Raw genomic sequence first — 105,547 nt, 5'->3', positions numbered from 1 at the left:
AGGGGAGGCACCGCGAACGGCACCCCCTCACCCTCCTCCTGCCGTCATGGGGAGGAAAATCCCGCCTGGGATTTGCCTATAGGGCTTTTGGGGCATGGGAGACTTCGCTTCCTCGCGTGTACTCCCGCAAAGCGCAGGGAGGGAGGAGATGCTGAGAGCCACCACCCGCCTCCCTTCCCACGGCTGGGCTCCCACAGCCCCCCGGAGCAAGGTGATGCTGAGGGGCTGTGCTCCCCTTTTTCCCAGAGCTGCTGCTAAGGAAAGGCTGCACACCAGCTCCTAAAGCTTGCCTTATGCCTCTCCCATCCATTTTTCCCTGTTATTCCTCTCCGACTAACAGGGACAAGTTAGCACTGCAATCCTGTCACCTGGATACTCGCAGACAAGGGCTGCGTGGTCAAAATCGGTGTCTTACAGCCATTCTTAACCTTTGCTGCATAAAAAGTATGGGCCACTCACAAGTTGGACTCGATAATTCATGCAGGTCCCTTCCAACTCAGAAGATTCTGTGAAATAGCTGTGGAAAAATAAACTGGGGGAAGTTATCCCATGGCTTGTAACTGTGGTATAGAAATACACTCCAATGAAAGCCCAGGCATGGAATTAATGCATTTGGCACCCTACTACACAAAGTAAAAATCAGCCACTAGCTCTTTAGTGTGGGTTACTAGTTATTTCACAGGTTATTTGTTTAAACTGAAAATCTCAACACTGCTTAATTGCACTGTATGTGAAAGTCCAGATCTGCTACAGTTCCAGATTTATAAAACAGCATTATAGAGAATATAGGCCTATTAATTTTACAGTCTAATTTCTGATTAGATTTTACAGCACCTCTGATGAACTGCATTTTCACCCATTAAAAATGATGACAATTCAGTTCTGTCATTTTAAGTAGAATTAAAGCCACTATTGCCAAGTATGATAATATCTTATGAAAAAAGTGAACCAACATTTATATATATATATATATATATATATATATATATATATATATATATATATATATAAAATAAAATAACCCGGCACCATATTATTTCTCTATAGGAAGATTGCACTTGCCAAGACAGTGGGACTGTTACCTGTTTGTGCAGTCAAGAGCCTTTGGGTCTGACAGCTGACATCAAAAGAAATTCTCCATTCAGGCTGAGCAGGTTAAGTAATGTTTCCTAGCACAGCTGTGTAATGTGTCTGCTGGTAATTAAAAGAGTCCGCTAGAGCTTATTAAGGAAAAGTGTGAAGTGAACTGTTTTCTATCAGAAAATAGTTTTGTTAAAAAATAAAATCTCTGCAATGTCTATGCTTTGCTTTAGAAGAAACTAAGAGAAGGGTGTTTGGTTTTTTTTTTTTAAAGAGGAAAAAGAAATCCAACACTGAAACAGTCTGTTCTTGACTTTTTTTAGACGCAAACTTAAATAAACACCCCCAAACCCAAAAATGGAAATGTTGTAATATGAAAATAAAATTTCCATTTTCATTATTGTCAATTTTAAATTTGGGGAAGGGGCCTATTCCGATTTGAAACAAAGCCAGATTCTGAAACCAGACGTAAAATGACATTCGCACTTGTGAGATGACTTTCTGTTTGCATTTGAAGATGCAAGGTACGTTTTTTAGCTCTGATTTGCTACACTAATCCTGTTGACTTCGCTTGAAAAGAATGGCACGTTTCCCACTAACTTTATTAGTGGCAGGATTGGGCCTTGATGCAATACCTCATGTCACAGCAGCAAAACTTGTTGCCAATAGTCTGTCTCAAGGGAGGAGATTTCCAGTAACTGCTCCCTGAGAACTATTCTAAAAATGCAGCTTTTTTTCTGTCCAGCCATCGGGATAATGATATACTCCATCCCTGAAGAGAGGGGCATTGACTGAGCTGCATTGATGGCACCAGAGGTCCCTGCTGGCTTGTTCACTAAACAGAACTGGCAACTGACTCTGAAGATAAAAGTTCTTGACGTTTTTCCAAGCTGGTGGAATGGAGCTGAGTGACACTTAGAAATAAATAGAGGAGGGAATAGTATGATCTTGAATGACAGAGGAGCTTTCATGAAGTACTTTCATGGGGAAGATTTGGGATGTACTGTTCCAGGCTTGAGTCTAGGGGATTTGTTGACAGTTGGATAATGTGAATGTTTGGTACCACTGGTATGAAATGTAGAGGAAAACAGAGGGAAAAGTTCCAAATTAATCCTTTATTCCCACTTAAATGGTTAAAACTGAAATACAATGATATATCTTTTCCTTCCCAATAATTGACTCTACAAATTGTCAATCTCTTTGGAAATCTATTAGAAGAACATTCTCGCTCCTGACAAGAAAATGTACTTCATGAAAAACATTTGTCATTTGTCTGTTATCATAATTCATGATCTTATCCTTCATTCTCTTGCTTGTTTAAGCAAACAGAAATAGTACTTTTAACCTGACACTTCAAAGGTAAAAATATTGTGAAGAGGTCCCCATTCTTTTTCTTCTCATCTCTGATCTCAGCCAAAGCCTTTGAACATCAAAGTGGCTCAAAGTTTGGGGCAAGTTCTTAAGGATTGGGTTACTAGAAAGAAATCAATTGAATTTCCATGTTCGTATTCAACATAGACCAGAAGAAATATTAATATTCAAGAATATTTTAATTTAATCACAATAATTAAGACAAGTTGCTGCTTAATCTTTTGCTCAGTACAATGAAGCTCACTCATTCCATTGTATTGCCGTGAAAAATCCTTGACTTCTGTCAGTCAGAAACTTCTGGACAAAATTCCTAACCTAGGAATTATAAAACAATTAGAAATGCAAAATAAATTCCCCAAACAAAGAATCCTGTCATCTTAATTACAGCATCACACTGTCATGTAAAAGGTTAACACTTAAAAAATGAATCTTGTACCCTCCATCTATTACCTCTAAGCAAGTCTCATTTTCACTGTAATTTTTGTAGGCTGCCATCTAATTTCAGCTCTCTCAGTTTATCTCTGGATGTATTCTCATTACAGCCATCACTACGGCCAAAATATTTTAATCTTCGGTATAATCCCTGTAGGCCCATATTCTTAGCTACAACTTTAGGGGTTCCACAACTGCTCTTTTCCTTTTAAACAGTGGTACTCCTTTGTGCAGCAACTCTTGGTCCTGTAAGGACTTTCTAGAAACAAGTAAATTCTGCAGTTTATTGTGAAATTACCTTCGTTGTCAGTGCTAGAGAGTCACAAATCCTCCCTCTCCCCACTACTCGCCTTCGAAGTTCTGTGTTCTTAGGAAGGGTTCTAATAACATTATTCTAGTAGTTTTAATTTCTGGTCATTTAAAAGTCAAGTCCTGGGGACATAACTCTTAATATTTTCTTTTTTTTCCCTTTTCCTGTTACTGATGAGAACACATTTGACATAAATAATAAAACATGTTAGTCCTAAAACTAGATCCCTCCTCAGATATATGTGACCACACCTGGGTGCGCAAAGCTGAGGGACCATGGGAATCAGTAATCAGCTCTCCAGAAGAAAGGGATGCCATCAGGAAAGCCAGTCAAGTTGGCCAGTGGCTCTGTCACATGACTGCTTCTGGTTTAGGCTATAGTATGTTTTGTTATGGAGAACTTTCACTGATTTCAGTAGCATCACCCAAGAAGGTACTTGTCTGAACAAGGCTGCCTGAAAAAAACAGGCTGTTCTCTTGTTTGTTTGCCAGGGCAGGCTTTTGAATTATTTATTTAGTTATTAGTTAATAGTAAAGAGTGCTTAGTTCAAATTCTTACAAATGACTACAAGGTCCAAAATAAAGTTAAACAGCTCTTTATTCTAACATCTTCACAAGCCAGAATCCCTCAGAGAACAACACAAATGTTGTGCAGCTTGTGGCATACTCAGACTGTCGCCAGGCACAGCAGCCCAGACTGCCTCTGTCAGTCCTAATCCTCTGATCAACCTCACGGGAGGGCGGTGGCACACGAGCGCTTCCTTCAGAAGAAAATCAGAGTTTGCAAAGAAAGTTTTATTTCAATATGAAGGACATAGTCACAGTGCACAAACATCTGGATTCAGGAGCTGAAAAGTGCTTCTGAATCTGCCAGTTGGGATACATCAACTCTTTCTGAAATATAGGACACAAGCAGAAAGCCATCACCCAGTGCCCATGCAATCGCTTTAAGAACATGAGTAGCGAATTATGGTTTTACTTCTCTTTTTTTTTTCCTGAACTTGGTGACAAAGCTTCCATTACCTTAACTTGGCGGAATCAGCCCCCTGACAAATACCTCTTAGTAATAAGTCAAAGTTCATGAAAAACTTGGTAGAGCAAGAGCAGTAATAGCTTAAATAGATTTTGTGGTGTATTAGTAGCCACTGGGAGAGACCAGCAGGTATGAAACAATGCATTAGGGTGTACAATATTTGCTCTGGAAACAGAACTTGCTACAAGATGAAATTTGATAATCGGCCTCATCAGCGGATCAACAAGCTGGGCATTAAAATAATCTAGCCTAGGGAACATAAAAGCATGAGTGAGCAATAAGCAAAGCACATTTAGTTCAACTAATAATAGGAAGCCTTAATCTTTTGACTGCAACCCTGAAAGAAGAGCTTGCAATCAAAACAGGGTTTTTAACCAATTAACCTGGGTTGAATTTTAAAGATGGGTTAGAAGTTCAAGTGGGCTTGGGTTGATGGCAAGAGCCAGCCATGAACAGCTCAGGGCTTTTTTTCTGTTTTTAACTGAAGAAAATTGATGCTCGTGCAGGCTTTTATGCTTACCAGCTTGTCAATATGGTAATAGCATAGTCTGAAATTGCTGGTTTGGTTGACAAGATCTGTGTCTTGTCCGCATAGAAATGAAATCCAGCATCATGAACAACCCTGCACACAGGCAGCTTTGGATTGCTGAGTAAGAACAGGGCCAGAATGGAACCCTACAGAGCAGGAGAAATAAATGCTCTAGGAGAAGGACACAAATTACCCTTGAAAATATAATGCAGGTAACTGTTGGATAAATATGATTTAAGCCAATTTAGAACTGTGCCAAACAGGAAGATAAAGTTCCTCAGGCATTCAAGAAGAACATTAAGATCTAGCAAAATGAAAGTAGCTGGAGAATGAGAGTCTGTCTTTAGGAGAAGGTTACATCTCATTCCTGTCTTGCTGAAAATTTTAAATAGTAAAAATCCCACCCAAAATCAAAGCCAAAAGCAAATTCTTTATGTATTTTGGTGATGCTGGTTTCTGGGGATGTAAAATAACTTAGAAATTCATGGAGGTATTTTATGCTTTATGTTGTGCAACAACTTAAACAGAATTTGTGCATAGTGTTGCACCTCTTGATTTCTTCTGGATTCTAGCAACTAGATAATGCTTAGTGCTACTATTTTTTGATTAAGAAGAGACAATAAAAAGACAATTAATCCTAATAAGTGGGCAAAGCATTCCGCAAATCATGATTTTTATAAATTTTCAAGAACTTGAGGAAAATTCCACAGATTTCTTTTTATCTTGTGGTTTACAGATTTTCTTTCTACCAGAGGCATTCTAGCAGGGATGTTGATGAAAATGTTCACTGATATTTGAACTCTCAGAGATGAGATAGGGGAAAGAAAGAATAAAAACTCATAAGAGAACAGCTGTGCAATAGGAGGAAAAGTTGAGTATTCTCTTTTGCAGTGTCTGGATCATAGAATTTATCCCACAAATTAATTTTTTTCTTTTATGTGAAGGTGGGAACTGGAAGAAAGCTGATGAGTCATAGAAAACAGAATTACATGTCTTCATGTCATGATTTACACTGTGTTTTACTCATAAATCCAAGTACAGCTTATTACTGGAATCACAGTACATCTCTGATACTGGGAAAGAGAATTTCAGTAGAGAATAGGGAGAGTCATAACACAGTAAATTGCTTATGACTTTTTTTATAGAAAAGAAATGAACAAAATCTATTTACAATTGTAGGAATAACTCTGAAAAACACATGAAACTATTTGTTTCAAAAATCCAAGAATTTTTCTGACTTGTTGTATCATTTATTAGCTTTCTTTAAGCATCCATATGAGTGGTATAAATCAGAGAGCATGAGTAGAAAATTACAAATAACTAGTGCATAAAGTGGCTTGGGAGAGGTGAAAAAATGTCTATGGATTTAATTAATTTTTCTGTCTCAACCTGGCCAATATAACTGCTTATTAATTATTTGTTAAATAATTGTGAATAGTGATCACCTTTTCAAGAGTTTAATCTGCTCTAGGCAAACCACACAGACACTTGTTTTTTGCAAACACATTTTTTCAAGAAACTGGTTTTGTACATTTCTGCTGGTAGACAATGGGCCCAGCCAGTAAAATATTTAAGTGTTATTAGGGATATAGAACGTAACATATTTTAGAAGATGCCTGTAAGGAGTTGTGTGAGTCCTTCCTTACCCTTATAATTAAGAAAGTTAGCAACAGTATTGTAGAACTGAATGTATCAAGAGTTTCAGTATCATTTACATTAAAGAAGGGATTTTAGGTGGTGCTATAAGTTTAAATAGAGTTTGTCAGAAGAACATGGGTTTTGTATGTGATGACAGTATTCTGCTTAAACAAAATAACAAAACAAGGCAAAAAGTAGGCACAGCAGGTTAGACAAAATTCAGCATGAAAACATTTTAAATATTTCTTTTTCCTGCTGCTTGATCATCTGGTTCCTCAGATGTGGAAAGAAGCAAGAAGCAGGGATCCCTGGGAATATAAACTTCTCCTCCCTTTGTGAGAGGAGCTTCCAAGATTAGGCTTCTCAGACTATTTTATCAAGGCAACGACATTAAGGTCCTGGCTTCCCAAATAATTTGTATGGTGGGCAATAATTATAATAATACTGGAGGACTTAAAATGTTGTTTCCAATCAAAATAAACATGAGACTAAACTTTCAAATTATTAACAAAATGTAATTATTTTCTCTACTTTAAAATAGTTGTTTCGGCCATTGTAATGCAAAAAAATGGATGTTGTTCAAATGAAGAATGCAACCCAGATATTCTCTGTGCTAAGTCATCAAAACTCAGAATGAATTCTCTTCTCCACAGAAGATACTTTCACCTTTTTTTTTAAAATCATATATCAGACAAGAAAAAAAGAGCAGCAATTATTTCAAAGTTAGAATTACATACATAAAAACAAGGTATAGTGTCCGCTGTTTATAAATGGAAGTATCCTCATGCTCTCACTCCTTTCAAAGGAAGAGTAATATTGGCTAGGCAGTTCTCTAAAATATATGCAAAAAGTGGCAAGTGAAATTTCCCAGCTCCATGAGGGGATGTAATTTATGTGAACAGAACTGTTGCTTTCTGGTTTATAGTGAGTTGAGTCACTCCTATGCCTTGACAGTTTTATGTCAGATGTAAACTACTGGTATGATGATCAACAGCATCGAAGCTGGATTTGTTATATATCTAACATTTAGTGAGGCTAATGCCTTCTAATAAAACCTAGATATTTGTGTGCTAATAAAAATATGCAAAGATATATAGTTGGATCAGTTATAAAAGCACAGCTAATATGATTCTGATAAACTCATCATATAAAATACAATCAAGCAGAAACTTATCTGAACTTACATGGCCCAGTGATTTGAGTTCCTTGGGTTTTTCGATACACAATTTAAATGGATTTTCTCAGTAGGCATCTGTAGGTAAACAGAAACACTAATCACTTGTAACTAAATCTGTGATGTTAGGTAGGTAAGCACCAATTTTTTTGAGAATATTTAATCCTCAGACCTGGGACCGAGTTTTCAAAATAGCCCCTGTTTGAGTACCTGCACAAAGAAGCCAGGTTTTCTTCAGAATTTCTTAGTTCTACATAAGCTCATATGTGAAAAAGGAAATAATATTTAATAAAAATACATGAGATGCACAGTTTAGCTTAACACAGCAGTTTCATGTACTTGAGTCAGAGCTCTTAGTACCATTTGTACTAAAGAATATTATTGCAATTTTAATATCTAATTAAAGTGTTCATATATTTAGAAGCATTTGTCTAGTACCTGTATTATTTTGAAGGGCAGACACAGGACAGTTTAGCTTCGGTTTTTTAGGTGCTTCCTAATGGTCCTTTCCAGAACTTTATTCACTTGCAGCATGGTCCTGGCTGCCAGATCACATATGTATAATCTGTACGTACTGTTCACTTTATTTGAGAACATACTGTTTCAACAACATGGCTTGTGTCATCATGAGAACCACGACAAGGGGTTACCCAGATCCCACGTTAGCCAGACAGAAAAATGGGGCTGTGAAACAAAATTGTTACTGAGAGTAACTTCTGAGTGCAGAGCGTGAGAGAGGACAGGATTCTTCAGTCCTCATTCAATCTGTTACTGCTGACATGGGGAACGTCTTTGTCAAAGGAAAGAGGGAAACAAGAATTCTGAAATGAAAATGAATCTTCTGAACAGTTTCAGCGACCTGCATACAACCTTCTCAAACATTATCTTTGCATTGCCACCAACCCACAAGCCACAACAGTGCTTGTGTAGTGTAATACCTGTGCTACTGGTACTTTCTCATGCCAGTTTATAAGTAGTGACTCCAGCACGGTTATTTTCTGGACATGCTTTCACACCAGCAATGTGACACATCGGAACAATGTTCTCAGAAATATACTTTGAATGTTTGATTGTGCAAGTAGGATGAAATAGCAGAAAATTCACAAGTATGGGATGTGTTCTTCTGAATAAAAACACCAGTATTTCATTCTGCTAAAATAATTAATGTGGTCATATCGACTTAGCATACACCCATTTGACTCTTCCATGAAAGGTGTTACAGGGGCTGAAAGTAGTGTTTATTTCCTGCCACCAAATATAAGACCTGAAGTGTTAGTTCCTGTCTGTGGTCAAAAAATACACACCTCTATCCCCAAACCACATATGGCCAAATAAGCCTCACCCTATCTCATGCCTCAGAACAGATACGGTGTGCTAGAGGCATGGCCAAAACTCACCAGATGCTGCAAGCATATGATTCCTCCATGAGAGTTTATATGGTACAGCTGTCTTTAAATGTTTTTGTAATTGAAAAGACTCCAGCATCTGGTCCTTTGCTTATTACTCTTAGAACAAATAGTCATGATCCGAAGTCTACTTTTAAATAATGCAGAAAAAAAAAAAAAAGAACTTGAGTCACTAAGGGTACATTTCTCTCAGATGACCTGCTTCGAAATACTTGTAAAAATGTAAGTAAAATGTGTAATTAAAAAAAAGAAAAAGGAAGTGGAAACCAGCTCCAGTAGGGAATGATATGAGTTATGTATGCATACAAATACCTCCGTAATTTTAAATGTAGGTAGATGAAGTAACAAGCAGTGTGTACTCTTGATACCTTTCAGCTATATAAAGAGTACATAACTCTTCCCTTTACATGTTGTTGTGTAATTCAGCTCCCCCACCAACAGCTGCAGACTTGCTGCTGTCATGAACAAAAGAGGATACGTCCTACGGTACCCCCTGCAGAAACCCTCCCCTGGACCAGCTCTTCCTCTGGTAACACTTGTAGGGTTATTACTGATTTCATTTAGTCCTAGATGGAACTCCTGAAGAATGGCAAACTTTTCCACCTTACTACTTCAGATTTATGGATGAACACTATCACATGATTATAATATATTTAGGCAAGCCTCTTTTGAAGTCATTTGTTGAATAAATAAGAATTATAATGATTCCTTCTTTAACTTTCTTTTCTGTTTTGTTTGTTTGTTTGGTTGGTCGCTTTTGGGTTTTTTGTGTGTGTGTGCCTACCTAAGTTTTGGAATAGTAGGTGATTTAATCCTCTGTGAAGGCACCTTTGAAATAGAGGGTAATCTGACATATTACATGTATTGAACTAGGCTGACTCAAGGATGGAATTTCATTATTTGTCTATGTAAGGCTGACAAACTATTTTAGAGGAAGATTTAGTCTGGAAATGCATTTCTGTAAAGCTACCTAGCTTCTCAACCACATCCTAAGCCTTTCATATCATGATTGGATGCCATGAAGCAAGGCCATAATTATTTTGATAGAAAAAAGGTAGTTTAAGAGAAGTTAGTTTTTTGAGAGGCTGAGATAACCTCAAAGGAAAATCAAAATAAGAGCAATTGTAATTCTCTCCCAAGCTCTTCAAAGCACTTTATGTAATTTAAAAATAGGTTAGCATTAGCTTAAAAATGTTTGGGAATAATATAATAGCATTGTCCTTTTAAGACTACTACTTGTTTTTTTACTGTATGGCACAGACCAATGTGTTCTACTTCTGCAAGTTAAAGAAAAAGTTTGTTACTGAAACTGTAGCCTTGTTCATAAATTTTAAATGCATTATTGTAATCGTCAAAGTGAACAAAAGAAAGTTGTGGGTGCATCCACTGTTTATTTAACCATTTTTTAAGCAGTCACACAGATTAATTATGTATCTCAAGAATGTCAGAATCACAATTATATTCTGATTTTGATAGAATTTGTATAGGTCAAAAACATACCTTTCTGCCTGGAAATTTTCTGTTAACAATTGTAAAGTAGGGGGTGTATCATTATACATTTTTATAGATATAAAAAGAAGTGGTTCGCTGATATACCGAAGTGCACCACCAACAGCTCCTCACTAAATGCTTGCAATTCTGGGAATGAGTTCTAATGTAAACTCTATAAACCTGGTTTTCTCTTCCAAGAGCAATACAAAGGTAGTTTTTGCTTTCCTGTCGTAACTGGCCTTCCATTCAAAGGCATTTTATAGTGATGAGTTCTCCTTGAAGAAAAAAATTGAAAGAAAGTCCCATTTTGTAATGTCTGTAACAAAGAGAAGGTATAGACACCACCCTAGATAGGTACATCCATAGATGCTCATCTTTTATGCATGGGGGGTGACTGTGTGTGTTTAATTTTGGTTGAAGAATGCACAGGAAGGACCAAAAAATACACATCAGTACTCTCATACTTCTTGAGAGGCAGATTCCACTGTATGCTGAAATTTCTCCTTTACTTGTATGGAATGTTTATTTTGTATATTGTTTGAATTCTCATAGTTAACTAAATATGGACAAGTGGCACAACTCAGTGTGATACAAATATTAATTGTTGGAAATAACCTACTAATTCTATACATTGCATTATTTAATGCAATTTCAGTTGATTATATCTTACTGAAACTTGCATCCTCAGGCAACTTAAGTAACTCTAAGTTACCTAACAACAATCATTTTAACAAATGCTCTACACACACTTTTTTCTGTTGCTTGTCCAAGATTCCTCATTTTGTAGGTTTCTCATCTACGTAACATGTTCCCTAAGGTTAAGAATGAAAGAGGTCTCTACTACAGACATTCTTGATTGAAATAGCAGATAAATTGCTGCAGTAATGAGAAAATTTCTTTTTCCCTAGATAATTCAGCTGCTTAGCATTGAAAAAAAACTTGAGGTGAAGATTCTTTGTGAAATAAAAAAATTAAAGATAATTTCTTTACGATCAGAATTTGCTAATGAGCCTACTATGGAAACGAAGAGCAAAACTTATTGTTTTAATGGAAGTATGATCAGACTATATTTACGAGACTTATGCTCTCAAAAAAAGAGACTGTTGTATAAGCACTGTGACATGCAATGGCTTTAGAAAATTGTGCTGCATGTCTGGAAGAAAGTGGTTAAAAACACACGATGATGAAGTTAACCTAAATCTTTCATTGGCTTAAAAAAATAGGTCAAGTAATACATTACTAGCTCCGCTCTAAGCCTGTACACAATCCGTACATTCCAAAGTGAAAGAGGTTTTGCTTAACATTCCTACATCCACTTTCATTCACGGTATCTCCAGGTTAAAATATTTAGCTTTTCACAAAAGTGAAAAGCCTTTGCTTTATTTAAAGGGGAAACTCCTATGTTCTTTAACAATAGTACTCTCTTACTAAAAAGATGATTGAATAGATCATTTATTTTACCTGAGTTTTAAAACTAAAATGTTGGTATGTTTTAATGCAGAAATTATCACGCAGTTCGTATGTGACTTGCAAACAGATTTGTTTCTCTTTTCTCAGTCTTTGACTGCTAGAAGTAAAGTATCATGAAGTGTTCTGTAGAGCGTTTGGCAGACAGCGTGCGACGCGTCGAGACGTTTGTTAAACACAGGCACACAGGAGGTGCGATGAAGGTCGCATGCACTTTGTAGCTTCCCTTATACAGCCAAGTTCAGCCTGTGAGTCTGGGTGCACTCCCTTCTTTGGTGGGAGCAAAGTCTGAAGAACGATTGACATTCAGCGCAATTTCTGACAGCAGAGATTTTGGGGATGCCACCTACCAAAATGGAGGGCTGGGTTAGGGTTGGAAGCTCTGCCCGGCTCTGGTTTTTTTTCCTCCCAAATTGTATTTATTTGCCACATGGGCAGACAGCTTTGATGGTTTTGCCCCCGATCCTGGAGCTGCTCCCGCGGGCTGCCAGGGGTCTCCCCCCGCCTTCCCTCCTTCCCAGCGGCACAGGGACCGCGGGCCGCCCTGGCGCCAGCCGGCAGGGATGCTCTCTGCTCCCGGGAAGCTGGGGCCGAGCGATAAGAAGACGTGCCGGGAGCTGGCAGGGCCGGGGCAGAGCCCGCCCGGGAGCAGTCGCAGGTGCCGGGGCCGCTGCCCTCCCTCCCCGTGCGCTGCCGGGAGCATCCCGGCTTTTCCTTCAAAATAATAATAGTAATAATAATAATAATAATAATAATAATAATAATAATAATAATAATAATAATAATAATAATAATAATAGTAAAAAGTTTCTAGCGCGTGTTTTTCGGAGGAAAGGCTGAAAACGTAAGCTCTAAACCGACCAGAAGTGGTAACGCTGGAAGCGCCCCCCACACTATTTCAGGGGAGCCGAAGGAAAAGAAAAAAAAAAAAAAAGAAAGGTGTTATTTTTAAGCCACCGTTGTTTTCATTAAATACGGGTCCTCCGGTCCTGTCGCTCACAAGTTTGTTTCCCGGGGGCTCTGCGCCTTCGGTCAGGTTAATTAGCGAGGGCAGGAGGGGATGCGATTCGCGTACGTGCGGCGCGGCCGCCCTGCCCTACCCTGCCCGCCCCGGGCGGGGCGGGGGGCGCATCCCTGCATCCCGCCCTGCCTTCCCTCCCTCCCTCCCTCCCCGCGCCGGGGGTTAGAAAAGGGTTAAGAAACTTGGCTGGAGAGATGAATGGCGCGGCGCGGGGAGGGGCCGGGCTGCGCCGCGGCGGGCGAGGTGGAAGGCGGAGAGGGAGGATCGCGGCTGCGGGTTAGGCTTTGAAAGTCAGCCTCGCAGGCATTGCAGCAGAGCCCCGAGCCGCGGGGAGCAGCGCAGCGGAGCTCGGCTCGCCCTGTATGTGCGCGGGGATGCGCGGGGGGGACGGCGGGGAGGACGCGCGGACTCGGGGGTGGCGGGAGGCGGCGCGTCCTGCCCTGCGCTGCCCTGTCCTGCCCTCCAGCCGTGGGCACCCATCCGCCCGCCTGGGCTGTGCCGGCCGCCGCTCTCCGGAGCTCCGTGCCGGGACCGGCCGCGGCGGGCGCGGGGGGCTGCGGGCGGAGCGGCCCCGGGAGGCTCCGGGCGGGCGGCCCGGGAGGAGCCGCGGCGGCTGCGGGGTGAGTGCGGCGCTGTTCCGCCGGGGAAATGGCCGAGCGGGGCGGGCCGGGGCCGCGCTGCCGGGCGGCGGCACCGCCGAACAATGCCGGGGGGAGCCCCGCCAGCGCCCCCCGGGGCGGGCGGAAAGTTTGCCCGGCCGGGGGTGGGTTTGGGGGGAGCCGCGGGGACGGGAAAAGTTACGAGCCGCCCCCCCCTTCCCACCCCCCCCACCGCGGGACCCGCGAGTGTTTTGCCGAGCGCTGGCTGCGCGCCCGGGCCCCCCCGCTCGCAGGGACACCCTCGCGGTGCGAATCGCCCGCGGAGCCGCTCGCTCGGTGCGGAGCCGCTCGCTCGGTGCGGAGCGGCCGCGGCCGTGCGGGCACCCGGGGCCGTGCGGGCACTCGGGGCCGGCCTCGCTCGCCGCCCGGGCGCGCTCCCGGCAGCTGCGGGCAAGGCCACGCTGCCCCCGCCGCCGCCCCCGGGCGCGGAGCCGCCCGCCCGCCCCGCCGCCACCTGCGGGCCCGCCGCCAGCGCCGGGGCTGCCGCGGCCGCCGCCGCCGCTCGGAGGTGGCTCCCTGCGCCCCCCAAAGATGCCTTCTCATCGCTTCGGGCTCCCTTAGGGACGTCGCTGTTTTCCCTTTCTAGACTAAAGGTTACTTTTCCAGGCGTGGAGGGTTTTTCTGTGTGTCCCCGAAGCCCGTTAAAGGTGATTTTTTTTAATTGCCAGCCCACCCTCCCTTTTTCCACGTTGTTTGAGGCTGTTCTTTGTAAGTGTCAGTGGGTGATTAAGTTGGAAGGCAGTGAGACCTAAGGAAACATGGTGTGGGCAAAACAAGGGCAAGCGTTGTAGCAAGCAGATAGCCTTGTGTGTCTGTGCTGCACCTCTCTTCTCCTCCTGTGTTGTGTATTCTGGTGGTTTGCTGGGCTTTTAATTTAAAAAAGGATTCAGCTGAAATGCTTGACACGTGTTGAAGGTGCTGGAAAAAAACAGCAGGATTTCTGGCTTTGGGATTACGTTGTTGTTAAGAAGGCTGAAGTGGAAGTTGTCCTCTTTTGCCTCATCTTTCTGGAATCTGGAGACTATATTATTCCTTGTTTTATTTTGAGGGGACCTGCCTGCAGTGTCTGACAGCTCACAGGCTGATTAGAATTTAACTGAGTCATGGCACTATAAATGTTCAGAGATACCGTAAAGCTTTATTTAAAAAAGAGTGTGAATCCAGTCTGGAAGACCCGTGGGGAGGAAGCAGTCACTTGTGGAAAGGGGGTGTTGTATCTCTGAGTGAGTGGTAGAAAATGTTTTCTTTAATACTCGTATGAGATTTACTGTTTCTAGGGCTGACTGAACACATGAGAGAGTGACACATTAAGATGCCATATGAGAAAAGCTCTCTGACCTGAGGATATCTTGTCGTTAAAATCAGATTTAGTGGCATCTGAGTAATTGTTACTATATGGGCAGCAGTAGTTAACATCTTGGAGAGCAAAAGTTCTCATCCAGAATGATGTTCAGGCAGGTTTGGGGTTTGTGCTGTCTGGGGTGAGCCTCTTCCCAAACTTGTGGTTGAGAAGTCTGACTTGTTGTTCTACAGTGGTCTGTCAAGATAGAGTTGACGTGGACTCTGAAGCAAGACAGCAAGTTAGCCATGAGTGAAATGCCTACGTAAGGGTGAAAGTGTTCTGTTGAGTGGGATGGAAGAGGTACCGAGTAGTGACTGCATGGTTTGGGCAGGGGTGAAATCTGACCTGCTGTGAGACTGGCCTGTGATTCTGGGTTATCTAATGAGCGAGAGCTATCAATGGCTTTCAGATTTTTGTAGGCCATGCATGCACAGAATACAAGATGCTGTCAGATGCCAAACCATACTGGATGAACTTCCTTTTTTTTTTTTTTCCCTGTTAGTCTTGGGGTAGAAAATTACCAGATGAAAACATGCTCTTCCTCTCTGCTCCCTATACTTCTTTTTCCAAAATTTATTGTAGTCATAAAAACTATGTTGATAAAGAAGTAAAAGTGAACTAATGTTTTTATATTGTAAACTTAAATGGGTGATCTAATTGCTGGCTGTATCACCTACAGTGTTTGATAGCTGTGTTTGGGGTAAATCTGTTCCATAAAAGGCATCAAGGAAATGTTTAATGTTTTTTTAGTGATTCAGTGAAAGTTACAGAACTTAAACATGAATTAACTTTATAGTGATTGTATTTGTCTGTAGTTTTGCTTAATGTGTGATTGTTTAAAAGAATTGGCAAAAGCTTGCTTGCTTGAAGCTTGTTTGGTCATTTCAGAGCTAACTTTGTTTTTCTGGCTTTGAACATTGGCAAAAGGTTTCTATAATACCAGCTTTATTGTTAGCAGTGGGAGCACTGTCAGCTTTACCAGTGACACTGCAGGATGTTACTGTATTAAAAGATAAACTGTTTTGTGTTGTGCCAAGCACATGCATAAACTTGCCCAAGGCAAAGCCAGGGAGTTGCATTTCTCCCAGTCAGCTGTCCTGCTCAGGGGCTGCATTTGACACCTCTTTGTAGGGCTATCAGAGAAAACATGGGGTCTATAATATTTTTTGTTAATTTTAGAATAGCCCTTCAGAGGTTGCCTGAACCTAAAACCCAAATGGCTTGTGGTTGGGTTCTTTTTTTCCCTGCATGTGAATGTTTTGGGAGTGGAGGGGATCCAGAAGAGAGCCTGGGGAGAGCGTGGGGTTCCCAAATGGGTGCCTGGTGTGGGAGCACAAGCCTCTTTTCCAGTGGGGTTTGGTGGCTCCCCTCCCATGCATGGGGCTTGCAGGCAGGGCAGGTCTTGGCTCATCTCCCATGTGCTGAACGATAGACTGGGTGATGAGCAGTAGGCGGGATTAATAGGATGTCTGTCCTGTGGATTAAAAAAGGATGAATACCATTTTGGGACAAGAAGTGCAAATTTTGAAGTATAAACCATTACCCCTGAGGAGGGGTTTAATGACAGGCAAGCGGAAAGCTACATAGGTAGGGAGTGAAGCCTGAACAGGAGGAAAAGGTGTGAAAGCATATGTACAAATGTACAAAAAAGATAAAAAGCGTAAACTTGACATTTTGTCTAAACAGCCTTAACCTAAAAACAAGAAGGTTAATGGTAACAGCATTTGTGGTTTGCTCTGTCTTCCTGCCAACAGGCCAAAACGATAAGGACAGTAACTGAGCTGTGCTGGCCTGCCTGGGGCAAAGAGTTGTGAGGAAAGTATTTAAAAGGCTTGTGGCGTCGCTTTTGGATATTACAGGGTTAGGGTTTCGCTGGTTGTATTTTGAAAATGCTGAGTTAGAAAACAGCATACAGTGGTTGGCAGGCGGCACTTCGGGTGGACATCTGTGACCACGTGAAAACTTTCCTTCATTTCCCAGTGGGAAGCTCTGCCTTGGGAAAAGTGGGCAGAGGGATCCTTTTAGTAAAGATGAATGCCTGCTCTTTAGTGTTTCTGGATTATTTATTTCAAATACTTGGAAGTGCTAACGGATCTATTTAGCACTTGAAAGAATTAATTTGGTAATTTATTTGGCTGTCTGTTGCAGGTCACTTGGCTTGATGGTCGAAGAAGGAGAATGGGAACTAAAACTCACGTAAATAAATATTCACGTGTAGAAAGGGGAAGAAGCAGTTGCTAGACATCTTGGGTCAAACCCTTTTGGCATAGTCTTCTCATACTTAAATTGTTATTGGAGCTCATTGCGCCTGTTTAATTGCCTATCTTGAGTGAAACTGTTTTCATAATACCACTGAAATACCATTGTCTTCAGCAGAGGAAAACCAATTTTGCTTATAGACAAAATCAGATAAAAAGAAGAAGCTACAGATCTTCTGTTAGTTTCTGGTTTCTAAGATGCTGAGTTTAGCATAGAAAAGAAACTTGGTGTTGGGAAAGACTTCTGAGGGGTTGATCTTCCTCCTCTAAGAAAGGAAGTTGTGAGGGAGTCCTCGTGAGAGATCAGGCGCTAGATGCAAAATGCGTTTCAGTCTTGGATGAAACTGTAATTTGAAAACAAATAAGGGAGAATTTAATGTGTCCCAAAAAGCACTTAATGAAGTTCTGTGCTGAAATGTGTCCAAGCAGTATGTCTTGCTCACATATGAACAGTATTTTTGTTCTCGTTGGTCCTGAGTTGATAATGTTGCTCTGATACTGATTTTTTTCACAGTGAACTTTAAAATTCATGGCTGCATGCTTTCTGCTTCTTCCCTGTGCCCCATCCCACTGTGAAAACGAAGAGGGAAGGGGAACTGAAAAGGTCTTTTCAGTGATGTAGAAAGCAGAGCTTGCCTCAGAGGTAGAAAGAAATGATCATTCTTGCCGCAGGAGATTGTCTTGTAGGCATCGTTCATGTCATCACCCATCCTGCTTTTGGCAGTTCATAAGGCAAAACAGATCAACATTCAAAAAACTATAAGGTGTGCAAAGCAACTAATCCATATGTGAAGTTTTTGGGAATAAAGTATTATTCTAGAAAAGCCTTTTTTTTTTCTTAATTTTTAAAATGTTATTGAAGAATATGAAATTTCTCCAGAAATAACAAATTCTTTTGTTCTCTTTTCTCTGAATTTCCATAAACCTTTTTCGTTACTTGGAACAATACAGAAAAGGCTGTTTAGTGCTGACCTAAAGCAAAGCCTGTCTGTACATTGAACCTTGATGGCAATACTGTGTGGGGTGGGTTTTTTGTGTTTTATTTTATGTTTTTACCTACTAGGTAGAAATCTTGGAAGGAGGAATGCTTACATTCACTCCCTTGTCAGTGGTGAAAAACATTTTGTCTACATCTATAGATAGTATAGATCATTCTTAGTATTCTATAGTATAGAACAGTAATACTGGAATTAACTATTTTTTCTCAAATTAGGGTGACTTGAGAAGATGAGGATGTTTTTATTAGAAGTGCTACTTTTTTCTGTTCTGCAGGACCTCTTGTCCTGTTTTTCCTTTGGCCAAAAAAGATTCCACATCCAGCTTATTTCCCCATTCAGCAAAATGGAGTTGAGAAGGCTTTGAACTGTGTTTATTACCTATGTTTATTATCACTGTACCCGACATTTCTCTGTTTATTTTGACTGCAATGGTAGATGTTTCTTTTTTGCCCTAATTGAATACAAATATTGAGGCTTGCCTACTGTTCTGTAGCGCAAATTGTCTTTTGATTTTGTGATGTGTATAGGAGAAGGATTTGCAACAGTATCTGCATGTAGTATTTCAGGGTATTTACTTATTTTTCAGCTTAATTGGCTCTGTTGTTAGGTATCTTTTGTTGGATCTTGATGCTGGCAGTAGTCCAGCATGCTGCTGTTATTTCATGTACCTGAAGGCTTTGAATAGTTTTTTTTTTTTTTCTAATGATGACCCATCTATCAACACCTGTATCTCTTCTCCCAGGTAGCAGGCACATTGCAGTGATCAGAGTTAGATGTTTGCTCTAAGCTGACTTGAGCCCAAGTGGTTTTGTGGAGGGGGAAGTGCTGAGATGTGCCCCCAGCACACACCATTCCCACTCTGCCCCCTCCATCCTATGCACCTGTACCCACCTGTGGGATCCTTGGTGCTAGAGAAATTCTGTGTTTAAAAAGCTTTTGCATGCATTTTTTATGGGAGTAGAAGCTAAAGGTCTTGAAATAAGGAGAGGAAGTCTACCTCTGTTAAGCGAGAGGAGAGGGGGAAAGTTCAGCTAAACAGTGGAGAAGGTCTAATGTATTTTATTGTTTTTTAAATACATTTTATTGCAGTTAAATTTGACTCTTTATGCTTGCTGCTTGGGTGGTAACTTCATGACAGAAGATGTAACCTAACCTTTGATAGTGATGCTCGTTACAACAACAGTGGTGAAATAGTTGAAATAAGAATGATCTGGACTATCTGAATTTTGCAACATTTAGTGAAATTTCACTTAGGAATAATAGAAAAGTGATGAGAATTTTTAAGGTGGTGCTTGTGATGGATAAGATATTCTAATTATAGCTTCATATACTATTTAATTCTTATGTCTCAAAAACAAATATAATTTATACTGGTTTTGTTTTTTCTAGCTAATTCTGTGGCATTTAGCATTACACTCACCTGTTTTACTGTGCTTTTGTCTTTTCCTTATGTATGTGTAAATTAATAGTCCTTTTAAAAATTATTTTGATGTTCATAGGTGGAAGTTTGAAGTGTTAAACACTAATCACTACATAGGAAGGAGGGCTTTCATGTCACAGCTGTTTTTTTGAATGAAAGGAAGAGAAAGAGGACTGGGGCTTTCAGAGATGAATGTGGTTTTGTTCTTGCAGAAATACTGTTCCCTTAGTAAGAGTCTAGACAGTGTGAGTTGTTTCTACTGGTTTCACTGATGGTTCTGTTTGGAAGATTTTAATTTCCTCAGACGTACATGTTTTTCTGAAATAAAATTGTTATTTGCAGTTCTTACGAACCGAAATAAAGCATGGCTTTCTGTTACACCAACAGTAAGAAAGTAGATGGAGGCAATATGAGGTAGGAAAACTTGCTATGCAGACTTTCATAGGGCCATTTCTGCTGTTCTTTCCAGATCGAGCATGAAATTGTTGAGGAAGAAAATTAATGCATCCTTGGACTCCTGAAGGAAGAGCTTTCCGGATGGGACCACATTCAAGGTAAATAATTTGTTTGGGTTATTTACCTTGTCTCTTTGTTTTTGGATTTCTTCTTTGTCTTGCCAAAGCTGTCAGACATGTGCCATGTATAAGCTGTTTAGGATTATGTTTTGAGGTGATAAATTTTCAAGTTAATCCCTGTCTTTTCCTCTAAAGTGTCTTCTTTTTTCTTTTTTTTTTGGTGTGTGTGTGTGCTGATTAAAGAGAAATAAATATTTTTGTAATGTTTGAACTTTTTGTATGCAATTCACTGTTAAGTCCTGAAGATTTAGCCTACTTATTTGGAGGTAGCAGCTAAATAGCGAAGAACTTGATTTACGTGTAATTTCAGAGTGAAAGAGAAGATTAAGAAAAATTTACTGTGTTACCCTCTCTTTTTTTAAATAAAACAGATCCAAATTGAGCTTCTGTGGCAAGGGACCATCCCAGTAAAATCATTATTAGATATTACATTACAGTGGCTTGTAGACATGTAGCATCACTGTCATTTTGTTCGGATCTGCTCCCTTGGTTCCCATTTCCTAAATCCTATTTTTCTTTGATACCAGGGAAGAATTCCCTGAGTGTTGTCCAGTGATTGCTTATGTATATGCACTTTGGTTTGTGAGTAATTTTATTCACTTGAGTAGCCCCACTGTCCTCAGTGGGCCTACATGTGTGCCTAAGAACTTGAGAATGCTGATGAGCATAAAGAATACAATTTGGGCATGTAATGGTTGACAAGCAGTTGTTGTTTTGTTTCTGGTCTCTCCTAGGACTCATTTGCATTGCCTCCAGTGGCAACTTTTTGAGTGTTTGTAGGGAAGGTCTAGAAGCTGGAGGCAGTCATACCAAATCCCAGCCTGCAGAACTTCTTGCATATCTGTTGTAATGACACAGATTGCAGATGCAAGGATGTATTATTCTCTTTTTTTTAATAAATCCATGTGTTGCTTGACTTTATTTGAATACAGCGTTGGTCTGTGTAGCGCAGTTTGAGCATCTCCAACAAAATAGAATAGAGCTAAGTGAAATCCTTGTAAAATATATGTGCTTTTTAAATCTAGGTGATTTGGATTTATCCAGAATCGGTGTTTTGGAAATAAAGGGAAATTAAGATGATATCCATTTTTTTCCCCCATTTGACTTTTCAGAAAAAGAAGTCTAGCATTTCTGTAGTGCATCTTAGTTGTCTGAGCAATTGTATTTACAGAAAAGTTAATTGTGTTACTTGCTGGTCTCAGAATCACTGAGATAGGCACTTTGGAATTAAAACATAATTAATTAATTAGCTGCTTAAAACTTGAGATTGTTTTGATCAGCAGCAGATGGTCTCTTATACAGCTTATACAGAATTTAGTAGACAGTGGCTTTTGTGGCAACAGGCTTTTAGAAATCTTTCAGTTCTTCAAAAACAGTTAAAGTAATTAAAAGCTTTGTTTCAAGATAGTTACCTCTGTTTAAAAGCAGTTCTGTTTAGTCAGAGTTGCAGAAACTTAAGCTGTAAACAAGGATGTTGCACCAAGTATTCAACTTAGTAACTAAGGTGGTTAAGTTAAAGATTTGAGAAAACATGTTTATCAGTGTGGCTGATTACCAGGTGGCTGGTAATCCTGACACAGTTTGCATTCCATCTTCTAACCAACATTAGAAAACAGTTATGTGCTACGTCTTGGTTATTTTTTTGGAGTGGGGAGTAGGTTTGTTTATTGGTTATGAGCACTAATTGTAGAATACCTGTGTTGGTATACCAAGTTTGCATTGCACACATAAATAGTTTTAATGTGGAATGCAGTAGTGTCTTGATGAGAGGTTTATCTTTGTCGCTGGAGTTAGACTGCTTGTTTTAAGTCAAGAGTTCTGGTCTTTATTAGGCTGGTCTTTCTGCAAAAGAGTACTGCTTTAGAAACATAACTGCTGGACTTGATGCTGTGTAAACCTTCATGAAGTGGGAGAGAGGGATGGAATGCAGTCATGCTTAAGGTGAGCTTGTATCAAAGGAAAAGTGTGTGTCAGTGAGCTAAAGTTTATAAATTATGTCCTTATTTAAGTCTATGCAAGTCTCAGGAACTTCAAAAGATGCAAATCATGAGAAGTTACAGATGACAATTAAAAACTAATATTAAGTGTAACTATGTTGTGAAAAGAATAAGATGGTGACTCATTGTGAGCAAGGTTAGTAGAGGCAGCCTTTAATTGAGGAGAAATTGGTCACTGTAAACCAATTATGTCTTATTTTTAATGATGGGTTTCGGAGAACAGCAAATGAGTGTAATATGATCTTGGCTGATAGCATGTGCTTTTCTTAGTGGATAAAAACCTGAAAGCCTGAGGATATGAAGCTGCAAACAGAAGTTTCACTTTTTTTTTTTTTCCTCACCCTCCTCTCTCCTCTGAAGAGGAAAAAGTAGGCTGTGCAAGTGGAAGCAACTCCACTTTTTTTTTGTGAAACTGATTAGTGTTTGAACATATTTTATCACTGGGGACTAACATAGTTCTTCCATTTTGTCTGCCTAGGAAATTTGGTAGAGGAGTTGGTAACTTGCAGGGTAGAGGAGCGTCCCTCATTCTTTCTGTAGCTTGGCATTTAATATTTTACAGCAAACTTTTAAGTTTAACATATTTGAACTTGTACTAGATAGGGTTAATAGGCTAGAACAAAAGGTCAAAGCATAAGGCATTAGGCTTAATTAAGGGAGAGCAAGAGTGGCGGGAGTATGTGACAGTTAAATGGGTTTCCCACAGACTAATGTCTGTTACAGTGCAACCATGCCTCAACTTAAGTGGGTTATTTTGTGCAAAGGGCAGCAGTGATTAGCAGTTTGACATGCCAGACGTTTCTGGCCAATCCCATCTGTTTTAGAGGTTAAAAAGCATACCTTTATGAGCTGATAGATTGATTTGTGTGCCCGTCTGCTAAAGATTAGAAGTCCAAGGCCGATGCTGTAAATGCCAGTTATAGAATATTGTACTTTCTTAGTTGCTCTTTGTTTAAACTGTCAACTGTGGTGTAATGGGGCTAACAGCTATAAAAGTGGCTGTTCAGCGCAGGGAACGCGGCGGGGCTGCTGCGGCAAGTGTTTTGAACCAGAAAGGTCTGGGAGGAACGTTTCCTCCTTCGTCGGGTTTGTTTTGAACGTGAGCCTGTTGGCTTTGGGCGTTTTGCAGTGCTTTGCTTGGAAGGGGAATGTGGCTTCAGTGCACTCCTGCGCAAGGCTCACGCCTCTTCTTTATGGCTGTCGCTGTTCTGCGCTTGTCCAGACGTTACCTGTCTCAGCACGAGCAGTTTTCCACTTCCAAGCACAGCTGGCTAGAGGAGAATTTTGGTACTTGAAAGGTTTCAGTGTTTGTCTGAACTCATTATGCTGTCTGTATCCTTCCTGCTCTGTTGTTGAACTGGGACAATACATGCGTATTCTTATTGTTTTTTCTTTGGAGCTCTTACTTTCAGGATAGTCTTTCTGATTGTGTCATGAGGTTGCCTTAGAAGCCTAAAATAATATAGGTAGCACAGTAAGCCTTGACTGTGTTTCTCGTCATCTTTATGACTTTGTAAAGTCAAAGTTACATTACTATTAATATAAGACTATTAATAAATCGTTGATGCAATAAAACTGTTTTTGATAATGTTCAAGGTTCATACATAGTTGAAGGTGATTATCCTATTTTAAAATCAAGTAGAGGTCAGACTGTATTGTAAGATAACTGACTGTGGCCCAAATGATATGTGATAGCTTCAAGCCCAATGACAGTCTTCCTCACTTTAAATAAATACATGATTTAAAAATAAATTGTTAACTAAACATGTATTTTGTGGTAACATGCTGATTAACTTCCGTTGTGTTTTGTGAAAAGCAGTGAGATATATGCACTCACTTAAAAGTAGTGCTTAAAGCTCTCATTTTTAAGACATTGTTTAAGTTTTCCCTATTCTCTCTTTCTCTTTCATTGAAGCAGTGACACTTGTAGCTAAATATAACTGAGACATATTAGAGACAAATTAGCATTTAGCACCTTGCATTTAACATTCCAATGTTAACTTTTAGAATTAGTCACCTGTTTAAAGTTTCTTGGTTTTTCTCTTTGCAAACATGGTTATCTTTCCCTTGCTCCATTTAAAAGTGGAAGATGGTAATGACTTGCTATTCATACTGCAAAGACTGCTCCATGTACCTGAGCTATACTTTTGCTGTAGCAGTTGTGACCTATTCCTGAAGAGATTTCCTAATTTGTCAGTAACTTGTCTTCACCTTATGTAGCTTTGTTAGAGCCACCCTAGTTTTTCTTTTTCCTTGTGAAAGTCTTTTACTTATGTTTGAAATGCCTAGAAATATTTCCAGTGTCCTTTAAGATGAGCAAGGCAACATCGTTATCTTGCAGTTTATTTAGTAACTTGGAGCTGAAATGGGCATATGCAGCATCATGTTCTCTATGGAATAATATCTATTTAAATGATTTGGATCTAATACATATTTACATGAAAAAACGTCTTGCCCTTCTCTGTGGGGAGAGAAGGTGAACAAGCATAAATTTTATAATACTCTTTGCTTCTCTTGCACTAAATCATACTTAAATTGCAGAAGGTTGTTGGCTTGAGAGTTGTGTAAAAAGTGCTTGGCTAGTAAAGTAAGGTGCAGGGAGATTTATCTAATTTAATACAAAGAAAATATTGTCAGCTGCAGTGCATTGATACGGGACTGCCTAAACCCAAAAGCTGTACTTCAGATTTTTCTATATATTTGTAATAATTTCATTGTTACCATACGCAAAATGTAATCCTGAAATGATCCATTAGTGCAGCATGCATGTATGCTCTATTTTGGCTAATTTAATTGCTATTGATTATACCTGAACCATTATCTAATGTCTTGGGAATGGGATGGACTCTGTGTCTGCTTTTCTACTGTTCCAGGGTAGAACATGCTTCATCAAGTTTCTTGCAACAGTCACTGTTAAAAGTTTATAATAGCTGTTTGAGCGTTATTAGCATTTCCCACTCTTAAGTGTGGCACGGATGAAATAATAAAGGTTTTCATGTAGCACACTAAAAGTTGTACTTAGGACTCAACACAGGGCGTTTTCTCCCCATATCTTAAGGATTTAGTTCTAGTCTTGTTGATGAGAATGTAAGTCTAGGCAGCAGTTTTTTTGGGCTGGGACTTACCTGTGAGTCTGCACAGTTGATGAAGTACAGTGATGTGGAATCAGTATGGTGGCTTCTCCTCTGTTGTTCCACTTGCCTCATAGGATAAATCTCAACAAAACTAGTCAGTTTAGTGTTGCAGAGTATAATGGCACTATACCAAATATTCAGTAGTTGTCAGTGATGTGGATGCATTTTTCAAAATTATATTTGTTGTGCTTTTCAGTTAGAATATTATAAAAACTTTGCGTAAGATTCATGCAGCTTAATTGGCCATTAGGCATTAAAAACAATTCCAAAGTGTCCATTGTTTTCAACTTTGAATAGTCTTCAAAGAAAAAAAAAAAGAGCACTCTCAGCCTTTGGTGTTTCAGAGGATTTGCTTTTTTAATGTAATTGATGAAAAGGCAAGTACTTGGTATCCCTGACCCTTTGCAAACTGGGTTAGAAAGGATGCTGCACCATGCTTGTGTGAACTGGCCGACTATGGATTTCTCCTTACTTTAGATTTCCATACTCTTTGACCTTGTAGTTGTCGACTTTGGTCTGGAACAATTTCAAAGTCATGTAAATGAATGTAATTAAGGTATTGCTTATCATCTTGGAGAGTTCACAATGATGCTTATTGGCTAGAAAGGTTTGTTTACTTAATATGGAAGGTTAATATAAGGTTAAATTTCACTGTGTAAAATGGCTTCATAATGTTTTTATTTAGCAGCTGAAGAAAATAGTGTTTGAAAAGGCAAATAATAGTTTTATTTGACCTCCATGTGTTTCCTGTAGCTTGCATTATTGGGAAAATTTATCTTCATTGCATAGTCTTATTACAGTTTTCCTTTCTCCTCCTTTTACAAAGGGAACCTCTCAGAACTATTTGTAGGTCTTTGTATATTAAAGGAGCTACATTAAGGAAGGAAGTGCAAAAATATTTGACAATAATTGCTATAAGTAGTCCATCCACTTCTACTCTGTCTTTTGTTCCCGCTCCCTATTTTTGCATGAATTAGATTCACACTTTGTTCCTTGGTGCTGCTTTTGTCTTTATTCCCACTGCTGCCAAAATACAGTGAAAAAGCAGCAGAAAACAGCAGGGAAGAACATCAAGATACTGGTTTCTGCCTTCGTTTCTCAGGCAGCAGAAAGAACAGGGCCTAGGCCTCTATTTTCTTGTCAGTAGCCTTCAACTTTGTTTGACTGTAGTTGTTTTGCTTATCGTCTATGGAAAAAAATTGCTTTCTTGAGTGGGGGTGGTTTTTTTTTCTCCACTCAGGAGTTTTCGTAGTTGGCAAAAAGGTGAGTATATGAGAAGCGTCCTGTTAAACAGAACAAAAAGACCACAAAAGAACTTTTCCCCACACCTTTTTAATCTTCTGTTTGTGACAATTTTTGTAGGAATGTAGCTCCCAGATGGGGAAGCAGACACCTCTGATGGAGTGGGGTGTCCAAGCAAGGGTGTTCTGCCAATCCTGTACTGGACTGACTTTGGTGGGAAGGACTAACCTATGTGAAACTTGGACACAACTCTTTCTTCAGAGCTCTTCTGGAACCATTTGGGCAACAAGGGCTGCTGGCTGTGTTGGCCTTATTTTGCAGAGTAGTTGCTTTAGTAATTTCTTTCTCATCTAACCAAGAGTAGTGCGTGGGCTCCTTGCTGTTGAGGTAGCTAACTTTCTTCTGCTTACTCAACTTTTCTGTGCTAAAGTAACTGTGCAGTGATGAAAATATGCTTTAAACACTCATTAATTCAGTGAATGGTCTCATTTGACTGTTTCTAGCTTTTGGAGATACCCTGTAACTCAAACTCAAGAGCACACTTCCCCTCCCATGTTTGCAAGAGCTTAAGGTTTTAGCTTCTATCCTGTGCTTCCTAATTGTGCAGATAGGACAATAGCTTGATTTTTCTTGAATTTATAATAACAACCATAACTTAAAGTGATTTCAAGGTGCTTTCAGAAGATAGATAACTTAGAACTGATTAGGTGATATTTCACTTAAGTTGTGGGTCGATCAAATGTAATGCTTTTGTGGAGTCCTCTCCTTGGTTGCATGTTACTCCTGTAAACCCTTTTGCCAAAAGACCTCTTTTCTTAATAGAAATCTCTTGGGGAAAAAAGCGTGTAGCTTTTTCTCTATGCAGAAATTCAAGATGTTAAAGAACTACGACTCTGCAAAAGTTTCACATGGGCAAACTATTGGGAGCTTAAATAAAAGTAAAACTCCCAGTAAAGCTTGAGGCTTCGGGACCAGGGGAGGTGGAGCACTACAGATCAGTGTGAAATCCTTCACCTTTGAAATTGGAAGGAATGGTACTGTTGACTTCATTAAGGCCAAAATTCCACCCGAATTCCAAGATCATGTGTTAGAAGTCCTAGAACTCCCTGAATAATGTATCTCTAGAGGTGTGTGGTTATGAGGTGGAAAGGCAAAGCCAGCTGAAAAATCCCATTAATCTGCTACTTTGGGTCCTATTTATGGAAAATAAGGGAAGAATCTATGCACTTTTGCCATTCACTCTTGCTTTGCTAACAAAGAGCAAACTTGCTCCGAACTGCTCAAAAGTGGCCACGTTAAGAGTGCAAAATTTCTTGAAGAAAAATTTCCCCTTGCCTCTGGAGGTCAAGATGATTTCTGAAGAATCGGTCCTGATCCTCTCAACTTATTGGTAATTTAAGTCTCTGCTACCTTAAGTTTTATCCTGCTACAGAATAGATGCAAAAGGAACATTTAATAAACTGTGCTGATAGCATTTTGTAACCTCTTTGCACTCCCTCACATAGGGTTTAACTGTCGAGATGGAAAGATAACAAGGTTGTGTAGAATCACATTTACTGTTTACTGAACTCTGGCTCTTGGATTACAATAGCAAACATGAGAGTTTGATCATGTTTTTTGAATATAGCTCTTGAACACAGCTGTCTTAAGTGCTTGCTCACAAACTTTTTTTTTTTTAAGCTAGTTTGTCATATGCCCAAGGCTGTCTCAGCACGCATATGACCGAACTGGTTTTTGATCTAAAATGCATAAAAGGTCACTTTGCCAAACTTTATCTTCTGGACCTCAAGTATTACCATTAGTCATTTTTTTGCTGTGAATTTCCTTAATGGAAGAAGGGTCTGTTCAGTGTGCCCTTCAGGCTTTCCAGGCAATTTCACTTCTGCCTTGCCCTTCTCTGGTTTTGTTTTCTGAGTATTCTAATGTGTGACGGGGAGATGAACAGTATTTGGACACTATTTTTGGGGTAATACTGAGTGTTTCTGGTTACAGTGCTGTATGGTTCCCCTAGCTCTGATGTCTTGCCTAGGTAAATATCAGCTTTATTCTGTCTCTGCAAAACTTGAACTTGAGCATTAAAGCAGGTCTTAAAATATCCTCTTTGTGCTGATGATCACGCTATTTCTGTGTCTCCTACCTTATGACTTTGTTGTTATTTTTTGAGAAAAATGGTGCATGCTTCACAAGGTACCAGGAGCACAAAAACAATCAAATTTCCTCTGTTGTGGCCTTTTGGGGATATCGTAGGCCATTGCTGTTCTGCTTCCTAAGTAGATTTAGAGCCTCAGATATCAGTTACTCTTTTGGATAATGGATTGTATGAATTTAACATATAAGCATGCTCATCTCCTTTCCCTGTCCTCTGTAAAGGTCACTGTACAGGAGGGAAAGTTGAGTCATGGGCTATAAACACTTGTAAGTCTGCTATCTGATCTAATTTTTGTTAGCTTATTGCTTGGTGCTGTGGCAGGTGGACTTCGTCAGGTTTATCCATGGCAGTGCTGCTGACCGTGGCGACCTGTTCCATCCCTCTGCAGGAGGTCCCTTCCCTGTAGGGGAATGGCATAAGTCAGAGTGTGTTGTCACCTCACCTGCTGCCCGCCCTTCCTTCCTGAGCAGAGAGTTACTTGGAGATGCAGCTGTTTTATGTGTATTTTTTTTAATTTTTTATTTTTTTTTTTTAAATTAAAAGGCTTGCCTGTGTCATGTGGAGATCATCTGCAGGATTCAGGGAACTCTGACAAGATGTCCTGGATTACAGAAATAGCAGTGGTTGTTTAAATAATTCAGGAAAATAACTTAAGATATTGAAATATTTCTGAATGTTGCAGTATCAAACCTGTAGATTGGAGAAAGACCATGGGAAGGGCACGTGACAACAGGTATAGTAGGGCTGGTGATACTAGGAACATCAAATACTCTTAAGAATAGGAGGGAAACAATGGATGGGAACCATTTTTACAGTTTTGAACACTTGTCTTCTTCCCTGGGGTGAAGCACATACCATGGTTGGCTTTTGGGATGTTGTCGGTTTTGGGGCTCTGGTTTTTTTTTTTTTTTTGGTTGGTTGGTTTTTAATCCTGATTTATATTCTCTAATTAAGCCCTCTGTCAAATGACCTCATACATTCTTATTTGGAAGAATTAAGAAAGAGGACCATCTTATGATGTAATTGAACTTGTGGTGATGAGATTTACTTGTAGAAATTTGGGGGGGGGGAAATATTGATAGAAGTTTGGGGGGAGGGAGGGAGAATTGTATTTATTTTGTATGCTTTCAAATCTTTTGATGGGTGAGAGCCTTTACTTTTTCTGGAGAGAACTGGTCTCACTTGGGATGGATTAAACGTGGAATTTCTTGATGTGTCCCTTCCAAGTACCATTTCTACAAAAACTGTGTTTGGAGGCTTCTTGTCACTTGAAAAGTACAAATAATGCAATACTCTTCAGTTGTAATAAATAAAAATGAGATGGAGAAACAAAGACGTGGTTACCTTTCATTCCGCATAAACAGCTTTACTAATTAAGATAAGGGCAAATATCCTTACTATTCTCGTTTTCGATTTAATCACTAGACTGTATTAAAACTGTGCAAATACAAACATAATTCATAAACTCACTTTCCTGAATTCTGACTACCCCTGTGTGCACTGGTGCTGGTGTGTTCCAGCAGTGTGTTCCTGTATTTGTTATTTACAAGTAAGTTGCTTAAGATATGTAGAGATAACTGATAATTACTAAAATGAGCTCACAGAAGAGAAGAAAAAAGTGTAATATCTTCAATATGCCTTTATTAGCTCTCCTTGGTTACCTAACGTATGCTGTTTAGTCTTTGCAGATTGCTCCTGTGTAATCTGTAGAAAACATTTTATTCTGGAAATGTGTAAGTGGTTTGTTGGAGGAGTTCAGTGACCATTACACAGCCGAGAGATTTGTCTCCTGTTGGATTTGACCCGCGCTGAATATTTTGATACCGTGTGGTCTGTGGGCACAGCTTCCTCTCAGCTTAGAAGTGCTGTTTACCACACCTTGGGACTACACATGTAAAGAACAGAACTCTGAACTTAGGTCAGCTTGAATTTTGGTCCACAGAAATTGCTCATTGATTATCTTATGTAAAGTAAGTTCCTCTCCCCACACCACCTTTTAATCACCATTACATCATTTTTCCCAGCTGTTTGTAAGTGGAATAGGAAGAACTGGCTTAGTCTGAAGCAACTTAATTCTTAATAGTTCACACTGACATCAGTGGTTGTCTGAAGTCTCTGAGCTGAAGTTTCTGTTTCCTTTCAAAATGATGTGTGAGGTATACAAGCTTTCAGGTACAAGACCCTTCTAAATAAAAGTATATAAGCAGACTTTGGTTAATATTGTCACATTTGTGAAGTGGCATAGGTAAAGGTGTAGAAGTTGTATTATATCTAGTAAAGAGAAAACTGCCACAAGGTTTAGTTATGTACTTATACTGTAAAGTCTGCTGTGGGTTTATTCTGTTAGAGATACTGTCAAGCCTAAGAGGATGAAGGCAGGTATGCTGTTATACTCTTTTTTTTTTTTTTTGTGAAAATTTGGGAACAGTGCTGTTTTTTCCTTCTTTTTAAGCCTTGCAGCATTTAATGAGGTGGCTTACTGTCATCTACTGTGACAGAAAGTACATATAATAGCATGCATGCTGTAGGAAGGTACGGCTCTTGCCCTGTAAGTGCTGTGCCCTGTTCCTGTATATAAGGGTGACTCTCTCCCTGCGTTGTTTTTATTGCTTTTAGTGGAAAAGGGTGGGATGCAAACCTGTGGCAGATTGACTTCCACGTCCTTGCTGCCTCCAGTAATGGAACAGACAGGCTCAACAGGGATATCTGGGCAGAGAGGGTAAAAAGTATCCAAACTTGAGTTTAAAAATTAATCTAGGAAGGACATACTAAAAATAGATCAGAGCGTGTGAACATATACGTATGAAAAAGAGAACATTAAATATTTTGGTCCTAAAAGAGGCTTTTTAAAGGGATAGCACTGTGCATCTCTCTCAACATGCCAAATTGCATGTTTCTGATGCTTAAAAATATTCATTCTGGTTCTGAGGGAAACCTGTCCTGGTTTGCTTCCAGTGTTTTCTGCACTTCTTGTAAGCTTTGACACTGTGAGAGAACATCAGATTAAAGTGGAACATGCCTAAATTTAGGGGAAATAACCCTACTGACTGTATAGAGTGAGCTCTTTTTTAGAGGTAAAGGTTGATTTTGTGACCAATTAACTCTGATTTTAATATGCTAACTAACACTTATTTTAGTTGTTCCTTTTAACAGCTAAATTGCACAAATATGCCTTTTCCAAGGAGGACAGTCTGTCCCTTCGCTGTACCATGCACTGATTCCAAGGGGGCTCAGTGTGAAAACTGGTGAAACTGTACAGTCTCTTGTGGGTTGATTGTTTGGTTATTGTTGTTTCCTTTTCCTGGAAGGAGTAGATTATATCCAGGGAACAAGTGATTCTACCCCCCAAGTCTGGCTGTGGTTTTCATATGCTAATGATTGTTCTGTGATAAAGGAGCGCAGAAGTGGTAGCTGAAAATAGCACTCCACTGTGTTTTGGAGCATAAAAACACATGCACACACTAAAACAGGGTAAGAATGGGACTGTTAACATTTTACAGGTGTGGGACTAAAGTGTGTGGAGTCTTAAGTAAGACAGAGCATCCAAAAAGGATGTCTGTGGCAAGAGAGCCATCTCAGGGTCCCACAGGCTTGTGCTAGCATTCCTTGAGCCTAGCACTGATAAAACACTTGGCTGTAGCTGCATGGAGGCTTTATTTAACAAAAGGATACTAGAAAAGATGCTTACATAGAACTAGCAAGAGTGGTACTGTCATCTTGGCAGTGCATTGCATGAGTTTAATCTGTGGAGCAGGCAGGGAGAAAACTAAGACTAGGTAAGACAACAGGTAACCCTCTTACCTTAGTCTTTATTCAGAAACAAATGGAGTAAATAATCTTATTTTTGTTTTTTTTTTTTATGTTTTTCTCTCTTCTTGCTAGACTTGGAGATTAGAGGGCAACAAGAACCTGACCTGTGCTTTAGTCTGAGGAATTAGAGTGCCTCTCTTACTTGACTTTGTCATATAGAGGTAGAAGCTCTGTTACCTCTGTGTGATGGATGCAGTCAGGATTCAGTGTTATCAGTGGTTGTTGTCTAACCTTTGCTAATCAATTTTCATTTTAAACCAGTGTCAAATAATGTGAGATTTTGCTTGCACAAAGGATGACATAGCATATGTGAGGGAAAACTTGGGCATATTCACTTAATTAGGTATGGAAATACAAGAGAATAAGGTACAAGAGTGGATCCTTATGTATGCAGACCAAATACACAGATTGATATTACAGCTTAATTTCACTGAGCAGGGAGGTCTTATCCTTGGCCCATCCGTGATGCCACTTCACTGGTACAAGCATAGGCTGTGATATTACCCTGTTGGGAGCAGTTTAAAGAGGTGCAATTATTTGTCTTATTAAAAACATAAATATTTGTGCCGTCTTCATTTCCTGAGCCAGCTTACTGCAGGATGAGGAAAGAGAGTACTAGTGGAAGTAAAGGAAAGCAGAGGACTGGAAGAAATGATCTTTTTAAAATTTATTTTATTGCTGCCTCCTCCCTCAGTAGGCTCACCAGAGCCTGCTTGCAGATGATCAAGAAGAGGAGCAAGAGATAGATTAATCAAAACACAAATATATATGTTAGATGATTCTCTGGACAAATAGACTGTTTCCTTCTAAGCAATTGCATCAGTGTTGGAAGCTTTCTGGTTTCCCCCTCTCTTTATTTTGTCTTCCTTTTCCTATTTTATTTATTTTTAACAATTTTCCAAAGTAAAGAAAACACATAAGCAGGTATTTAAGTAGAGGATCTTTTTGATTCAGGTTTCTGAGATACTATACTCTAGTTTTGCTAAAGGAAGTTTTATTAAATTAGAAGCCTGACTCGTACCACATTCCTTCATTGTAAAATACAACTCTACTATGGTTAATAAGTGACTGTTCTAGCCTAGTGTTTTATGAAAAGGCATATATTGCTACATTAACTTCTCAACGCATTTGTAATCAAAACTAATTTAAACAAACAAAAAAACCAACTCTCACAAACAAACATACAAAAAAGAAATTTATTGAAGACCACTCGTTTCAATCTTTAATCTGTGCAGCTGTTGTTTGCATTAGAAATTTCTGTAGGTAATCCTTGTTCAATATGTAGTGTTCCAGAGCTTTGCTTTGCAGGTTCCAGGAGATCTTTCACAAAGTACTGGTGTTCTTCTGTGAAAGCAGGAGCAGAAAAAGCATGATGGGAATTTCCAAATCAAAAAAGCCTTTTGAAAAGTCTCAATAGGTTATCAGCATTTCGTTGAGCGAAAATACTGGAATAGATTCATCGAATATGTTGGGTTGGAAGGCCCCCATAAGGCTCATGGAGTCCAACTCCCTCCTCCTCACAGGACAACCTAATGCTAAACCACGTGACCAAGAGCATCGTCCAGATGCTCCTTGAACTCTGGCAGGCTTGATGCTGTCACCACTTCCCTGGGGAGCCTTCCAGTGACCGACCGTCCTCTCAGTGAAGAACCTTTTCCTAATGACCCAGTGGGCATGGGAAAGATCTGTTCTAGTTTGTAATTGCTGGGAGAGTCACCAGGCTTTCTCCCAGTCATACCAGCAGACTGTGGTGCTTCCTGTTGGCTTACACGGAGAAATGCTATGTGCTTCTTGTTACAAGTACTTTTTAGGGTTAATTTTGACTGTTACAGTATTTGAATATTTTATGTCCTACCTGGATCTGCAGCAGTATCTACTGTATAGAACGGGAAAAAAACCCAACAACTTCTTAAGTGAATTGGTTTTTTTGTTGTCATTGTTATGTTAGGGTTGGTTTTGTTGTTGTTTGTTATTTATTTGTTTATTTTAAATGACACTGGCTAGGGTTTTAGAAGATTAACCTTGTCACGGTTTAGCATTTGGCCCAAAACTGTTATTCAGAAAATTTGGACAAAGTGTTAGGTATCTTTATTGGCTGAAGAGCTTGTATTTGGGGGGTAAAAAGTCTTTTTGTTGTCAGTGGACTAACTGAGCTGTCAGTGGCCCATAGTACTGCACGTGCTGCAGTTGTTGAATAGTTGAATTGACTGATAAGTTACTTCTTCCAAATATTTTTCCTGCTTTGAAAAGTTATTTTGATACCAGTATTCTTAAAATCTTTAATAAAATAATACAAATATTGTTAGACTTGATGTAGACTTTTGGTTTTCCAGCTGTGTTTGGGTCTACACAAGGTTATCAGGTTATATGCTAAATATTAGCTCAGAGTCTGCTGCTTGAGCTATTGTATTACAGCACTGTAAAGAAGTTTTCTAACAATACAAATGGGCACTTAACCTGTATTGAGTTTGCAAAGAACTTCTGAAACTACAGTCAGACTCTAATCACATATGGTTATCTATAATAAAATTATTATTTCTGGCGCTTGGACATTTAAAAAGCATTAAGATTCAGGAGTGCTTAAATGCAAAGGAAAATATTGATTACAATTTGGAAACCTGCTATGAGTTACGGAGTACAACTATATATTTTCATCTTTTGCTCTTTAAAAATTAATCTGTTCCTTTTATGTCCGTTGTATAAAAGGCTGTGTTGTTCAAGCTATGTGGATGAGTAAGATGAGCCCCTGGTTGTTTTATGTTTCAGCTGTAGCTTGGGAAAAATATATTAATTGAAAGGTCTCATGGAGTTGCCTTTTCTTTTCAAGAACTCATTATGTACCTGAAAATTGTACTGTAAGACATCATCTACTGTAAGACATTTCTGGAAATAATTGGAAGAGTATGTGGAAGGAGATACCCTTCACATGGTGTGGTTGTTCTAAAATCTGACCTCCTTGGCATTGACCATGATGATAACTCTGGGACTGAAAATGTGAATTTGAATTCTCTGTCTTGTTTGGTTGAGTAAGGTGCATTCTCAAAATTACTGCTGTTCCTAATCAGTCATCATCCCTTAAAAATATAGATTAAAAGTTACCTGAGGTGTTTGGTATCAGATGAATGTTTCAGGTTTTTAATTCCTTTTTTCTGGTTTTTGCCTTTTCAACAGTGATAGCATTTGACTACTTTCCAGCCAACACTCTCAGGCATTGTGTTCTAAAACACTCATTGAATTCTCTGGGTAACTGAGAGTCACTTGGTCTTGTGCTCTGGTCAATAAAAAGATGACTTGCTTTTCCAGGTCATCTTTCCTTTCTGGTTGGACATTGCACGTGCTTTGCCTTCAGAGGTCCTAGAGATAAAAGAAGCAGCAAACAGAGATAAAGCACTGGAGGCAGGTAGAACTATAGTTTACCAGTCACTGGAGCATTTCATCTGTCCTTTTATCGAAGTGTTTTGTAATCTGCTGTTTTTCTGAGGTATGTACAGCCAGCAGGCTCCCAGCCTTCTGCATCAGGACACAAAAGAGTGTCCCCAGGAGGTTGCATGTCACGGAGGCTGTCTCTGACTGCGACCTCCCCGTGAGGCTCTGGGCTCGCCTGTTCTCTAGGCTGTGCTTGGTCAGTGCTCCCAAGCTCCAGTCGGCAGCTGCCTGCGTGGAGAGGGCATGAGTGGTAAGAACATGCTCGGGCAGTTCTTCAACAGCCGCGTTGGCTTCCTTTTGGCTGCTGGGTACAGTTCAAGGTTTTGGCCTCGGTTGCTTTTAAGCCTAACGCGACTTGAGCTCCGGCTGAGAGGCTGCCTGCCTTTTTGATCCAACATAGCAATTAATGTCAACTGGGATACTTGACCTAGATCATCCTAGTTTTTAATGTCAAGTAGCCATTGGCAGGAAGTTCTTTGAGAAGTACTTTTGACTGTGAAATGCGCTCCCAACCTGGTGTGGTGGAGTCGGCTTGCCTGGCGGGCTCAGTGCCAGGCCTATCTTATTTCTTTGCCCATGGAGATGAGGAATTGCTCAGTGCTTCTCCTGTTCTCCTTTGCCCCTGAAGAAAGGTAGGTTAATGTGAGTTTGTAATCGCTACACTAAGATTTTCCACTTGAGTCATGTGGGAAGATAAATGAGATATATTTGAAAGAAAAAATAGCATATATGCCTTTATCCGTTAGGGCTTTTTTCCTGAGAGAATTTAATTGAATGTTTTACATGAAATGAAAGCAGAAGATGTTTCCTCACACAGACCAGTTTGAAACTATGGCAAGTTAAATTTAGATAAGTGCTGTTTTCTTTTGGCTTTGTGGAAGACTCTACAGTTCATTGCCAGGCATGGAAAGCTTCCTTCCTGCTGGGAAAGGAACCCATTTAATGGTCAAACCATTAAAACCAAGTGCTTTAAGCTTAAAGCACCATCCCCAGGCCCCAGCTAAACAGGCTGTAGTAGGGCCTGCTTTGCCCCATGCAAAGGTGTTGGGTGCTTTTTCCCAGCCATGCCACTTTCCATGAGGTTGGTCAGTTTGGTGAAGGGAAAGGTTCAGGAGCGAAAGTAGTTTTGAGGAGGAGGGATTTTGTCTGGAGTGCTACATGGCAACTGTACACCAAAGCTGGAGCCAACTGTTGGAATATAAATACAGTCATAACTTGGGCCTGGAAAAGCTCTGTTCTGCAACTACCGTGAGATGTCTGAAGGTTTACTGGGAAATGCCCAAGAGCCAGCCAAGATGACTGTGGTTATAGAAAGATATGAGGAAGGAAGAGGGGAGAGAAATTTCATTTTAAGCGTTAGGTAACTAATACTTGTTAGTTCACAGAGCTGGGACCAATTTCTAACTACCTCTATATCATGTCTCTTTTTGCTCGGATCCTACAGGATGAGGGAGTTCAGCTTGCATGTCTGCTTTGGTCAGGATAATAAAAAATCTAACCACTTCCCTTTCCTGAACACATTTTAACCCTTTTCCTGTCAGTCTGGATTCTGGAGAGCTTTGGGAATACAGTTTAGGAGAAGAAAGAAGAGGAATCAGAGATTAGAAATAAGGAAAAAAAAAGTTACTTGTTTCTGGAAAAGGTTAGGAAATAAATCAGAAGTAGAATTAGAGAACTCGAGAATATTCGTAGCTTTAGTTCTTGACTATCCAATAAAAATGAGAACTCTTAAGGAAAAAGATATAAGGTGATAAACTTAATCAGGTAGCTTGATTCAAAGTCAACTAAAGATTCAGTGGTTTCGGCAGATTTTGGATAATACTTTTTTTTTAAGTGTAAAACAAAATGAAAAAAAAGGCTTAAGGAAGTAAAGTAGAAGAAAATATATAGGTCACACCTAAAGGGTAAGATCTTTTGGTAAGTCTTTTTTGAAGACTGGTAACAAAGAAAGGAAGTTTCTGTGCTAATGAGAAGAGTTACTACCCAGAATCAGGCAATGCCTGTGACATTTGAAGAGAAAAGTGCTGAAGGAATAAGTTCAAACTGATGAATAGTGTTGAAATAAACGCATTAGTTGGTGTCATGTAACTAAAAGCAGTTACGTGAAGAACTGGTGTTACCCAGGAGCAGGAGATTGAGGGGGAAATGCTGAGAACTTACACAATCAGTGTTTTGCTGCTGTTTTTTAAATGGAGAGGATTAAGATGGTGGTAGGGCAGTGCAGGATTTGTCTCACCTGTGTTATAAATGTCTAACTCTTGAGTGAAAGGGGGGGGGAAGACCTGATATTATTCAGCTAAGAGAAACGGGAATCCTGTAGAACTCTTACCAGGCAGGGAACAGGAGCAGGCACTTTTAGAGTGTGATTCATTTGACCTCCTTTAGACATGAGTTCAGTAGAAGAGCCTAGTTCTTCCCACGGGCTGTAAAGGAAGACTAACATGACCTGTTCAGATACCGACACCTACACTGTAAACATCTTCATTTGGTCAAGTGAATTCTGGCTTGGCATCCACATCTAAGAATGGGAAGACAAAGGTGCTCTGTTATTATGGCTTGTGGTTAAGTGTCAGATGCCTTCCATCCTACTTGAGTAAAGACTCAACACCTTTTCAGAATGGAAGTTGGCATTCCAGGGCATCCAGAGGTCTGCCCAAGTCGGGCTAACGATTCATGCTGAAGCATTGCAAGGGCATTGCCCTCGTGCCATCTCCTCCTGGGCAGCAGAAGCCAACCTGTCGAGACTCCTCCCTCCTCCTGTGTCAGTGCACATGGGTACCAGCCGTGGGTTAAGTCCTGCAGCATCGCTGGCAAGACGTGAGCACGTGTGTGGCTCGCCCAGCTCCGTAGCAGGAAGAACTTCAAAGAGCTGGGAGTAGTGGCCTGTTGAGTTTCCCCCCTCCAGCAGTGACTGATTTACAGGTGAGCATGGGTAGATGTGACAAGTGGTCAGACGGGGAGTTCCGTGGGGACACTATTACTGGAGAGCACAGGGTGACAGGCTTGGTGCTTACCTGTAAATCACCCAGCGCGTGTGTGGTGGGCCATGAAAAGCAAATGATTTATTGAAGCTGGTTCCTGGGTGAAATTGGAGCGTTGCTCTGTATTGTTAGATTGGGCCACATATAGCACAAGAACTCATGTTTTGTTCTTGCTAAGCAATTTTGGACTGTAAGTAACATGCAGATGTTACCATTACATTGTGTGTATTGTATCCATAAAAATGTATTTTTATTACTTCATGGCTTTGAGATTTTTATTTATGCTGCAAAACTCCTGACTAAATAAATACGTGTATCTTTATTTCATTTGAAATCTCCCTTTATTTTTTTTCCTCTCAAATTTTCTGGTGGTTTATTTGGAATACCAGCATATTATATGATGGCTTTTTAAGAACCAAAAAAACAAGCTTTAATATTCTGTCATTGTGAAATGTGTTCAAGTTAAATTTTTCAGGACATTTTCGATAGGGAACTTAAAATCAAATCAGAACAGGTTTTTTATTAAGTATTAAAATTTTAAGGCACTGGACTAATTCTTTTTTAAGAAAAGGAGGAGTGTCACATTTAGTGTTATGACTGTTATGAATTATTTTATTCAAGTATATTTTAAAAAATAGCCTTGTTGAAAGTATCTTCATTTTTATTGCAGAAAAATGTAAACAGATCATTCTCATTATTACACTTATTTTCTTAAAGTGCTCATTGTTTCTGTGCAGGCTCATTTTATAATGTATGCATCTGGTAATGAAAATAATAATTAAATTCTTTCACAATGAAACTGTGATTGGGGGGAGGGTGGAGCTGGAGGAAGCTCGAGTAAAGCTAGCTCAAGAAAGCTCATACCCAGTAAAGCTAGCTAATTGACTGGTAAGGCTGATTCTCCTCCTTTAATGTATTTTAAAGCCTAAAGTTACATTTTTAAAGAGGTGGTTCTCACTTTTTTTTTTCCTAATTGGCACTCCATATGTGGAAACATCACTTTTTTTTTTTTCCCTTCCTTTTGTTCGTCCAGTATTTTTATCATGTTTCCTGCTCCCCTGCCCTTGCCATGTCTTGTCCTCATCCTCATGTGTGTTCTGACCTTCATCCATTGAGGAATTGCTCTTGTACTGGGGCTGTGAGTGGTCCAGGCACTGACTTTGAAGGGTTTGAAGATGATCCTGCTGGGAAGGTTGGAGAGGTTTGAGAGAAGGTGGCTCTGTTGATCCAGAAAGTGCACAGGGTGATGAGCTGTGCTGTGTAACCAAACCCTATCAAAGTCTCTCAGTTCTGGGAAGGACAAGAATGTAATCTGGAGCTGAGTAGCAAAACCAAACTGGTGTGGATTAAGATACAGCTATTTGGGTGAGTGCGTGCGTGCAGATTGAAATGTAGGAAATAATGTAACATGGCTGACCAAAAGTATCTGGATTAAATCTGATTTACTTTTTTAGTTCTTAATCTCCTTGCCTTTCATTTTGTTATTGCTTATTTTATTTGTTTGTTTGGGATGATGTGCTCTCTTAATGTTTTTGTCTGTGTAGTGGGGTTTTTTTTGTTGTTTTTCTTTGTTTTGTTTTCTGAATCCTTGCCTTTTAAAATTTTTTTTAATTATTTTTTTTCCCTTTTATTTATACCCTATGCCTGAGCACTGTTTACTTTCCTGTATACCCTCTGCGTCTCTTTCAAGGCATATTCATAGAGGTTTATTCTTGAGTTAGGTCTTGAAAATGATAAAAGAAACATCAAATGTTTTGAGAGTTTAGGACAAACTTCTGACAGTGCCCAAGCTCAGTGTAGCCCTGTGTGTCTGTATTCATGTTGTCTTGCAGGCACAGATTAAAGCTGAAATAGTCTCACAGCGTGGACTGCGTAATGATTCCTCCTGTGTAACAGAGGGAAGGAAAATTATGTGGGAAAGACATCAGAGTTGGCTGGATATGTGGGATTCAGCTTGGGGGAGCTGTAATACCAGGGACCATCCTTTTCAGAATGCCTTTCAGTCATATTTGAGGTCTGGGATGGCCTGAATCCATATAAAATGTGATTTTTGGGGAGGCGGGTCTGATCCATGCATGAGTGGTATGGTGTCAGTGTTTCCTTTTTGAGATTAATCACTGTAATATTTTAATAAAATGGATGTACAACCTGCTTTATTAAAAAAGGCAAATGGTGTGCAATATTAAAGACCTAGAAGGTGCACTAAAATGATGGCGTGCAATATTAAGATTTACCTTGCATGACCAAAAAGCAATATGACTGTATTTGAAGCTGCTATTCCATCATTAACTTGGAAACTAATTTTGGTCTTTCTTGAACTTGTTTAAACTTTGTTTCAGTCACCACCTGTAGTAGTTTATTCCACCACCCTTGGCATTAAATACTTCTGCAGGACTGATCTATTTAATGTATTTTCAATCAGCACTTTGAAAATCTCTAACTTATCTCAGAATATGTTCTTTCCTGACGAGAAATAACATGGATTCTTTAACCCGGTCATTACAAGTGTCTGAGGTCATGTATCACCTTTTTTTCTGGTGTTTTGTTGGCATTTTTATCATTCCTTTAGCTCATAAATGAGAACCAGTAATTTTTCTTGTTTGCCTGCCACAGCTGTATCCATTTGACTTTTTTGGTGCATGGATTATTTAAGATATACTGCTTCTCTTACCTTTTTCCAGAAAGTTAGGGGGAAAAAAGAATAATTTGGTGATGAAAAGCCAAGTTTGGCATTGCAAAAATTTGAGTTTCGTTGAAAGTTTTGCAACTATATATGCCTGTTGCAAAAGTTCTGTAATGTGAGACAGAACTTGGAGAACTGTAACTGCACTTTGGTTTCTGCTGTTCTCTTTGGCTGTGAGGAGAGAAAGGAGTAACCCAGGTGCTCAACTGTACTGGGGCTGCTCTGGAGAGGGGGGACAACCAGCAGACCCCAGGGCTGGCCCCTTACCTGCCAGCCTCCATAAAAAGCACCTTCATCATCTGGCATAGCTTCCTTCTCAAAGGAGCAGTTTCCAAGAACTTTTTTTTTTTAAATGAATTTTTCTCTTAAATTTTGAGAGTAGAAAACTGTCTACAGTTTTTTTACATTTTTTTTTTTTTACATTTTTTACATTTTTGTTTACATTCGCAGAACTAGAGTTAGACACCTGACTAGAGGGGGAAAATCTCTTATAGGGACATTATCAAGTTCAGCTGGCTGTAAGGATTGCTTGTTAAACTTCTTTTAAAAAAGAGTGTGGAGATGTTTTGTGCTATGCGTTCTCTGGCAACAAATTGGAGTGTGGGGAGAGCAGGAACAGAGAAGAAGGTAGGAGAGTATAAATGCCATATGCAGCTGATAAAGGAAAAGAGCTCACCCACTTCTACCATATAAGTGATAGACCCAGAAATCAGAGTTCAAAACATGTCCAGGTTTTGTACTGTGCTTTCAGTGAACCCATACAGACTACTGAAAACTGAAACCCTAACTGCCCTGATGGAGGAGCATAATTGAAGCTGTACAGAGGTTTTGGCCCTTTCCTGCAGTTTATCTTTCTGGAATTGGTAGTGTGGTGTATAGAACACGTGTAACGCATAACCAGTGTTTCTGCATTGGTGCATGACATTGAGGGACATTTGTATGTCATGTTAGTGGTTGTAAGAAAGTATTACTTTTAGAAGCTGTGGACATTTAAAGTGCTTTATTAGATTTATTTCCTGTTTCGAACAACTGAGAAGTGCAAAGATGTTTTCTTGATGGGTGGATTAAAGGATTTGCTACATGTTCTTTATCATTATGAAAGACTAGCAAATCCCATTTTCATGTGGGTTGGTAAGTTTTTGTGAATAATTGGTCAAGTTAATTTAAGTATGCATTTCAGTTGTGTTAAGGTTTTTTTTCATTTTTGTTTTCACACCACCAATTCTCAGGTTTTTAGGACGAGACATGTTTTTGCAGGACATCTCATGCAATTCATCCTCCAAGAAATCATTGAGAAAGAGTTTCATTTTTTAAAATATAATACAGTCCAGTACCTTTGTTCGAAAAGCACATATCAACGAGCCTTCATTGTTGTTGAAATGATGCTGTTTCTCAGTTGCATTCCTTGATTCCACTGTCTACCTAATGAGGAATATCTTCACATTTCTGATGACAGTTGGTTGGTGTCTGTGAGACCTGCTTATTTTTCTGTGTCAGTCATGGGCATTGATCTGCCCTTGAATTTGTGGACTCAATTTTGCAAGTTTTGTGTTTGTCCCATCATCCATCTGTCGTCCCCCCCTCATGACTAACTAGCGTTGAAGCCGGTAGGTTGATTCATGTGATTAGATTTCTCCTGTTCAGGTTCAGTCACTGTTGTCTTTGTACTCAACGATCCGTTTGCTTGTTGTAAGGTTAAAGAAGATGATTCGGTGGGCAAAATTCTGTATTTTTAATTTTGAAACTTCCTGCTGATAAACGGAAAAGCTGTATCTAGAAGCTCACCTGATTGATATTAGAAATTCTAGCCCTTACGGTTCAGAAAAGTTTGTTAATAAGGCAAAAAATGACTTGGTGCTGTTACTTATATGTGATGACAAAGAAACAGCTGCTTGAAGAGCTTACAGTGACCCAGTTTAAATGGTCTGCACAGTGCTAAAACCAGTTCTACAGTATCAGGTTTTTTTTTTCTTTCTCATTTTGAAAGAATCAAAGATAAATGTCTTGCACATTAAGGAGATGAGCTATAATAAAACATATATGGATAATATGGCAGCAGTCCAAGAGCATTAGTATGCATGCCCTGATCGAGTTGTGGTGGCAGCTAGCAGTCATTCTCAACTTACAGCTAAATGTTACTTGGTGAGCATGGAGAGCCTTCCTCTGTGAACTGTTCTGTTTTGGGAGGAGGAAACTCACCCCAGTTTAAGATGTTTCTTGCCTGGTTTGGTGTGAAACCTGTCGGTTTGGAGAACTAATGTTCAACTTCTCCAAGGGGCCACTGTTGTCATGGAGGGGCTGGACTGCAGGTGACATGTGTGCAGACATGGAGGTGACAGTGTTTGGATGGAGCGTGTCCGTGTTGTTACACACACCTGCGGGCGATAGGCAGTCGTGCTGACACAGGACTGGCTGTTCTGCATGGGGCAAAATTCAAATGTATTAGCAGGCATGTGACAGTTTACATGAGCACCATCACTACTGCATGGTAATTCCTGCCCAGTTTTTTGATAGAGCCGAGGCTGCAGGTTCTTATGAAGCATAGCAGTGGGAAATCAGATGTGAGAGTAATTCCCCTAGCCCTTGCCTGCTTCCTTCCTATATCTAATTAGCCTTTGGGGAGGACAGCAAGGAGTGGGCGGCTGGCCAGATAAATTGTTACAGTGGATTGGATCTGGCCAGCAAGCTGCAGCTTGGGCGTTTAGTTTGGATCACAAAAAAGGGTTTATATGCATTTCTGACTGGGCTTGCCTTGAAAGACACATGTTAAATGTTGATGGTTGTTTAAAGACCGGGTTCTCCCTGTGTTCTTAAGTGGCAAGCTTTTGGAAGGTCTTAGTATTTTCTTTTCCACAATTATCTGTTTATTCCCTTTGCTTAGGGCGGGAGTAATCTTTACTGCTTCTCTGCATTATTACATGCTTCTTGCAAGTGTTCAGGCTTTTACTTTATTATCCTTTGGAGACTCTTTCACAGATAAATGAACCTTGATGTCAGGTGGTAGTGAGCATGAATATTCCAGAACCAAACTGCTCCTGCTATGGAAAACTCTATACATAAGAAGAGAATTAAGAGAAGGAAATTTTCCATGAGGTTGTTCCCACAGACATTTCTTGTCCATTCTTTACACTCAGATGGCGAATGTGATAGATCAGAGGAGAAGGCACGGGAGATCCTTTTGGTGATATTGGGATACATGACATAGCGCCATCTGTGTAGGTGAACTCTTTGTACAGTTGCTTTTGTTGGTTGTCTTATGCTTTTGGAGGGTACTATAATGTTAATTTTGTTCTTGTGGGAAAATAAATTAGGTCCTTTTTTCAGTGGTCAATACTTTGTTGTTGATGCTTTGTTTCATGCTTGTTAGTACTAACTCACAAAAATAGCAAGGAAGACAGGTTTGGAGTTGTGTGTCAATTCTCTTCCTATTATGGCTGATCCATTAACCATGGAAAGTTGAGACAACCTATATTTACCTATACAACTGTTTTATAAAGTTAGAGTAGTAACCACAACATTCCATCTCTTATCTTTTTGGAAATTAGTACTCAATTTGCCTTTTCCCAGTGCTGCATTTCTGCTTATCTGTGGCTTCTCAATAGTGGTGCAGTTGTACAGCAGGAAGGATGGAATAATGGAAGGATGTTATTTTTTATGATTGTATACATATGTACCTTTCTAATAGCTCAAACTATTTTTTGTGATGTTAATGAAAGTTTGGAAAGCTGAAAATTTAATTTTCAGTTGCTTTTTGTTTTTGCTTGAGGAAAATAATTGTTCTTACAGGATTTTAATTTGGCAAATCTGTGTTTTTGTGTAGATTCATGCCTCTTGAAGAATACGTTTTATGTCTGTGTTTGGCACAGACATACTGTTAGTCATCCATAAAAGAAAATAATTGAAAAATGACAAAGGTTTTGTAAATGTTTTGAAATCTTTGGGTGCGTTTAAAGGATTTGTGAAAGCTTCGTGTTTTTGATTCTTTAAATCAGTCAGCCTGGGGGTGGCGGTGGGAACAATTGTACTAGTGGCAAACTGTTAAGAATTAGACAAACTTGGATGGACCATTTCACACCTTGACAAACTGGGATTATGTTTTGTGGTGTGCACTAAATAGAAATTTAATGTGTCTTCCGAAAAAGCAGAGCAATTTTAGTGTGCTCTGTATTTTCCTAAGCCAGTACTTTGGCAAGACGTGCTGTAGTTTGAAAAATTGTTATGAGTATGAAGTGTTATGAGTGTGTTCATTTATAAAGGAAATGTGTTTTGAGTAGAGGGGTTATGTTTGCTACAAGACAAATGAGAGGCTTTGTTTCTAAGAGGGTCTATCTAATGTTTCTCAGAAAGGGAGAACAGTTCAGGATAATCGCCTAAGAACTTTCCTTTCCATTACTTTTTATTATTTTTATTGTTATTATTTATTTTAAAACACTACTAGTTCTTAAGTAAGGAAGTGATCCTTAAGCTTATGGCTTTGACTAGAAACAGGATAAATCTCACTTTCTTGCACTGAGGTTTCTATTCACTTTAATGTGAGATTTGATACCACTTTTGAGTTATATGCCAAGAAATAGTCAAGAGGTCTAAAACTTAGGAAGGTATTAGAGACTCATAAGCGTTTGAGTTTCTAAGGCTAAAAAAAAAGAGAGCCTAATATGTTGTAAATTTAGATGCATGCAGTAAAGTGGGAATCCCTGGCTTGAGTGTAAGGCAAAGAACCTGCAATTCTAAATTGAAAATATTGTAAAGTGATATAACCAAATGACAAGAGAAGGCTTGTGGTAGATGAGTTTCTGACACTCTTGCTGGCTGGAGAGCAGGAGAGGTCTGAGTCACTGTATGACCTGGGAATTAGTATTGTTGAAGATAAAATGAAGCCTGTTTTGGAGAAGGAAATGCTGTTGGCAACTGAGTACCCAAATACACTTGATAACCAGGAATTGCTGCTGAACACTGTTGGCTTCAGCTGTTTTGTTGGACACATGGCAACAGTATTATAGTGTGATCATTGCTGGCACTGCACAAATATAATTCACTCTTCTTTTGGGCTTATCTGATTGTCAGCTTTTTACTCTCTTCTCACAGTAGTTGGGGGGTAGCAGGATAAAAGCAGACATGTCTAATGTAGGGGCACACGTGGAAATACAGTGCAGGTATACAAAACATGCCTGCCTGCCAGACACTTCAGCTTTTCACCTCTCATGGCTAGCTGTACTGTCTGTAATCAGTATGCTGCTTCTTGCTTTGTAATATCTGAGATTTCCACAGACAAGAGCATTTAAACAGAAGTATTTGAAGGTGAACATTGGCGGTGTAGCATTTCAGTGATGATGACTGCTAAAAAAACCCCCAAAACACTGTTGTTTTCTTTCCCCAGGCTTGTGATATTTCTTTAGCAGTCAGGTGCTGACAAAATATTAATAATATTTAGTACAGCACAATCAGATGTGTGAATAAAATAAGTGCTTACTTATATCAACCCCCTCAATCCCACGTCATTAATTATAAGAAGAAAGAAGTGATAGAGAAGCTTGAGGAGGTTAGTTGGGGTGATGAAAGATGATGTCTGAGGAATAGGAAATCTTGTTTAACTTTATAAAGCATAATATAAACAAACTTTTGGACTTTTTTTTATATTGCAAATTATTGTTGAATGTAGGTAGCTCCCAACCCTACCCCTCCTTTTAAGTGCAAATTTAGAAAATGTTGTGTCTGATGGAACAGGAGAAGGAGCTCAAGGACCTCAAACTATACTGGATGCCTTCAAAGGATAAGAGTGGGAGGTGTAGCTTAGGCTTTGAGATTGCAGGAGTTGGAACTGATTTTTATATCATGTTTATACCTTCCAGATATGGGTGGGTGCAGAGATTGAAGACAAAATTAGAGCCTATGGTATTAAAGGTAGCCAAGCAGAATTATTAAAAGGCAACTGATTAAGGTAACTTTAAAGGGTGTTTTTCACCATTTAAAAGATGTTTCCAGACATCACTTTGCTCTGAAATGCACTTTTAAAAAATTCTGTGCTCTGCAGCCAGCCAAAAAGCTGTGCTTGTGAATGTTAAAAATGACCTTGAGCAGAAGAACTCAAAGGTTGTTGGTGGCTTTGTACTGAATAAAATAAACTGGTACAGCAATGAGAAAAACCTGCATTAAGGTTCAGGGTCCTGATTCAGCAAAACACATTCAATCTTAAACACAGATACAGTCATTATTCTTCTGCAAATGCTCATGCAATTCCTGATCAGGACACAAGTTAAATATTAGAATAAAACCTATTCATGAGTGTATGTAATATGCAGTGTCCTTAATGTCCTTAAATTGGTGTCTGAGATGTCTGAAGCAGGAAATGAACCCCCCCAAAATGAGTAGTGCTATCTGTGCAGGTTGTCAGCCTCACTTTTTTTGAGATGAACCTTTTGGAAAGGTGTCCCCAGATTTGGAAGTTACTGCTATTGACAAAACATCTGCAGAAGATTGCTGCTGTATTTGAGAGTTGTTGGGAAACCTGAATTAAACATCAGGTTTTACTAGCAAGCAGTGGAAGATGCCTGGGTATTAATTGAGATCGCAGTAGAATAAGATCATTTTGTTTGTAACTATATCATAGAATCACAGAATGGTTTGGGTTGGAAGGGACCTTAAGGATTATCGAGTTCCAACTCCCTGCCATCGACAAGGACACCTTCCACTAGACCAGGTTTCTCAAAGCCCTGTCCCTTCCAGGAATGGGGCATCCACAGCTTCTCTGGGCAACCTGTTTCAGTGCCTCACCACCCTCATAGTGAAGAATCTTTTTCTAGTGTCTCATCTAAACCTGCCCTCTTTCAGTTTGAAGCCATTCCCCCTTGTCCTGTCACTATAGGCTCTTCTAAAAAGTCCCTCTCCATCTTTCTTGCAGTCTCCCTGGAGGTACTGGAAGGCCACAGTTAGGTCATCCTGAAGCCTTCTCTTTTCCGGGCTGAACAATCTCAGTTCTCTCAGCCTTTCCTCATAGGAAAGGCTGCATCCCTCTGATCATCTTGGTGGACTCTTCTGGAGTCACTTCAGCAAATCCATGCCGTTCTTGTGCTGGGAACCCTGGAGCTGGATGCAGTTCTATGTAAACACTAATAATCTAATAAGACTTTTTTTTCCTTTGTGGATGTGGAAGGGATTGCTGTGTTTGATCACTTTAGTCTACGTTATTTAATAATTCTTGCCCTTAAATGTTACTCTCAAGTAGTAGTTAATTAATATATTAGGTACTAGTATAAGTAGTATATTGCATACTAGTATAAGAATGCCAGCTGTATCAAGCATACTTGAATATGCTAATGATAAGGCTTCTTATGAAGTAGATGTACCTAGTATTTCATAGAAGTATTAATTTTTATTTTTCAGGTATGTTTTTCTTTTTCTTCGTAACCATTCTAAGATTTATCTGTGCTAATGTTTTAGCTGTTATTTCAGTACTTAGTTTATATCTGGTGCTGCTTCCTTTTTCATGAAAACTTTTTTATTATATTACTACTGCTAATATATTAGTATATTAGTACTGATAATGTATTAGTATATTAGCACTGTAAAGAGCAGCCTATAAAATTATCTATTTAGTCATGTTGCTTAAAATAAGTAGCCCCCCCCTTACATAACTTGCACTTAAAAATAGCTGTGCTTTATACTGTAGGTAGCTCACAAAAAGCATAACAATGTATAGTAATGAGAATCATAATTTACAACTCTTATCTCTAGAAAAGTCTCTTGTGTGGTGCTAGACCAGGGGCTGCTTTGGATGCTGCTGGGAAGTCAGGTCAGCAACGTTGGGAGATGTGGTCAGTCACAAGATGATTTTTCAACTGTTTGTCGTTAATACTGGTACCAGTGGGAGTATCTGTGGTTGCTCCCAAGAGAATGTTTTTGTCCATAGCATCTTCAGCAAGTATGGTTTTATTTAAAAATGAGGTTCAGGTGGGAAGAGATTACATTATATTAGGTTCTGCCACCTTTATTCCTTCTTTTTTTCTGCTGCACAGAGGTACACTGTGTAGGAAATAAGGCTTATGCTTGAAGAATATGAACTTTGTGTCATCAGAATCAGCAGTTAGTAAATGGCAGAATTAAGGTTGAGTGGGCAACTTGTACTTGGATAGTCTATAAAATGCTTGACTGGTCCTTTCTATGTCTTGCATGCACTGGTGTGAACACGCCTGTGTAGGGAACCAGGTGGGCAGAGAGCAACCCAACCCTCTACAACTTACCATCTGTGAGAAATTGTAGCCACAAAGACCACTTTCATCAGATGGGTAGAAATGAGTGACTGTCCAACTTGACAGATGTTACATTGTCGTGATGGTTGTGGTTTGGGTGTGTGGGCATGCTGGTAGCTGCTGTAGTCTTGGAGTCGTGGCTGAGTGGTGTGCGATTGCACTCACTCCTTCTGTCTGACTCTCCTAGGGACAGCCTGATTTGGAAAGTTGTCACTGGACTGTTGTGGCGCTGGAAGCAAGCTGCTAATTTGTATTTTTGGCTTTTGGCTTCTGCTTTTGGCAGAGCCACACAATGTGTCCCATACTTGGCAGCAACAACTATGTGGCTTGAAAGCTTTCGTTGCGTCTTTGAATCACCCTGCTCAGCTGAAATATTGCATTAGGAGTTCTTTGTATTTGTTTTGGAGGTTTTCACAACACTTGGTGTTTGGAAAACCTGTAATACGTTTTTGTCTTGTTACAGGTTGGAGAAACTTAGGAAACTGTGGATGTTGCACGGTCAGCTGTGTATACTGTGAAAATACCTCTTAGTGTTTTCTGCTAGGCTAACATGTAACATGTGAACTACTTAAGCTGGTCTCTTCTAATCCCTCTTCCTGATAACTCTGGGGTAGAATGGAAGGTTTTCCTAGGAAACACAGTGTAGGATCCAGTACTGCAATAATTGTGTAATAGGCTAAGTGACTAAACTTTATTTGCCTTTTTTTTAAAAAAAAAAAAACCCCACAGCTGGCTGCCTGTATGGCATCCTGTCATTCAAAGGTCGCAGAAAGGACACCTTTCTGCAGAAAGATCAGTAAACACACGTGTGTGGGTCTGCTCAGTCTCCCTTTGCCAGAGTCCCTGATGTGGTGGAGAAGGCACCTGAGGTGGTGTGCCCCCTCTAGCCTCCTGGTCCCCCAGGGCTGCAGAGCAGAGGTGGCTGAGCACGCCTTGAGACCGCTCTGAGTAATCACAGGGGTTCTTCTGACATTCAGGTGCTGTGGGAACACCTTGGCCCTCTGTCCAGGCATAACAAATGCTTTGGAAACCTTGGTACATCCCTGGAAAAGCATCTGTATGGGGCAAGTTCCTCCTCTGCTGACACAGAAGGCACCATCGCTGATGTTAGTGAAAACTAACGCTTAAAATTGTTAGAGCCTTCTAACAAGGAGGTTGTTTCGTGAGAAGAGCTGTGGTTCTTGGGAGTCAGGGAGTGAATCTATTTTAGTAGAAGGTGGAGGGTAGTGTTATAGCAGTTGTGACATAACTGCCAAAGCTGCGTCCTTCTTTAGTAAACTTAAATATGTTTTGTTACTGTAAAACAGATTATAGTACTTAAAAAATGACTGTACAAAACCAGACTAAAGGAAGCCCTTAGTGCTCAACCAGAGAAGAATCACAACACCCTCTGCTGGTACGAGTGACTCCTTCCTCATCTCCTCAAGGACTTGCCTGGCGGATATCCTAGAAATAGTAAAAGACAGTTCTGAAGTGTCATGCTGGCTCTTTTCGATTAAGCTGAGGTTGTTTTAATCCACTTGTACTTAATTTTTTTCCCCCCTGTAGAAATTTGACAGTTTAATATGACCAATAACATACCATCACTAAAACAGATGGAAAGAAGGTGGTGATGTTTTTTTCTGCACTTTCAGACATAGGAATCCATGTTGCTTTCTAATTAAACATACAGAAGGCTACTCCTAGTTGGCACACACTTACTGGAGGTGGAGTTGGAGATTCTGTGTGCAAATAAGTTTCTGAAGAAAGTGCCCATCCCTTCGATGTGATGATAGTTGTATTTTAATATTGCTGCCAAATCCATTGGATAAACTTGTGGTTTCATAGAGTAACCATGTGTTCCTGGGGCCTTTCCTAGAGATTATCTCTGCATACTTGCTCAAGTTTTTAGAAAGCCTCTGTGTCACTTGTGAAATGATGACCAGTTACAAGTAGGCAGGGCCGGATGGTTAGTTTATTTATTTCTGTTTCCCAGCGCATACAGTCATGCTCTCAAACTCTTGGTGGACCCATTGCATGTTAATATGCTCAGCTCTGCTTCCTTCTTGGCTCGGGATGACTGAGAAGGAAATCACAGGTTAAGGTGAGAAGTGGTCACTTTTTAATTTCTTCTCATAACACGTCTGGTGCCTGCCACAGCAGCCCTCTGCCTGTTCCTGACCCTCCTCCTCATTACCTGCCTGGCCTTAACATGCAGCAACTTGCTGTGGTAGGTGCTGCTGCTTTCACTCGGAAAAAGCGTCTTCACCCAGGATATTAGTGGAGGGGCTGGGGGTTGAGGCACAGAGCACCTTCTCTGTGGCCGGTGAGCTGGGCCCGTCCCTGCAGCATGCTGGAAAAATGACATTTTCAGCTGCGGGGGAGGCGAGGGATGGGGATGGCTGTGCGGGGGGAGCCGTCTGGGTGCTCGGTATGAGTAACAGCACCGTTCCTAGTAAATGGTGGCTTACATAATTTCGTTATGAAAGAATGCTGCTGGGTGAGCTGTGCTCCTCGGTGGGTTATAAAGCGACTCTCCAGCACGCCTGCGATGCGCTGCCTCCTGCACGGCAAGGGTTAAGAGGAGACAACATCCTGTCAAAGACCTTGTTTTTAATTTTGCCTCTCACACTGGCACAGATCCGGCTAAGAGCAGCCCAGATTAGTTCGGAAAACCTTTGAAGAGATTTAAGATGTCCTTCAGCCAGTTTGAAGGTTTTTGTCTTGCAAATCCAGTACAAGGGCGCCTGCAGGCATCTCGACCCTTGCTGTGCTGCTGATGCAGCTCAAGGTCACACTAACCCGCCCTGTGACATTCAACAACACACACATACACACACACACACAAAAATTATGCAGTGAAACTGCTTCAGCATTCAGCCAACCAACTACTTCCTCAGTTCCTCACTAGAGGAAGAAGTGTATATTTTTTTTTTTTCTTTTTGGCTTTATTTTTTTGGCTTCGTAGATTTTTTTTTTGCTGCAGGAAATAATCCAGGATTTCTGGTGTGTGTGATGACAAGGTCATTTCTTAATTAGAACACATGTAAAGAACAAAGCTAAATGGCTTCAAAACAGCTTTGTAGTTGATGGAGAGGATTTAAATTATTTAAAGAGATAGTCACCCAAGTATGATGGAAACTGAATTCTAAACACATTAACTCTTTCAGTACTCTACAGTTTCCATATGCTACTCAAAGGAAAATGTCAGACTTGATGAGCATTATTACAGCTACTGTTAAATGAGCATTTTTACATCTATTTATAGTTAGTGTTCTATTATGCTCTCTCTTATCAGAATTACAAAAGCAAGATTTGTATTTTTTTTTTTTCATTAAACAGTGAAATAGTCACTGGCTAGAGATCAAGCGATAGCCATAGGAAATTGCTTGTTGGAGATCAGTGCCTTAATTTCTACTCCATCTCATATTTTGATGAATGTATTAGCATAAATATGTATATATGCATGTGTGAGTACACGTATGAATGACAGTGCAAGTGAACAGGTATTCTTCAGAACTGCCTCTGGGAGAAAGCTGGACTCCTGTCCTCAGTGCTCAGTGTGGCTTCAAGGCATAAGAACATTATGGTAGAATAGGGAGTGGGAAATGAAAGCAGAAAATTGACAAGAAATGGTAACCTCACTTAGTTTGAAATGACTGGGAGCTGGCTGGAAAGAGGGACATCTTGGAATTTGAATTTTGTTCCTCAGAATTGTTTGTCTCGTTGCCTCAAAGCAGCTAATATGAAGGGAGTTGGTATCATTGTTTTCAACCATGGTTTGATGCGGCTGTATGTTAATTATCCATACATTTAATCTTGCCCTCCTATTTTTTTCCTTTTTCTGTTTTCTAGTCTACTTTGTAAATGCCAGGTGGTCACCCTTCCATGGTTGCTTGGGTGTGCAGAGCTTCAGGTATCTGTGGGCAATGCTCACCTGGGCACCCCTGACCTTACACACAGGAGGAGAAGCTGGATTTACTGTGGTCTGTAGGACCTGCCTTTTGGTACCAGCACACAATAACTTTCCAGATTGTCTGCTTGACAGAGGAGGGAGGGTAAAAAAAATACTTGGGAATTGTTCACCAAAGAGAAAGAGGCAAAAAGAAAAAAAAATCATTGAATAGAAACTTTGCTGGCAAACTTTGGGCTCTGTGTGTGTGCTCACATATACCACTGCACGATCCATCAGAGAACTGAAATGTGAAGAAATTCCCTGTGTACTTCCCCCTGTAATCAAAAGTGTAGCACTTAACACAGATTTAAGTTTTTCAGGTATAAATGACATAAAACTTACTGGGAGTTTATTAGGAGTTTATTACTTCTGATTGTTTTGGTTCTTGCTTCATTTGTTTTTTCTGGGGTAAATACTGTTCAGCTGGAATATGAGGTGCAGCAAATGTCAGATGGAGTGTGCTTACTCGAGAGATTGTGCTGGCTCTGAGGACCTCCTTCTGAGAAAGGAGGAAACTGCATTTGCCAGGGTAAAGAGGGAAGATCTGGTATTACAACTTTTTTCCTCTTTGGGTTGCTTTTTTTTCCCTTTCCCTGTGCTGTCTGGCTCAGGCAAGGCTTGTGAGAAGACGACGACAGAATAGAACAGGCTCCACACAAGAAAGACACGGATAAGACAAAACTGATGTGCTCTGTGAAATCTGTATGCTCCTGCCCTTGCCTGGGGTGTGCTGTGCCCTTAATATTATGGGAGACCTAAGCTCACCTGCTAGTAATTTCTAATTTACTGTCCTAATTCATCGATTTGTTATCACTAATTGTACTTCATTTACTTCTGTGTAGTTTCCAGTACCTAAAGGGTTGAAAGGTTGCTGTAATTGGCACCCGCAGCTGCTCTTTCTTTTGACAGGGGATAATTTTGCAGCCTATGCTTTGTGTGACAGCTGCCTAATTGGGCATTCTCCCCTTGTAGCAAGCCTGCCTCCTCCAGCCTCCCTGCTGACAAATGGTGGTGGATTATAGATGAGGACACGCTGACCCGTTCGACCTTGCTGAGGCAGCGGGGAGGGGCCTCCTGCTACTTGAGGGAAGCTTTGGGTCATTTAAAGGACAAGGTCATGAGCCAGGTGGGGAAATGACATGATATCACATGACAATAGCCCGATGACACGGTCAGTATGTCAAGGACAAACTCATCAGTATTGATTAACGCTGCTTTTTCCTGGTGTCTCTGTGAAGCCACTGGTATTTCAAAAATATTTCGCTAATTTTTTCTAGGTAAAGTGCCAGATGTTATTTTGGGGGAGCATTGGTGCAGTGTTTTCTTCTCAATACAGATCATGTGCAAAAGCAGTGTGGTTTAAAACCCCGTCGATGATAATTTATAGTGTTCATCTCAATGTTTTTGGGAAAATGTACATCTGCCTGTACTGCAGGGAAAGTGCCATGAAGGATGCATGACAGGGCAGAACTTTAGGAGGGGGGGAAATCCCTGCTTTGAAATTTCAGTATTTCACTTTTCACTCCTACTTGAAAAGCAGGTGTATGAACCCTTATGAAAACACATGTATCCACATATGTAGAGCTGACTGGAATGTGGGAGAAGTCTTTATTTAAAGAGAGCCAAAGAGAAAAGTTAAATGTAAATTGGATGTTTAAAGAAAAAGTCTTGTATTAGCTCAAGGGTGATACAGTTAAGATAAAGCCTTGCCTGTTTTAAGAACTAATGCAGTATCCAGCTATGCCAGGCAATAAAAACCTGCTAAGTGGGTTTTCAAAAATGTTATGAATACAAGTGACAATGTTTTGAGAGCATCTTTGTTTTGCATTTCTATGCTAATAAACTTCAAGGTAAATGAACAGCTTGTTTGACATTTGCTATGTTAGACAATAATAAAATGCTTTCTTCTGGAGTAATTAGACTTGATAGATTGATTATGTTAAGAGGTAAAGATAATCAGAAAGAGAACTCTCTGAAAAGGAGTTATTGCCTGTTTTTGAACTTCACTGCTGTCGTTCTGGCTTAGCCAGTGCCTAGTGATGTGTCACACACGTGTGTGCGCACACACATGCGCACACACATGCACACACATGTGCACAAACACTTGTGTGCATATACAGATACGCACAGTGTGCACAGAGTTTCTCTGAAGCTGGGAGAGGAACATTCACCTAAGAGCCCAGTTCCCTTTTCCGAGAGATCTGATTTGTTGTGGGAAGCTGTTGTGTCTGAACCTCGTCAGTTCACCAGGGTGTAATTTTACTCCCCCGAGGTAAAAAGCCGTCAGTGGTAAAGTGTGATAAATTAGTTCACTCAAGTAGATGTGCGTGCGTGTGTGCGTGTGTATGTGTTTAATTCTGACCTTGCTGTGCATGTGTTTAGCTGCTCTCAGTGCCCGAGTCAAGCCCGGTGGAGGTTTAATCCTGTGCCCTTGTACACGTATACTTGATTAGTAGTTGTGGTTATCTCAGCAGAAGACATTCTGCCCTCCTCCTTGTATTGGTCGGGACCCAGGCATTGGGGAGTCAAGTCGAAGGAGAAAGAAAAGAGATTTTGCATTAGTATTCTATGAAAGCCTTACTGTCTGCAGAACAAATTGATTGCTACAGTGTACCTGTGCTTGGCACCACTGCTGTGAAAGAAAGGTATGGTTGTAATCTGTTTTATTGTATTACATATTGTGACACTCCAGGAATGTTTAACATTCGGCTCTTCTATGGCACATGCTAGAAGTCTTAAGTAAAGAAAAATATGTGAATGAATGAAAAGTGTGCGAGGCTGTCGTATCGGCAGCTTTGTTTACTACGGCGAACTAAGTAGCCCCTGCTAATGAGACAAATTTATGTGCCAATGGCAACGTAAGGAGATGATTAACTGAATTCTCTGTGTTATATTCAGTTACTCACTTCAGTGTCAGTAGTTACTTCGTACCTGCACAGATAAAATTCTAATTAATGTTTTAAGGGGGTTTTGGTTTAGCTTGTAGCAAGATGGTAAATGTGAAATATACTTGAACATGGATGTGTGTGCCTCTTTAAATGAAAATGTGTTGGTTTTTCCTAGTTTTTAGTCTGCTGCACTGGTCCTACGTGTGTGTGGGGGTGGGTATGTGAGAGGAGGTATAAAAACCTGAAAATCTTAGATGTGCTGCTATGATAAACAGAACAAGAACAAAGGTGAGGAAAAGTCTTACAGGATTTGAGTCTTCACATCTGTCAAACACACCACCACCACCCCTCCTCGTAATGTGTAAATATGCACCTATCTTTTAATGAGAAACCTGGTGCTCTTCATTTTCTTAACCCAGTTGTAGACTTGACATAGTTGATTCTCTGGTTTTATAGATGCTCAGCTGATGTCAGTCCTGTGTTTCATGGGAAGTATGAAGCACTCCATTAATAAAATTCAGGCTGTTTCACAGAGAGCCGTGCTTAGTGCTTCGTTCTTGGCATCACTGAAAGTGTGTTGGTGATTATTTGGATGTTTGCTTGTGGTCACTGGGAAACATCTGAAGTATCTGCTCTTGTCATGCAGACATTCCTGACTAATTAAGTTTAGGACAGGTGGCAGACTCCTCCTGGGCATTCAGATCTGCGTGTAAACCTAATCTAATAACTTGATGAGAAAATGAAAATCCATCTTTCCCGGTGCGTTATCACCACGCACAAGCCACAGAGGTATTTGTGAAATCCTCTCTCTACTCTTTGTCCTGGCAGGTGACAAGTAAATGAGTTGCTTTAAGGAAGTGAGGGACTTGGAAAATGCTGTATGCTGAGCAGCAGTCCTGCACACTGTAATAGTTACTTCTGTCATGTGGCCCTGCTGACTTAAGATTAACACTTTATAGATGTGCAGTGTATTTATGTGAGTGTACCCCTGAGCTTACATTTTGCACCTTGCAAAGAGTGTGTGGATACAGCCTTATGCATGCAAGTCGTTGATCTTTGAGATCCTTTGACAGCTAAGAAAATTTTGAAGAACCCCAGTTAGGGAGGCTCTGTGATGTGACTGTTTGGACTCAGATAGTGGCTACTTACTCTAATTGCAACTCATTAGTCAAAACTTATTTATTCAAAGCAAATATTTTGTGAGCGAGTTATTCTTCCCCCTGAATTACTTTAAAAACAAAACAAAACATAAACACATGTTGTAATGATAAGTTGGTAAAAATGGTTGCATGATTTACACAGCAGATCTCAAGATCCAGGGACTTTGCCATTTAACAGGGTTCTGAAAGTTAATTGCAGCAGTATTGCAGAAATTGTTAAATCTTATCTCAAATTCTGAATTGACTTTTTGTAGATTTTAACCAGTTAGTGGCAGGAAGTTGAGTTCTGAAGAAGGTGTTAGATAAATACGGGGCAATACTGCATTTCAATGCAATTAACTTTTGTTCATAAATAATTCAAGTTATGACTCTAGATAAATGATTAGAGGAAAAGAATGACGTGATTAAATTCAAGTCCTTGAAAACATTTTACCAGTCAAGATTGCCATGACTGCTTTGGGACTTCTTATAATTCCTCTATTGGAAGAGCCAGTTCTGAGAGTTTGTGGGGGTTTTGTTCTGGTGGGTGGTTTTTGTTTTGTTTTTGGTTTTTTGTTGTTGTTGTTGTTGGGGTTTTTTTGTCAATTCTCAGTCTATTGATAGAGATATGAGGTAGACTGTTCAAGTCATAGTTAAAAGAGGACTGATAAGTTTGTGGTTTTGATATCATGATTTTCTTAGTGCCATGAAATATATCAGCTTCAATAGCATGAGATTTTCCTGGTTTTCCGTCTCCTTCCTGCAGTGGAAAATAAAAGGATGTTTGCAGTTTGTTAAAACTTTTTACTGCCGACTTTAATGAATGAAAATGGCTGATAACGTTAAAATCTTGATAAGATTTTTGGAATACAACTTGGCCTTGGGCAGACTGCTATATTGTGGGTGGGGTGGTGGAAAAGACACCAAATGAGGAAAAAAACCCCACAACAAAACACAACCCCTCAACCAAATAAATCAGATTTTAAAAACCATTCTTACTTACATTGGCGGCATGCAGTTGATTCCAGCATTGGTTAACTGTGCAACCACTTTTTGTCTGGAAATACTTAATCAAGTCTTAAGTAAAAGTTGGTGCTTGAGTGTTATCATCAATTTGGGCAGATTTTAGAGGTGAATTACAGTTTAGGTCTGTTTTTGAAAGGTAGCTGTGCCGTGCTTGAGATTGTGAAATGCTTGTTCCCCATCTTCACCCCCTTTCCCTCCATTATCAAGCTCTACCATAGTAAAGAAAAGAGGAAGTGGAGGTGTTGCATAACTTCTCTGAGTAAATAGATTTTCTGTGCAGATACTGAAGGCAGCCTGAACTCAAGCAGTGCTGTCGCTACCAGATTCCTGCTAATGCTAAAGGCAGTTGTGTAATTAATGGCCTTGTGTACTGAACTGAGACTGCTGGGAAACCTCTGGAGGGAATTATTTTGTCTATTGTGTTGGTTAACTTTCCCTGAAAATTAAGTTTGTTGGTGATACTCTGTTGGGGTGATGGGGGAGGATTTTGCAAGACCTGATGAAATAAAGTCTGGCATCATTTTCCTGACCACTGGACGAAGCATCTGCAGCAACAGAGCCAGATTGAATAGTTGAAATGGAGCTGTTAATAAAAACATGATCAGTCTTACTTGAGGAGGCATGTGTGGTACGATAAGAAAGTAGAAAGCTGTGCTTAAAAATTTTTAGTGTGTTTTTAAGATGTTTTCATTATAAATTCATATTGAGGATTGAGACCTGGTCTTGGTACTAGCACGATTATACCTAGTGCAATTGTAGTAAATGATCTAGAATAGGCAGAGATTATATCTATGTTGTCTAATCCGTTCTCTTGAAGTCACTTGAAAAACCTTGTTAAAAGGTCCAAACACCTTTTTTTCATTGTTTGAATCTTTGTTTCTGTAACATCAACCATAGGTGGCACTGACTATTAGCAGTTAAAAGGTTTGGGATGCTTCCCCTCCTCCCAAACTTACATGTTTTAAGCCACTGGCTGCCACTTGATCCATTTTCTTTCACTCTGGCAAAGAGTACATGTGGTAGGTATCTGCAAGTTCTACACACTAATAAGTAGAGGAATTAAGCTCTTTATTTATTGAGTTTGGTCAATTTGGAAACTTCCAGCTTCTGAAGTTAGAATTTGAATTTGTACAAACTCATCAGGCTTTGTTTGAATGGGAAGAAAACTCCTTCCTGCAGTCTTAGTTCTAGTTGCTGGTGTGACTTGCAGAGGGTGCTCAGTCAGGCTTGGTGTAATTCAGGATTCCAGAGCATGGGCACTACCAAGCAGTTCAGCAGATGCAAAGAAAAGCCATCTGTCTGGATTCACTTGCTACTGCAGCATCAGTTGCCTTTCCTTCATTACCCTGCTTCTTGCATGGACTGCCGCAGTTCTGTGGTTACACTGGTGTAGCTCTGAGGAAAAAAGCACACCCTGTTTTCTGGTGCATCTGAGCAGCTGTGAATGTATTGCAGCTGAATCAAACTGCTAAAAAGCAGGTTTTAACAGCTTTCTAAAGCAGGAAATAAAAATGTACCTGTTTGAGAAGGAAGTGCATAGATATGTACAGACCCTTGCTTCAGTATAAGAAGGACTTTGTTGTTCTTGGTCAGGAAAGAGACTGAAGGTGGGCAGAGGATCAGAAGAGCCACTGCTGTGCAGTGGTCTTTCCAGCTCCAATCAATATAATAGTGCTTGCCCAGCTCAGTAAGGCTCCTTCAGCATGTTAGATCTCTGAGAAATAGGGAAAGTTGATGGAATTATGTTTTTGATCCTAATGCCATCATTTGTCTGTTCAGTTCAGTACTGACACAGTTGTTTTCTTGAAGAGAACTTCTTTTCAGCATGTATAGTGGAAAACCTGTATTGCCTATACTTGACTGACACGCCTAAAGGTGATGGCAGTGCCAGTATTTTTTCTTATTTTGGAAGATAAAGCATTTATTGTAGTGTGCAATTCCTACTCCTTTAGTAAGCACCATTGTTTCCTCAAGTTTAAGGTACCTAACTGTTGGATTTTTTTCATCAATGAGGGAAAAAGAAATATCCAAAACCATCCACAAACTGTAGAGAGAGTATCTTGTAATTGAAGAGTCAGACTAGAATTTAGAAAAATCTCTCTTCATTTGCTATGGGTATGGACTTCATGTGTTACTGGGCAGGTTGCTTAATCTTCTCTTGTCCTCACTGTTCCTCATGTGTAAGAGTGGTTATATTCCAGTCATTGATGTTTGTAAAGTGTTCTATTTTGTTCAAAGATGGAATCACTTTTTTTCTTGCGATTTTGTTAGTGCCCAGTAGCCTCACAGTGCATGTAATGAGAGGTCCTGGTGAACAATGAAGGAATGTAATGACTATGATCAGTCTGTAAACAGCAGCAACCATCTAACATCAGGTATTTGGATGTCAGATTGAAACTGAAATGCCTCTTACTTGTCATTAGTTTGCATGTGAATGGAGTTTGTTATGACCTCAGCTTATGTATAAGCAATATGGAATTTAATTCTGTAGTTCATTCAAGGCCGAAATAGTTAATGATTTTCTTTTCCAGATTCTTGTAGTGGATGGATAAGTCTATGAATGTCCTTTCTGCAGTTAGGATATTCCCTACACTCTGCAGCTTGGTGGTGGAGTACATCAAGATGATTATTTTTATTAAATTTTTAAATTATGATTGTATGTTGCAACAAAGAAAAGCAGGATGCTTGGTCAACTTCAGACACTTTTTTCTTCTCAGCTTTTCTACCTGTGGCTATCATTTTACCAAAGAAAATAATTTCATGGAAGGGTAGTTCAGATGCATGTTTTGTGTAATTTGCAATTGTGGATACTTGCACATAGTTACAGCTGACAGAGTACAGTCAATGGAGGAAGAAGTGTCTTATCAACAGTTCCCTTCCCCAAAGAGCATTTCTTCTGTTCTCTGAGATTTATGAGGTTATGATGTCAAAGATTTTTGTAGCATTCAGCTAGTAATGATGGAGTGCAAACTAATTTGAAATTAAAAATGCCTGGATGAGCTTTAACTATGCAAAAATCAGGCTCATAGTGAAATTTGCCAATTGAATGAGTAGAAATGTTAAACAAGAGAGGTTTTAGGGGTAGTACTTAGAGTGGCAAAGATTGTGCTTACGTATCCCTATCAAGTAGTCTTGAGTTTTTTGGATGTGCTTTAGAAAAACTGTCATAAATACTATTACTTTTCTTGTGATTGATACCTGTGTGTAACACAGATCGCGCTTGCTCTTGGAAAAGCATTTGCTTTAAAGTAAGGCAGCTGTAGTGGAATACAAGAATTTGTGGAAAACTCAAGAAAGGTGTTTTCAGAAATATGTTATGTTCAGATGTATTAGCAAAAAGGAGCCTGTTGTTCCTCCATGTTTTGTAGTCATTCACATCTTATGAAGCAACTAACAAAAAGAAGTTGCATTCAGTGCACACTTTGTTTCTTATATGTAGAAGTGAATTACAAGAATGGTTTGGTCTATTAATTTTCATTTTGGAATCTTATCCCTCACCCCCCTATGCAGGTGGAGCTTTTGGTCTGAGTGGTGATGGATAGGCAGTAGCTTAATGTTTTTTCTCCTTCCCTCCCTCCCACCTGTTTTTCAACTACAGATTATAGAATCAAGGTGTTTTATATCTTCCAATTCTTCCTCTTATTCCGTTGGTCAAAATCATGGTAAGAATAGTGTAAACCCCTGAAGATTTTCCATTGTAACAGTGTTTATTGTAGTTCAGTGGAAATGCTTCCTACAATGGTGAAATACAGCAGATATTTTAGGAATTATGCTATGTAGAATTTCACCTCTTGGCTTTATATTTTAATGAATCAAGTTGCTTATACCCTTTTACCACATGCAGTATCCTGCATCATCTTGTTTCTGCTCTTCTTTTTCTTACTCTTTGGAACTTCAGGTTGATGAGGCAGTGTCCCAGACAGGTTGAATAGCCTTACTGTCTTTACTTGCCATTGAGGCTTTTCTTCCTCCTTATACACACTTTTACCCTACAACCCCTCCTTTCTCCTTCGTTATCTCTGCGTCTTGTCTTAGTTTGTAAGCGCTTTGGGGTTGTAGTCTGAATTTACGGGAATATAAAATATTTTACAATAGTAATTATGCCAAATGTCAAGCGTAGACACACTTGCTCTCATAAACCTGACAGCATATAAAGAAGGCAAGTGGAATTTGCATCCCAGTAGGTTATTCTTGGTAAGCCAAACTGTTCACCTTCACAAGTGCTACAGGCAAGCGCTGGTTTGTGATATAGTAGAGAGATACCAAAGGGTCTTTGAAAGCAGGGGTTAAGTTTTATTTGCAATAAAACAGAATTCAGAGATGGACCCAATAAATCAAACCTCTCTGATTTGAGAAGGAGGAGGAGAAATTATGTTCAAAGAAGTGGAGAACTTGTAGAATTAAGTCTACTGTTGGGGCTCAGAAGGTTATTTCATTAAGGCACCTGAGACACAGAAAGCTTCTTTTGTTTCACTGAAGGAGCTCTGGGTTTATGTTTAACCAGTGCCTGGGGCAGGTGCTCTCTCAGCCTTCACCTTCCTCCTCGAAAGTTTCCTTATTTGTGTCTTCTTTGGCATCATTTGCTGTCATGATTAAAAACAAATAACTATGGTCACTCTGAAAAGGGAGTTTTCCTAAGAGCATTATTTCCTTTCCTTCTCTGGTCTTTCTTGCATCTGTGCCCTCTGAAGTGAAAACAGATTGCATCACGGTGAGGATATTGTCATTGTGTCAGCCAGGGAAGTGAAGAGCTTCCACTAGATTTTTAAAAGCAGCAGCTCAAGAGAAGGGGAGCCCTTTGATGCTATGTTTTAGCCTTTCTGCATTATATTTTAGGCCTTTTGTACCCTTTTCTCCATATATCATTAATCTTTGTGTTCTCTTGATCTTTTAGTGTGTATCACTCTTCCCTTCCAATCATATGTAGCAAAAAGAAAGGTATCGGGTGAAAACTGTATTACTTCAGCAGCATGTACTTTTGTATTTCAAAACCAATAAGGGCATTTTTTTCTTTTGTAAGAGAAAGGGAAAACTTATTCTGGAGGCCAGTGTAGCTCTAGGGCTTCATTTAATTGCTGTCCAGCTGAACTTGTCAACATCTCAAAGGTGCAGATGTATTTATTTTAAACTTCATATAGACTGTGATGAGGGAAAGGGAACAAACATGTCTGTGAGGAAAGGCAAGTAACATACATCATTTGTGCTTTGGCTTGTGGTCTTGCAGGAGGTGTTTTAGTGGATTTGGATTAATTTTTGGTCTGGTAATTTACTGTTGGAGGAGAGGAAGAAATAGCCTCCAGAGTGTAGATGATCTTCGCCTGGGGAGCAGTGCAGAAGCATAATGGAATTTCCTGTGTGAGAGGTGCCTGAGTATTACAGCAAGAACGAGTGTTTGTGGAAACAAAAGGGTAAGGAAGGAGGACACAATAAGTGGTTAGGTAATGTGGGTAAAAATGAAAGTTATTAATGTCTGTAGAACTCAGATGAGAAATTTTAAACTTAATCTAGTACAAGAGAAAAACAATTGGAAAGTCGAAGTAAAGGGTTGTATGGTCAAAGCGTCTTGAGGATAAAGATTACAATAACAGCTGTGTTTTTTGTAGTGTGGAACAGTCATTGGATGTCCTTAATGTTACAGAAGTGTGGGTTGTAGAAATAGGTGAATGAGAGTAACAAGGATAATTGCAGGAGAAGATGAGTAAGATTTTAGAAAAGCAGAATGCAGTGTCAAGGGTGTGTAGTGTGTTGTTGGTTTGGTTTTGGTTTGTTGGGTTTTGCCTTTTCTTTTTCTTTCTTTTTTTTTTTTTTTAATCATGGTGGGTAAATCGATAGCAGATGTGTTAGAATAAAGATAATCTCCTGATGACAGCTTTTTTTGACAAAGTGGATAGTATTAACTGGTCAAGGAGACGTATCCCCTCTCTCCTGGCACATCACCTTTACCAGCTTGTTCAGCTCAGTTTCACTTGTCGAGGTCTGATATTGTCACAAACCAGCCACGAGTAAAACCAGCTTCAGGGGAATACTAATTAAGTCTGTTGATACCTTGTTAGGAAGTAAGACTGACTCTCTTTCATGAGCTGATTGTGAATTACCAAAATTACTTTCCTGTTACAGTAGAAATAACTGTTTTCCACCATAAGTTTCTGCATCCTGATTATAATGTATTTATTTTTGGCAGGGAGGAGTGAAAAGCAGATTCACAAAGATCCATCACTGACACTTGAAAGGTATGAGTTTTTGCCCTGAACTTGTGAAGAAGTTTATTAACCTGTTTTACTCACCCTGGGCAGGGAGTGGTAACTTTGTCTCATTCACAGTAGCTTTGGTCCTTATCCCTCACAAGAATTCCGAGTCAGATGGTGATTTATTTCATGTTACTGTATAGTCTTGATCTCTTTCTCCTCAGTTTGCTAACTAGGGTGCCAAGCTAACAATCTGCTAAGTTTCCTGGGAAGCTGAAGATATGATCACCTGCCCACCAGAACTTCTGGCCTTTTCTCAACAAATGGATTTTAAATTGTATACTTTTAGAGCATAAAATCTCTTTGAGAAGAATAGGTTATGGGATCTTCTGTGGGCTTTTTTTCCCCTCTGGTCTTCCTTTGTTGCCCTCTTCAGCTTTTATCTCCCTTTCCAGTATGATTTGCTTCACCATTTATTTGGTTCTGTAGGATCCTGCAGGTACCATGAACTACTTAAGAATGAAATCACATTAATGTTGTATTCAGTGGAGTTCTTTTGGTATTGATCACTGATGAAACTTAGCAACGGAATTTGAACAAAACCATTCTTCTTTAGCTTTATGACAAGATTCTTATAAAGACTGAAAAATAGAAGAAACAAAAAAAATTACAGTTTAGCAAGAATAGAGGCAGTCAATAAAATTTACCTGCAGGTTGTTGACAAGGCCTTACTAGATATTGATTCAGAAAACGCTGGAGTTACTTATTGATGGTATATTGAACTGGGAAATGACTCTTCCAGTTACATCAAGGAAAGATGGCTTTATATAACACAAAGGACACAGGTTGTGACCTGTCAGCCATGCTCAGGTCTCTACCGTGGCAGATTAAGCTGGAAATAATTCCTAGCCTGATCAGCTGAATCGATAGAGTTGTGGTTATGGATAATAACTATCAGATAATGACCCTGTACTATGTGATACATGGTTTAAGTTACTTTGGTGCAGTTTCACTTGTTTATTTGCCAGATTCTTGATTTGTTATATGACAGTTTCTCCCACTATCTCCATACTCCATCAGTAGACATTAAGTGAATAGATTAAAACTGTAATCACAACTTTTGAGATATTTGTGTGTTCCCCCACATCCTCAAAGCTGAGACAAGATTTGCAGGGGGAAATTCAGCACCTACCTCCCACTGCCTTCCACTGTTACCACTGGCCCATTATATTATGATGATAAGTCAATATCAGACTTCCAACCTGTGGGAAACCTGCTATGGTTACTATGTGTTGAACAACTGGAATAACTGATCATGCATATCTTGGAAATGCTTTGCTGAGTCCTGAATAATAGAAGAATATTGAAATTTTGAATGTGAACTACTTTGCTTTTAGTAGTTGTGATGCTTAAACTGGTGATGTATTACTGTTTTTAGTATGGTAGATATCCATCTATCCCATGTCAAAGTCTGCAGCTTTAATATATGTTGTGTCATTTAGATGCCTCTCTCATGCACAGATATGCATGTGTGTGTAATCTTGCCATTAATCTGCTGTCCTATTAAAATCCATAGATCTACTTCTGTAAGGAAAAACAAATAAGTAAAAAGAAAGTACAAAGTTCAAGAACTTACTACTGCACTGTTCATGAATATGGTATTTTTAAAAGATTTAAAAATTAATTTGACATTTCACACATAAATATAACTATAGACAATATTTTTTCCTTGTTATAAAAAAATAAGTAACATTGTACCTTTACAGAATTGGGCATTGACAGCCATCTATTTCTTGATGATAATTCATTGTTTTAGACTGCTTGACTACTGAGTTGACCAGAAGTACTCTCTTCTTTGTGCTAACTGTCATATTCATTTTTGTTGCTAAATTGGCTTGTTGTTCATTGCAGTTTCCCGTTACCCCCTTTTAAAAGACAGCACATTTGTTTTATTGAAGGTTTGGTTATGAAGATTAAAGAAAGATTTTATTTACTTATTTATTTATTGCCCCCCTAGTGTAAGCTTTAGAGGAGACCTACCATGATACCGAATGAATGGTTATGTACACTGTGATATTGCTAAACACTGTAACATAGCTAAATTAAAGACTTTTTCACACATTTAGGCTTTTGTGCATTAGTGAACTTAAATAAGCTATATGACTCCAAACATGCTTCCTTTAAAGTGTTGAGTAGTTGTACTGCTAATAAACTAATAGGGTTCCAAAATGTCTTTGGTTGTGATGTCTTATATACACCTTTTCACATGTGTTTGGTTTTCAGAGTAGGTTGCTGATTTGTTTTTGAATGTTGAATGAACCTCTTATTTTTTGGCAATCATTGCCCAATTTATTTTATTTTTCTTTTCTAGCAGTTCAATGCAGTGAGAAGCTTTATCAGCCTTTCACAAAGGAAGGATAGAAATTCTCCTTGAAAAAAAAATGAACCAATTTCCCCTTTTCTTCCATTTTGCTGAAAGGGTTTAGAAAAGGAGGGACTAAGGAAGAGCAGAATTGTATTGCCCTGAGGTCTGCGACTTAACTCAATTTGATCTTAAACCAGTGACTGTTTTAAGATCTGATGAATCACTATCAGAGTTAAAAGCACCTATACCATTGTGCTGAGAAGCTCACATCTCAGGCTTCAGGAGTGATTTGTATCTGGCCCTAGTAGCTCAGGCAATACTATAGCTTAAAAGGGTGACAATCTAATTCTTGTGAAGGATTTTTTCAAAAAGGAGACAACTTTTTAAAACTTTACTTTTTTTTTTTTTTGTCTTTTTCATTTGAGGCCTTTTCATTAGTAGCTGAGCCAAGCCAATCACACAGGTAGAGTGCTGCAAATATAACACCTGTACAAAAATTAAATGGAGAAAAATTAATAAAGAAATGTTGAATAATAACTGCAACAAGATTCAGAAAGATGTGTGATGGCACGAAGGTTTTACTGGCAATGTCCAAGATGCCCACATACAAGTGAGTTATACAGGTCACCCCAAATGGGTTCCAATAAAAGCTTTAATACCAACACAAACAGTCCTATTTATAGACATATCTCTCTGTCTAAATATAAACTGCTCCCAGTCATGTCTAGACTAACATCAGAGCAGTGCTGTATTGAAAGTGAGGGTTCAGAATTAAGAGTACAAGCCAGACTATTCTTTAAATGACTACTTAGTACAATGAGCATCTAAACTTTGTGGAAGCAGTGCACCTTTGAATGTCATACGATGTTGTGTCACCCGAGACACCCCTTCTTGCTCTTGTTTAAGCGTCATCTACGTCTGGTAGACGTGACCTGTGAGCTGAATGTTCTTCTGCATATGTTTAAAGCTTTGAGAATGTATCGGTGGGTGTATGGATGGATAGATCAGTAAATGACTTTCATTGCTAACTATTTTCAGCAGCTGCGTTTTAATGAGTCTTTCAACTGTTGCTACTGTGTTTAATCTGCTCACTTACTCAGCGTTCAGCATTAAAGAAGCTTTCTAGGAGGTGAATGTTGTCCTGATTACCGAAGAGGTTAGTTTGATTGTGTTCTGAACAGACCTTGAATTCTTTTTTTTTTTTTTAATTGAGAAATATGTGCAGTGCACACAGATAATTAGGATAAATAAACAAGCGTTGTACTTGGAAGTGCACATCCAAATATACAATTGCTATATTAAGTTAAATGTCTTGAACTGAAAGAAGTTAAAAACGGAGGTCTTGACTCTCTAGCAGTGGTCTTGCTGTCACGTCCTGTATTTGTCAGTGGGTTTTCCTTTTAGATTTGTCATCTAATATATATCAGCACATGGCTGAATAGGGTGAAAAGGATGGTAAATAGTCTCCCACTTGCTTTGCATTTGACGTAAGAGTTCTTCCTTAGCTTACTTGCTTGTTGAAATAAATAAGGACAGAGCAGCTGCTCTTAAAGGTAGGGAATACTTAAAATATGTAATGTACCAATGTGAAGAAAATGTAGTGTAGTGGTATTTCTGGTAAGTGTACTAAAAAAAATACATCCAGGAGCTTTGATCAAATGCCAGCTCTTAACATCAGTCCTCTTTGTAATCTTTCTTGCTGATCTGTGACCTTGACCTTGTGTTTGTGTTTGTATGTCAAATCTATTTTAGGGATGGACAAACTAAGTTCATTTTAATAGGATTTATACTCATGCTTCACGGGATACCTCAGTAAAATCCAAAATTTAAAATATTTGGATTGATTAAATTTTGAATCATCTTTTAAGATTTCAGAGGGCTTGAATACTTTGACTTCTTAAATTTTATTTTTTTTTTAATTCTGTTTAGGAGGTACTTCTTAAAAAGGCATTTTTATCTCACTGATGAGCTCTTCTAAATTCAGCACTGATGTCCTGCCTGGAGGTGGAGTTTTCTCTTTGAGAATCTCAGCAGTGGCAGTGCTTTCATTTGGCCTTAAGTGCAATTCACCAGTGAAAGGGAGTAGTCCCTGCTCTTCGTTCTTTCTCATGCCCCTCATAGTCACACATTCCCACATGGAGAACTGTGAAGCAGACGCTCGGCGGTGTCTTTGGGGTTTCTTTTGATGGTGAAGAGGTCCTTAGTCTGACTTGCCTTTGTAGGAGCTTTGTGTAGGAATGCTTGTGTCAGTCCTGGGAAGGTGGAAGGCACAAGTGGCTGCAGATCCATAGACCAAGACAAGGCTACGTGCTCTGGCAGCAGCCTCACACTTAGATCAGACAAAAATTCCTGTGGAACCATGTTTTCATGTACATTTAAATGTGCAGATTCTGAACTAGTTGGTTCTGTTCGTTGCTGACATTGTTCTCCATGGTGATTGAGATGACCTCGTTTCCTAGAGGTCAAGGTGGAGCTCCCAATCAGCCAGTTAGCTCTGATGCACTGGTGCCACATGTGTTCAGCAGGGTTCTTGAGCTCAGGCCTTATTTTAGGTGTGCGCTAACAGGGCAGTGAAGTTGGTTGGTGTAAGGGACACTTTGGGCATATGGCTTCATAAAGGCTCAGTGAGGCTGTTGGTTTCACAGGCACTATGAAAGATGGTCCCAAATTAGCTAATATTTATGTGCAAGTATGGGGTAATAGACTTACTTTTAATGGTTCTTTCAGGGTAATGTGGTTTTATGTAGGAAATCAAACTTCAGAAATCAATCACGCATCTGTGTTGCTTTGTTTTATGCAGGTTTTAATTTGGTATAACCACCTGTTTCAACTCTCTTGACAGTAATGGAACAAGTGGTAACAACAAATAGCCTTTTTTTGCTTTTTTGCTATTTTCAGTTATTTCTTTCATGCAGCATTCATGAAAAACATACAGTGTGCTTCTTTTCCACAACTTTGTGATGGTATATTAACTTCTTAAAATGCATATTGCCTTTATCAGCATAAAATTTTATAAATTACTTTAAAGTGTATGTCCTCATATTGAGGGGTAGTTAAACTCTTCCCCTTGCCCCCTCTTCTGCCTCTCCACTGTTCCTGCCATGGCTTTGTGACAGTGAATAGTTTTCACTGCTTTTGAGTTAGGTTGGTATTTTAATTGTTGTGATTTGATTCATGTCTAAGGCTGAGTTGCAGCCCAGTTCCTTACATTTCAGGGTCATCTCATCATCTCTGTATACATCTGTGTGACTTTAATCTGAAAACATTCATAACATAAATCCCTAAGTAAAATATTAAGAAGGTTTAACACTGTGGCATAGTGATAAGATAAGGGCCTTGTGTCCTTTTGTCTCTGCAGGAAGTTGTGAGCCTCTTGTCACAAGGTTTCACTAAGGTTGGTTTTTATGTTTTATCTTTAATTTCACTTGAGTTTATTGCTGCTTTGGAGAGGAAAAAAAAAACCTGTAATTTTTTATTTGAATTGAACTAGTAGAGACCATCTTACTAATGCAGATTTTTCTTTTCGCACCTAACTGTAGTTATATGAGCCTCTTCTGTGTCTATAACCTTTACGAACATCATCCACAATAAGCTGAAATTTCCCATTACAATAGAAGCTGTATTGTCCTTCCACTCACTTAAAAAAAAAAAAAAAAACAAACCCTAAACCACAAATCATCTGGATCTCTAACGTGGATTTATGGGGGTTTTACATATAATGGAATGCTATGCGACTGTGATCCTGTATTTCACCTTGCTTTGGAATTACTGTGTATTTGTGTTCAGTTAGCTGAAACCTATTCTGCTGTAAAGTCTAGAAAGTGGCTCTCATTCATAACTTAACCATGAGACGCTTGGTCCCAAGTGGAACACAACTACTACTGTCAGTAAAATACTGCGCATTACTCTTTAGTGCTTTGTTGCACTTTGGCATCTGAAACCAGTTCTTGGTTAAAATAACACAAAGTGACTTATCCTATGATAAACCACATAACATACAGTTTTTCCAAGAAATACACACTTTTATTGCAGTGCTATCAATAACTGCCTGTGTCTTTAGATCCCCCAAGAAGCAGAAGGTCAGAGTTGTGTGGAAGTGCATTATCTGCGTGCATCGATCATAACTCAGAAGCATGATTGCCCAGAAGAAGACATTGATTTCTTCTCTGTATATTAATCAAGTTTCATTCTTGAGGAGTTGACGTAGTGTTAAATGCATAATCAGTGATTTGTTTTGGTAGGTGTTGGGAGGAATGGGAATCTGGTTGTGACTTTCCTTTTTAATTGCTTATTTATAGGCAAGTGGTTTACCAGAAATTTGAAAGGTGCATCCTCCCTCTGTCCATCCTGTTGTATATTATCCACCCTTCTTGAAAGCAAGTCTTTGTATAGATTTTTGTGTGTTTTTTGCTCTTGGTCTTTTGAACAAGAAGACTCAATTAACCAAAAGCCTTTCTGCTTACTGTGCTTCTGAGCCTTGATCAACACCCTTACCCAGGTTAGTTGAAATTTAGTGATACATGTTATTTCTGGACTCCTGTCCTTAGTGGGTGTGGGGTGAGGTGTAACTTTTCTGCATCATCTCTTAGTTTCTGCCCTTTTTATCTTCAGTAGCAGAAAATGATTGAGCAGTGGTTCATGGGGCGGTTTTAGATGTCAAATACTTGATTCCTTCACAAAGTGGCATTTGTAGGTTGAATGTCTATTCCTTCTCATACTACAATTAGCAAAGAGTTGGCAGAGAGTGTATTTGAGTTCGTGTCTGTGTTAGCAGATCATGATCAAGAAATGAACTCGGAGATGGCCTTTACAGTACCATTAGAGAACAAAATAAAAGTGTTCCTCCAGTAGTATTTGTAAGAAGAAATATATGTGTATGAGTCTGGCTAAGGAATTGACTGAAATTTCTATGAAACACTGTGGTGAATTGTAAGTTATATGAACAGTGTGGGGTTTTCTGCATCTGGGAGTGATTATTTCTGTGATGCTCAATTCTTCTACTTGTTAGAATAAGAAATACTTAAGATAGGCTGACATTAGCTATTGTTTGAAGAGTGCCACAGCATGACCACACATGCGTTTTGTCTCTGAACTTTACAGAACTTTGTAGTAGGAGGTTTTAACATGCAGGCCAGATTTGGATTAAGCTGTGTATGATGCTTAAGTGTACTTGTAAACCTTGGAGAGCTGCTACTAAGGCTTTCAAAAACTCAGCTTTCGTGGCAATTGTCTGCCCACCATTTCCCCCTTCCCATATACTTTCTTCAGCTGTTTGGGGGCTTTGCTTGGGCTTAAGGTCATGTTGGATGAGGGATTTTTTTATGACGTAGGTGGAGGTTTTTGTTTTTTTTATTTTGGCTGATTGGCTTGGGTTTTTTTGTTTAGAGTCTTTTCCTTTTTTAATTTTTCTTTTCTTTCTCCCCTCCTTACTGGCAGGTTTGTGAAGTAAGCTTCAAAAACACAAGTAACACGTAACTTAGGCAGAAACTTAGAACTGTGCACTGCGTTCTAGAAGAGGCAGCTGAGATGAGTTGAGTGCCAGCATCGGATGAGTCGCAGCAGAGCAGCTCAGTGTTGAAATATCCCACTTCTTGGGGGAGCAACCTCCAGAGTCCCTTGCTGCTGGGCTAGGCTTACTTTGGCACTGGAGCTGCCTGTCTGTCTCCTGTACCCATCACCCTGCAGTGCAGACAGACCTTTTTCTCTCAGCACTGTCGCTCTCAGGTTGCTGTTGTTCGTGCTCATGCTCTCCTCTCCTGGGAGAGAGGCATCTCTCAGGGCTGGATGGGTGTTTCTTCTCAACCTGTTCCCCAGTGCTGCTCAGAATTTTGGTTTCATGTGAGAATGCTTTGCCACAGAGTTTGAGGCATTCCAACATCCGCGTCTCTCCTGGCGGGATGTGCAGCCTGTCTTGCCACCTCCCCGAGCAGCTCTCTGCGTGGATATGAAAATCTCTCTGACATTTCCACACCTCATTTCAACAGACGCTGGAAATATTGTATTCCCCCTGATATATATTACATACCATCCCAAAGCTACTCGTAGTCATGAGGTGGTATTGCATGGTCCGGGTGAGTCACAGATTCCCGACTGGAGAATCCCATGTGAAATCTGAGGAGTGGGGGGACACTGAGATGAGGTGTCTGAAATCCCCTTTTCCACACCCCAGATGAAATGTGTAGGAACAGCCTCCCCTTCCTTATGTGCCTCTGGGGCCACTGTTAACAGCAGTAATCAGCATTTACGTTTTAGCAGTGCCTTAAAAGCTAAAGTAAATCTAAATACTCTCTGCCAGGAGAACAGTTGGGTTTTTGTTTCCCCACTCAGTTGTTGGTTCACTAACATTTCAGTCCAGTGGTCTGTCAGATCTTATTCTCACAGGAAAAACTGTGTCTTGTGCCTGCTGTGCTGTTGGTTCTGCGTTCCCGTCAATTTTATGTTACCTGGGACTTTTCAGTTAGTCAGGGTTTGTGTGCTTTTGCAAAATGGTAGATTTTGCATCTCTTTGAGCTGTTGCATCAACTGTTATGGATTTGGATTTCTACAGTATTTTTCAAAATCCTACTATTTAAGCTGCTAAAATAATGAGAAGGTTTTGACTGTACTGGTTTGGGTCTGTTCCCTTCCACGTACCCCCTCCCACCCTATCCCCATACTGAAGAAAACAACACCCCTTTCTTTGGTTTGAAAATTCTCTTAAGAAAGTCAGGTCAGGACTGGGTTTGCATTACACAGATTACCAAAACTGCAGGGAAAAGGCTTTTCCATCTCGTATGCTTGTGTAGAATTTGGCCATGAAGCCATGGCTGTTGCCAATCCTGCCATTATTCCAGGGGGGGTTTCATAGAGGGAGCCGTGCTGCCGTGTTCTGTGGGATCGTGCCAGCCAGGAGGGAACTGCCCTAACTCGGGATGGGGGATGCCAACTCTGTGGTGGGGTCGGGGCCTTGGGAGCCCCTCCAGAATTCCTGGCAGGAGCAGGAGCTCCTGCTGCTCCTGCAACATGATTCCCTGTGTGCCCTCTCCTGACCGAGCTGTTTAAAAGGGATAGGGTATCCTTCCCATGTTTAAAATGTCTTTTGGAGTCAGTCAGTAGGCCTTAATGAAGGAGTGAATAACATGCCAAGCTTGGGAAGAAGCTTATTTTTGCTTGCTCAAAGTGATATCCTGCCATTACAGAAGAGGAACCTGATTTATTTAAATAAATTAACTGTAAAAAAATGGTTTCTGGATTCCCAAGTTCTTTTGAGTGCAACCGTGGAATAATTCACCCACCTATTGCTGAGTTTTGCTCCCCCACCTGATCACTTTTGCTTTTTATTTTTCGGTCTTCTTCTAAATTACATTTGCAAAGGGAACCTTCAAAATGTCTTGACAGCCTGAATCAAAACTGTGAAGAGGTCTCAGCTGCTCCATTCATCTCCACAGATTTCTGACATAAAGTGTGGATTTTTGAAAGCAAAGCACTTAAAAACTTGATTCCCTTAAAGCATGTGCTTAAGTACCATTGAAGTACCTGCACGTTTGTGCAGCTTTGTGGATTTGGTGGTGGGGATTGGTGAATCAGACCTGTTTCGCTGCTCATAACCTTAACAAAAAGTGTCAACTGTGAAGTGCTTTTACCACTGCTCTGAAAGCATCCTTCCTGCTTGCTGAAATCAAAGATTTACAAATTGAGATTAATAACAAAATAATTTAGGGACAAAATGTCTCATTTTCCCCACTTGTGCTGGGTTCACTGCAAGATTCTGCTGCAATTTCCAGTGCATCTGGGAATTTTTTGGGAGATCTTCATTTCTTTGTGTTCTGCAACATTTCACTACAGGCAGCCATAAAGAAGGGGAATCACTTAAAATCCTGTGCTTTAGGTACTTACCCAGGGCTATTACTGGAACTGCTGAGCAACACACAACCTTTAATATATTTATCCTCAATTATCTTTCTGAAGTTTGCATTTATTATTACTCCATCTGGGAAAACAGGGTACGGAGAAGTAAAACCAGAAGTCAGACAGCCTGTCTGCAGCACAGTGAGTAATTGGACCCCTGGATCCCAAGCTGCCACTGTAATCACTGTACTGCATTCCTCAAATCTGTAATAATTAAAATGACTGTCTGAGCCATTGGTTGATGTGGTGGGCTGGAGCCTTTATGTTTGGGGATCTGAGAACGGGAAATCAATGAGCTAGTGAGAGACTTTCTGGCTCTTCTGATGGTAGCTGAGCATTAGAACACCAGATTTATTAAATAACTGAAAATTTTTATTTCACAGACCAGTTTGATTTTAGCTCTGCAAATTCATGTTTTGATGCATCTCAACTTAAAATGGAACATAAAATTGCTACAGAAATTTAATAGTCATGAAAGAACTCTGAAATGCAGTTAATAAAAATGTTTTCTCTGAATCTATACAAATCTCAACCTCTATTAATCATTCTAACAATGTTCATGAGTTTGGTAATCTCTTTTCAAATATATGTTCATTTGGGCAATCTGCTAGCCATTGCCAGTTTCCAAAATGAATACCTTAATGGTTGATACAAGATTTTTTTCTTCTGTAGTCTTAATTCAAGATCATAGGAAAGACATTAATATCCAGTTTTATGGGTTATGTCTAGTAAATTTTGTAACCCTCCTCAGATAATCGTAGTCTAGTATACTGTAATACTAGTCTAGTTGTTAATTTACTTTGGCACTCTGTTCCATTTAGCAAACGGATCTAAGTAGAAATACTAGTCTGGGATATTTGAAAAATGTCTTGTGGATGTAATTTTGCTAGTTGTCAGTTCTCCTTACATGATGGGAACTGAATATCTGTAGGGAAACTAGAAGTCTGCTGTTTGTTTAGAGTCTCCAGTTAGGTTTCACAGTTGAGGTTTTCATTAATTCAGAGAATTCTTTAAAAATCAAAATTTTATATTCAGGAGCAAAAAGCCATTGGCTCAGATGTTGTTCTTTAACATATTAGAAGATGTATTCTCAAATTTCATTATATTTTGCAGCAGTAATACCTTTTTTAAACAAAGGATCTTAAAGTTTGTTGTTGTTGTTTTAAAATCTTTGTGGTGGACAAGTATATTTGTAGTTTGAAAGTAAAGAAAAACTCCAAGAACTGCAAAAGTTGAATTAATATTCTGGACGTACACGGTTCAGCGTACATTTTAGTATTCTCTTATCTTCCCTATTCTGCCCACAGTTTCTCCCTAGGCACACTTTAAAAAGCTGAGGGACTGATTTCTCATTGTGTGCTCCACTTGGGGAGTGTCTCACCAGGTTACTGCATTTGTGCTGTGGATTGTGCTGGTGGTTTAGTTTTGTCTGGGTAAACATGGCTTAATGAGCTGTAGGCAGTGGGTGCTCTTGGAGGTTCTGAAAGTAGTCTCTCTTAAACAAGTGGGTGATATATTTCTTAGGTACAGAAGTCTGGAAAAAGATAGTAGAAGTTGCAACAAAGAGTGCATTTACAGTAGTTATGTGGTCAAGAAAGCACATCAGCCTATAAATTTATTTTGTCACAGTAGCTAAATATGATTTTTAGGTGTAGAGATTCATAGATCTTAGCGGTTGATTCAACCCTTACTGAGAAATAAGAGATCTGTTGTTGTATGACTTCTCCTTTCTCTTCCTTTTGCCTTTTTTCTTTGCTCTGTTCTGGTAATTTCTTGAATAAAATTTATTGTTGAATAAAATTAATAAAAATTATTAATGTTTCAGTGAGTCCAGAGAAGTTCTTTAGTACAGTCTCTATGTTTTTAAAAGGTTGCTGAATGGTTGCCTTAGTGTCCAGCTGAACATTCATTTGCAGAGCTGGTTTGATTTCCACATCACCACACCTCAGATAGTAGAAGAAAACCATATTTGGTTCAAAACTTTCTGGAAGTGACTGGTTATGAGGCTGCCTTCAAACTCTGGAATTTACTGCCTGGTTTTCTGTCACAAATAAGGTGTAGGATTAGAGACAGTTTTTTAAAAATGTAATTTTAGTTCTTGACAGATGACTTCTTCACATTTGTGTATTGAACATTAAATCATGTAAGATTTTATAATCCTGTTGCAGCACGAGATCAGAAGAGGCTTTTAAGAAGGATTGCTGATGTTAAGTTTCATTCTCTTTAAAGAAAGCTTCTTTCCATCAACCCAATTTCTGTAAAGTTATTAGTATTTCCATAGCACTGAGTAATTCAAAATAAAATTTAAAAAACGAAGTGGCAAAACACTTCTTAGAGCAGGTATTTTATGTAAACAGTACTGGCTACAAGTGTCATCTCCTGGAACAGGCTTCTGGAGGAATTTGCATAAATGCATTGTCTTTTTTGAATTACCCAAGGCTGTAATAAGTGAAGCTGTACTGAACATTGGCTTAATGGTGTATTTGTTTGGAACTTTATCTTAAAGGTGACCTGCAAGGTTTGCTTTTATCAGATAGTAAGAAATCTTTACAAAATTTCAGTTTTATTGTCTTAAATGCAAAGCAGAGCATATCAAGTGCTACTCATTCCTTTTTAATAACAGCATGCAGTCAGCTTAATTACCTTTAGAAACATGAAAATGTGACTGCAGATAAACAGTTTATTTTCTAGGAAGCTAGAAAAACATATTTTCCAGATACAGTGCATTCCCAAATATTGGAGGAAATAATTCTGACTGTGTTGATGTTACTGTTACTGGATAGTTGATGTATTCATTAGAAACCTTCGTATTTAAGGATTTGTTATTTGTGATTTTAGTCTCTTTTGCGTTGAAACTCTGCAAAAGCCCACAGAGGTGCAGTTTTTTGAAGGAACAGTAAGATGATCAGTAACTTTCAATTAGTTGAATCCACATTTAAGTTGATATATTTTTGAAGGAATTCTATGGCTTTTCCAGGTAATTATGTGAACGATGGGTAATGTATTTCTGAGAGAAGTACTGAGACCTCAGTAACAGCTTTCAGCTTTTCATTTGATATTTAAATACGTGGGTATATGCATTTACACTACAATGCATTGTTGGGTTATTTTGTTTTGTTTTGGGGATTTTTTTGAGATAGCTCAGTACTTAGTATTTCTCTAAATGACTTAAAGACTAATAACACAGAGTATTTGCACAGGGGGATATATGGGCTGTTAACTTCATGACTATTTAATTTTTCTTCTCATTCTTTACTTTTTTCACTGATATTTTTCTGACTTCTAGTTGCCTGTAGGTTTTGAATTAAAAAATAGCCTCTGGGAAATCAGTCATAAAATATTCATTTCGTTTAAGGAGGCGAGGATTTCATCTGTGTACATCCTTTTTAAACTTGCAAATACAAGTTTTCAATGAGCTTTTAGTCTGCGAAAGCAAATTGCAGAGTAAAATATGCAGAAAGACAGTTACCTTTGCTCGTGTTGAATATTTATGCCAGTTCAGAACTGAATGAGGGAAGGAGGAGGCCTGTGTGGTGTAATGATCTCAGTATTGACCTGTGGTGACTGAACTGTTCCTGCTTTCGTTGACCAGCCTTATAACTAAAACTGAAGAGATGCATCTTGCACAAGCACCATTGTTGTGCTTTTTAAAACAGCTTTTTATAGCACAATGCATCATCCAAGAAAGTGTCAAGTTAGAGGTGTTCTACACTCTTTGAAAATAGCAACACTTCAAGGAAGACCTGTTTTGTTTTAGTTTTACCATTGTATGTTTCATGTATAGAAAGAATGTAAAGATAAATCCTCAGGCAAAGGGAGGATTTTGATATCAGGATTTATGTTACATCAGGAACATAAGCAACCTTTTCACCACTCCTGTCACATGATTGTTCCAATGACTTCTGGGAGTAGTTGGGTGTTGTAAGAACAACAGATTTCATCCCTGTTGTGCTCAACTGGATTTTGCAATACTGCATAGTCCTGGGGAGCAGTGTCAACTTGGTTTCTACTTTCAGCAATGTCATCTACCTGCCAAACAAAAATGTACTCATGATGCTGCCTATTCTGTTATTTGAAAGCAGATTTGACAGGAACCTAAATGTTGACTTTAGGCATGCCTTTTCCTATTAGTTCTCTTTTAGGGTGATGGGCTACTCGCCCTGTGTATTTGCATTTGCATAAGAAGAAAGGTTGATGCGACTGTGAAATAAAGTCCAATGGAATATTTTTTAAAACTGTATTTAGAGCAGTTCAGTGTTTTTCTTTCATGTTTGCTATTCCTTATTTTAAGCTGTAGAATAGGGAAATTCGATGAACTCTTGTAGTAGCTATGCTTATGAATGATAAGTTTAATTTTTGTATAAAACTTTGTCTGAGAATTGTTTTCACAAAGGTCTTTAAATTAGTTACCACACATTTTGCTTGAGTTTTAGTTTCTTCTGGAACATGGTCATTGGTTTATGTATCCTGAATGTCTACCTAAAACAATGTGTGGAGGGTTAGTTTTTTTTCCTTGAAAGGAAAAGAAGTCTCAAGCACTTAAAATTTATACTAAATGTTTTCTTTGTTTTGTGTTTCTTACTTAGGAATTTCATGTGCTTGGTGGAGATGGAAAAAGAAGAAAAGCAAGTTGGTTTCCCGGAGAAAGAAGGCAGCACATACTTAATGGAACTTTATTTCTGTGGAACCATGTTTTGAGTGCTCCTCCTAGACATCGTCTGTGAATATTCTAGATATCAGCAGATTGATATGATTGGAAACCTGGCTCATCAAACAGTATACACTGGGAGAAGTCTGCTTAGAATAAGACATTTTCTATTGTTTCTGAAAGTCTGTGAGAAAACACTATAGACATCTACCTGTTTTTTTTTTCTTAATTTTGCATCTCGATTCAGCAAAGCCAGTCTTTGAAGTGAATAGAACCAGAGCCTTTTTGGAAACTTTTATTGAACATGACTCATGGAGAAGAGCTTGGCTCTGAGATGCACCAGGATTCTGTTGTTCTAACTTACCTAGAGGGATTACTAATGCATCAAGCAGCAGGAGGCTCAGGTACTGCAGTTGACAAAAAGTCTACTGGGCATAGTGGAGAGGATCAAAACTTTAAGATTTCAGGAAATATATTTCCCAGCTGTCAAAGTAATGGTCCAGTTCTTAATACAAGTACATATCGGGGATCTGGCATGCTGCACCTCAAAAAAGCAAGACTGTTGCAGTCTTCAGAAGACTGGAATGCAGCAAAGAGAAGGCGGTTGTCTGATTCCATTGTGGATTTAGATGGGAAAAAGGAAGCTTTGTTGGCTGGCATGGTTGAAAATGTGCCTAAAGGCAAACAGGATAGCACATTACTTGCCTCTTTGCTTCAGTCATTCAGCTCTAGGCTGCAGAGTGTTGCTCTGTCACAGCAGATTAGGCAGAGCCTTAAGGAGCAAGGGTATTCCCTTAGCCACGATTCCTTACAAGTGGAGAAAGATTTAAGGTGCTATGGTGTTGCATCCAGTCACCTGAAGACTCTGCTGAAGAAGAGCAAAGCAAAAGATCAGAAGCTGGACAACAGCCTGCCCGATATAACAAAGAACCTGCCCAAAGAGAGGTTTATAGAATCCCCTCATGCAGTGCAGAGCGGACCCAAAGTGATAAATGAGCCCCTGTCATGTGCTGCAAGGTTACAAGCTGTTGCAAGCATGGTGGAGAAACGATCCAGTCCTGCTGCTTCACCGAAGCCCAGCGTAGCGTGCAGCCAGCTCGCTCTGCTCCTTTCCAGTGAAGCTCACTTGCAACAGTACTCCAGGGAACACGCTTTAAAAGCACAAAATGCCAACCAAATCGCAAGCGAGAGACTTGCGGCCATGGCCAGATTGCAAGAGAGTGCTCAGAAGGATATGGGCCAGTTCGGTCTGGCGAAAGGAATGACAAGCCATCTCAATGGTCAAGCAGGATCATCACCCAAACCAGTTTCTAGCAAAAGCAATATGGCACCGTTTCAGAGTTCGGTGGGAGTCATGCATTCGCCTCCCAAAAGTGGGGGATACAAAAGTACTTTGGAAAGGAGTAACGTGAAAACCTCTCCCAGCAATAGTTTGCTCTTGCATCTGCTGAAGAGCCAGAATACCACCAAGCATGTGAAAGGGCGTGAGCAGAGTGAGAGAGCCAGCATTTTTGAAGACAGTAGCACACCAACAACTGTTGATGAGTACTCAGACAACAATCCTAGTTTTACGGAAGACAGCAGCGATGATGAAAGCTCCCATTCTAACTGTCTTCCTATAGACCTATCTTTTAAACAGAGGACAGATAAACCAGATGCAGGTCCACCTGCATCGCTGGATAACCTGACTCAGTCCTTGCTTCATAACTGGGATCCAAAAGTTTCCTGTCCAGAGAACAAGGAAGAGAAAGACACTCCGAAAGCTTCTAAGCTGAATCCCCATCAGAAAGTAACACTGCTTCAGCTGTTACTTGGGCATAAGGCTGAAGAACAGGTAGACAAGAGTAATGACCCTCAGGGACCACACAGTGCAGCTGATGTGGCAAAATTCACTGTTCAGACTGGGAAAAGGACTCCTGTTACTGACAGTCCCAGTGCAAATCGAATGACTCCATTAAGCACTCCACCTTTGCTGGCTTCTACAAAAGCAGACTCTCCTATAAATCTCTCGCACCAATCTCTAGCCATCAAGCGCAGCTCACCACCGTATGCCTGCAGCATCCAGCCGGACAGACTGCTGAATCCCGCATCCAAACATTTGATAGACCTGTCTAAAAGCAAAGAAATTCAAGGACCCAAGCTGAGCAGGAATGACAGTCCCCAGAACTCTTCGGCATTCAGTGCCAGCAAGCTGTTGCAGAACCTGGCTCAGTGCGGCATGCAGACTTCCATGTCGAGTGAAGAACAAAGAGCCAGCAAACAGCTGCTAGCAGGGAACATGGATAAACCTGTGGGCTTGATTGATAGATTGAACAGCCCTCTGCTTACGAATAAATTGAGTACGCATGAAGAAAATAACAAAATATTCAGTTGTCAACCTGCGCCCGCGGAACAAGGACTGCCAGGTTCGGAAATAGAAAATCTCCTTGAAAGGCGCACTGTCCTTCAGCTGCTTCTGGGAACTCCCAATAAAGGTAAAAGTGAAAAGAAAGAGAGGATTCTTTCAAGAGATGAAAGTTCTCAAGAACAGACGGATAAGGCTTTGAATGAGCAAATATTGACGGTGAAAATAAAAACTGAACCATCTGAAGAACCTAATGTTCCTTATAATTCAAATGCACAACAAGTAAGAGAGTGCAAGGGTAACAAATTTCAAGGTTTTATTCATTCACTGCAGAGAAACACAGCTGCTTCTCCGGCATCCGAGGAGTTGAAATCTGAGCCTCTTTCACCTCAAGATTTCTCTTTTTCCAAAAATGGCCTCCTAAGTAGATTGCTGAGACAGAATCAAGATAGTTACCCTGCAGATGAGCTGGACAGGAGTCACCGAAACAACGAGCTGACACACCTTGAATCCAAGAGCCTTTGCACAGTACCGAAGAAGAGGAAGCTTCATGCTGAGCCTTTGGAAAGTCCACTAAAAAAGATGAAAAGTAATGTGTCTGATGCTGCAAACAATCACGCTTCTCCTACCGAGGCGCTGTATGGGCCTTTGCTTAACCAGCAAGAACTGAAATTCAGCAGAAGTGATGCTGAATTTAAATATGCTGTAAGTCATGGTTCAAATAGTGAAACTGAAAATAGGAGTTGGTCTAGAGATAGTAAAGGCTTTAATGTGTTGAAACAGCTGCTTCTCTCAGAAAACTGTGAGAGAGATCTGTCACAACACAGGAATAACATACTAACAGAGGGCAAGAAAAAAGGAAACAAAACCAGTGCAACAATGAATAAACCTGAATTCACCATTTCTTCAGTGAGATCGTTGATGGGAAGCCCTGTGCAGCAGAATAATTGCGTAGATCATAGAACATTTCAGTATCCTGTAGCAGTAAAGAGCCCTGCCAGTTCCCCCTTCCCTGAACATTTGGGGAATACGGTATCTAGACTCGAGTCTGACCAGTTTAGCATGTGTTCCATGCCCAGTGAAAAGGGGCCCATCAGATGGGTGATCACAGGCATGGACAAGAATGATTATGAGAAAGACTCTCCGAGACTGACCAAAACCAATCCAATATTGTACTACATGTTACAGAAAGGTGGCAACTCTCTTAGTAGCCAAGAAGCACATGACAAAGAAATTTGGAATGAACCTTCATTTACTGAGAGTTCAACTCATGTTACAATCAAAGAGGAGTTGCCATCTGACACAGAGCTTAAAACTCCTTTTAGTAACTTAAGAAGCCCTTACAACAGCCATATGGGGAATAACACCTCTCATCAACATGGTGGTGTGAATGGAGAAGTGCATGGACTTCTGGAAAAAGTGCGAACAATCAAAAAAGAGCCAGAATAAACTGCAGCCTCCTCAGTGAGTTTACAATCAGCGGTTTTGAATCTTTGTTAAAAAAAAAAAAAAAAGAAAAAAGAAAAATGATTATCAACTTGACTACTGTATAAATTGAGCATGATTTTAAAAAAAGCATGGTCTAATTGAAACATGTTTTCATTTGATAAACTTTTTATTTTTCTGGTGATGTTATTTAAAATACATGTAGATAAACTTTGCTTTACAGTAGATTGTCACATGGAAACTAGAAAGGTTGTAATTTGTACAAGATGTTTCTGTATGTATCAGATTAAGTTATGAGTACTCTTTGATCAGAGTCTTATTTGGATCTGCAAGGTTTTGGTATAACAAAGTGTAAGCATACAGCCTAGGTGGTGGTAATGCTGCGTTTCCTCCCTCCCTGTAAAATAATCCTTATTTTTTTGAAAGCCTGAGCATAGAGACAGCGTACTTTTTTTTTTTTGAATGTTTAATATGTTTTGTGACATTTTAAGAATAACTTTTAAGAAACAGAGCAGTCCGTCCAAGGTATTAGCTCGTCATATTGGAAAACCTGCGTCAGTGTTAATAATTGAAGTGCACTGAAATGTATTTTTTAGTGCTTCCAAAATTTGTATTGTTATTTTTAAATCTTGTTTGTGGTCCTGCCAGAATAGTGGTGTAAAATCTATTTTTCTTCCTTGCCCTGCTCTTGACAAATGCCTTCCTCAGAATTCTTAGCCATAGTTATGAGTTACTAGTTATGATTAAGGGTTTTTTCTAGGTTTTTATAAAAAAGGCAGATTTTCACAGGCCATGCAAGTACTGCATGAGTCCTTTTGTCGGCACATTCCTGTCACTTCCCTGCTGAAAAGGGGAAAGCCAGAATGCCTCTTGGAGTAGCAGAATTGAGAAGGCTCAGTACATGTATTTAGTGAGGAAAATGGTGGAAAGCCTGTGAAGCGGATGAGCGGAATTGTCTGTTCAGCACCATCCTGCTTCCCTGCAGAAGAACACCAACTGTGCTAAAGCAGCACATCAGGCTTCCACTCAAAGATGGAATAGGATTTTAATGAAAAATGTGTTGGCCTCTTCCTACAACCAGGGAAAAGAATCCATAATCTGCCAATATTTATTACTCTCTGAACAGCTGATGCATGGTTTAATGCATTACCCTTTCACTGCAGAAAACCTGGTTTTAGAATAATTTTCCAGGTTGCACCGAGGATGAAACTGTGGTTTTGTCATGTTCTGTAATGGATAGTGGGACACGTCTGAGAAATCCTCCTCTGCCCTTTTCCTCAATCCCCACCTGTGCTGTGATTTGTAACATCTGGCAATATCAGCCTGAGATGGGAAGAACTGAAAATTGCAGTCAAAGCTGAGACACCTTAAAAGAATTGCTGGCTGGGGAAGAGCTGTGAGGCGCCGCTTTCCTGTTAACGCTGTCAGTGTTAACTCCATTTGCAGCCCTTATTTCTCATGGGGGAGGAGGAGGACAAAATCCAGTTCAGTTCCTCTAGATTACATGAATTATTGGCAAGCAGAAGTTTTGCTGAACTTTTTACTCCCCTGGAAAAAAAACTTGTTCTGTGTGGCTTCTTAATTTCACTGATAATCCCCTCTGCTATCAGCAAACAGCTGAGTAGTTGGCTTGCACGGATAAAGAAAGCCACACAGTTTTAATTTTGACTATCTTCACCATTGAGAGCCAATGACATGACAAAACTGCTCTTTCTGTCCATCTCGTGTCTGCATAGCAGAGATGAGTGATGGGGTGTTTTGCTCTTTTCCTGTCTGATTTGGTTTCACAGAGACTCTTTTCCCAGACTACTGGCTTGCTGAGGCAGAGCGAGCTGTTATTCCCCCTCTCATCCCTGTCCCCAGCCCAGGATCAGTTCCTCTTTTTCCCAGTGCAGTTCATACTGAAAGGGACTTCTCCTGTCTGCCAGCTGGAAAATGCACCACTATTCTGTTTTGCCTCCCCCCGGGGGATTACCTTCTTTTAGGGAACACAAATATTTGGCAGTATCCGATCTAAAGCATTCCCCCTGGTTTTTATGAGAAATAACAGAGCAATTTAAAGATATATTTTTATGTTATTTCGGTGAAGCATAATATATTAATGGGCTGTACAAAGCAGATTTATATTTTAAAACCTTCACACAAATCTAATATCATTTTAAATGTCATTGTTTGAAGTATAATATAAAAATAAAATTTTGTTTGTTTCTAATACTGCATTTATAAGTGGCCCAGTGACAATTCAGATGTCTCATAGAATAATCATTAATGAGATAAAGTATATTTTGGATTGACAGTGGAACTGAATTCTTTTTATATGAGTCAACCCAGCAGAAATATTAAAAAGATGGTATTTGTTCCATCCATTAAATGTCTTTTAAAGTCTTAATTGATTATTTTTCTTGAAACAATGTGTATATAGGTAGGAAATATATACAATATAGAATAATAGATGTTCCCTGGAGTAAATACAGGGTTATAATTTACTTGAAGGGCTTCACAAAAAAGTGCAGCTTGAGTGGACATGGAATAATCTGGTTGAAAAAACTTCATCAAAGTCAAGTTGAGATGAAAAATAGAGATGAGAGTCTGACCCCAAAAAAAGTAATATTGGAGTCTAGCAGTGTGCTGGCCTATGTATTTATTCTAGGGTAGTCTATTGTTATAATATATACTTTTGAACATTTAGTTTGGAAGGTTTTATAAAATGTTTAAGTTAAAATGTTAACAGTTTGAGCAGTTAAGGCTTTACATTCTTTTTAGGTGATGTTAACAAAAGGGTATTGCCATTCTCACAGACGTCAGTAAACTATAATATACAAGAATTTAAGTTTAGGACATGCCATTCATGGAAGAATCTTGCCTCTTGCAGACATTGCAATCTCAGGCAGCAGGTAACACAAGGACGAGGACCTTGAGAGAGGGCAGGACATGCCAAGGGAGTGCTCTCAGTCAGCTGCTAGGAGGGCAACAGTCTCCTATATGAAATTCTCCAGTACCACTGGTGTTACCCCCTCCCTAGGGAAGAGAGGTCTTCTTTAAATCTACCCCATCCACATTTACAGCCTTTAAACCTTAGGACCAAAGGCTCTTTAATAATTTTTTGTCTTGTAGCATGGGTGAATAAAAAGGAGTCACTAGTTTCCTTGGGGACTTTTCCACCAGAAAAGAGGGAGCTGGGTTTGCTGCACCAGCAGATGGACTGGAGGGCTGGCCGTGTTTTCCCAAGCAGCTCAAATATCCATGATTTCCACCATATATGATTTGCAGACCAGGGTCATCTTGGTACTCCCAGCACCTCCTATCTATCTCCCACAGGCCATTAGACCATAGATTTGAAAGAAAATGGGGTCCTGTCAGATACTGGCAGCAGCAGCTGCATAAGCAAAGCAGTGCAGGATTGATGGGTGCTGATGTGTGATCTCACCACCGAAGGGGCAGGGAGGGAGGGGAGAATGTTATCCCAGTTGTGGCTGGGTCAGACTGTGGGGGGGAAAGTTGCCTCCGCCTCACAGAGCAGTGAAGAAGTGAGTTAGGGATTTGTCTCTATACCACACTTAGAGTTGTAATTGCAGCCCCTTGGGTCTTAAACCTGGATTAACTTTAACCTCACTTAACTGGGAAGGGTTGCAGCACTTGGGTTGCTAAGTGCCCGATCTACAGATGCTTGCACTTGGCATGTAGCACTCAAACCAGATAGATTTGGGGATTGACTTGTAGTCACCGTGCAGATATGCCTTTTTTTTTCCAGAGGGAAGTGTACAGGACTCAGATAATCGGATTTTTAGTGTCTCCTCTGCCAAAGTTTGAGGAAATGATGGGGGGGTAACACATGACCACAGAATCAAAGGTGTTTTGCTGCAGGGCTTCTCTGCTGATACCACATAACCAGGAGTCTCAGTTGGAGAAGTTTATAAACGTTATGAGATCAAAAGGGAATTCAGCCATAACTTTCACTTTTCTTAGCCATTTGCTCTTAGTAATGTTTTTAAATTTTTGATTTACAAATGTTTTTAAAAGAAAGAAATGAATGGTTTAAATTTTCCCTGTTAAATGTTGGTGAAAGTATTACAGCTCTCATTGACGTCAGTGACATGATATTACCAGTTTGTTCTCTGCCACATCTTACAGAGGAGTAAACTGGTAAGTATATATTATATATATTTATATATAATGTAAATATGTCGACTTGTTACACCTATAATATGTTGAAATTGGTTTTTAAAAGGTGATGTAAATAGTGGTTTCCTTAATGAAAAATACATATTTTGTATTGTTCTAATGCAAAGGAAAAAAAAAAACCTTTTAATCTTTTTTGTTATGTATATTCCATGTATAAGTGTAAATATGATCACATAGGTTTAAAAACTTTTGCATGTATGTATACAGTTGCAAGTCTGGAAGAATGTATAGAAAAATACTTTTATTTAAAGTTGTGATTACCTGCTGCATGAAAAGTGCATGGGGGACCCTGTGCATCTGTGCGTTGGCAAAAAAAAAAATGTCTTAACAAGTCAGGTCAGTTCAAAACACAACAGTATTCCACTTCTGGACATGACTTCTGCTGTGGTATTTTAGCTTTGTGAAAGAATGTGCTTCAAATCAAAAGGGTCTGGGGAAAAAAAAAATGCAAAACTACTTTTAAAACATGAAGTGCTCATACAACTATAATCAGTCATGTAAGTTCAGGACTCCATTTTGCGTAATTGAAATATTGTACCAGGACTATTCCATCCCTGTAAAACAAAAGAATATTGATTTTCATTGCCATACATAAGAATTTGGGATTTTGCCACAACGAGTTTTATTGTGATGTGTCTTCAGTAATTTATCTAACTGGTCTCATTTTTTTATTAGAAATTAATTTCCTCATGTGATGTCACAAAACTGTACATACTGCAGTGTGAAGTTTTTTTAAATCTTTCAGTGTTTACTTCCTGCAGAAGATTTGAATAAATGAGAAAAATGCATTGTCTTGATGGTTTTTAAATCTGCTTTATTTCATGTGTTAGTGGGCTCTTTGCATCAGTGCTGTTGATACAAATATCTGACAACAAAAATACCTCAAGAACTTAGGCACAAATAACCTTCAGCAAGGCTACTGACTGGAAACGGAGAGTCATGGAGCTGGAAGTGAAACAATCTAAATCAGATTAGCAGCTTTACTTTACAAAGCTCTGTACTATGTTTTATTCAAATACCCTTCTGCTTATTAACTTGAAATCAACGACCATAAACTGGAAACCTCTAAATGGGAGTTCTCACGTGAAAATAATTTTAAATGTTGAAACATTGTTCAGGTCCCCTCTGCAGGGCAGGAAAGATCTGTTTTCCCACTAAAACCTACTTTGGTCCATATCACAAAGAGGACGATTTAGTTTATTCCAGCTATGTTTGTAAGCAAACATTAAGAAAAGTGAACACAATTTGCCCATGAAACCTACAGAAAGGTTTAATAGTGCACTTGCATCATATTTTGGGGGTTTTAAGTTAGCTTAGGACATTAGTGCAAATGATGGATTGCAGTGCAAGTGCTGTTTCTCCAGAAAATTTTTGTTCCAAGATGTACAGGCACACGGCATCTGGAGCTGTACAGCTGCAGGCAAGCACTTCGGTTGTGACTGCTCTGGGTAACAGTAACAGCTATTTTCATGAATCCTCCTGTGTTTTCTGATCTCTTAGCAATGAACTGCATGCATGAGGTTCTTTGGAAGCTTTCTGGAAAGCATAAATTATAAAACATAAAGTTAATTTTAAAACAGTAATTCTGACTAGGTCTTCATGAACTACATAACTGAGCATTTTAATTGGTATCCTAAATAGAATGGGATTGGGATGCTGTCTGTCTTTGGATATGTCAGCTTGTAGTACGGATGCAGTACCACCAGTGATACTCAAGTGTGCTGCAGAGGGAACAGCCCCTTGATCCAGCTTCTGCACAGACTCTTCTCTCTGTAAGTAGGCTTGATCTGAGGGATGAATGGCTAAGCCAAAATACAGCCACCTGAAAAAGCAATATACCTAAGGAGCCAATCTCATCTCCCAATGGCAGTGCAGCTTGGAAGTGATTTCTTGAATTACGTGCTTTCCTCACTGACGTGGTTCCTCTGGTTTTGAGTCTGCCCACCAAGCAAAGCCAACAGTATGCCTCTGTTTCTCAAGTGGTGATGCCCTAGGACAATTCCTTGGAGCACCTGAATATCACTGATTTTTCTTTAATTACTTGGGGGGAGGAAGGGGGCGGGAAAGGCTCTTTTAACTTCACTGTATTTATCCAGTTGTGCTGTAACACCAAGTAGAACTTGCATTGTGTCTACCAGAACAAACAGGCCTGCGGAGCTGAGCGTATGCTATGCTAAAAACAGCCTGTGGAGCAACAAGGATGTTGAATGGGTGCGAGTATCCTGAGAAACATTTCACTCCGAGTGGATGTTTGCAGCACTCGGTTAGTGATTCATAATGAACTCGCTCAAAAATGCCTCAAACCACCCGTGAACTCTTTGCAGGCAGACCTGTGGTCATGTGGACTCTTCCTGGTCTTCAGCTTTCCCCTCACAAAATGAAAGATGCATGTGATGTTGATTGCTTTTTAGCAAAACAGCTGCTGGATAAAGAAGTTTTCGTTTCTGCTTTAGAGATGTCAAAATGGGGAGGGAGGGGATAGCAATTGTGTTCATGGGACTTGGCAGCCCAGTCTTATGCTCCTCAGTGAAATTAACTCTTAACATTGTGGGCATCAAGGACAGATGTGGACTCTGATAGATCATTTGCAGGGATGTGCATCGTGGAAGCCTTTATCAGAGTAGAGAAACTTGTTGCAGTAATACAAACACGTGCACATAAGAAAAGTAAAGCAAATTATTCTTCACCCACTGTAAACTTTGCCAAGAAAAACGTGCGTTTGAAACCAAAGAGTACAATGACAATATTTTTGTGTATGACACAGCCTGGCACTTTAGAGATGTGGAATATGCCCATGGGAATGTCTGTAGGGACTTAGCCTTGAGCAGTGGCTAAGATACTCAGGTAATAATTGCTGATAATATTTTTATTTCCTTTTGATTGTCAGAGTGACTCAAAGGGAGTATGGCACAAACTTGGGGCATGAAAATCCTCTGTGCTGGTAACTATCAATGCTGGTAATGAAAGAGCATATGCTGATCCGAGCTCACAGCAGCCCACTTTGATTGGGCTTTCTAAGGACTGCTTGCTCTTAATGAGTAAAGAGATTTGTCACTATTTCCAGAATACTTTTCTGATTGAATTACTCAGAATTTAACTGAATGCAAAACAAACATTACTGACTTGTGACTGTGCCAGTTAGATAAACCTGATGCCTGCCTTTGCAGAACTCTGTGTGTGCCTTCAGTGCATCTTCGAGTGTTGGAGAGAGATGGAGAAATAACTGTGTCCTCCTTCACAGTATAGATGATCTGGGTTCTCTTCATCCAGTCTTGTTTGGTGAGGTGGTGATACTTTCTCACTAAATGGGAGGCAAACTTACATTATGTTAGTGAGGGATCTCTGGTCTCAGTCTTTATTGATGCTGGTGTTGACTTTTAAAGTCACATCCTTTTTTATACTCAATTTTTTTTGAAAATTTCAGTACAGAACTCAAAGGTGACTCGTGCAAAGGAGTGATGAGTAGCCAGGCAGACACAGATATATCCAGTCCGTTATTACCTCTCAATATCTGCCTGTCTCCACCTTTGTAACTCCAGCAAAATGCCATAGTTCTCCAAGTTCTGCCTAACTAGAGCCCATGCCCAAATCTCATCACAGGTACAGAGAGAGAATAAGAGATGAAATTCAAGCATGATTTCGAGTTGGATGCCCTGATGTTCAGTCTCTTACATGCTGTGACTTGGGAAGTGCCTTACTAGGGTTTCTGTAGAAGATGGAAGTTCCTCTAATAGCTGATACAGTTGTGCAATTTTTTATCCTGAATGTGTTATTCACATTTGACTCTGAAAGAAACCTTTGGGTTTCTATTTTTTTAAAGGAGCTTAAGTGGCTCTCACATGCCTTACAAATGGCTCAGCATGTGATTCACCTTAGGTCTTGCAGGAAGCCTGTGTTCCTTCAGTTCCTTATGTTTGTAGGTATCTGTGTGCCTGTCCTCTGTGTTTGCTGTGGTGATCCAGCGACTTGGGGGTGTTTCTTACCTTTTGTGCCACAGTTAATTGAAGAGGAGGAGGAAGAAAGAGAGGGAAGGGGAATCTTAAGACATCAATCTACAGTATGTTATTCTCAGTTGCCTTTTACTTTCTAATCCCGCCTCATTTTCTTCTGTTTAACATGGTCACAGTGAGAAAGTCCTCACTAGCATTTGAGGCAGGAGTTAGATAAATCCAGGAAACAAAAGTCTCATGTAGCTAGTTATGTCATAGATAGCAGAATCACAGAATGGTTTGGATTTGAAAGGACCTTAAAGATCATCAAGTTCGAACCCCCTACTATGAGCTGGGACACCTTCAACTAGACCAGGTTGTTCAACCTGACCTTGAACACTTCCAGGGATGGGGCATCCTTTTTGGGTAACCTGTTCCAGGGTCTCACCACCCTCACGGTAAAGAATTTCTCCCTAGTATCAAACCTAAGTCTACCCTCTTTCAGCTCAAAGCCATTCCCCCTTGCCCTATCACTGCATGCCCTTGTAAAAAGTCCCTCTCCAGTTTTCTTTTAGGCCCCCTACAGGGGAAGGGACTCTAAGGTCTCCCCAGAGTCTCCTCTTCTTCAGGCTGAACAACTTTCATCTCTCTTGGCGTGTCTTAATAGGAGAGGTGCTCCAGCCCTCTGAACATCTTTGTGGCCCTCCTTTGGACTCATTCCACCAGGTCTACATCTTTTTTGTGCTGGGGGCCCAGAGCAGGACACAGCACTCCAGGTGGGGTCTCAGGAGAGCAGAATGAAGGGAAAGAATCACTTGCCTTGACCTGCTGGCTGTGCTGCTTTTGATGCATCCCAGGATATGGTTGGCTCTATACTAACTAACTGTAGTTCAGTATCACCACTTAAATCATGGAACATTACTGATGCAAGTTTACTTACTCCTAGTCCAAAACAAAAAAAAACTTTACATTTCGTTATGCAGCAGTACCAAGAGCTGGTTGGTTGTTACATAGATATGCTTGAAAAGTCTGAAAGGAACAGTCTAGGTAATCCTTGCATATAGTGATGTGTCTGTCTCTCTTGTGTGAGCAACTGTTAACTCTCATGCCATTTTTCCCTTTCCTTGTACCTATTATTTTGAGTCCTTTCATCTCGTCTTTAAACTGCACAGGAGCCCAGTTATCATCCATGAAGGGCAGAGGAGACAAAAGAAGTATGTATTTTTAGACAACTGCTTTGAAATAAGTGTTTGCCCAAGGTACTGTGTTATGCATTGACTGTATTGAATGCTATATCTTGGTCTCTCCTCTGAAAGTATTCACCCAAGGCATTGCATAGTGCCTGCATACTGAGAAGAGAGGTGATGACATCTAACAGCACCTACCCCCGGTATCTCCTTTATTTAAAATGCTGCTTACTGTGGCAGAAAGAAGCAAAGTGTATGTCACACAGCCTTTTTTCCCCAACAAAAAAAAAAAAGAAGAAAAAAATTGCTTTTTAAGAGTTTTTAAAAGTGACACAATAAAAACTGCAAGTTCAAGGACAGAGAAGGAGAATGAGAGGGGAATTTTTTTTTTAAGTGTCCTCAGCACAGTCCAGCTGGCAGCCTGTAGCCTGCTCCCATTCTGTCCCACCACCTGTTTCCCAGAGGGAAGGCACAAGGGTGGTGCAGGCAGCGGTTGCTTCCCAGGGGGCCGAATTTTGCGATTTGCATGAGATCCGATGTGGAGAGCTGGGAGCTGGTGGCAGCTGCTCTCAACACCACCAAAACAGTGGCAGCTGCTGTCAGAGGAAGAGAAGGTACTGAAATCCCCTGCTGAAAATGTTCACAGCCCAAAGAATCATCCCATATTTTTGCATGGCATAGATTTGCAGTTATTAATTTAGAAGGGGAAGGAATAATTGTCTAGAAACTGACAGCAGCTTCTGTATTGAATACATCTCACTCTTTCAAACTTTCCTAGAAGGTCTAAGGATAAAGCTAGTTACATCAAAAAAAACCTACATACAAACTTTTCTCATATTTAATGGCTTCAACTGATTTTTTTCATTGTCTTCCAACATCTGCTTAGCACTTAAAAACTTGGTTCCCTTTAGTGAGAAAGGTACTATTCCAGTTTTCCTGTCATCTTTCTCTATCTTTTTACATAAACATTTATGTTGTACTTACACTAGAACGACATCCCTTGCTATCCCTTGTTTGATTTCAAACTATGTCTGTAAACACAGTGCACTGCTGCCTGCAAAACGTCTCCTGACAGTCCCAGGAACCTCCTGCACAGAGCAGAAGTCTCCTCTGACCCAGGGTAACTTGTGCCTCGCTCCCAGGATGCCTGGAGCGGTGAGTGGTAATGTCCATCACGTGAGATTCTGAGCGCTGGAGAAATTTCTGCCTAGTTCAGTTTTTCTATCTCCCAGTTTGGATCAAGGGGATATGGAAATTTTTGGCATTACATAGGGCATGGGCTGCAGAAGCAGCAGCCAGTTTGCAGGCATCTTCTGTCTTCCTGTTAGCCTGCATTAATGGTGCAGCTGTGCCGGTGTCACCCTGTGGGCGTGTGCCCAGTTGGCCTAAAGCAAACGTGGTTACACAGGAGCTGAGACAGTGTTGTCTGTTCTCACGTGGAGTGTGACTGGCTGGGGCATGGAACCCCATGCTTAGAGGGTTCAGCATAGGAAATCAAATTCTTGACAACAGTGGAAGCATCTGTAGGGCAGGGTAGAGCTTCTTGGGTTTTGAGGTTTCACACTGGATGCTCCGAGTTTGCTGTCCTTCTCTGCTCGATGCACGTATTTTTCTGGAGTGGGAACGAGGAGGGGAAGGATCAGATGAATGAGAACAGCATTCACTGGGCAAAATTCAGTCCCTGGAGTGAGGACCAGATCAGAAGGTGATGAAACACAGAAAACTGTCCAGAAATGTGTCAAGGCCAAGACAGTTGCAGTAGTTGGTCAAAGGAGTGCCTAGAGAGGTACTCTGTCTTTTCTATCTAGTGTTCAAATTCTTGCTGTTGCCTGAGACCTGACAGGGATGAAAAGAGGTACCAAAAAGGGTCAGGATGACGGAGCCTCACTGGCTGCAGTGACTACTGCTGCTCAGTGGGGTGGGGGACACACAATGGCCAGCTGGGTAGATGGTACCATCCTGAGTCTGAAGGGAATGATGACTCGGTTGGTCTTGCTGAAAGAGTCCAGGATGAAAGGGAGATGCAAAAAAAGGACTTCAGGAAAGGTATTGTGGTACCAGGATGCCTTGCTTTAGCATCTGAGCAAACCAAGTCAGATTACAGAGCCAAAATGATAAGGCTCTTGTGAAAGCAGGAGTTCCTGTTTGCTATGTTTTCTTTTTCCACAGCAAAAGTTACAGCTGCTAACTCATCTCTGTTTACTCAACTTCTGCAGCAATCACTGCAGTCTTTCTGCCATGAGCGAGGGTTCTCTTTCCACAGTATTTATATACAACTTTGATCTCTATTGCTATCAGGTGGTGTCTGTAGCCTGTCACAACTGGTTGTATTTCCTACCACCACCCTCACCAGGAGAAGAGGAATGGTCCACAAATTATGATTGAGGAGCCCCATGTTTGTATTGTGAGGTTTCATGAAATTTCAGGTAGGGCAAATGGCCGTACTGTATGTCAGGATTTCTCTGCTAAATAGACCAAAAAAGACTTCTTCTTGTAGGGGGACTTCTATGCTTGTGGAGTATCAGCTGTACATATATCTGAGATAGACAAGAGAGTATCATTTGCCATATATCAGGTTTCGGGGTGTTAAAATGCATAGCATGTGGTTTGGCCTTTCAGTTTAGAGCACCTAAATATGAAGTTTCCCTCCAATGGGAACATCCCTGGAGATTCTGGAGCTGATATGATCTGGTATCCTGTTTGTCAGGAATGTGTTTGCAAGACAGATGTGTTTGACAGATCACAGAGTAGACAGTAAAATCCACAACTCTGATACTGCTTCCTGTCTGCATCAGTTATTTAAATCACACTCTCTAACCCTGTCCCTGCTTTGGTTATCTCACCTGAGACCTTTGAGTAAAACTAGGTTAAAATGTACTTGCAAGAGAAACATTTTGGAAGTATAACTCACTTGCAGTGCATTAAATGAGCAAATTTAAAGGCCAATGAGAATGAAGCAAATAAAAGAAAGGTTTCTGAAGCCACTGAATAACTGAAGCAGAAACAGGGCACTGGCTGTGATTTGTACCTGAAACCTGTGAAAGCTGACCCCAGGCTTACAATTGTATTGCAGGTCTAACCCCTAATAGGCTTGGACAAGTAAATAAGACCTTACAGCAGTGAAAGTGCCTTATTGTGACTGTGCTCGTGGGAGCCAGTGTTTTTCTCAGCCAGGCTACACCTCACTGTGTTTTCCTCAATATAAAGCTCTTACACTTAGGCTTAGTTCCAGTGTTCAAGATTTCAGTGTATTTTTAGCATGTTGTTTGTTTATCATCTGCCATATATTTCTTATAGCAACAGCAGGGCAAGTTAAACATGGGGTCTTGTGTCTAAAACAGCTTTTCTTGAAGAACACAAACAATGCTTTTACACTCTGTGGTTAGGTTTTTTGGGGAGGGTTGGGGAACTTTTCTAGGAAGAATAAAAAGGTGGAAAATCTTTTAAGCTGACTGTGCCTACAGCTAAACCAAAATGTTTAGATTTATGGGCATAATAAGGAATTTGGTGCAGAGGGTTACTTTTACATTTCTTTCTGTGGAGAAAAATGTCAATGAGCCTGTATGTGTATGTAAACACACACAGAAGATGGGTACAATGACTCATGCAGACAAAAGAAAAATTAAGAAAGCTGACAATGCAAGGGCTGGTATTTAAAGCTGGAGTGGTGTGTAGTGAGTGTTCCTTTAGAGTAGCCATTATTTATTAAGTAGAGACAGAGTGAGTGGAGCTATACAAAAATATAATGAGACATGCTTCAAGGAATTTGCAGCCTATTGCAAACCCAGAAAAAAACCTCTGCAGGCACATTAAGTACATTAAGTGCTAGTACAAGTTAGCAGTAGTGAAGGAATCTGGCTGAGGTCATTGTTGAAAAGCATCGCGAAAGGAATGAGTCTGGAGGAGGAGGAGAGGGGAAAGTCATCTGGGGTGAAATTCTTTGGAAGACTTAAGTGGACCTGACACCTACTCCTCTACGTGGGGTGGATTTTATCCTTGACGCTGGGGAAAGATGATTTCCCATTCAAAAAGGCTGTTGAAGGAAGGAGGAGAGGCAGGTTGGACTGGAGGGAAAGTTTTTGTGATGGGACTTGAAGGAGCTTGTGAAGAAAAAGAGGAGGGGAAGATGAGAGAAGGAAGGGAAGGGGGAGAGAATTTGGACGTATGGATCTGCAAAATAGCAACTGAGCTTCATTTGGTGCTTGTCAAGAAACAGTAGTTACAGATGGTAACAAGGTGATTTTGGGGATTGAGTCAATCCGGAGTCTTCAATATCATAGGAAATGTAGAAAAATTGGCAATAAAACAGGAGTAGAGGAGGAGAAAGCTTATTTCTTTAATTAATTCCTTAACTAGGCATTGGTATGCCTTATTTCAGGAGTATGTTGTTTCTTAACTTGAAACAAGAGTCACTATCTATGGCTTGTATCACAGAGGTAACCAGAAAAGGAAGGGGCCTACTGTTGTTCCCCAGTGATACCTTAAAAAAAGTGCATGAACCCCAATAAGTATGAGGGAAGAAAACAGGAAGATCAAAAGTGGGATGAGAAAGAAGTTATTAAACTGCCCAGAGGGGGTGGGGTGGGGGGGGAAAAGGTGCTGAGAAACTTGTTTATTTAATAAATTAAAAATCTAAAACGTACTGCGGTGTTTGAAAGCTCTGCTGTTCTTGGAAATGTTGCTGGTGCCCACGCCAACATGTTTACATCTATTGTGGGTATTTCTGCCCAGCCACAGCACCAGAGCACTGCAGATATGCTCTCAGGGCTTTGCATGGACCTGGCCTGGACATTTCAGCAGAGAAATGAAGTGTCACCTTGATCTGAAAAATGAGCAGCAGCAAGGTAAAAACAGGAAAGGCTATGTGGAGAGAGCTGATTCCAAGTCCCCAGGTGGCTCTCTTTATTTATACATAGTTGTTTTTAACTAACAGAGAGGTATATACTGGTGTGTGGGTGGTCCCCACACTGCAACCCCAGGCTAGGCTTTGCTTAGTTAAAGGTTAGTGCTGACAATACCATCTTATCATTGCAAGCTGAAAAAAATACAATGGGACTTCTCAGTAGTCAAATTTAGGGAATGTTCCTGGTTTCTGGATGCAAGGGACAAGAAAATAACAAATTATGGTTGGTATGACATAGCTATTGGGCAGGTTTCAAACCAGCCGTGGTTCTAAACGGAGTTTGATGAAGTAGATGACCTTACCTGCTCTGTAAGTTGTAAAAGAACCCACTTGCACCTTCTCTTGTTCTGTGATATTACTGTGGGCTCACTGGGGCTGCACACATACAGTGGAGTCAAGCAGATCTAGGTAGTAGGTGAGCCTGGCTGTTTTCTACAGCAAACTGTGGAGAGAAGGGGGGCAGATGGTCTTCCTTCCAAGTCTTCAGATCATAAATTTCAGGAAGGAATTCTTTGTCCTTTTTTAAAATGACGCAAGAAAATCTTCTGACCTTGGACCTGTTAAACTATGAATGCCTCGCTCTTGCTGTTGCACTGTGAAAACAAAGCAGCCTTGTTGCTTTTGGGTGTGATCTTTGGCTCTCCTGTGGTGTAACTTAATGAGTGTGGTAACACCTCACCTCTGCAACCTGACCTTGCTTACCTTTTTTCTGGGGAACAGTGCATTTAGTTATAAATTTGGGTAAACTACATGTTGTTTCCCAGATATCTGACTATGCATTTGGAGGCGGGCAGGGAGAATTTGCCATTATCTTCAGTTTCTGCATTCCTCAACTCCTCAATTCAGAGCAAGGGTTCTGGAGTTTATGGCCTCCTACGTTTATTTCATAACAGTGCTGAAACTTTTAAGCCAGTGAATTCAACCATCCTGACAAAATATTTGCTTTTTCCATCTATCTTTTTCAGAGATGCTCCAAGTCCCTATGGCCCTAGTAGAAAAATATCTGCTGTTGAGAGATAGTCTCCAAAGATTATTCATGTACCATGAGTAAATACTTGGAGGAATACTTGATGAAATGAAAGAAGTATTTTGAAATATTTAATTGTATACCAGATGACTTTTCATCTGTTTAGCATGTTAGTTAGTGTGAAATACCTTCTGTGTGTCTCCTCAGCAAAATCTGTTTAGAACATTCCACACAGATTTGGGAAGAGAAACTTGCAGTTTGGGGAAAAAGATGTATCTGTGGACTGCTGCCCCTGCCAGATTTCAGGAGTTTATTACTCTTAGGGGAAAGCTTAATAGTCTGTTAATTGAGAAGACAGAAGATCTTTTACGCTTGGCTGCACACTATTATTAGGAGCATAGCAATAAAGGGAACAAACCTTAGCCCACATATTCAAGTAAAAATTTGCAAAATAAGTTTAACGAGATAGTGACGGATTATCCACGCTACAATGTGTGGCAGAGCACAAAAGGGCTAATAGCAATAAAAGCATTGATTACTGACAGGGATTCTGCTGATTGTTATTATTGCCATAGACAAGGTGCAGTTGCCCAGGCAAACCACATGTTTATTCAACATCGTGTGATGGCTGACACTGTGAGAAGAGCTGGGGTGTTTCTGGTGCTTCTGATTTAATCCACAGATTGCAGAATTACAGCTCCATAATGTAATGGGAGTGTGGAGTCTGGCCTAGCTTGCAGAAAATTACTAATTTTTCCAAAATCTCACCGCTTCTTACACTTCGGATCCACACTACTAGATGAGAGTGAACACTGAGTTCCTTGAACAGTTTGTTCCAAGGTTTTGATCACTTTGTATGCAGGCAAAACTGCTGTTTTTCAGTGTGATCTGGTGGTGCTGTGATTCACACGTAGTAGCACTGGTACCATGACAACTTCAAACTCAACCGTGCTTGCGAATTTCAATCTCCCAGTGCCAGCCCCATCTTTTATAGCTCCCATGGTGGTTTCTTTGGTGGTTTGTTTCTTGTTTTGTTTTTCTTTTTTTAGTGGTACTGTGTCACTGTGAACTGCTTCTAAGATTTTACTGGAAGTTTTTACTGCCCCAGCTTAACTGGAGAAAAGCACACAACATCAAACTTGCAAACACTTCTGGGGTTTATGTTTTTATATCTAAGTAAATTATCGCTCTGTAAACAAAAAAAGTGATTTGATAAACTCTGTTGTGATTGATTCTTATCGACTCAAAAGAAGTCAGGCGTGTGACCGTGCTGCCAGTATGAAGTGTGTGAAATTTGGAGCTCAGGCGTGCTTGTGAGTAGCTCCTGGTTCTTGAATGTGGCCTTGCCTGGGCAATTGCCTGAGCCCACATGTCCATTCCGGGGAAACCAGAGGTCTCCTGCAAAAACAGCTGTGGGCTTTTGAATCTGCATATCTAAATCCAGTAGGTTTCCAGTGGATCTGCATCATATACTACTTGAGAGAAGATTATTTTTTAGCCAAGTTTAGAGCATCTGGACTGAGGAACATAGAGAACGTGCAAGTGTGGCGAAGGAGGCGTAATATATCTTTTTATGTTTGGACTTTCTTGTCACTATGATTTAGAGATGCTACCATAGGTTTAAAAGAAGTGTTTTGTTTGTTTGTTTTTCACCCGGTGACGTAAATTAATTTCGGTGCAGGTACTCTTGTCCTGTCCTTTGGGTATCTGCTACAGGAGGGAAACTCACCCTCTAAGGGTACTTAAGCTAACACAGGGGACATTCACCAGTCTGGTCTGTCCCCCACATTTGAATGACACCTGTGTTTTAATCAGTTTTAATCAGACCATCATCTGCTTTTATAGACAAGCAATCAGTTCCAGTGTAGAAGGCAGTGAGCCAGAGGAAGGCACAGCACCAGGGAGAGCCCACAGCTGGCCAGTCCCCTGCCCCCTGCAACCCTTTTGGGAAACCTGCTGTCTGCAGGAGCAGTGGGCAAGCATTCATAATGTGCATATTTTTAAAACTTTGCAACTTCCTGAAGATGCTTCTGCTTATGGTCCTATTTAAAAAAAAAGAAAAAAAAAAAGAAAAAAAGGGCTTCTGTGCATCAAGGTTTTGTGTCTGGCATGATGCAACAGCTATGTTGTAAGGAGCTTTTGGTGGCTGACATGCCAGAGCTGACAAGGGTTTTACCAGGAGGGGGTTTTAAGTAAAGAAAACTCATTAACTCCTACTTCTGCAAGCACATGGGTGTAGCTTGAAACAGAGGAGCAGGCTCTGTTGTGCTATGTTTGTCTCAACCACCAGGTTACGGGCCAGGTTGTCCTTGCCGATGCTAAATTTCCAGTATGTTCTTCTGTGAAGTTGTTTTTTTTAAAAATACATATAACCAGGGCTGTTGGTGTATGTGGCCACCGCCCAGGAGGGCAGGGTCCTGGCACCACAGCAGGCTGTCACTGTCCCTTCCCTCCCTCATGGCAGAGCTCATCTGGCCCCATAGTGGCCAAGGGTGCTGCCCCCAGGCCACCTCTGCTCCCTGTGGAGGTGGTGGGATGGGACTGGCCATGAGACCCCACTATGCCCTGCTGGAGTGGGTGGTCCAGGCTGTGTCCCCAACACCCCGTGCCATGATTGGAGTAGGAAAAATAGTGTCTGCTGTGTTCTCACATGAGGCACTTCTCTTTGTTCAGGGAAGCAGAGGGTAGGGGCCCAGGCAGGGCATTTGGTGCTGATATCTGAGAACCACATATATTCCAAATATCTGGAAATTATGTGGAATTTGCTTGTAAGATGTGCACCATCCACTGAGGTACTTTTGTAAATCCCAAAAGGAGGTGGGGGAGAAACAACCCCACATTGAAGAAAGGGAACTTTTCAAACCTTTCAAATGCATTTTTAAAAAAGCGCAGCAGATCTATTGTGTTTCATGATGAGTTCTGACTAGTCTGAAGTCTCCTCATACGAATTCTGTCAAATTCTCTTAGCTTTGCCAAGAGCCGAGATTATTTTGGGCTTGCCTGGATCATGTCAAACCCGTTCACACCCTCTTACCCTGGCACCAAATGTACCGATGTGCTGCCCTGGCTGGGTCGTGCTGCTGCTCTGACCGGGTCAGGTATGATGCAGACAGAAAAAACAAACAGGTGCCCTGCGTGGGAATGTGCTGCAGCTGGCACTTCCTCCCAGGTCCTCCTGCCCTGGGAGAAAGAGAGGCTCACTGTGCCATGTCACAGGAGAGGGATCTGGGGGCCAGAACTTGCAGGGGCATTTGGGCAGTGCTCAGAAAGGAGGAGATGAGGCTTGAGGAGAGTGGTTCTGCTGATGGAAACTCTTCTCCACCAGTGACTCAATAAAACCTGGTAGCCAACTGGATCACCACCAGTGCTGTCTTTAGGTCTTGCTAAGACAAAGTCAAAATACTGTGGCTAATATGGCATCTCTACTGTGCCCACATCCACTTAACAGCGTCAAGGTAGTCTAAGGAAATGTGAGGCTGCTAGAGCTGTTACAGAGAAATTTGAACTAAGACACTAGTAAAATACAGGACACAGTGCACAAACCGATGCTGGCATCCTGACTAAGGGTTTCACAGCCCCTTTCTGCCCTAGGACAAGATGTGCTGCATCTAGAGAAATGGCAATACAGCCAGTCACCAGTGTCACCATCTAGGGAGCAATCTCAGCCACTCCACAAACCAAGTGAGTGACAGAGACTGAAATGCACCCAGCAAAGGGAGGGGAAGTTTGTGTCTGAAACTGCTGTTCTTTTTTCACATTGGTGAAACTCAAGTCTGCACAACTATGTCTGCAGAAAAGTGTGAAAATTCCTCTCTAGAAAAACTTGTGATAACAGTTGGTGTGCTTTGCAGACCAGAGACACCGACAGACGGCTCTCAGGAAGTGGATGGGAGCACCACACAAGAATATTAACATCTGCCCAGCAGGAATGAAGATCTGGAGCCATGTTTTCCAACAACTGAAATGAACTGACAGAGTTTGGGCAGCTGTCCTTCTGAACATACAGTGTTCAAAGATTTGCATCTCTTGCAATTTGACAGCCCAATCATGTGTAATACTTTTTCCTCATACACTTGGTTTCCATTCCTGCAAATGGACTAGGTGCTCTGATAGCCTGCCAACTGTTGGGTTTTATTATTATTGCAATTATTATTTTTTTCCTGTGCTTGTTTCAATACCTTCAGGTGTGGAAGTGCTTAACTGCATAATGCTCCAGATGTCTGAAGGCCTCTTGGGGATGAGAGCATGCATTGGTGATATGGTAGCCTGGAACCTAGTGCTTTTTGTGTGCACTAGGAATGACTACAATTAGTATTGAAAATTTAGGACAGGAAACCACCTACCTAGAGAAGAGATTGGCTACAGATGGAACCATGCACAGTAATTCTGAAAACCAAGCAATATCTGACATCCAGATAAAATGAAGATAAGTCTGAAACTCAGCCACTCAAAAAACAAGTTAAAGTAGGTCAGTGAGTTTAGACCCAGCACTGCAGTTTGAACAACTCACAGAAAGTATCTGCATATTTTTCAAAACATAGGCACTGCCTAAAGCCATTGCTTTGCAGCAGATCCAGAAGTCGACTGAACATCCAAAAGTCTAATCCAAGACCTTCCAATGCTGCAATAACATAGAAAATGAGACTAAATCATCATCCTTTTTTAAAGAAGTGTTCAGTCAGGGGAAAAAATTTAAAAGGGTTAAGCTTCAGCTGACACATGCCCTACTTCTCATATGAGCTTACTAGGAACAGCAGTAGGAATACATCTCTGTGAGAGCAAGCCAAGCATGAAGTTTGGTTTTGGCCTTTGAGTTATACTGTTATGCCCTGTCCTGGGGCTTGTGTGGGACCACAGTACTTCCCCCTGGCTCAGTCCTGCCCACCACCAGCTGCTCTGTGCAAGGGCAGAGCCTACCTACAGCCAGGGCTACCAAAATCCTCCCTGCATGTGGCAAGGCTTGTTCAGTGTTAGAGTGTGGAGAAGAAAAGGTGTAGCAAGAATTCAGCTTCCCCTGGGCAATGTAGGTTAGGTCCACTGAGGTAATGCCCCTCTGGGTTCTCAGCAGGGCACCAAGAAATGCAGCAGGCTGGAAAAATCCTATCAGAAACAACTGTACTGGTCACCATTAGGAAAACATGCAGCAGGATCACCGTTTCCTCACATGGGTCCAACACTAGTAATAAAAATAGTGTCAATGCTAACTTGTTACTTGGGAAGAGCAGAAGAATTAGCCAATTCCTGGAGCTGGCAGGTGACTTCTCCATTTTTGTGTTGGTATTTCTTCTCTCCTGAAAACACAGAAACTTCTGGTTCTGTTATGCCGTTTCTCTGCAGGTTTTCAACATGGAACATCAGAGTTCATTAAAAGAAAAAAAAAAAAAGAAGAAAAAACCCCCAGAATAAAGCCTGTACAGACTTTCACAGTGAATGACTCAGGTTGGTATTTAAATTTATTTGAGAAGAAATCAACCTAAAAATATAAGTGAAGACTGATGCAGTTTTCTAGGTTAGGTCTGCCTTATTTAGTGAGCCTCATTACATGTTCAATGACATAAAACCAGGTGGCAGTTGACACACTAAACCAGTCTAAACAGGTCACAGTCTGCTCCAATGTCAATCATTTGCCTGGGGTCAGGAAGTAAAAGTAGGCCATGACTTCATTTCTAAAAGCATCAGATCCATTTTTGTTCCTTGTTAGTTTTGTTCAGCTCTCATGTTGAAATGCAGTGGTCACATACATCCAAAATAAGTGGCTGAACCTCAGACTTTATCTTCAGTAGGAAGCCACTGCACAGGTTTGCTGCTGATCCTCACTGTGCAGTGTCCACCCCTGACTTTTTTAGCTGCTGAAAGGGTGCTTGTTTGTTATACCTCTTGCCTCGAGCAAAAATCATTACGAATTTCACAGAACAGCTCTCTTAAGCAGCTCATTCTATGTGTGCCAAAGGTATACACAGTCACTAAATGTACTGGGATAAAAGTCTTGGCTAATAGACTGGCATCAAGATCTTTCCTTTGGTGCAGCTCTGCTGATTCACATTGGCTGATTGATACCTCTGGTGCCTCTCTTTTCAGTTAGCAGAGTAATTACAATAATATAACTTTTTGCTAAAAGAGAGTTTTCTGAAAATACATAGTATATAGCAACCAGTCCAAAGCTGATGATGTGCCAAACAAGAGCTTTTGTAAAACTGCATTTTCTGTGAAGCAAAAGGCATAGATTTATTTTAATGGGCAATACTTAGTAGCACAATCCTACCAGGTTCATTCTTTGCTTTCCTATCTCCGAGTAGTTGCTCCATAGGAAAAAAAAAATAATATTCCTTGAAGTACAAAAATCCAAAATACAGCATTTTTCTTTCTTTTCACCTCCAATCCAGCTGTAAGGCCAGGAACTGGAGAGCAGGGTCTTCAGTCCCATGTTAAAGTGCAGTGGTAGGTCAGCAGAGAATTGGCCTGAGATTTTTCCACTGGGGATATACCCCAGTCTCAGTTCCTTTAGTATGCGGCACCACTTGTGGCTGCGTGATACTTCATCATGTCAGTGATGTTTTCACCAGGTATTTTGGAGCTTTAGTAATAAAAACATAGGCAGCTGCTGAATCAAGTGAAAATTCATCACAATCCTTTTAGATAAGACGCT

At 40.1% G+C, this 105,547-nt stretch overlaps 1 protein-coding gene across 6 annotated transcripts; it reads left to right on the top strand.

The window, feature by feature from the left end:
• Window positions 1-13,164: 13,164 nt before the first annotated feature.
• On the top strand, window positions 13,165-88,708 carry NRIP1 (nuclear receptor interacting protein 1). 6 transcript variants are annotated; one of them, XM_064643976.1, is made up of 4 exons: window positions 13,165-13,311; window positions 20,098-20,182; window positions 65,040-65,088; window positions 79,882-88,708. In XM_064643976.1, the coding sequence occupies exon 4, from the start codon at window positions 80,248-80,250 to the stop codon at window positions 83,734-83,736; it is 3,489 nt and encodes a 1,162-aa protein (XP_064500046.1). In that variant the 5' UTR covers window positions 13,165-13,311; window positions 20,098-20,182; window positions 65,040-65,088; window positions 79,882-80,247; the 3' UTR covers window positions 83,737-88,708. The 6 variants fall into 6 exon arrangements, with proteins under 6 accessions (XP_064500046.1, XP_064500047.1, XP_064500048.1 ...); XM_064643978.1 differs by lacking the exon at window positions 13,165-13,311 and adding an exon at window positions 13,414-13,571; XM_064643979.1 differs by lacking the exon at window positions 13,165-13,311 and adding an exon at window positions 14,120-14,257.
• The last annotated feature ends 16,839 nt before the right edge of the window (window positions 88,709-105,547 follow it).

The sequence above is a fragment of the Pseudopipra pipra genome, chromosome 2 (genome assembly GCF_036250125.1).
Source record: "Pseudopipra pipra isolate bDixPip1 chromosome 2, bDixPip1.hap1, whole genome shotgun sequence".
NCBI lineage: Eukaryota > Metazoa > Chordata > Aves > Passeriformes > Pipridae > Pseudopipra > Pseudopipra pipra.
This window is presented reverse-complemented; position numbering and strand designations above follow the sequence as displayed.

Coding starts and splice junctions, on each gene's coding strand:
- NRIP1 (XM_064643977.1), top strand. CDS start 80,248: ATGACTCATGGAGAAGAGCTTGGCTCTGAGATGCACCAGGATTCTGTT.